This window comes from Furipterus horrens, unplaced genomic scaffold, assembly GCF_987537825.1.
Source record: "Furipterus horrens unplaced genomic scaffold, mFurHor1.1.pri manual_scaffold_5, whole genome shotgun sequence".
NCBI classification, from domain to species: domain Eukaryota; kingdom Metazoa; phylum Chordata; class Mammalia; order Chiroptera; family Furipteridae; genus Furipterus; species Furipterus horrens.
In genome coordinates, this window is record NW_028327175.1 from 139089124 (window position 1) to 139221448 (window position 132325).

A 132325-nucleotide genomic window follows, 5' to 3' on the forward strand; every position below is an offset into this window, starting at 1 on the left:
TTGAAACGTTTTACAGATATAAATGTAAAATGCAAAACTATAAAACTCCTAGAAGATAACATAGGTGAAAATTGAGGTGATTTTGGGTTTGGTGATGACTTTTTTAGATCTAATACCAAATACAAAATGAGCCATAAAAGAAATAATTGATAAGCCAGACTTTATTAAAATTGACATTTTCTGCTTTGTGAAAGACACTGTCAAAAGAATGAAAAGACAAGCTATTGACTCAGAGATGGTAAATGTTATATTGGACTTCCTATTTGAAACTTTTGGAAGTTATTAATCTGAAGACCTTAGCACTTATTCTACCAGCTCATCAACATGTTATTTTTATGTCATTGAAACTTACCCTGACTAAAAACTATTACAGCAGATATGATTTTGCAACTGTAATCTTGGGTGGTGTAAGAAATATCACATTACTTTATTTGAATTATATTATGTGGCCCCAGGTTCTCCTTCCACCTAGCAACTTCAACTTTAATTGCGATTGGAGATCCCTGACACCACATACTCACACTCTGGGAGGTGCAAAAGTCCAGAGGTTTCACAGGGAGAAAAACGTGAGGGAGAGCCTACAATGCCTGCTATGCAACTGCAGGTAGCCCTGGGAAGGCTCCTACTTTTATGTCACATTAAGGAAGAGGATTTTTGTGCCAGAATTTTGAAGACAGTGTTTTATAGGTTTTGAGGCTACTGAAATGTCCAATCAAAAGCCATTCTGATTCCTGATTATTTGTATGTGGCCTCTTTTTTTCCTCTCTGGAACTTTAAACAATTTGCTCTTTGCCTTCAGTGTGCTGAATTTCTGCAATGATATGCCTTGGTGTGCATGAATTTTTGTCCACTGGGCTAAGCATTTTGTGTACCCTTTCAGTCTGGCAACTCATTTCCTTTAGTTCTGGGAAATATATATATATATATATATATATATATATATATTTATAACTTATTTCTTTGTTTGTTTATTTTTTAGAGAGAGGGGGGAAGGAGAAAGAGAGGGAGAGAAACATCACTGTGTGGTTGCCTCTCACTCGCATCCCCAACTGGGGACCTGACGTGCAACCTAGTCACGTGCCCTGACTGGGAATCGAACCAGCAACACTTGGCTTGCAGGCTGATGATCAATCCACTGAGCCACAGCAGCCAGGGCTCTGGGAAATATTTTTTTAAGTATACTTTATTGATTATGTGGTTACAGTTTTCCCAATTTCTTTTCCCTTTGCTCCCCTCTGCCCAATACACCCCTTCCCTCCAGCAATTCCACCACCCCTTAGTTCATGTCCATGGGTCATGCATATAAATTCTTTGGCTTCACCTTTTCCTATATTATTCTTAAATTCCCCCTATTTTGTGCCAACTGATTATGCTTCTTAATCCCTGCACCATTTTCCCATTCCTCCCCCTTCCCTGTCCCAGCTGATAACCCTCCAAATGATCCCCATACCTATGATTGTGTTCTTATTCTGGTTTGCTTAGTTGGATTTTGTTTTTATTTTTTAGATTAAGCCATTGATAATTGTGAGTTTGTTGTCATTATAATGTTCAGTTTTGATCTTCTTTTTCTTAAATAAGTCCCTTTAACATTTCATATAATAATGGCTGGTGATGATGAGCTCCTTTATCTTTACCTTGTCTGGGAAGCACTTTATCTGCCCTTCCATTCTGAATGACAGCTTTGCTGGATAGAGTAATCTTGGTTGTAGGTCCTTGCTTTTCATTACATTCAATACTTCTTGCCACTCCCTTCTTGCCTGCAAAGTTTCTTTTGAGAAATCAGCTGATAGTCTTAGAGGTACCCCTTTGTAGGTAACTCTCAGTTTTTCTCTTGCTGCTTTTAAGATTCTCTCTTTAGCCCTGGCTGCTGTGGCTCAGTGGATTGAGCATTGGCCTGCAAGCCAAGTGTCGCTGGTTCGATTCCCAGTTAGGGCACGTGACTAGGTTGCACATCAGGTCCCCAATTGGGGGCACGAGTGAGAGACAACCACACAGTGATGTTTTTCTCCCTCTCTTTCTCCTTTCCCCCCTCTCTAAAAGTAAACAAACAAATAAATTATTTAAAAAAACAACTGTCATTTAAAAAATAAAAAAGAAGATTCTCTCTTTATCTTGAACTTCTGGCATTTTAATTATGATGTGTCTTGGTATCGTCCTCTTTGGCTCTAGCTTCTTTGGGACTCTCTGTGCTTCCTAGACTTGTATGTCTACTTCCTTCACCAAATTTGGGAAGTTTTCCTTCATTGGGAAATATTTTTCAATTATTCATTGAACACTTTACTCATTTTTTTCTGTTCTGTCTGGAACTCCTATATGTGGATAATAGATTTCTACCACCTAGTGACTACTATTAATATCTTGATGTACTTTTTTCTAATTGTCTACACTATATTTTTAATAATTGAAATCACAATTAAATGTTTTACATCCTGAATTTTTATTTAACATAATTTAAGCATTATTTGAAGTCCTAAAAATTCTTCATAAACATTTTTATTTATATGATCTTTTAAGGCTCCTGTGCAACATCTATGCAATCGTGTAGTGGATAGTTGAGGACTATTCAACTTTAACTATCTATTTGCATAGTTGCCAAAGTCCTGTTAGGTTCTGTTTCTGTATGTCTATGGGAATGAATGCCAAAGACAACAAACAGTAAGTATGTCTTTATGTGCTTATAAACTGAGGAAAAACAGTTTATGAACTCTTCATAAACTGGTTAAAAAAACACAACAACAACACCAAAATGCTTAAGGCTAGTTTCCCAAAATCCAAATTTTGGTTACTATTTTTACTGTATTAGTAGTAGAGTCTCTGAAGCAAAGATTAGTTTGGGGAGAAAGGGAAAGAAGATGTTCTCTGGCCTTCTGTCAGATCCCAGAACATGCCAGGATCTCTGCTGTCCCAGCCCTTTGTGATGGATATTCCACTGTCTGGAGTCCTTCCCTCACCTGCTCTAACTGGCTACCTCTTACCTTTCAAGTCACAACTCAAATGTCACTTCCACAGAGAGACTTTTCCCAACCACTCTATCTGAAGTAGCCCCCCAAATGCTCTCACAAACCTCATTTATTTATTTCTCCATGTAGCAAAAAATGTTGAAATTTCACTCTCCATGTTTTTCCTTATTTGCCACACTTTAAGACCTTTCCTAGACACTAAAGGTGTCCAGGAGAATTAGGGTCCTTATAGCAGGAATGCAAAGAGAAAAAATATTTCGTGTCTACAACTTTCAAATCAGTTTCTTAAGGGAGGATGCTGAGAAAGGCCCAAAGCAAGACAGTGACAGAAGGAGAAGCAGATGACCGGCCCTCAACAACTTTCGAACTCTAGTTGAGAACTCCTGGCTGGGACATCGGATGGAGAGAAAGTGATGTAGGAAGAAGAAGCTGATGGAAATCAGGAGCCATTAAAAAAAAAAAAAAAAGATTGGGGGAGGAGAATCCTAGGAGAGGATCTGGTGGAGAGTTAGCCCATGAGAAGGGCCGAAGAAACTGGCTCTCCATTGATAACTGCCTATGCAGCTCCAACATTCAACCCTAGGCCCTGAGCTTCCACCTAAATTGTCCAGGACATGCATAAGCCCCCTCAATACAAATGGTGAGATCTTTGCCATCTTCCCCAGTGATGATGGAGGGAAAGCCCCTTGGGTGAAGCTGGAGAGCAGGAAAACCCACCCTGGTTACCCTAATATTATTTTAATCACATTATGTAATCACTTTATACATAAGTATTGATTTACTTATTTCTGTCTTTCTGTGTAAACCCCACAAGAATACGAAGCTGGTTGCTCTTTTCTTCAGTGTTGCCTCAACATCTAAAGCATGGGCTCATGTTTTTTGAATGGAGAAATCAAGAGTTGTGTTAACTGTGGAAAACAATGACAGATTTTTACATTAATAGTTCAGACACTGTCCACAAAGTACTCCACACTTACCTTTAAGGACTAGCAAGTATGAGTCATTTAGGAAAACTTTAAACAATTTATAATTAACAAATCACTTACTTAGAAACATTCTTAAAAATTCATGTTGCTTTTAGGTATTATATTTGATTAACATAGTGCTATACTTAAAACTAGCAAACATTATAAAACTTTTTATCATGGAAAATTTCAAATATATATAAAAACAAGGAGAATAGAATAATAAATTCCCCAGGCATCCATTATCCAGTTTCAATAACTATCAGTTCATGGCCAATATTGTTTTATCTATACTTTCCTCTCTTCCTTCATCTTCCACTAAACAATTCTGAACCAAATCCTAGGAATCATATTATTTCAGCATATATTTCAAAGGACTCTTAAACACACACACACACACACACTCACAGAGTCACTAACATACCCCCAGAGTTAACATAAAATATCATCAAATACCTAGTCAGTGCTCTTTTCTGATTGACTCATGCTTCCTTTTCTTTTTCTTTTTTTAAGGATTTATTAATTTTAGAGAGAGGGGAAGGGCGGGAGAAAAAGAGGGAGAGAAGCCTCAATGTGAGAAAGAAATACTGATTGGTTGCCTCTTACATGTGCCCCAACCAGGAACTGAATCCACAACCCAGGCATCTGTCCTGACTGGGAATCAGACCAGCAAACTTTCACTTTGTGGGAAGATGCCCAACCAACCCAGCCACACTGGTCACGACTCTCATGTTTCTTTTTCACAATGGGTTTGTTCAAATCAGGATTCAAGCAAGAATCAAATATTTCATTTGGTTACTATGTCTCTATCTTTGTTGTTTTGCATTTTTGAAGTTTATCTTTTTTTTGGAAGATTTTACTGAAGTGTTACAAACCCAAAAATAAGTAAGCCATGAGTGTACAGCTCAATTAATTTTCAAAAAATGAACATGCCTACATAGAACACATCCTACAAGCTCCCCCCCTCCCCCATTATTCTCCTTTTCGGTCATTGCCTCCCTCTGGGTAACCCACTAACGTAACTTCTAATACTATAGATTCATTTTGACTGGTTTTCAACTTTATATAAATGCACTCATACTGTACATACTCCATTGGAGCTGGCTTTTTTCACCATGTTTGTGAGATTCAACCATATTGTGAGTGTAATTTTTGTTTGTTGTACAGTAGTTTATTGTATGAATACCCCAGATTATTTTTCCTGTGCATTTAACTTTTGATAGGCATTTCTATTGTTTCCAGCTTGGGACTATTATTAATTTTGCTGCTGTTAACATTCTAGTTCTGTTGGGTACATAGCCAGAAGTGGAACTGCTTCATCATAATGTATGCTTATGTGCAGCTTTAATAGATACTACTGAACAGTTTAACATGACCTATTTGTCTGCCCTCAGGTCATGATGATATTATCTCAATTACTATAACTTTATAGTAACTTAATATTTGGCAGTGTAAGTGGTACAGATTCTTCTTCCAGATTGACTTTGGTCTTGCTGGCCCCTTTCATAGATATAAAATTTTATAAACTGTCACAGACCTCTGACCAGCAGAGTTCACTGCATTGTGGATGAGGGAATAAATGCACAGCAACTGGAAGAATCCTGTGGAGAAGAGGGGACAGAACTGGCCACTTTCTAGAGGAGAAAGCGCAGTTTGCCCCTGCCTCAACAGGCTTTTTTTGATTTCTTAGGTAGATTACATCCAAGAAAATTGTGAATTATTGTGCCAATCATTGCCTTATATGATTATTACTTTTACATACTAGAGAAAAGAATATTACACATGCATAGATGATAAGGATAACTTGTCTAGCCACATTCTGTTCTTAGAAATTGGCCCAGAATAGGCCCTAAGAAACTCCTTCAAGGTTACATGCTGGACATCTGTTGTTTTCAGCCCAGGATCAAAGAGTCCTGTAGCAGAAAGCAAGCTTTTAACTATTAGAGAAATGCAAACCTGGTTCCCCATGGGAAAACCAGTGTGTGGAGTGGGTCCTGCGTGCTACCATGGTCCCAGTGGTTTTCCACTCTGGGGCTGAGCTACATTTGCCACCACCAAGCACCCCGCCTTCCCAGATCTTCCCCCTTGTTTTTAGTTAAATTGGTCTTAGTAGTGAGACCTACAAAGCTTGCTACTTGGGGTCCCTCTTACAACTCTGGGAAAATAATTTGCAAATGCAGCGAAGCATGCAGAGTGTTGTTAAAACAAATAAACAACCGGCAGCTCTGAGGAGCCAAATTCTTAGGTTAAACCCATCAAACCAATTTTTTGGGTTTAGCCAGCTGAGATTATCATGGAGGGTTTGAAAAACCTTTTGTTTAGTGAGCTGCTTAATGTCCATAAGTTGTTGATGGAGTTCAAATTGTAGCCGATCAATTCGGCCTTTTAGGATGGTGGAAAAAGCATCCCGTAAGTGATGTTATATGTCAGCTCAGGAATGCTGACTAGAGTTCTATTTTAGTGGGGTGACACATAGTCTCGAGAATCTGCGGTTACAGGTGAGTTGTTGTCTAGTGACCAGTGTATTCTGTCTTTCTCCCAGCTACCGCACAGTCGATTCCATGGTAGAGAGTTGGGCCGGGGTTTCCTGATCAATACAGGTCTGCAATAGGATGTCACAGGAACCAGTCTAATGTTTAGCCAGCTGCTATTCAGGGCCTTGAGTCTTCCAAGCCTTCAGTAAGATTTGGTCCCCTGGTTGGAGCGGGCGCAGAAGCTCCTTAGGTGGATAAATAAACCTGCAATGAACAAACTTGTGCAAAATGGTTAATTTACATAATAACTCATAAACTGGACTTTGAGTCTGTAAGACTGTGGAGATCCCCAGTTACAGGGCCTTTGCTGGAATAATATTTCATCTTTGATGATGTTATAAACCTGGGACTTTTTGTGTAAAAAGTAGAGACAAGCCTATTTCTCTAAGATACCAGGGGAGTATTAAGGGATTAAACAGTGGTAGCTATTTCCTGGGAGGGAGTTGGGAGTGTAGAGTGTTCTCCCGTTTCTGCTAGAAAAAGAGAAACTTTTTTATTTTTGGTGATTACTGTATTCCTTTAGTGTGTTTAAAAGTGGGCTGTTTTTATTATTTAATGATTTTGACAGTTTTACAGAGGCTAGAGAAGACAGGGGAGATAGCAAGTTTGGCACGGCTTGTTTTGGGGACTGTAGTTTTTAGTTCTAAAATTTACCATGTTTTAAAAACTTATATGCTTACTTTTTTTTCTTATTTCTTTTTTAGTTTCTTTTTCTGATTTATTTATAAACACACTTTTTGTTTTAGTTATTGGGGTAGGACTAATTTTGCTTTTAATATGTAGATTTAATTGAGGAATACTTTGTAAAAGTTTATCTGGAGGATGATTGATTTCAAGTTTTTTAACATAATTAGCTATTGCACCTTGAAAATCTAGGGACTAGCTAATAAGCTGTTGTAAATAAACTTGAGTTAGGGGAAAGTGAATACCCCTGGATCATAGCCAAATAATTGCTGAACTTTATCTTGTCCTTTGATTATTAGCTGGTAAAGGGTGGAGACATAAGTAGTTATAGTTTTTTGAGGTTGATGGAAAGGAAATAACTATTTAATCAAAGTGAGCTGCAGTTGCAGCTGTCTAAGAAGTCCTGTAGGGGAGCATAACATAGGAAAGCAGAAAAGCCTGATGGGGTAAGAAAGATTAATTCTTTCTATTTGCCTGGTTTTAATATGCTGGTTTATAATAGTTGGGTTTTTTTGGAGCCTGAGGAGATAAAGTATGAGACAAATTTAAATCTGGGTCTCTCTTAAGGGTGTTAAAAAGATGAGTAAGCTGGTGGGTAGTTGTACCAAGGCTCGTCGTCGGCAGCCGTCCGTCTCGAGAGACGATGGTGTAGCTTCTTAAGAGTCTATCTGCACCGCCGAGAATGTTTGTGCAGTCCGACTCGGGAGTGACACGGTATCTGTCTCCTCCCGTGTTGAATCGACATCTTGCGATGACGCTGGAGTGTCCTCTCCAGTGAAGCTGAAGCTACAGAGCCTGGGCAGGGTGATATGGAGGGTCTGCTGTTGCCCATGCAGCAGACCCCCCCTCTCTTCGCAGCTGAAGGGTCCAAGGGAAAGACGGAGTCAATACAGCTTCGTTTCAGGTGCGCCGCAGGAGTTGCCGGTGTTGACTATAACGTCAAACCGCCTTAGGGACTCCGGCTCCGGATTTTCTGTCGTGGTTTACTCCCTTAGCCTTTCCCCTGAAGAGGTATGCCGCAAGGCAGCGGAGGTTTTTTGGAGTCAGAGTTTTCCTTCTCTGATGTACCCTGACTGGAAGATCGAACCAGCGACACTTAGCTCGCAGGCCGACGCTCAATCCACTGAGCCAAACCAGTACCAAGGCTAGGCCTTAGCTAATTGATAACGCCTGACAATTGTTGGAGATTATTGAAAGTTAAAGGCTTCAGAGAATTAATTTGGAGCACTTGAGGTCGCCAAGGCTCTGATTGTTGTACTTTCTTAGGAGTTACTTGTGAGCCTGCCTGGGCTATAGATTGCTATAAATGAGCAAAGGTATTAGCCAATTGTTTTTAGGTTTAGAATTTAGTTATTGTTTTAAAGACTTATGTGATTAAATATGTTGTAATATATGTTATTTTGCAATATAATATTCTAAAATAATTATTAGGATTATAAATAATTAGAATTTGTAGACTTTTGGAGATTTTTGTAAAATTTCCTTATTTGAGAAAGCTTTTCAAGTGTTTTGAAATGTATTAAGCCTGATTGGTCTAGAGTTTTCATCTTTTTGGAAAGAAGAAAATAATAAATCCTTGAGATATTTCAGGGGCCCTTTGAAATACCCCAAGGCTATAAGGAAGTCCTGTAAATTTTAAAACTTGGAAATTCTGTCAATCAAGGAATATATATTATGAAGTGACATTCGACTTTATTTAAAGTGGTATTAAAAGGTATATACTATTAATATAGGCTGCCAAAAATTCAGTTCTTAGTATTGAGAGACATGAATTTTTTAACATTAGTTTAGTATTTGAGTAATATACTACAATATATAATTATTTTATTAGACAAAACCTTAGTTTTTAAGCAATTGTCAAGGTTTGGGTCAGGCAGGAGTAGGCGGACCTGTATTAGCCACCTGAGGTGGCAAGAGCTATTCTGACTTTCCAGGATCCCAGGGGGGAGGGGCCAGCAGAGCTGATCGCTTGACAGGGATTGCAAATTTCCACATGTCCCCTTCTCCCTCCCCTTCTTCTACTCCTATTACAGCTGCGGTGTCTTTTAAACCTGAGTTATTTTCCTTACTTTCCCTTTGTTTTTCTGAGATCACAGAGCTCTGAGCTACGGCAATATGCAGTAAATTAATCAGATGAACTTTAATAGAAACACTATCCTGTAGAGATTTTAGCTTATCTCCTGCCTTTTCCCAAATCTTAATATCCAAGGTCCCTTTATCAGGAAAAGCAGAGTAGTATTCTTTAATAGTCTGTAAAAGTTGAATGAGATGCTGCTGTTTTACATTACATCCTGCTGCGTGCAGAAGCTGCTGCAACAGGCGTAGGTAAACTTCTTGTTCTTTTGATAAACCTGAGCTCATTTTAAATGATGAGTTTATTTTGTTTTGCTTTTAATTTAAGTCTCTTTGATTTTCTCCACTTGCACTGAGCCCTAGCTAGCTAGCTACTGAGGAATTTTAATGTAGTGGGGCAAGGATGTACTGTTGATGTGAAACAGTCAGGAAGGGATGCCGGAGATTCCAGGTACCCTGACCCTGCTTATGGGTCTCGGTTTCTCCCCCAAGTGTCTAAAACTGTGACGGGCGGCTCGAATGCACCAGATTACCAATCTTTATATCGCGCATTACCGGCCAAGCCAAAAGTTATCTTAAAACATTTTGGGGGTCCCTGTAAGGCCACTACCCGTCTTGGGAGTTGATCCCAGACACCCCTCGCAAGCCTCCAATTCACGTAGGAGCACCCGATTTCTCAAGCCAAGGGGAGCAAGTACCTTTTATCTTCGGAGCTTGGCAAGTGCCAAGTGCTCTCATATAAACCCTATGACTGACACTAATTGCTTCCTGAAAGTGATCTTCGGAGTCTGGTCAAGACTGAAACACTCATTCACTATGTGCTTTCTTTACATGGGCAAATGAAGGAAAGAGACAGAAATTGAAAGGGCCGCAAGAGGCGGTCTGGGAAATGTCCCCTTCCCTCTTATCTTCATGCGCCCTATGACCTTACCGGCAAGCACTCGGTGTTCTCGGCCCTTACCTTGGAGCTGATTGTGCGTACTCCAACCCGTGGTTGATGCGTGGTCCACAACACAGGTTCGAAACCTCTAATCGTCCCTGTTCGGGTGCCAGATGTCACAGACTTCTGACCAGTGGAGTCCACGGCATTGTGGATGAGGGAATAAATGCACAGCAACTGCAAGAATCCTGTGGAGAAGAGGGGACAGAACTGGCCACTTTCTAGAGGAGAAAGCGCAGTTTACCCCTGCCTCAACAGGCTTTTTTTGATTTCTTAGGTAGATTACATCCAAGAAAATTGTGAATTATTGTGCCAATCATTGCCTTATATGATTATTACTTTTACATACTAGAGAAAAGAATATTACACATGCATGGATGATAAGGATAACTTGTCTAGCCACATTCTGTTCTTAGAAATTGGCCCAGAATAGGCCCTAAGAAACTCCTTCAAGGTTACATGCTGGACATCTGTTGTTTTCAGCCCAGGATCAAAGAGTCCTGTAGCAGAAAGCAAGCTTTTAACTATTAGAGAAATGCAAACCTGGTTCCCCATGGGAAAACCGGTGTGTGGAGTGGGTCCTGCGTGCCACCATGGTCCCAGTGGTTTTCCACTCTGGGGCTGAGCTACATTTGCCACCATCAAGCAACCCGGCTTCCCATAATAAATACCTTGTCATAGCTTGTCACTTCCAAGTCCCCTTTAATTCATAGGCTTCTCCTTTCTTTTTTATTTTGCAATTCATTTGTCAAGGAAATAGGGTCACTTGTCCTATAGTGTCCCAAATATTCTAATTTTGCTTATATCCTTAAAATGTGATTTAACTACTGTTCCCTGTATTTCCTATAAAAGGTAGTTACATCTACAGGCTTAATCAGATTTAGAAAACATATATTTGACAAGCACTAACTAAGTACTCTGCTTGCTGTCAGGTGAGATACAAAAATGACTAAAACATCATTTCTAATCTACTGCTTCTTACAAGTATGGAAGGTTAAGATCCAAATAAGTGCCTTTTGAATGCAAAATATTCTGGCAGTTCAGATCAGAGAGCGGTTTCTTCCAATGGAGTATGTGAGGAATGGCAATAAGGAAGTTTTGTAAAGGCAATGCCATTTCAACAGGGCTTAAAAGTTGCTAGAGCGCTGTTGTAATAATTAATTAGCTATGACAGCTGTGTGAATTGGAGTTAGTAGATGGTGGGGGTAGAGGCTGGAAAGGTGGGGTAGTTAGTGGGTTGAGTGGTGGCCCCCCAAAAAGATATGTTGACATTCTAATCCCAGGAGCCCATGTTACATTATTTGGAAAAAGGGTCTTTGCAGATGTAATTAAGGAGGAGATGAGATCATCCTGGGTTACCTGGTTGTGCCCTAAATCCAATGACAAGTATCCTTATAAAAGACAGAAGGAGAAAAGATCTGCAGAAAATAAGGTAATGTGAAGATGGAGACAGAGACTGGAGTGATGTGACCACAAGTCAAGAAAGCCGGCATCTATCAGAAGCTGGAACAGGCAAAGAAGGGATTCTCCCCTAAGATCCTGTAGGGAGTGCAGCCCTGCCAACATCTTGATTTTGGGCTTCTGGACTCCCGACCGTGAGACAATAAATTTCTATTGTTTTAAGCCACTATGTTTGTGGTAATTTGTTATGGCAGCCACAAGAAACTAACACAGGGGCTAGAATGTAATGTGGTGGAATTTTATGTTGCACTTCATCTCCAGTACGTTTTCCTTCATCCAAAGTTTGCCTTTAGCTGAAACCCTATTGTAAAGAAGACCCCTCTACCTCTTTGAAGAACCATCCACTTGATTAGGAAATCCTCTTCCTAATTCCCATTTGTAGCAAACGATAGGATTCAGAGCACTGCTTTTTATTGCAGTCTTCTGTATACCAGATCAGAAACCTAAAAGCACTTAAGTTAGGAAATCACCATCCCTAATCGCACTCTTCCTTACAAAGTCAAATCCATAAGAATTATTAATTAGGTTGTTCTTGGATGCAAAATACCATAATGCCATCAGGAGAAAAAGTCCTGTCTTACAAATAATGACTTAAGTACACTGACCATAGTTGTACTACATGCATATATGGGTTGTATTTCAATACGAGTAAAGAGTAGTTTCTACCCTGAATTTAAAAGTCCACAAAAGCCTTACTTAGCCATGGCCTGTTCCATATCCATCTTGCTCTTTAAAGGGCAGCTAGCTTCCCCAGGATGGAAACTTCTGGCAGGGTCTGGGCCTCCCACTGGTGGACGCCGGTGGTCTAACTACCCCCCAATCCTCCACCATCTACCCCTCGCCAGCGGTCCACGTCCCCATCGTGCTGTAGAGGGAGCCCTCGGGCCTTTCAGAGCAGCGGATTCCTCTTTCAGGGAGGCAGCCTAGTTGGCGCACCTTGATCCAACACCTGCACGGCCTGGGTGACAGCCAATGGGAATGCGTCCACCAACAGGGACCCTCGTGCCCTCACAGTACTGGTGAGCACCTTTGCCCCACATACACACAGTCAAATATACATCGCCGCCCTCATCTGTGTTGGTGTGAGTAAGCGGGACACTCTCGGGAAAGCCCGATTGCTAGGTTCCCGCACCTCCCCGGCCAGACTTGATCCAGCCGGCGGGCTTAGGCCTGGGACGCTCGCGGTCCCCGCCCAGTCGGGCGCCTAGCAAAACACGGAGCTGTGGCCACTTGGTGGCTCCCGGGAGGCGGCGCGGTGCTGCGGACTGAGCATGCGCAGTGGGACAGGCCGGCTCCCGGCGCTAGAAGGAAGCGGTCGTTCGCTGTGATCCCAGCGGCTGCGCTGGGGTATGCGGTACCTGCTAGCGTGGCTGCTGCACCCCGCTTTGCCCAGCACCTTCCGCTCAGTCCTTAGCGCCCGCCTGTCGCCGCCAAAGCACCTCTGTGGGTAAGCAGAGCACGGAGCCCGGGCCCTCGGGGCCCACGGGTCACTGTGGATTGGAGCTCGGGTTGCAAAGTGGTGATTCAGCACTTAAAGCCGCCGCCGCTGCCGCCCCCCCCTCCCCCGGCTGCCAGTCCCAATGGCCGGAGGCCCAGACGGCGGTGTTGGGGTCTCTCCAGGACTCAGAAGGGCAGTTCGCCCGGCAGGAACGAGGGGCCTTGCCGGGAGACGACGGCTGTCCCTCCGGCCGGTGATAGCGGACGGGGGCCATGACCCGGGGACACGCGGCGTGTGTCATAAGTGTTGGGGGCGCGGAGCGCCTGCACGGGAGCGGACGGAGTCACCCTGGCGGGCCACTGGGATCCGCGCCGCGCCACTCTCCGGCCAGTCTGCCTGAAGGGGCCGGGAATCTGAGCAGACTGTCCCTTGCTTTGGGGTCCAGGGACACCTCTTTCCTTTCAGCCCTGCTTTTTCCTGTGGGGACTTAGTTTTCACTACTACGTAGAAACGTCTGCTTTGGGAACCGTGAAAGTTTGCAGGCGTCTGTCTGCATTAGCGGATGGACGAGTGTTGGATTTCCTGTCCAGGGGAATTTGGGAAAGGATACCTTGGGATCCATCACAGCAGCTCCCTTGTTTTGCACTAGCCGATGCCCAGAAAGATTGTGTGATATCCGCACAATTGCGGAGATTGTGGCAAAAAAAACCAAGCTCGGGACGTAGGTTTTTTGCCATCCGGCGGCGTGCTCGCTGCACTTCGCCGCTCTGTGTGTACTAGAAAATTTCAACCGTGTAGCGAACGCTAAAGACTCTTTCTTGTAAATAAAGGGAAGTTGGCAAAGATGGGCAGTATTCTCTTGTTGCACATCATTTGAACCCTTCTGGTTTTAGTAATATCTAGGACCTACCAAGTGCAGGTGATAGAAGCTCTGTGTTTGTGGTCTGCCTCCGAGGAACTTGGTCTTGGCTGGAACAGATTGGGCTGCCAGACAGCGAAAAAGGATGTTTGAAGGGAATCAGAAGATGGACAGCATGGGCAGTGTGTGCCTGAGGAGCACAGTGTGAGGCAGAGATAGTAGAGGCGGTCTGGGCTGACCTTTGAAGGAAAGGCAAGAGGGGGTGGAGGATGGTCAGGGGTGTTTGTAATCCAGCCCAGGGGTGCAGATTAGTCTGTTTGTTGGGGGGGGGGGCAGTGAGCAGATTAGTTTAGTTGGAGTCTTTTCTGTGGGGGGAATTAAGAGGAAACAATCCTGTATTATAAAAATAGGACAATGCCAGCCTGGGCTTTGAATTGTAGTTGGGCTTTCTCCAGTGAATAGGAGGTAGGGAGTCATTAAGTGCTTTTGAGGTGAGGAGTGGTCTAATGAAACCGGTAGTTTAGGAAATTAATTTGGTGGCTGGTGTGCAGGATATAAGGGAGTGGAGAGACCTGAGGCGAAGAAGCGGTTGGGACTTAGTCTTTACTGCCTGGACTAGGATGACAGTAATGGTACTAAGAAGGCTTAAAATGCAAGTGAAGGATCTGTGGGACTTGTTTCCTGCTACAACATGCAAAAAGATCCCTGACTTAGAGGATTGATGGTAAGCATAGGCCAGGTATGTCCCTGTGCTTCCTTCAGGTCAGAACAATATTTGTTCTTAATTCATTGCTAATAGGCTGTGTTTAGCTTCATATTGTCTCCAGTGTATAGAATTTGTGATTTCAAAAAAAGCACAGCCTTTTAGTTGTATAAAACTAACTATAATTAGATTTTTCTCTATGGTTTTCTCCCACTGCTCTTTACTTTCATTGGTGAAGTTCAGGGCATGGGTTGAACAACCAGAGCTTCAAGATAAGGTTATCATCAGAGAGGGAAATTCAGAAGATTTAAAGCATAATGAATGAAATTAACCATCTAGAATGCTCCACACTAAAAACGAATGGCTGGGGCTATTAAGGAAAATACAGGTCCAATAAAAAGGATCAGGGTGTAGGTATTTTTTTTAAAGATTTTATTTATTTTTAGAGAAAGAGGAAGGGAGGGAGAAAAGGGAGAGACAAACATTGATATGTGAGAGAATCACATATCAACTGGGGACCTGGCCCACAAACCAGGCATGTGCCCTGACTGGGATTCGAACTGGTGACCCTTTGGTTCTCAGGCTGGCACTCAATCCACTGAGCCATACAAGCCAGGGAAGGTAATCAGTCCCACATGGTTGAAAGAATGTATTAAGAGAGATGGTTACTAGCCAAGCCATTTACTGGAAGAGCTGGCTATGTCCGTCTGGTGCCAGAGCCTGAGCTCTCATACTGCTTTTGCCAGTGTTATGGCATTCATTGTTTATTCTTACCTATTGAGAAAGAGATGATATTAAAAACATTTGCATAAGATCAATTCATTTGAAAAGCAGCATCACTGTCCTCTGTTCAACCAAGTTGGATTCGTTTGGGCTGTTGGAATTATCTGAATGATTGGAGAGCCTGGAGGTAATAGCCCAGTCCCTGGCAATCACTTGAGACACCCGGGCATCAGTCCTCTCACTTTGCAGGCAGCTCTACTCTGCATTTCTCTATTCTCCAGGCTTAGGTAACGGTGGTGTGCAAGGTGGGACTATCTAGCTATTAAGATTCAGGCTTTTAAAATACCTTTAACCAGAAAAACGAGTGTTTTTAATTAGCATTATTAATCCAGTCCACACACTAAAAAGTTGTATTTTGTCCGTCTGCCTTAAAGGGTTGGGTACAGTCTCCCCAGGGAGTAGTGTGGGCGGCAGAAGTTCAGTATATGTTTTCATAAGAATTGGTTTTCTTTCTGTTTTTCTGTTGGTATTTTAGGTTTCCTAAACTGGTACCCAGAGGATCAACCTACCTTTTAGCCAGGGTGACAGGGCTAGGGCACTCTCCTTCCATAGGGTAGATCTTCTAGGTATTTTGGTTCTGAAGGCTAGGGTAGGGTATTCCTAATTGGCTTGTCTTCAGTCCTCACTCACTCTTCTCTGTTCAGCCATTATTTGAGTGTCCGTTCTGTAGTGATCACTCCCTGTGCTCAGCACTGTGAGGAATGTAGAGATAGTGATCAATTTTATCTCAAAAGAGCTTTCAGTCCCAGAGTGAATAGTTTTACTCCTTTACCTCTGACCTTTTACTAAACATCTCTACTTTTGTGTTCTGTTGCTTCTTTCATTTTATTTTGAAAAGCAACTTAGTATTTTTATCACTACTCTTTCTTCTTTTAAAAGTGGGACTTATAAAATTCTTAGAGTCAAAAGCTATAAATGCTTTTATTCCCCCCACCCCCCAAAAACTATAGTTTCTCTTTGCCTATTAAAAGTATATGACTTATTTTTTTAAGTGCGACTCAAGCTGCGCCCTGTGGGGAAGATGTCATACTCTGCCTGACAGACACACTTATTGAATGAATGATCTTCCTTCAAAATCTTCCTGTTGATTTCCCTAATTTTGCATATGTTGGTATTATCATTTTCTTTCTTTAGCTTGAAGATTGGTATAATCTTTGAATCTCTCACTTTTTTCCTCTCTACCTATTCCTGAGTTACATCCGGGGCCCAGGAGCACTGAAGGAGCAAGGGTTCCCTATAATGGTATTCCTGGTACCTATCACAGTGTCTGGCACATATAGAAGTTCACTATCTGGTAGATAAATATGTCCAGGGACACAGGCTCCTGAACGTAGGGAACCCTAGTCATAAACACAATTCAATTTTTGCTCACTATTTTCCTTTTTCATACTCAAAATATCAATGTAAGTAGTAACTAGTATTTATGTGTGTGTTTCTTATTATAAAGGAATTAGAGGTCAGAGTGTATTTCCAAGATTTCTTGCAGTTCTGAGTTACTCATAGGAACCAAGTTGGTTTGAGAAGGGATGGGACATAAGGAATAGGACATTGTGGTGGAACAGAGCTCTGTGTAAAACAGGCTCAGTTGCACTGGAGTCGAGTCTTGGTTTTGCCATTAGCTTGGCTGTGTCGTCGTGGATCCTGGGCCAGATCAGTTTTAAAGCTGATTGGAAGTAGCAAGAGTGGACATCTGTGAGTCTCAACCAGTAATTACGCTGCTAGCTTTGGCTTTTTCATAGATGCCTTTTATCAGGTTGAAGGAGTCCCCTTATATTCCTAGTTGAGTGTTTTTTTATGTTGAATGGGTACAGGGAGATGTATTTTTTAAACAGTCTGTCTCCTACTGAAAAATTGCTGGTACAAATAATTATTTTCTTCAACCATTTGACAGTAAGCTGCCAATTTGATGCCTGTCACTCCCTATTTCTTCAGTGTGATTTCCTGTAAACAAGGACCTTCTCCTGTATAACCATAACACAGCTATCAAAATCAGAAAGTTAACATTGTGACATTACTACCAATTAAGCCTCAGATCCCATTTAAGTTTCAGCAGTTGTCCAGTTATATTATATCCTTTACTGAAGGATACTTTAATGAAAGGATTCAGTTGAGAATGACTGTTGTCTTTAGTTGCTGTGTCTCTATTCTCCTCAGATTAGAGCAGTTCCATTGTCAAAGCTTTTCGTGACCTTTAAAGACAAATTACTTTGCAGAATTGCAAAGTAATATCCCTAATTTCGGTTTTTCTTATTATTCCTCATGATTAAATAAATACTCAGTTTTGGCAGGCATATCACAAAAGTGATGCTGTCTATGTTTTTATTGCATCCTGTCAGTGACACTCAATGTTGATTTGTCCTTTATTGATTATATTTACTTTGATCACTGTAAGATAGGTCCTGCCAGCCTGGAAAAGTTAATCTTTTCCCTTTGTTATAAGTATCTTCAGGGGAGATACTTTTACAACTATGTAAATATAATGTTTCTCATCAAACTTTCAGTTTACTCATTTATTTATTATCAGTGTGGATTTACGATGTTCTGTTTTATTTAAAGGGTTTTCATCCATTACTATCATTATTTACTCTCATGCTTAAATTGTTCCAGATATGGGCAGTAGGGGGCCCTTTTAAGCTGGCTCCTGTATCCATTTGATGCCCATTATTTTTTTAGTACTTTCTTATTTTTTGGCACAACAAGATATCCCTGCATTCTTTTTGTACTTCCCCTGCCCAAATCCTGGACTCAACCATTTCTCCAAGAAGTCCTGGTTCCTTTTAGTGGAGAGTAAAATTTAGAAACCAAGTTCTTAGTGCTAGGTGTACTCGTTGCTGTTTGGGAGGAGAATCACTGCTCCCAGTCCCTCTTAGTAGACAGAGCTAGACATATATGTATACAAATGAGTAGATATTCTCTATGTATGTGTATATGTGTGAATATTCTGTACACACAGATATATTTATCTGTCTTATATATTCGAAACAGTGGATCACACATGTAACCTCCAGTTCCATCTAAAACCACAATGCTCATTTTAGCTATTTCTTTTTCATATTTCTAATTTCTAGTCCTGATAGTGAAGATCCTGTTCTCATTATCCTTAATAAATACACTTATTTAATCCATCATCTTACTTGTAACTAATATCTCATCATTGCTGCCTGCCGCTTCCCTTTGAGATGCTTCAAGAGCATTGTCACTGTCAGGCTGCCCCCATGAGGGGTTGCTCCTTTTATTCTGTTTAAGCTTTGACACCCTACTTGGGGCTGTTCCCTCAAATATATGCCTCCTTATCCTGCTTGGGCTTCAACTACCATGCTGGGCCACAGAGGGGAAAGACGGCTCTCCTCACCCCACTTGGGAACAGGATATTTTAAAACTTGCATTTGTCTTTATTTTAAATACCCTCGGGTTTGTAAATAAAGCCAAGTACAAGGCCTAACTTCGCTTGTTGTCTTCAGAAAGTGATGGAAAAGCAGATGGGTAACCATATACTCAAAAACATTATTACCTTGCCTTTTTCCTCAAGATTTTTTGGTTGGTAGCTATAGAATATGTGCTGTGATGAATAAGGAGTCTTAAGTACAGAGTGCGTTGTTGGACCTAAATTGGTAACCATTTATATGAGAAAAGTATGTAAGTGCATTTTCTTGAAGAAGATACCTTAAGAATGTGTATGTCTTTAGATGGTGGAATTTAGGTAATTTGCATTTCCTTATACATAAAAAAAAAAAAGTTTACAACTAGCATAGATTATTTTTTATTATAGGAGTAACTATGAAATAAAAATAAAACATGTACTTTAAATGCCCACGACTGAGAACTTCACAAGAGATTAGTATTATTACCTTTGTAGTTGATAATAACTTGGGTAAATACTTTGGAACTATGCAAATCCTTTTGTATCTCAAACATTTTAGCATCCCCCAATACATCGTTTTTGGGGTTTTTTTTTTCCCTACCAGTAGATCTTGTCTGCAACATGTATTACTGCACCTCTAGGGTTATTTTCCTTTCCTTCTTTATTAGCTAACTGAAATTTTGTGAGGTAGAACTGTTTTTCTCCCTCATTTATTTATTTATGTATATCAGTATGGATTCACAGATATTTATTGTATTCTCTGGGTTAAAATTTAAAATTCAGTGTTATCATTTTTTATTTTGTTGCTCAAATTGTTCTAGCTTTGGCCATTAGGAGCTCCTTGGGTTGGCGCCTGTGTACTTTCAATAAACCCCCATCTTTTTTAGAGAATTTCCTTATTTCTGGCACAATAAGATGTTTCAGGATCACCTTAGTGTTTTTTCTTTTTTCTTTTTTCCTTTTCCCCCAGCCCTGGAATCAACCACTTGATCCCTTTTATTGGAAAATTATGTTTAGGGACCAAGATCTGGGCACTAGGTGTACGCACTGTTACTGAAGTGTTGTTGCTTTTAGTGGACAGTTTAGCTACTCTCATAAATACACATATTTATATTTATATATATTTTTTAAAGTTATTTTTCTGTATATATATTTAAAAATCATGAGTTTGTATTGATACCTGTCATTCCAATGTAGTGTTACAAAGTTTATTTCCATTTTTTTCTCTGTCCATATTTTATTTTTAAATATTTTACTTATCTATTTTTAGAGAGAGGGGGAGGGAGGGAGAAAGAGAGGGAGAGAAACATCAGTATTCAAAGAAACATCAGTCGGTTGCCTCTTGCATACCCCTAACCAGGGACTTGGCCTGAAACCCAAGCACATGTCCTGACCAGGGCTTGAACTGGTGACCTTTTGTTTTGTAGGATGACACCCAGTCCATTGAGCCACACCAGTCAGGGCTCTCTTTCCTTATTTAAAATTCTGTCTCTAACAATGAATGTACTGGATTTCATTATCTATACTTATTTGATCATAATTACTAGCCCATACCTCTGTAAGAAGTATTTTTGATAGCTAGATCATAACATTTATGTACAGTTCTTTTTGTCTTTAGCCATATCGTATCCAAAATACTATTTTTTACATTAGTTTATTTCTTTCCCACACTCCTCAGCTTATGTTCATTTATAATACAGTGAGGTTCATTTGTTAGTGATTTTATTCTATTTTGATTGATTTTAATTGTATATTTTTATTGTGGTGAAATTGACGTACATTAAAATTTACCATTTTAACCATTTTTAAGTGTACTGGACTATGCTCTAACCAACTGAGCCATGCAGCCAAGGCAGAATTTCCTTGCTTTTAAGGCTGTATAGTATTCCAGTATATGTTTATACCAGATTTTGTTTATGCATTCATCCATCAGTGGACACTTGGATTCCTTCTACTTTTGACCCTTGTGAGTAATGATGCTGTGAACATAAGTGTACAAATATCTGTGTGAGTTTTCTTTTATTTCTTTGGGTATTACCCAGAAGTGGCCTGCTTGATCATATAGTAATTCTGATTCTAATTTTCTGAGGAACTGCCGTACTGTTTTCCATAGTGCTACACCATTTTACACTCTCACGAGCAGTGCACAAGAGTTCTGATTTTTCCAAATCCTCTTGTTATTTTCTGATTTGTTTTTGATAATAGCCATTTTGTGGTATTTCACTGAGGTTTTGTTTCCATTTTTCTAATGATAATGATGTTGATATGTATGTCTTGTTTACATAAAAAGTCCATTCTACTCCTCTGCTCATTATTTAATCAGGTTTTTTAAAAAATGTTGTTGCATTGTAGGAGTTCTTTATATAGTCTGGATATTAACCCTTATCAGCTATTTGATGTGCAAATATTTCCTCCCATTCCACATATTGCCTTTTTATTTTTTTATTGGTTATACTATTACAGTTGTCCCAGTTTTTCCCACTTTGCCCCCCTCCACCCAGCAACTCCCACTCCTTCTGGCAATTCCCATCCTTTGTTCATGTCCATGGGTCATGCATATGAGTTCTTTGGCAACTCCATTTCAATTACTTGTTCTTATCATCCCGCTGCCTATTCTGTAATTACCTATTTGTACTTCTTAATCCCCTCACCTTTTACCCCACTCCCTGGTTCCCCTAGACACCCCACCCACTGACCACCATCCTAGTGTTCTCCAAGTCAATAATTCTGTTTCTCTTCTGCTTGTTTGCTTAGTTTGTTTTTTAGATTCAACTGGTGATAGTTATGTGTTCATTGCCATTTTAATGTTCATAGTTTTGACCTTTTTCTTTAATAAGTCCCTTTAACATTTCATATAATAATGATTTGATGATTATGAACTCCTTTAGCTATACCTTGTCTGGGAAACACTTTATCTGCCTTTCAATTCTAAATGATAACTTTGCTGGATAGAGTAATTTTAATTGTAGGACACTGCTTTTCATGACTTTGAATATTTCTTGCCAATACCGCCTAGCCTGCAAAGTTTCTTCTGAGAAATTAACTGACAGTCTTATGGGAATTTCCCTGTAGGTAGCTAACTTCTTTTCTCTCTATCTTTAATCTTTGGCATTTTAATTGTGATGTGCCTTGGAGTGGGCCTCTTTTTGTCCATCTTGTTTGGGACTCTCTGTGCCTCTTGGACTTGTATATCTTATTTCCTTCACCAAATGAGGGATGTTTTCTTTCATTGTTTTTTAAAATAGATTACCAATTCTTGCTCTTTCTCTTCTCCTTCTGGCACACCTATGTTGTGAATGTTGGAATGCTTGAAGTTGTCCCAGAGGCTGCTTATACTATCCTCATATTTATGGATTTTTTCTTCTTGTTGTTCTGATTGGCTGTTTTTTTCTTTGTTATGTTCCAAGTCATTGATTTGATTCTCAACTTCATCCACTCTACTGTTGTTTCCTGTAAATTGTTCTTTATTTCAGTTTGTGTATCCTTTGTTTCTGACGGGATCTTTTATATTCTGTTGAAGTCCTCACTAAATTTTTTGAGCATCCTTATAACCAGTGTTTTGAACTCCACATCTGAGAGATTGATTATCTCCCTTTTGTTTAGTTTTTTTTTTCCTGGGGTTTTGATCTGTTCTTTCATTTGGGCCATGTTTCTTTGTCTCTTCCTTTTAGCAACCTCCCTGTGTTTGTTTCTGTGTTTTAGGTACAGTTGCTATGACTCCCTGTCTTCATAGTGTGACTAATCTAGTAGGTGTCCTGTAGGGTCCATTGGCACAGCCTCCCCTATCACCCAAGCTGGGTACTCAAGGTGCACTCTTCATGTGGTCTGAGTACACCCCCTGCTTATAGTTGAGCCTTGGTTGCTGTTGTCAGATCAATGGGAGAGATTTACCCAGGCCAGTCAGCTGCAAGGACTGGCTGTGACCGCTAACCACCAACCTCTGCCCTCCGTGGAGGATCAGCTGTGCAGGAGCAGAGTGGTGGTGCTCTGATGTGGTCTATAGCTGTCCACCGGATGCTCTGGCCCTGGAGTTTTCTGGGTGGTGCAGGCCAAGGTCAGTCCCCACCTGTGTTTTGCCTGGGACCACCCTCCCTGAGCTATAAAGCAATCTGAGATGGCTGCTACTTGGGCTGGGCTTGGAGATTTCCAGGTGAATCCAAGCTGTGAATATAAGCTGGCTGTCACTACTGCCTTTCTGTGGCCCCTTAGGAAGAGGTATGGGGGCTGGGGACTCACTGAGGCTGGCTGTTGCTTGACTGAGAGGATTTAGGAAGTTGTGAAGCGTGAGCCAAGACCAGCCGTTCATATGGAAAAGTCTCTGTTAACAGCTTGGGTGGGACGGAGTCTCAGGGGATCTCCAGGGTGGGGAAAACAGTGTTAGCCAGGTTGATGGAATATGAGATACAGCATGTACCTTCCAGCTCTGTGGCTCTGTTGGGGGAGGGTTCAGAAAAGAGACAATGGCTTCTGCTTGCCTTTTTGTCTGGGAGAAAGCTGTACCCCAGCTCTTGCCTTGATGCCAAACACTTCAATTCCTCTCCCTATGGCACTGGTGCCTTTCAAGCAGGTACCCCAGTGCAGGAGCTCAGAGGGAGTAAGTCTGAGTAAGTCCGCGTGTGGGTTCTTTAAGAGGAACTGCTTGGAACTCCAGAAGACTGTTCCACCAATCATTCTCACTGGTATTTGTGGTCAGAAGTTGTAGGGGCTTACCTTCCTGGCACTGGAACCCTGGGCTGGGGCTGCGACTCCTTGCTCCTAAGATATCCTGAACTTTTGTCCATCACACGTGGATGTGGGATGAGCCTGTTCTGTGTCTCTGCCCCTCCTACCAGTCTGGATGGATGTGGCTTCTTTAATTCCCTAGTTGTCAGTCTTCCATTCAACTCGATTTCTGACAGTTCTGAGTGATGGTTGTTCTATAATTTAGTTGTAATTTTGATGTGGTTGTGTGAGGAGGTGAGCTGTATTTACTTATGCCACTATCTTGACTTGAAGTTGCTTTTTCATTCTATTGATTATTCTTTGATTTTAAAGTTTTGATGTAGTCAAATTACTTTAAAAAAATCCTCACCTGTGAATGTTTATTGATTTTAGAGCGAGATGAAGGCGGGGGAGAGAAAAAGAGAGAGAGGGGGAGAAAGAAATGTCAATCAATTGCTTCCTGTACATGTCCCCACTGGGGATCGAATCTGCAACCTAGGTGTGTGCCCTGACCGGAGGAGATCTAACCTGCAACCTTTTGGTCCATGGGATGACGCTCTAACTAACTGAACCACCTGGTCAGGGCTCTTTTAAAAAAAATTTTGTGCATGTGTGTATTTTTCCATTATCATTTAACCTCCTTATACTTCTTTCCCCCTGGAATCACCACACTGTTGTCCATGAGTTCTTTTTCTTTTTATTCAATCTCTCTACCCCTAACCGCCCCGCCCCCCTCCACTTATCCAGTAGCTGTCATCCTGCTCTGCTCTGTATCTATGAGTCTGTATTTTGCTTGTTCGTTCATTAAATTCCATGTATGAGTGAAATCATTGGTATTTGTATTTCTCTGACTGGCTTATTTCACTTAGCATAATGCTCTCCAGGTCCATCCATACTGTTGTAAAAGGTAATATATTCCTTTTTTTTTTTTTTTTAATGGCTGAGCGTTGTTCCATTGTGTAAATATCCCATAGTCCACTCATCTACTGATGGACACTTGGGCTGCTTCCATATCTTGGTGATACTAAATAACACTGCAGTGAACATAGGGGTGCTTATGTTCTTTGGAATTAGTGTTTTGGGGTTCTTCGGGTATATTCCCAGAAGTGGGATCACTGGGTCAAAGGCAAATTCATTTTTAATTTTTTGAGGTATCTGCATACTGCTCTTCACAGTGGTTGCACCAGTCTGCATTCCCACCAACAGTACAAAAGTGTCACCTTTTCTCCACATTTTTGCCAGCACTTGTTTGTTGATTTATTGATGATACCATTCTGACAGGTGTGAGGTGGTGTCTCATTGTGGTTTTAATTTGCATTTCTTTGATGATTAGTGACTATGATCATCTTTTCATATGTCTGCTGGCCATCTGTAAGTCCTCTTTGGTGAGTGTCTATTCGGGTCCTTTGCCCAATTTTTAACTGGATTGTTTGTTTTTCTGGTGTTGAGTTTTGTAAGTTCTTTATAAATTTGGGTTATTAATTCCTTATCAGATGTATCGGTGAATATGTTCTCCTATTTTGTGGGTTATCTTTTTGTTTTGTTGATTGTCTCCTTTGCTGGGCAAAAATTTTTTACTTTGATGTAGACCCATTTGTTTATTTTTATTTTTGCTTCCCTTGCCTGGGGAGATATGTCAGATAAAATATTGCTATGGCGTGGGGTTGGGGGAGGAAGGAGAGAGGGAGAGAAACATTGATCCGTTGCCTTTTGCATGACCCCAACTTGGGACCTGGCCCACAACCCAGGCATGTGCCCTGACTGGGAATTGAACCTGTGACCTTTCGCTTTGCAGGCCGGCACTCAACCCACTGAGCCACACCAGCCAGGGCACTTTTTTTTTCTGTTGTTATCTGTGCTTTTGGTGCCATATGTAAAAAATCGTTGCCTGGTTCAATGTTATGAAGCTTTTACTCTTGTGTCGCCTTCTATGAGTTTTAACTCTCAGATCTTTAGTTTAGATTTTTAATCCATACCCCTGGATTTTTGAGTCAAAGTTAGAAAGCCTTTCCCTCAACAAGGTTAAAGAGTAATTCCACCACCTTTTCTCCCGGTACTTGTATAATTTAAACCTTTTTAAAAAATTATTTTTACATTTACAGTCATGTGTCACTTAACAACAGGGTTATGTTCTAAGAAATGCATCATTAGGTTATTTCGTCATTGTGTGAATATCATAGAGTGCAGTTCCACACACCTAGATGGTATAGCCTACTGTACACCTACACTATATGGTAGAGCCTATTATTGTCCTAGGCTACAAACCTGTACAGCATGTTACTGTACAAAACAATATGAGATTAAATCAAGCACAAGAGAAAATTATGCAACCAAGAGCCTGGTAAACATGAGATGTATGAGGCTGTTGTGGGTATCCCCTTTTACAGCAAACTTTTTATATAAAAGTAAGTACAAAGAGTATACTCTAAAATTATAATAAAAAAGCATTATATAGTAAATGCATAAAGCAGTCAGTTATTATTATTATCACATATTACGTACTGTTTGTAATTGTGTATGCTATACTTATATATGACTGGCCGTGCAGTAGGGTTGTTTACTCCAGTTGTTTTATGATGTTGTAATGGTTGTGACATCACTAGGTGATAGAAATATTTTAGCTCTATTATAATCTTATAATACTACTGTGGTTCAAGGAATCTGTTGTTGATCAAAAATCCTTATGTGATACATGATTGTAGTGACCTTATCCATAGGGAGTTTAATTCTATTAATGGTGTTAGATATGGATCTGATTTTATCTTTCCCGCAAAGACTACTTAGTGGTCCAAAGTCTATTTATTAAAAAGTTTGTCTTTTTCCCAGTGAGTTTAAATGTCACTTTTGTCAAATATTAATCCATATGTATCTGGGTCTAATTCTGTTCTTTCTATTCTTTGCTACTGATCTGTGTTTTTCTTCTTAAGTCTCAGTGTTATATTCTTTTCATAATAGAGACTTTATAGTATGTTTTAATGTCAGGTAAGACTAGTCACCCACGTAAAGTTTTTCTTTCTTACTGTTTTTCTAGTTATTCTTAGGTGTTTGTTTTTCCATATAAACTTTAATATCAATTTGTCTAATTTCATAATACATCATTATTAAATATTAAAAAATATAATTTTTAAAATTATATTTTATTGATTATGCTATTACAGTTTTCCTGATTTTTTCCCCTTTGCCCTCCCCACCCTCTCCGCCCACTCCCTCAGGCAATCCCCACACCATTGTTCATGTCCAGGGGTCATGCATATAGTTCTTTGGCTACTCCACTTCCTATACTGTTCTTTACATGTCTATTCTGTAATTACCTATTTGTACTTCTTAATCCTCTCACCTCCCATTTCCCCAACACCCTCCCATCTGGCAATCATGAGAATGCTTTCCTGGATTTGCTTGTCTATCTCCTTTACCAAATTAGGGAAGTTTTCTTTCATTATTTTTTCAAATAGATTTCCAATTTCTTGTTCTTCCTCTTCTTCTTCTGGCACACTTATGTTGTGAATGTTGGAATGCTTGAAGTTGTCCCAAAGGCTGCTTATACTATCCTCATATTTCTGGATTCTTTATTCTTCTTGTTCTGATTAGTTGTTTTTTTCTTCCTTATGTTCCAAATCATTGATTTGATTTTCGGCTTCATCTACTTTACTGTTATTTCCCAGTAAATTAATTATTCTTTTATTCCAATTAGTGTATCCTTTATTTCTGTCTGGATCTTTTTTATGCTGCTGAGATCCTCACTAAGGAAGTTGGTGATAAGTGGTCACAGTCAATCCTTGTAGCTGACTGGACTGGAAAAATCCCTCCCATTGACCTGCTAACAGCAACCAAGGATCAGCTATAAGAGGAGGGTGTACTCAGCCCACTTGAAGGGCTCACCTCGAGTACCCGGCTTGGGTGATAGCGGAGGCTGTGCCACTGGACCCTACAGGACACCTACTACATTAGGCCACACTACCAAGACAGGGAGTCAAAGCAGCTCTAACTAATACATAAAAACAAACACAGGGAGGCTGCCAAAACGAGGAGACAAAGAAACAAGGCCCAAATGAAAGAACAGATCAAAACCCCAGAAAAAGAGCTAAATAAAATAGAGATAAGCAATATCTCAGATGCAGAGTTCAAAACACTGATTATAAGGATGTTTAAGGGACTTAGGGATTCTATATTAATTTTTAAATTATTATTCTCAGAGACTAGGGGATTCTTGACAATGTCACTGCCACTGAGGGGCTTTGGGATGGTGGAGTGGGGTCAGTGACTTCTCCTCCTCTTGAAACAGAGTAGTTTAGTTTTATGAATTATGCTTCCATAAGATTTCAGTGGAAGAAAGCATATATCCTTTTTTAAAAATCCTGCTATAGGTGAGTCACTGTTTATAGTCTGCTTATTGACTTTATAGCATGCTTATTGATTTTAGAGAGAGGGGAAAGGAGGGAGAGAAACATCAATGTGAGAGAGAAACATTGATTGGCTGCCTCTCATTTGTGCCCTGATTGGGGATTGAACCCACAACCTAGGCATATGCCCTGACCAGGAATCCTATTCACGACCTTTTGATTTTTACAGGAAGGTGCACTAGCTAACTGAACCACACCGGCCAGAGAGAAAGCATGTGTCCTTAAAAAAAAATAGTTTTAAAACTACATCACAAATAGTATTCAAGCCTCTACCTGACTACTCAGTGTAACTGTGTGGTGTTCCTGACACTAAGCAGTGAGGACTGTTCTAATTGTTCATTGGCTACATAAACATCAGTTACTCTTCTTATGCCTCCCAACATTAAACCTAGTTTTTGCCTGCTGAAGTAACACGAAGTGGGTTCACTCTTTTACCTAATAGTCTTGAGTATTTGAACATTGCTTTTATGGATTGGTCATAGTATTGTGGAACAGTCCATTCTGATGCAAATCCTTTAGGGGCTAAATGAGAATGTCCATAATTACTGTTCTTTGGCTTGTATTGCTATAGGGATTCTGGAGCCACAGTGCCTGGACTCTGCCATTTATGTTCCTCTTCAAACCTCTTTTCTCAACAGCAAAATGAGGACAATAATAGTATCTACCTTATAAGTTTGTAGTGAGAGTTAAATGAGGAAATGCATGCAATGTATATGTCTCCATCATATACTTAAGTGTTCAGTAACTGTGGACTAATAATGATAACAATGCTACTATTGCTGTGAAGAGAAGAAGAAAATGTTAAGTATTTTTTTCTGGACACAGAGCACAGATATAATTTCATAGTTGTAGGCAGCCTGCTAGTTGGGGCACGAGGAGTAAATCAAAGGTTGTATCTAAATAAAGAAACAGAATAGCATCAGTGGTTTAAGAAAAGTCAGTCTAGGCCATTACTTTCTATACTACCTGAAAGTTCTTATTCTATGTGTAGAAAGCAATGAAATGGAGCCTAAAATTGACAGCAACATTGAACCAAACCACATTAGGTCTGCACTTAAGTAAGGAAGTAAGTTCTGGAATTAGGCTGCGGATTTGATTCCACTGTCTGCTTAAAGCTTTCACCTCACATCACAAACTTGAAAATTCTTTTGGCAGTTGTCTCAGTTGTGAGCCAACCAACTAGTTTCTTAAGGCAACCAAGTTATCAGCCAGAACAGTGACTGGAACTGAAGTCCAAATTTTTTCTTTATTAATTAGCCCTATTATTTTGTGATGTAGCTGATCCAAGTTAATAACAGGAAAATAAAATTCCACTGTGGGCTTTGTAAACCTAGTAAACAGAACCTGGTGAATTCAAGTCCATTAAGTTTTGTCTTTTCAAAGATTCTTTCTATTCTGAAAAGTACAAAGAATAAAGATCACCTAGTATCTGTTACCCATAGGTGACCACTAGTTGCCAGTTGCACCCTTCAGTTTTGACAGTTCAGTTGTGACACATTGCCACATGTGCCTTTGATGAGCAAAATTGTCACCTGTTGAGAACCACAAACTAAACAGTGGCTCACCTATAGCAGTTGCAAAGGGAGAGTTAGTTATTTACCTGTTTTTTCCTATTACTAGCCTGTCCATTGAATGTTTTTGACCTTTGGAGATGACAATATGCAACTGGAATTTGCATGAGTAAATGTTCAGAATGTTATTAATAGTATGGTGGTTACTGAGGTTATCTATTTACATCTCACCCCTCCCCCATGACCATAATTGTGATGATCATTATAATATAAGGTTAGGTTACCATTTATGGGTGCCTACTATGTATTAGACACTGTGCCTTGGATCAGTACAGGCATGGAGAATCATATTAAGGCAGAGTGTAGGTTAAGCTTCCTGATCAGCATTAGCTGAAGAGGCCGGATTCTCTTTCTACTAGAACCAGAGCATATATGGATGGAACTGAGCCCTCAAGAGAAGATAAAAAAGAATACAGAATATGGGTGTTAGTGGTTTGCTTTCCTTGGAGGGCTGTCTTCAGAGAATTAGTTACAGGTTGATAACTCTTCTTACCTGTGATTTAAATGTATCTTTAGAGACCATGACAGGGATCTTTTAGCTGTCCTTGCTGTTCTGGGATCATGGAGCATCTATGAAGAAGATAACCCATATGTAAAATTAGTTCTGAGTTTGAAGTATTAACTTTATATATTATTGTTTTTGTTTTGTTTAAAATAAAGAACCTATCTAATTCAAATACAGGATTAGTTGTTCTTTGATATAAATGTTGAAAATTGTTTAGGGGAGAGAACTAGGTGAACATGGCTCACCTCCTCTCACAACCACATCAGAATTACAACTAAATTATAGAACAACCATCACTCAGAACTGTCGAAATCAAGTTGAACGGAAGTCTGGCAACTATGGAATTAAAGAAACCACATCCATCCAGACTAGTAGGAGGGGCAGAGAATGAAATGACTGGTCCTACATCCACATGTGGCAGACAAAAGTACAAGAGGGATATTTTGGGAGCCAGGAGTCCCAGGCCCCTGAGCCTAGAGTTCCAAGCTAGGAAGTTAAGTCCTCATAACTTTTAGCTGCAAAACCCAGCAGGGATTGAGTTGGTGGAAGAAACTTCTGGGGTCCCAAGCAATTCCTCTTAAAGAACCCACACATGGACTTACTCAGCCTCATTCTCTCTGAGCTCCAGCACCAGGGTAGCAGTTTTAAGGGCACCGGTGACATACAGGGAGGAACTGAAGTGTTTGGCATCAAGGCGAGAGCTGGACAGCTTTCTCCCAGACAGAAAGGCAGGCAGAGGCCATTGTTTATTTTCTAAACCCTCCCTGCACAGAACCACAAAGCCAGCAGGCGGATGCCATATCTGATACTCTATCAACCTGGCTAACACTGTTTGCCCATCTTGGAGATCCCCTGAGATTCCGTCCCACCCAATTTTTGGGCCCACCCAAGCTATTAACAGAGTCTTTTCCACATGAATGGCTGGTCTTGGCTCATGCTTCACAATTTCCAAAATCCTCTCAAACAAGCAACAGCCAGCCTCAGTGAGTCCCCAGCCCCCATACCTCTCCCTAAGTGGCCCCAGTAGGGCACTAGCAGCAACCAGCTTATATTCACAGCTTGGCTTCACCTGGAAATCTCCAAGCCCAGCCCAAGTAGCAGCCATCTCAGATTGCTTTTATAACTCAGGCAGGGTGGACCCAGGCAAAACACAGGTGGGGACTGACCTTGGCCTGCACCGCCTAGGAAGCCCCAGTGCCTGCACACTGAGTGGACAGCTACAGATCACTACGCTGCATCAGCACAGCTGTTCCTCCACGAAGGATGGAGGTTGGTGGTCAAGTGCCCTTCTTGGGTGTTAGGGGAGGCTGTGCCACTGGACCCTACAGGACACCTACATTAGGCCACGCTACCAAGACAGGGAGTCATAGCAGCTCTACCTAATACGTAGAAACAAACACAGGGAGGCTGCCAAAATGAGGAGAGAAAGAAACATGGCCCAAATGAAAGGACAGATGAAAACTCCAGACACAGAGCTAAACAAAATGCAGATAAGCAATCTCTCAGATGCAGAGTTCAAAGCACTGGTTATAAGAATGCTCAAGGAACTTAATGAGGACCTCAACAGCATAAAAAAGGTCCAGTCAGAAACAAAGTACAATAGAAATAATTGAACAATTATTGAAATAAAGAACAATTATAAAAAATAAAGAACAATTTAAAGGAAACAGCAACAGAGTGGATGAAGTTGAGAATCAAATCAATGATTTGGAACATAAGGAAGCAAAAAAACAACCAATGAGAACAACAACAACAACAACAATCCAAAAAAAATGAGGATAGTGTTAGCTGCCTCCGGGACAACTTTTATCGTTCCAGCATTCCCATCATAGGTGTGCCAGAAGAGGAAGAGAAAGAGCAAGAAACTGGAAATCTATTTGAAAATAAAATGATAGAAAAATTCCCGAATTTGGGTGAAGGGAATAGGCAAGTCAGGAAGCTCATGAGAGTCGCAAACTATTATAGATAGATGCAAAGTGGCCCACTCCAAGACACATCATAATTAAAATTCCAAAGGTTAAAGATAAAGAGAGAATCTTAAAAGCGGCAAGAGAAAAGAAGTTAGTAACCTACAGGGGAATTTCCATAGGACTGTCAGCTGTTTTCTCAAAAGAAACTTTGCAGGTTAGGAGGTATTGGTAAGAAATACTCAGTCATGAAAAGCAAGCAGAGACCTACAGCCAAGATTGCTCTATCCAGCAAAGCTATTATTTAGAATTGAAGGGCAGAAAAGAACTTCCCAGATAAGAAAAAAACTAAAGGAGTTCATCATCACCAAACCATTATTATATGAAATGTTAAAGGGACTTATTTAAGAAAAAGAAGTAAATCAAACCAGATCAATAAAATGGCATAAATACATATCTATTGAATCTAAAAACTAAGCAAATAAGAAGAACAAAGACAGAATCATGGATGTGAAGAGCATTTTGGTGGTTGCCTGATGGGAGGGGGGTGTGGGAAATGGATAAAGAGGCGAGGAGATTAAGAAGTACAAATAGGTAGTTACAGAACAGCCATGGGGATATGAGGTCCAGTATAGGAAATGGAGTAGCTAAAGAACTTATACGCATGACCCATGGACATGAACAGTGGTGGGGGGATTGCCTGAGGGAGTGGCAGGTGCTGGATGGAGGGGGACAAAAGATAAAATATTGGGACAACTGTAATAGCATAATCAATAATATATAATAAAAAAAATTGTTGGGAGAATTTAAAGTTTAATCATTTTGGTTTTATTTGGATTATGGTTATTGTCACTTTTAATTGGTTGCTGGGAATATCAAGTTTTATTTTTAAATATTAACTGAAATCTAAAGTAAGTAATTGCTAAGAGCTAGTTTTCAAATCTTAACATGGTAAGTCAAGATGATTAAAATCTTTAACATACTTTATTAGTGACTTAGTTATGTTGACTCATGCTGTACTTAATGATCTTCCTATTTCTTGTGGCCAGGATGATATCAATACATTAATTGTTTCAGGACACACCTGAGAAGGTTTAGATAATTATCACATTAGTTGGGCTATTATTTCTTAGTGAGCCTTCCCTGTTTAGCACATGTTTGATATGGATAGCTATTCTTCAGTATCCAAGTGGTACTATTTCCAGGATGACTTTTGGTGGATGATATTTATAGACTTGAGCAATTAATGTATCTTCCTCATCCTTCTATTTTACTGTGTTTTATGATGTTTTAAAAAATTTTTAATTGCCATATATATCGTAAGTGTTCAGCTTGATGAATTTTCACAAACTGAACACAGCTCTGGAGCCAGCATATGACCAGTGTCCCAGAAGCCTCCCTCATGCTTCTTTCTAATGACTTACCCCTACCCTCAGAGGTAACCATTATCCTGACATAATGACATAGCTTGATTTTACTTGTCCATGCACTTTATATATACATGGGAAGATACAGTATTCTTTTGCATCTAGCTTCTTTCATTCATCCTTATTAGTGAGTTTCATCCTTATTGTTATGCTTTGTTCTAGATTATTTATTTTCTTCGTTGTCTATTATTCCATTGTATAACTGTGTCTTAGGTTATCTTTTCACTGTTGATGGACATTTGATCATTTCTACTTTTAGCTATTATGAATAGTATTGCTGTGAACATATAAATGCATCTATTCAGGGTGAATTGTTAGGTCGTATTGTCAGTTTTACATATACTTCAGTGTATACTGCCATTTTTTGATAATGGTTGTGCTAATTTGCATTCCCACCAGCAGTGTCTAAGAGTTTGGGTTGCCCTGTAACCTCTATCACCTGGTATTTTCCAACTTTTCCATTTTAGTCATTCTGGTAGGTATGTAGTGTGGTATCTCAGAAAATCTGTGGCAAAAATAGGCTGTGAATTTGGAGCTTCTTGGGGCTTTAATTTGTCACAGCACGCTCTTCTGCTTACCTAAGCCTCTCTTGCTTCTCTTCCCTGAGTAGTCCTTCCTTTTGCTTGGACCAAGCAATATCTTCAGGCCACACCCAGAATTGGCCAGTACTCCCAGAGAAGAAAACAGGTGATGATCACCAGCTCACCTAGGGGCTCGCCTCTCTCTAGAATTCTAGTTCCTGCAATCCTCATTGCTTTTACAACTCTCCAGCATCTTTTAAAATGTGATTTTTGTGCCCTGTCCAATGTGGTCAGTTGGCTGAAGCGTCGTCCCGTAAACCTAAAGGTCGCCAGTTTGATTCCCAGTCCGGGCACTTGCCTAGATTGAGGGTTTGTTCAGTCCCTGTTTGGGACACGTAGGGGAGGCAAGTAATCGATATTTCTCTCCCTCTCTCTAAAAGTCAGTAAGCATGTCCTTGGATAAGGATTTTAAAAAATGTAGCATTGTGTAATTTGTTGTGGCTTTTTCTAGTTGTTGAACCTGAATCAGGTTGCCGTAACCTGTTATGTTCTACTCAGAAATGTAAGTTGTCATTAGATTCTTGGGATTTTTATGTACACAGTCATGTCACCTGTGCACAATGTTAGTCCCCCCCCCCCCCATCTCATCTATACGTGTTTTCTTTTTCTTGCATTATTGTAGTGGTCAGAATTACCAGTACAGTGTTGCTCGAAGAGATGATAGTGGTATACTGTTTGAGGAGATGAAGGAATATTCCTTTTATTTTTAGTTTGCTGACTTTTAAAAATTAAATGTGAATGATTGTTAAATTTAGTTAAGTACTTTTTCTGCATCTACCAAGATGATTACATGACTTCTTTTTTTTCTGTCCCTGTGGCTTATGGATGCATCTAAAAAATAAATTACCCATAGTAATTATTTTCATAGTCTATACACTCTTCTCTTTAAACCTGCTATTCATTTAGTCCTGCCACACATTTTCCTTTTTATTTTTTATTGGCAAAGTATAGTGAGATAATACGGTTCTCAGCCCAGGACTCCATTGCCAGATTAGAAGCATTCTGCCAGGCTCCGTCTGCTATTTGTCTGTTTTATATGGGATGGAAGAAGAGGAAAACAGAAAACTTTTCTCCTTGTGTTTATTTTGACCCATTTAAATTTTTATTTCCTCATTTTTGTTTTTGGGGATTACTAGGGATGAGAATGGGGTCAGGGAAGAGCTGTAGGGGAGGTAATTGGGAGCTGAGGAAGAAAGCCTTTCTGATTTCCTTAAGCATGGCTTTTCCCTCCTCCCCTTCCCCTGCCTCCTCTTTCCTTATAAGTCCTCACTCTGCCACAGATCGGGCTTGTGAATGCCCTTGGGCAAATCACTTCATCACCGAGCTTTTGTTTCATCATCCGGGGTCAAGGAAAATGACCTTCAGAGCTGCTGTGACTTGTCACTTAGGGAGAGTGGAAAGATTAAACAACCAGGTTATAAAGCACATGACACTTGAAAAATGGAGTGATTGTTAGGATTAGTTTTGTACAGAGGCATCTACTTCACATTTTCTTTCTTTTTTTAATTGGTAAATTTTTATTCATTTTTTAATTGAATCTTTAGTGAATTTTTTTCCATTACCATTTAGTCCTTGTATACACCCCTCCCAGCAATCACCACACTGTTGTCCGTGTCCATGAGTCCTTTTTGCTCAGTCCCTCCACCCCTTCCTCCCCCTCCCCACTAGCTGTCATCCTGCTCTCCGTCTATGAGTCTGCCCCTCATATTTTCTAACAGCCTGAAGTCTACTTGCAGAGGGAGAATACTTGTAAAACACCCTTGGTTCCCAAACTACAACTATAAGAAACCTTCTATAATTAACTGTGCTTAAACCTTCATAAATTCTGTAAAATGTTGTGTGTTAAGTGAAGCTATTCAGAACAGGTCTGCCAAAATGTGCTACTTTGGCATGCGGATTATTTTAATCTAAAGACAGTTGAGACCCTGTGGGAGAAACTTTTGCTTCTCCCTTAAAGAATTTAAATTTGGGGCCTTGCTCATAATAAGAGTTATAATAAAAAATGACTTTATGACCTGTTTATAGGGCAAACTTGTAATTATTGAATATCTACTCTTATTCTGCAAATGACCTTCTTCTGTTCTGAGGCCCCAAGGCATTGTACCTTATCCTTAGCTCAGAATGTCGTCATACCATTTTTACCTTTCTCTCTCTCAGCCTCTTATGCATGTTGGGGTTGCTCTCACATGTATGTGGGATTCCCATGCATACATACATAAGTAATTAAATTTAGTTATTTTCTCTTGTTAATCTGTCTCATGTCAGTTCAATTATTGGTCCACCCTAAAGAACCTGGAAGGGTTAAGTATCTTCCTCCCCTTTGTAAGGTTGTCACTTTTGAAATAAACAGCCCTTGATATATTTACATCAAGACTAGAACAAAATTTGCAAAAGCACGTATCTCTGAAATGATACTGCTGTAGGATTCCTTTAAATTGCAACCTTCCTTATTCATTAAAGTGTTTATTTATTTTTCATTGTAAACTCCTTTCCAGAGGGCGCAGAGTTAGAATGGCTGACATTTTGCCTGGAACAAAGGCAAAGCATCTCATCAGGGAAAAAAAGGGTTTTATTGACTGGATTTCAGTTTATACCCACCTCTGGGATCTAGCTGGTATACAGGGTGAGGTGTACACTGTAACTGAAGAGCCGTGGGTAGATGGTTCCCTGAGACATTATTTTTTTAGCTCAAGTGACGTAAATAGTATTTGGGAATGTGTAGTCTTATAGTGGGGCATCCTTGGGCTCATGCCATGACTAACTTCACATTTTCTTACTTACCTTTGCTTTCTATGGGGAAGAAATGTTTATGGTGTGCTTCTGACTTCAGACATTTTCTCCTTGGACACTTCCTCATTCAGGAGTGCCATAGGGTAAGCTCAGCTTCCGCCTGTGGTTTGGGAGTGGGTGGATGGATTCCACAGAAGGGAGGTTTTGAAACGTAACTGACTATTAGCATGATCATTTACCTGTTTGGGTTTATAGGTCATTTATTTAGAATTAGAAATGGATCAGGTCTAACTTTTTGCCAGGGATTATGTGTGTCGGTAGGGAACAAAAGGCAAAGTGAAGTTGCTCAATCTATTCAGTACACAGTGAAGCACTTAAAGATATGAGAAAAAAGACTGTAAAAGGTCATCTGAATAATAGATTATTTGCAGAAAAAAATTCTTCTCGGTATGAGAATTTGGAAATGACCTACTTGGGAATTTGTTTCTGCAAACCTACAGTTTAGGCCTTTACATGTCAAGATAGAAGTCTAGAATCTCTCAGTGGAAGTTCTGATTGTAGTTCTGTTAACACCAAGCCCTTGTATTTCCACTTGATGCCTTGTGTTTTTTCCTCACTGCCAGTCCTTTGCTCAGGTATTCTCTTCCTTTTATTTGGCATGCTTTTACTCACTTACTCTCTTTCCTGTCTCCCCTAGAAAGTTAGGTGCCCCCCTCTCATTACCCCTACAGTGCCCTGGGGACAACTGTGTCACTATAGTTAAAAGATGACTTGTTTCCCTATCTGTCACTAGATGGTTCCTTCAGAGCAAGGGCTGTGGCATACTCATCTTTGTAGCCAGCATGCATGGTGTAGTGTCTGGATCTTAATAGGACTCCTTACATGTTTGTTTGGATATGGTGGTGCTGGGGTGGAACACAGTTTAGAACTGACATCTAATTGTAGCTTTTTGCTGTATGATCTTGGACAGGTGATTTAAGGTCCCTAAGCTTTAGTTTCCTTATAAGTAGAATAGGGGACTAGCCCACCAGGGGATCTTGTAAAAATGCAGATTCTGGCTAAGTAGGTCTCTGGTGGTTTCTGATATTTTACATTTTGACAAGCTCCCAAAGAAGGGTCAGAGTTGCTAGTCCATGAGCTGCAAAGAACTAGATAATATCTAATGGCTCTTCCACCTTTTACCTTCTGCGTTTTTAGTCATTGTTTTAAATTCTAAACAAAATTACAAAATGATGCTGTAATTACTAAATATCTCTCCAGTTTTATCAGAATGATGAACACTGACAATGCTGTGTCTCAGGATGAAGTTTGCAATGTATAATTATGTCCCTGAATTGAAAGTAATTTTATTGCTTCTAAGATTTTGACTTTGACAGGTTAAAAATATCAAATAAATGTCTGGTAAAGCACTTGAGTTACTAGCTTGTCATCTAAAAGCCAGAATACTTGCTTGCTTGCTCTTTGTTTGCTGCATAGTGGAGAACATTTGCAATAAATAAAATTACTTTTGAAGGCTTTATGCTAATGAGATGAGATGGATAGACATGTGATCTCATGAGTATAAATACAGAGACAGGCAAGCTGTTGATGAATTCATCATCAGAGGCGTTGCAGATCATTTCCTTCAGTTCCCCAGAAGGTGAGGATCCAATTGTTGTAGGTTCTGTTGATAGATAGATATGCTGTAGATAAAGCCAGCCTGTGCCTATTGAATATGGATTGCTGGGAAGGATCTTGTTTGAAAATGTGCTATTACTGCTTTTGGCTTTTGCTTCCTCAAGTAGTCATGATACTTGATTTGGGAGCATTGCCAGCTTGGAAATTTATAGTTGTCCTTGATCTTGTATACAAATGTTTAGAAGTAGTTGAACTAATTTTTATTTTAAGATTTTTTTAAAATTTACTTTTAGAGAGAGGGGAAGAGAGAGAGAAAGAGAAGGAGAGAAAGACCAATGTGCAAGAAATACATTGATTGGTTGCCTCTCGCATGCCCCCCGCTGGGGACCTGGCCCCCAGCCCAGGCCTGTGCCCTGACTGGGAATCAAACCAGCAACATTTCAGTTCACAGGCTGGCGCTCAGTCCACTGAGCCACACCAGCCAGAGCTGGACTAATTTTTATGTTTGATTTATAGAATAAATCTATTTCTCTATTCTTAGCTACACTAAGGCTATTAGTCAAGCATAGCTTCAATGCCCAACTGAGTTATATAATGCATCTGATCATATTTTTTTCCTTTATGAAAATGAAAATCTGGACAAGAGGAATTGAACCCTGAAAAAAAGTACAGGATGTAGCCTGTAGCTAAGGGTGGTTATCTTAATTAGAATGAAATTTTCACCTCCCACAGAATAAGCCCATTTGTCCTACCAAATGAGCTATATTTCATCTCCTCCCTACAGTTGTGGATTAGAGCTCCACCATCAGCATCAGCAGCATCATTATTACATTTTAATCACTTGTAACTTTTGGTTCCCCTAAATCAAACTAGCTGGGCAAGCATAGTAGAAGGCTTTGGGTGTAAACAACGACAGTGTAACCAAAATAGCCTTTAAATTTTGCTCCCATTTAGTGGAATTCATCACTAGAATTCCAACCCCCTCCCTTCCTCTAGCAGACCCTTGCAGGGAGACGCTTAGGCATCTCTGTGGTGCACACTGGGCTTTCTTTCTTTAAAAAAATTTTTTTAAGTATATTTTATTGATTATATTGTTACAATAGTTCCATTTTTTTCCCCTTTGCTCCCCTCCACCCAGCACCACCCCCAACAGCAATCCCTTCCCAAGTCCATGCCCATGGGTCGTACATACAAACTCTCCCGCTTCACCCTTTCATATATTCTTCTTCTTCTTCTTTTTTAAATAGATAAATGATTAATTAATTATTTTAACAATAAAAAATAACTATCCCTCCCTCTCAGACTTAAGACCCTTTACAATCTTATAAAGGACAATGGGCGAAGGTCTCGAGCTCCTCTAGCTGCTTCAAGATGGACATGGTGGTCGTCCTACCTACCCTTGGGTCCAGAAATCCCTAATAAGAGTAGGGGTGTGGAGGGGAGGGTGGCCTTCCCACATGGGGAAGGATCATGCAGACTCCAGGTCAGTTGGCTGTCCCCGGACAACGGCGTGCTTGCTTTAACAGGCTGGCATCCTTGTTGTATTCTGGGGGTAAAAAATTTTTTAAAAATTATTTCAAAGGGAGAATGAAAGGAAGAGAGAGACAGACAGAGAGACATTGATTTGTTTTTTCACTTATTTATGCATTCATTGGTTGATTCTTATATGTGCTCTGACGGGGATTGAACCCCTAACCTTGGCATATGGGGATGATGCTCTAACCAGCTGAGCTACCTGCCTTTTAATGCTGTTGTTCTGGCTGTGGGGTCTTATTGGAGGCTGCCTCATGGCTTATTTAATCTTAATGCTGCTACTAGGTTAGAGCTCATTAAAAATAATTATATTGAACCCAAATTAAGATTTTGGAAACCAGCTATTTACTGCATTTGCTGTAGTCCAAACAAATTATCCTTGGGGAAATACCCTAACCTATCTTTGGAGGCTTAGATAGACCATTTTCTGTTTTTTTAACTACAAAACACCATTTTAAAAGACTTTGTACTCAGATATTTCTGTCTGCCTTTGACATTTATCTTAAAGTGATTTATGGCCTATGAAGTAGAAAGGAATTGTTTATAATGCCTTTTCACTTCCAAACTGCTTTTGAATTTTCTGACAGCTTATATCCCAAAAATGTTAGTGTTATATTTTATATTTTGTTTTTCAAGAAATTTTTACTATAAATAGGACAAGACTATCAGCAATGTCTGTAAAGTGCTATCTGGTTTTTACAAACGAGTATTATACATCTAGTATGACCTATACTACTGATCTTTAATATTCCAAATATTCTCTTCCAAAGAAGATATCAGGGACAATCTTAATAGGAGCAAACAAACCACTGTGATTTACCAATTCTGACTCAGAAGAATAGTTATAGATTATTTGAGAGAGGAAGCTTTTTTGATAAAAGCAGATTGGATTTTTCAGTCCATTAATCTCCAGAGATTTTACCACAAAAAAAAAAAATACAATAAAATAAAAGCTTTTATCCAATATAATGTATGTCTATTTATGTCCTCTCTGATTTGCTTTTAAATCTGGATGTCTGTCAGTCTTTAGCACAGGCTTGTCTTTCCTCTATAGTTTTAGATATGTTTTTGGCTTTACTTGATCAGTATATTGATCTACTAATAATAGCAGGCTTCTTTTTTGTTTCTTAAGCAGTGCCCAACATAGACAAAAATAGCATCCACTCTCAGTCTCAGAAACATACATGCCCCAGACTCTGGAAATCCCTTCACTACACTAACCATCCTGCGTAGTACTAGTCCTGAGGACTCTGTGCTGGCAGTCCCTTCCCATCACTGTAACTCTGGCCTTCCTAGAGAAGAAAGGAGAGAGAGGACTAGGAGAGGAAGGGAAGGAAGTCCTTTGTAAGACAATTTAACATCTTTGTTAAGATCACTCGACTTGTCTTGCTCTGGCATTCACCTTTGCACCGGACTACAAAAATTACTTGGGGTCCTTCCAACCTTGTTTGTTTTTGTTTCCTACTTTTGTTGCCATGACTCATAGGACAGCCCATGTCTCTTATTTTGTATTAGGACCTCACAGGACTTTTCCTCATTGGAGGTTGTTCACTCTGTTTTGAGCATGTGCATACCAGACTGATGAGTTCTAGATCTGCCCTATCTTTGAATATCATCAGGTTGAGCAATGGTTTTGATGATCTAATAATAATTCTTGCACCTCTTACCTCACTTAACTCTAGCAGATGCCTCTGAAATAAGTGGGAAAGCAGTTACTGGCAATTGAAAACTTTATTCTAGGTCAGCACATTGACCAACTCATGGCCCAGCCCATTCTGTCTCAAATCGCCATCCGTGTGCTGTCCTATATATGGCTCTGTTACCATCTCTCTGAAAGAACAGTGGGCAAGAGGAGGGAGTGGAATGATTATACCCTGTAGATAGGCTGTAAAAAGTTTCCTCCAGATATATTTTTTAATCTGGTCGTTCACTATATGGGTTTGCTTGATGTTACTTTGTTCTTAAAAAAGATTAAAGAAAGAAAAAGAAAAGCAGCCACAATCTAACACTTACCTTTTTTTCTTTTAAGTTTCCAAAAAAAGACCTACAGCAAAATGAATAATCCAGCTATCAAGAGACTAGAAAACCACATTATCAAATCTCCAGAAGACAAGCGAGAATACCGTGGGCTAGAGCTGGCCAATGGCATCAAAGTTCTTCTCATCAGCGATCCCACCACAGATAAGTCATCAGCAGCGCTTGATGTACACATAGGTACAGTTTAAAATTGTGAATTAAGCTTTGTGCAGTTTAACTGACTTAATGCTGACATTTATTAGAACTTTCCATATTTGTGCAAATAAAGGCCTACCTAACAGTTACCAGTTTTATGTACCTTACTTTGTACAGTAGTCCTATATATATATATTTGTACAAGTGTTGGTAATCTACAGTTGTCTAAATCAAATAATCTTATATTTATCAAGAGTATCTTGTTAGGTTCCTGGCAAGGACATTCATTCCCATCCTTTACTGAAACAGCTGTAATGGTATCACTTCTGTAAACTTTTGGTACACTAGGAAATTTTATATTTCCTACATTTTTGTGTGCACATTTCTTTCATATTTAATGCTGCTTTACTCAGGTTGCTCTTTATTTATATGTACATTTCATGAGGCATGTTTTTTTCTCTCTGAAAAGCTTATATTTAACTTCATGCCATTTTAAAATTGAGAAAATAAAGTAATAATCACCATATGTTGAACAAATAATTATTGCTGTGCACAATGCAGTATGCTTTGCAATATCATCTAATTTTTATTCACACAACTCTTAAGTTATGTATATATAGAAAAGGGACTGAGGCAAGACAGATGAAAGTATCTGTCTCAAGGTTTCACAGCTAGCGGAGCTGCTAACCCCCAAACTGGTTCCCTTAGCACTATGCTATATTGTCTCCTGCAAAATTTAAAAAAAAGAAAAAAGGGGAATTCAACTTCTTCCCTTCAATGTGTTGTATGAGGAAACTAATGTCCAGCAAGGTTAAAATCAGCCCATGGTCACCAACTAATTAATGTCAAAAGATGGGGTTAGAACCAAACAATATCATTTTAGAGCAGCCTATGCTTAACTTTCTCTAAATGTATGGTTGGAGATGTCATGCTAACAGAAGTTTGAAGTCGTTTGTAACTTTGTAACTTGCCTGTACTTGATATCTTTCAACATTAAAAAATTGCTTTATTATATATATGTTTTCCTACTTTTTCAGGTTCATTGTCAGATCCTCCAAATATTGCTGGCCTAAGTCATTTTTGTGAACATATGCTATTTTTGGGAACAAAGAAGTATCCTAAAGAAAATGAATACAGCCAGTTTCTCAGTGAGCATGCAGGAAGTTCAAATGCTTTTACTAGTGGAGAGCATACCAATTACTATTTTGATGTTTCCCATGAACACCTAGAAGGTGCCCTAGACAGGTAACACTGAATACTCTTATGAATTATCCAACTTTGTGCACTTATCACATTAATACTAATAGCAGTAACAATTATTATTTTTACAGAGATGTCTTCACAGCTTTATAGCTTAACAAAAGGTATTATAATCAGTATTTTTCCCCCTGGGTTTTGTAACAAAGAAAAATAATAGTAAGTGATCTCAAATGTTTACTTTGTTGTAGAGAAAAAATAATGGTGTGACTTTAAACCAGCTTTCATGCCTATAGAATGTTTTATTGACTTATAAAATTCTCACCAGTGCTTCCCATTCTAACTGGTATTACATAAAAAGCAAGTGATGAAGAATAAACTGTAATAATGGCATGGATCTCTTTTTCAAACATATTCCTTTTCCAGAATGCTAGAATGTAAATACTCCTATTCTCAAGAATACTTAGTAGATACAGATTGTTTTGACCTGCAATTTCAATCCCGGGAACATTTTGTGGAAGTATTTTCTATAGCAAACTCCCTTTGGCCAACTTAATTTCTTGGTTAATTTCCTATATAGCTAACAATTTAAAAGTTTTTGTTATATCAGTAATTTGATTTATTATTCAAAGTATAATTTTTTTCTTTGTGAATTTCTGTGTTAGCAAGGTGTTATCTGAATCTCTTTAGTGGGTCTGTAATCAGTTTGACTTTGCAGTGTTAGTTATTGTCAACTTTATTTGCTTATATTAATAATAGTCTTTCTTTTTTTTTTAAGAAACCTCATAGTTTGAATTTTTTCCTTAGCACAAAGAATATTAATAGGGTAAAGACAGGGGTTCAGGATACATGGCTGGGTCAGAGTAGCCTGTTTCTTACTTACTCTAGCTTATGTTTCAATCTTTAGGCAGCAACTTTGCAGTATAGTCATCTTTTATATGTATTCCCAGAAGACTAACATTAATGAGTTCCCTGGGATCATACACTGAATTTAATTTCCTGCTTTACAAATGGTACTGCAGATGTTCATATAATAGATCTCTGTATGATGGAGGATGTATATTACTTGGCTCAGAGTGAAAAAACCACTAGTATAAGAGCATCTTTTTAAAAAATTGCTTATACAGTACTGTGTCGTAATCGTGACCCTTTATGTGGGCCTATTCAGCTACGATCTGTGGCTATTAGGCACTTTACCCAGCCTGGATATATTGAGGTGGATAAAAGAGGTTCCATGTCCAGAAATAGCTCTGTTTCAATATATCTTTGGTTATAGACTACAGATAGATGGATTTCTCTTTGGATTGGTATGTGTAAAGTACTTAGCATAGTATTATATTCACTATGTACTTAAAATAAATATCAAATAATGACAGCCTCCTTGACAGCTGGACTCTGTGAGATGCAGTTGCTCAGACATTACAGACTCGGGAGTCTCTTAGGTCCACTGTGTAGTAGTTTCGTTCAGACAGACCCTCCACTCTTGGCTTCATCTGAATTCAGGATCTTGTTTGTATAAGATGGGAGCTAAAGTTCCTTAAGAATTATTATTATGAAATCATGATTTAAAATGCAACCTGATCTAGGAGAGTTAATTTATTTACTAAAAGTATTGTACTTAAACTTTAGTACTACTTTTAAAGAATGACCTCAAGAAAAGCATATTGGTTACTTATGTTAGAGCTACATGCCATGTTATTTGCTGAATCACTGCTTATTAAAATTTTAGAACACTCAATGTTTCATAGGAGCCCATAGTTATGTTAGTCAGACTACTACACCATAGGTTTTTCACTCCATTTTTTTTTTTTTTGACAATGAGAGTAGGTTTGTTTGTTTTTCTCCAAAAGAAGAAAAATTCAAATAGAGTCTTTTAAAAGTGAGTCACTTTGTTTGTCCTAGAATGTCTGAGTCTTAGTGAAATTGCACCTAAAACTGTAAATTTATGGTTTATTTGCCTAAGAACTGTCACCTGCCTTTTCCTTTTTTGGAGAATTAGCCATATGTAACAAGGACTTTCATAGATGTGCCAAATTGCAAATCTTAACTAGATTGCTGCTGTCTCCATAAGTCTGCCTTGATTTTGGTGTTGTGATCTTGTGATTTATAAGAAATATATATTTGGGCTTCTTTTCTAGTCCTGACTTGTAGTTCCTAAAGCCCTTGTAACTTTGCGAGTGATGAGAGTCATAAGGATGTCATTTGTTATGTTTTTGAGGACTTTGGGGAAGCCTCTAGGTAACTTGAGAGTGGAAGCGTGTGATTAGAGAGTGGGAACTTACCGTCCCACCCCTAGACCTCTAAGGAAGGGAATAGGGCTGGAGGTTAAGTTCAGTCACCAATGGTCAGTGATTTAATCAAGCATGCCACTGTAATGAAGGTTCCCCAAAACCTCAGAAGGCTGGGATTTGGAGAGCTCCTAGGTTTGACCACATGCGGATTTGGTGAGACAGGTGTGCTCAGAGGGTGTGGAAGCTCCTCTGTGCTCGTGCCTTGCCCTATGCATCTTTTTTATCTGGCTGCCCCCGAATTATATTCTTTTATAATAAACCAGTAATGCAGTAAGTAAAATGTTCCTCAGCCCTGTGAGCTGCTCTGCTAAATTAATTGAACCTGAGGAGGAAGTTGCGGAATCTTCCAATCTCTTGTTCAGAGGGTTGGTCAGAAGCCTAGGTGACAACTGGACTTGTGATTTGTGTCTGAAGGGGGCAGTCTTACAGAACTGAGCATCTGCTTTTTACGTAGATAGTGTCATAGTTGAGCTGAATTGTGGAATACCCAGTTGGTGCCGGAGAACTGTTTGGTGGTGTGGGAAAAACACACGGGAATTGGTTTCTGAAACAGAGGGGTTAATCTTTTTATGCTCTCACTAATTACATCACATCTCCAGTTTAGACTGACTTCTGAATTTACATTTGTCCAGTATTATAGTTTTCTTCTGTTACTTAGAATGTATTTTATATATATTTTTTCTTAGTAGCAATGGCAGTTTTTTCTGGTTCTGTAGATTTTATATTTCCTATGTATTACGTTTCAACAGATTTTATATTTCCTATGTATTATGTTTCAAACATTTTAAAAAGCCACTTTTTAAAAATAACAGCTTTTGAATTATGTTTCACACCCTTAGGTTTGCACAGTTTTTTCTGTGCCCCTTGTTTGATGAGAGTTGCAAAGACAGAGAGGTGAATGCAGTTGATTCAGAACACGAGAAGAATGTGATGAATGATGCTTGGAGGCTCTTTCAGCTGGAAAAAGCTACGGGGAATCCCAAACACCCCTTCAGCAAATTTGGGACAGGTTTGTCAACAGCAGCCTTCATGCATTAGTTCTCTTTCACCTCATTTAAACGCATGGCCTCTTTGCTTAGTGTATTTTACAGTTCAGAAGATTTCAGAACTCATTTTTACCTACATGGTTTTTTATAAACTCAAAGTCTGGCTCTGAGAAGTGGTTGTCATCGTTACTTCCTTTTATTTCTTAACCCATGTCCCTACCCTCACGGCATCTGCCTGTCACCAGTGTGTGCCCCTATATTTGTGACTCATGACCTCAGATGCAGCTGCAGCTCAAGTATATGGGCTTCATGGAGGAAGAGATAGGCTATTGAGAACAGTGCCCGAATATAACGTGAGTTTGTTGGGCGGCAAGGTACAGGATTGAATTCAGATATTAGAAACAATAATAATGAAGTTCCAAAAGAAGAATGTCGAACAGGAGTCAGGTCCTTGGCATTGGACTTTGTAACTAATACTCAGGATGTTATTCTCAAAATTGTAGTAACAGTGACCTAAGGAATAATTTGCTCGTAGAGGGTAACTCTGGTCACCCCATTCAAATAGAAGTCTAAATGTTCGAGGAGCAGCATGACTAGAGTTGTGAATAGATATTAACCAGAATTTCAAAAGGAGAACATAATGGATCTTTTTATTCTGAAGTTTACTTTCTAATGGGGATTAAAAAATAATACTTTTCCTCCCACCTTCTAAGTTCTTATAGATGGACTAATAATCAGATTAACAGAGACAGATAAACAGAAGAAAGTCAAATTTTAATGCATGCACTCAGGGAAGTCACATAAGCATGAAAATTTCAAAAACAATGATGCAACATTGGGTATATATGACAATTTGGACAAAGGAGAACAGTGAGGGGAGTGGGGTCTTAGTTTTGGAAGCGAGAATGGGCAATTTACAGGTAGTTGAGGAAGAGGGGAATGCATGTGGCAGGAAAACTCTTCCTAGGCAGCTCAGAAGCAATGGGACATCGGGTACCTAGCTAACAAGCCCCCGCCTGAACTTCTCCTACTTACCCTACTTAATTCAAATTCCCTCTTGGAGTAGGCCTTTCCATCTAAATCTCATAGGCAAGAGGGGGAAGAGTCAAAGGTTCTTTCTGAGTCTTGTTTCTTAATCAAAAGCTTAATATCCCAAAAGGCAGCTTCTGGGTAGCAAAACTTTGGTCCCCTTCACTTCTAAATAGAGGTTCTATCTTTAATGCTCACTTGAAGGCTTGTTGAATCCTCCCACTCCCATTGATTTCACCTCTAACCATCTACATACATAGAATCCTGCTATGGGGATGGCTCTGGGGGAGATATAAAGCTACAGAAGACATGCAAGGCCTCCCCTCTCAAAGTGCTACAGTCTGGAAGGAGATTAGAAGCAGGGATGACAGGGTGTAGAAAAAGATTAATGTGGAGAGTCTTGATTTTATAATTGTACCCTTTTTTCAAATTCAGATTTTGTTTTATTTTTTCTAAAATTGTTAAAATATTTAACCAGTACTAAAGTCTCCCTCTTCCTCATCTATTCCTGCCAATCCCACTTAACAGATGTAGTTGTTGTAAACAGGTTGCTATGATTTTAGAAATACTGCTTTGAGATTATGCAATTACATATAACTGATAGATTGTTTAGTGCACTTTCAAATTTATGCTTACAGGCAAACCTTGGTTCTTGAATGTCTCCCATCTTTAATAATTGGGTTCTTGACCAAGTTGTTCATGGAAAAAAATGTCTCAGCTGTCAAACAAAACTTAGGTTCTCGACCTGACAACCCTTTCATGCTGATACTATATTTGTAATGGGATAAAAATGATAGGGGTTTTGAACAAATTGCTTTTTGAACAGCCTTCTGGAACAAATTAAGTTTGAGAGCTGAGGTTCCTCTGTATTATGTAAGTTAACTTGGGGGACTTTTAAAAAAAGACCGTAAAGAAAGCTTTTTTTTCAGTTTGGATATCATGCTATTATATATATGCAGTAGCAGCCAGGGAATTAGCATATCTTTACAGAATTAGAAGAAGTTTTAAAAATGGCAGTTAGAAGCAGTGATACTGTATTCTTAAGATTTATACACTTGGCACTCAATATCAGTATCATTGCTAAGATGAATTCTGTGGTCCCTAAAATGTCTGTGTAGTGCTGATTTGTTTGAAAAGTGGCTTTACTAGAGAATGTCACCATACATAGGATAGCTGGAAGGGAATGTGAGATAAAACAATTTTTTTCAGAATTATTATATCCAACTGATTGGTGTCCCTTTGGTAGGTTAGATACTTAGCCCACAATGCTGCTATTGTGCAGAACATGTTGGAGCTCCTCTTTGGGAGTTGCCCTCTTTTAAAAAGGCTCACTGGTGATAAATCATAATCAGCATAATCAGGAAGCAGCCACAGATCCTCCAGAGATAAATCTAGTGACTAAGGTGAGTAATATTACTTCTAGTTACAAGCAAAGAAAAATCTTAAAATGTCCTAAAGGACAGTTTCAGTAGTGATTGGCCAAGAGAAACATTGAATGGCCATTTGCATATAGGTAGGTTTTGAGAACTTGCTTTGCTTTCTTTATCATTAATGGAACATAAATAGTCTCTAGCAAGGAGTGTATGAAACCTTGCCCTTAGTTCCAGTGTGGCGCCAAGATGTTTTATGGACCCTGACACAGACTGGTCACTGTGGCCCCTGTACTGGTATGCGTAATCTGTTCCTGTCAAATGCCTAATGGCTATTGACGATTTATGAGTTTTAGCCTTGTATCTCTTGTATGCATCCTCCTCAATAAAAGGCACAAGGGATGAAGGTTTAGGGGCTGGTCTGCACTAGAGAGGCAGTCACCTTCTTTCTCCTAGACATAACAAAGTGTCCTGGGTAAAAAGTTTCTTCCGCCATGGTCACGAAGCCTCTGCTGGACAGAGCAACTTCCAACTGAGCCTAGGATGTGTGTGGCACCTCCGCCATAAAAGCTGCTGCCTCTTTTCTTTTTTTTGAAGATAGCACTATGTTTTTTTTTTTACAATTGTATGTATGTATGTATGTATGTATGTATGTATTTTACCCTGGCTGGTTTGGCTCCGTGGATTGAGCGTCGGCCTGCGAGCTGGGTGTCGCTGGTTCGATCTTCCAGTCAGGGCACATCAGAGAAGGAAAACTCTGACTCCAAAAAACCTCCGCTGCCTTGCGGCATACCTCTTCAGGGGAAAGGCTAAGGGAGTAAACCCCGACAGAAAATCTGGAGCCGGAGTCCCTAAGGCGGTTTGACGTTGTAGTCAACACCGGCAACTCCTGCAGCGCACCTGAAGCCAAGCTGTATTGACTCCGTCTTTCCCTTGGATCCTTCAGCTGCGAAGAGAGGGGGGGTCTGCTGCATGGGCAACAGCAGACCCTCCATATCACCCTGCCCAGGCTCTGTAGCTTCAGCTTCACTGGAGAGGACACTCCAGCGTCATCGCAAGATGTCGATTCAACACGGGAGGAGACAGATACCGTGTCACTCCCGAGTCGGACTGCACAGCCATTCTCGGCGGTGCAGATAGACTCTTAAGAAGCTACACCATCGTGTCTCGAGACGGACGGCTGCCGATGAGGTTTTGTTGGCATATTGGTTTTTATAACCACTAACAAGGCCAGGCAGTTAGTCAGCAAAGGATGAAGTAATATAAACAGCTAAGAGATGAATAATCCAGTCTCAATATAGTAGGATAGAAGATGTGATTTAAGTAGTGGAAATGCCAAGTTACCTTCTGATTTTAGAAATATAAACTAATATTGAACTTTTGGGAGTAGAGGAGCTGTCATTTTTAAAGTCATATACATTTGAGAATATGATGAAAGCTCTAGCTTTAGAATTATACATACAGAAAATTTTGTAAAAGTGATCCTTGAAGAATAATCTTTGTCAGAAATTCATGCTTAATTTATTTCTATTTCTTTTGAGTGACTTCAGATGTTTCCGAGAATGTGGACCATTTTGCCCATCAAGGGATTATGGTTTACTATTTTAATATTAATAATATTTAAATATAAAATATTTCAAAAGGATGTTTAAATAATATTTACATAATAATATCAGGAAAAGCTGGGTATTTTTAAACGAACAAAATCCAAATATTGTGTTTATTTTTAAGAAAATCTTATAATGTTTGTTCTTCACAGTGGTTTATCATGCTCAAAAATAGTTTAGATTAGAGGCTTTAAAACTTTTTTAAACAATCCACAGTAAGAAGGATGTTTTACTTAGCAGCTCAGAACATGTACATGTGTGTTTGTATAAGCAGCTAAAACAAAAGTTTTACTGAACAATATCTATCTCACATCTTGGGATGTAGTGTGGTACCTCTGTTATGTTGTTTCTTTTTAAAACATTCTGGTCTGCCAATACATTAAACTTATTTTGTTACTATTAAATGGATCCCAATCCACAGTTTACACACAGCCAAAGTCTTAGGCAGTCATTTCAGTAAACTGAGAAAAAACACTTGATAAAACTCAGTGTTCATTCATGAACAACAAGAAAACAAAAAACAAAAAACTCTTGCTCTGATAAAAACCTATGTCAAACATCATGATTAATGAAGTTTCAAAAGGATTTCCATTGAAAGTCAAAACAAGAATACCCTCTAAACCACTTTTTTTATTCAGCTGTACTGTAGGTACTAATTATTGCAGTAAGTTAAGGGGGAAATGTAATATGTAAAAAGTGGAAAGGAAGCAAAAGAAGACCGCTTATTTCCTTATGATGTACTTGTCTGCATAAAAATATTCAAGAAAATCTAGATCAGCCATTAAACACAAGATAACTTACCAGCATTGCCAAAAGAAGAGAAACACACTGAAATTGTGTTCTTCATAAATTCCAAAATACTCAACAAAATACTAGCAAACCAAATTCAACAGTACATTAAAAGAATCATACACCACGAGCAAGTGAGGTGTGTATCAGGGATGCAGGGATGGTTCAACATCCACAAAATGATGTGATTCATCACAACATCAAAACCAAGAATGAAAATCAGATGATTTTCCCAATAGATGCAGAACAAACATTTGATAAAATTCCATGTCTATTTATGATTAAAAAAATCAACAAAATGGGTACAGAAGGAACTTAACCTCAACTTCATAAAGGCAATATTTGACAAGCCCACAGCTAACCTTATACTTAAGATCTGGAATAAGATAAGGATATCCATTCTCACCATTGTTATTCAACATGGTACTGGAAGTACCTAGCCACAGCACTCAGACAGAAAAGAAATAAAAAGCATCCAAACAGGAACAGAAGAAGTAAAATTGTCACTATTTGCATATTATATACTATATATGGGAAACACTAAAGAATCCACCAAAAAATTATAGAATTCAGTAAAGTAGCAGGATACAAAATAAATATACAGAAATCTATCATGTTTCTGTGCACTCATAATGATCAGAAGGAGAAATGAAGAAAATAGTCTCATTTATAATTATATCAAAAAGAATGAAGTACCTAGGAATAAACTTAAGCAATGAAGTGAAAGACCTGTGCTCTGAAAACTACAACACTGAAGAAAGAAATTGAAGAAGACACAAATAAATGGAAGGATATACATTGCTTCTGGATTGGGAAGGATTATTGTTGTTAAAATGACCATACTACACAGATTCACAGATTTGGTGCAGTTCCTATCCAAATACTAATGTCATTCTTCTCAGAGCTAGAACAAATAATCCTAAAATTTATATAGAATCACAAAAGGCCTTACCTAGCCAAAGCAATCTTGAGAAGGAAGAACAAAGTTGAAGTGTCAAACTTCTGATCTCAAACTATGCTACAAAGTTATAATATTCAAAGCAATGTGGTACTGGCACAAAAAAAAGACATATACATCAATGGAACAGAATAGAATCTGGAAATAAACCATCCCTTGCATAGTCAACGAATTTATGACAGGAGGTAAAAATACACATTGGAGTAAAACACTCTCTTCAACAAGTGGCGTTGGTACAGATACATGCAAAAAAAAAAGCAACTGGACCACTCGTATAGGTTATAGAAAAGTAAACTCAAAATGGGTTAAATGTAAATGCCTCTTGGGTGGTACATGGGGAACAGGGGGGATAATCTGAGGTGCCATCCGCACGCCCTCTGTGCTTCATAGCCATACCTCACAAAATTGAGGAAATCAAGGACTTCCTGCTCATAGCCAGGCAAAAGAATGCCAAATCTGTCAAGATCAAGAAAAATAAGGACAATGCGAAGTCTGAAGTATGATGCAGCAGATACCTTTATACCTTGGTCATCACAGAAAAGAGAAGGCTGAGAATCTGAAGCATTCCCTGCCGCCAAGTTTGGCAGTGAAGGAGCTGAAATGAACCAGACATGCTGATTTGCATTAAAATGTTAAAAAAAAAATTTTTAAATGGGTTAAAGACTTAAATGTAAGGCTTGGGACCATAAAACTCCTAGAAGAAAACAAAGGAAGTAACTATTTGACATTTGTCTGAGTGGTATCTTTTGGATACATCTCTCAGCAAGAGATAAAAAGCAAAACTAAACAAATGGGACTTCATCAAACTAAACCTTCAACAAAACAAAGAGCAACCTACTGAGTGGGAGACTATATTCACAAATGATATACGCAGTAAGGGGTTGATATCCAAAATACATATGAAACTCATACAACATGACAAAAAAAAAAAAAAATCCAGTTGAAAAATGGGCAGAAGACATGAAAAGACATTTCTCCAAAGATACAGCTGGCCAACAGACAGTAAAAGATGCTCAACTTCAGTAATCATCAGAGAAATGCAAATTAAAACCACAATGAGATACCACCTCACACCAGTCAGAATGGCTATCATCAATACATCAATCAATAACAAGTGCTGATGAGGATGTGGAGAAAAGGGAATCCTTGTGCACTGTCGGTGGGACTGCAAACTGGGGCAGCCCCTCTGGAAAACAGTATGGAAATTCCTCAAAAAAATAAAATAGATATACCATACAACCCTGGCAATTCACTTTTGGGTATTTAGAGAAACAAGAACACTAATTTGAAAAAATACATGCACCCCTATGTTCATTGCAGCATTATTTACAATAGCCAAGATATGGAAGCAACCTAGTTCATTGAGAGATGAATGGATAAAGATGTGATATGTATATATGTTCCATATATAATAATTTCAAGTAACTAACTATAGATACATTAACCTAAACCTTCAGGATCCTGGGTTTTTAGAGAACATGTAAGATTTTCATGATTATAACTATCGAGTTGATCTTTTCCTGAGAACTTCGTAAGATATACAGTTGGAGCGAGTTAACAGGTTCTCAAACAGATTTTTAAAACTTCAAACTTAGTCCTTCCCACAGAATGTAAGAAATAGATGGCTGACTTCAGGAAAATAAATTCTATTTCCTTGAAAATCAGCATTTATATACTTTTGTACATAAGTTTATAAACTTTTTTTTATAATGTTTTTTATTGATTATATTGTTACAACAGTTCCAATTTTCTCCCCCCTGTTCCCATCCACCCAGCACCCCCCTCCCCCAGCAATCCCCCCCAAGTCCATACCCCTGGTTCATAAAAATTAACTATCCCCCCCATCTCAAATATTAGGACCCTTTGTAATCTTGTAAAGGACAATGGGCGAAGGTCTCAAGCTCCTCTAGCTGCTTCAAGCTGGACATGGTCGTCGTCCTACCTACCCTTGGGTCCAGAAAACCCTAATAAGAGTGGGGGTGTGGAGGGGAGGGTGGCCTTCCCACATGAGGAAGGATTGTGCAGACTCCAGGTCAGTTGGCTGTCTCCGGTCAACGGCGTGCTTGGTTTAACAGGCTGGTGTCCTTGTTGTGTTTCAGTCATTCCTCCCCGAGTTTGTTCCTCCTGGATTGTCTCCTTAACAGGAGCGAGCTGAGAACACTGCTCCTACTCCGCGGCCATCTTGGTCCCTTGAGTCAGTTTATAAACTTTTTAAAAAATAGAATTTAAATGGTTCCCATGAAAGTATCAAATAGCATTTACTGAACTTCACAATTTACATAACCCCGTTCATATCCAATATCACTTTTCATAAGTCACAATCAAAGTTCAGGTGCTATACTGAGCCTTAACGTTGATTATGCATTTAATCCTCACAGCCATCCTGTGACGATGGTTCTCTTATTCTTATTTATAAGTAAGGAAAAGGGTTTGTAAAGATTAAGAAACATGCCTGTGTCCCATAGCTAGGAAACCAGGCATGTGTCCATATTACCCCTATTTTGCAGATAAAATAAATGAGCCCTTGGAGATATTTGAAGACTTTTCCAAGGTTGCTTAATTAGTACGTAATGGAGCCAGGACAAGAAGCCCTGAATTTCCCACCCACCAAGCCAGGGCTCTCTCCCAGCATGCTCAGAGTAACAGTCTCAGACGGTCAGCAACCCAGCTCTCCTCGGTTCCTCTGCGGGAGCTCACTGTAGTGATGACAGGGCCAGAATGGTAGGCTTCAGGATTTTGGTAGCAGCATTTTAATTTGATATAAATGACCTAGCTGAATTAGCACTAAATTAGGACAGTATGTATCTAGAGACTGAACTGGTATTTGTTATCCCGGCCATATTCACTAGGTAGAGCAAAGCCATCTGGACCCCTTACTGAGCCTTCTTCCCTTCTTTACTGCCACGGTTTCTGTGACATACTAGGGAGCCAGGAGCCCCTCCTACAATTCAAATAGCAGTAGTAGCTGCTGTTTATTGTGTTTATTTTGTTATACATCGAGTATTATGTTAAATACTTGTACATTTTTACAGATTTATTATTTGTCCTAAAAGAGATCGGTACCAACACATTGGCCAGTTTATTCTCTACACACTACTTAAAGAAACATAAACATTACAAGTACAGTTTGAGCACCTGGTATATACTTTTCCAATTGCATATTCCTCCCTGCTCCTGACAGATTACCACTATCTTATGTTTGGCGATTATCATTCCCATGTTTTTTTATAAAGACATTGCTAGTCGTGTATTTACCTCAAAGCAATATGTTGCATTATTTTTTAAACTTTGTAAAAATGGTATTTTATTGTGAGTAATCTATGCCACTTATGTTTTTCCTTTCAATGTTATATTTTTAAGAGTTATATCCATATTGGTGAATGTGCCTTTGATAAGTTTTTTATTTTTATTTTTGCTGTTATTTGAATAATTAATTGAACTATGTACCACTCTTTGTCATTTTCCTGTTAATGGAACAGTGCTGCTGTGAGCGTTCCTTGTACACAGAGGTCCCTAGGGTACTAGGAGTGGAATTACTGTATAGTAGGACATGTACATCTTCAGATTTAACAGATTGTCTAATTGTTTCCTATAGAGGTTGATTCAGTTTGCACTCCCTCATGCAGTGTCTGAGTTCTCATTTCTCCATGTCCCTAAATAGCACTTGCTATCATCAGACTTTCCATTCTACTTATTGGCTGTTAAATATGCCTTATGTCTTTTTACATGTATTTTTTCCTAATTTGGTGCAAGCCTACCAATGTCAGGATAAGAAACTGAGCTTAAGAAAAGTTAAATAACTTGTTCAAGGTCATACAAGCAGAAGGAGGTTTACCCTGGATTAGATGATAGCTCTGCCCACACCAAAGCCTATGCCTGTTCCTCTGCACCTCCCTACCTGGGTGGGGATCATGGTGCTGACGTAACAGAGCCAACTCAGTGATTATGGACTAATGATGGAATTCTGTGCATTATATCCTGCTTTTTCTTTCATTTCCTTATCTATTTCTTGAGAACTTCTACTAGCTAGCTTTCCTGTTTTTAGAAAACAAAGGAGTTGTTATACAAGGGTTAATAAATGTAATAGCAAGCCTGGCTCTGGCCCATTTGTACCTGGTATTCGAGCTTCTCTCTCAGTGTATTGAAAGCTCACTGTCCTACCCCAGAGAGAGTCAGAGCAGAGAACCTTTTCCTCTCCCTAATTCAGGAGCTTCTAAGGATACAGAACTGCCATTCTGGGACGTATTTCTAAATGGACCATCATTTCCTTTCTGTCATCATGTTTTAGGAAGACTGAAAACATTCAAGCAGCAAACAAATGAGTGCGGATCTGTAGAATGGCATCTATTTGTGGCTGAAAGCTACTTCTCAGAATAAATGTGATTGTCTATCTGTCTAGCTAGAGATCCAGTGTCATTAGATTTTGTACCTTAGGTGAGCCAGATAGCTGTTGACAGTGGCACCTTTTAACTTTCTGTTGAAGTATAATAAATTTACAGAAGAGTATATTGGTTTTGATAAATTGTTGCTTTTACTTTTGCTGGTATTTGAAGAATCAGTTAAATACACCACTATTGTTTATGTATAACTCGTTGAATTTTAAAAACCTGAGCACATCATGCAATCAGCACCCAATCAAGAAACATGACATTACCAGCACCTCACCAGCCCTTTTGTACCCCTTTGTAGTCACTATCTACCCCCAAGGATTACCTCTTCTGCCTTTGCATAACCCAGATTAGTTTTTGTTTTATATAAATGAAATGATACAGCATATATGCTCTTTTGTGTCTTGCTTCTCTCATTCAGTCTTAAAGTTGTGAAGTTCATCCACACTATTGCATATAAATATTCATTCTCTTTGCTTTATAGTATGCTCCTGCTTTATCTCTGTATTCTAAAATCTCTGTATCTTTTTTAAAAAAAAGATAAAGACTAGAAATTAGAATGGTAAGATATTCAGGTACATTCAAATCAAAGCAGAATGAACTAGAGCTGGTTAATCTGAATTTTAAATCCTAGATGGAGGCCATGATCTTGGTCTTCATAAACTTTGATTTGAGTTTGTTTGTTTTTTTAACTAGAATATTGGCTGGATTGTGAATATGCAAATCATATCACACTTAGACTAAAAGTCTGATTTCTGTCTGTTATCACATTTATAGTCTGTTGAAATAAAACTTAATTTCCCCACACTTGGGTATCTCACTGTGTTGATCTTTGTCCAAATATTGTAGGAATCTGAGTTTGGTGGTGTAAATGACTAAGGAAGCTCTAAGCCTAGTCCCTCTGGAACAGAGGCTTTTCGAATCTTCATTTAGTGGAAAAGAGAAGCACCATCAATACTCAAGTTTCACTGTAATATGAGAGAACTTCAAGCCATTACCCAGCAAAAAGCTTTTACTTTTTTCTAAAGAATTGAGACTTGGGGTACTTTAAGAACACCTGAATCCTCTAGGAAGAGTGAGGGAATCTCCCAGGACTCTCAGGTAGAGCTGATCTGAAATTGAAGTGGATCTTTAGTGAGAAATTGAGAAGACTAGTTAAGAACCTGGAAACAATCTAGAAACTTGACTAGCAGGCTAGCTACTGATAGTAAAGATGATTACATTTGATTGCCTTGTAACTAGAAAAAGGTTAATGAGTACTTGCACGCACTCTGCATTGGATCTGTTGATTCAAACATCCTGGGGCAGGCCTGAATCTTGGCTTACAGTACTGTGCACCTAGCTGTCTGTGTCTAAAGACTGAGTCTGAGATTGCCATCTGGTGGCTCTCTCTGGATATTAAATTTAGTAAAAGAGGGACTCCAATGTCAGTTCATCCCATTATAATAACCCGAAGGGGAAAATTACATCAGGAATATGTTCTGCCATCGTTTTATCTCTGCAAATGAAAGATGGGAGCTCATTTAAGCAGGAACAATAATAAAAGTTATATTAGGTAGGATCTTAGGATATTTCTAGTCAAGATGCCATTTTTAGAGAGACACTGCTCTTTGAAATTACATCTCTCAGTCTTTAAATTGTGAGATCTTTATTAAAGAGATAGTACCTAGACAGTTTGGCTGTTTGCTTTGACCTGTATACTTCATCCTAATTTGATTAGTTATTTGATTTCATAAGAGATCTCATAGTGGTACATCACTTGAGACTTATAAAAATAGCATTGAATCCTATTTTTACTAGTCTAGATCAGATTCATGAGAACTTATATCACAGATTTAATGCTTCAGCCAAGAATAGTATGCTTATTTCCACAAGTAACTTGGCAAGTTCCAAAAAGATTCCTTAGTGGCTGTTCAATTAGTTATGGAGCACATAGGGAATTAAAAGTAAGTATGAATGAAGGCCATGTGGATCTCCTTTTGTCTTAGAAGTGCTCATAATACCTACTATCTCATAGGGATTTTAAGAAGTATACTTTTTATAAAGGTCTTTAAGTTCCTGAGGGAAAATGCTCTATAGTTTAAAATACTATAAGTTTGTACTATACTGTCTTGTTTATCCAGCTTGCATTCAAACATATTTGACTAATCACTATGTGTTTTAGCTTGAACTCTTTTTTAAGTTCACCTTATAGTAATGTAATAATTACAAAATTTTAAGTCTACGTATTTTGCTTTTTCTAAGTAATGTTTTTCTTCTTTTTTAGGTAACAAATATACTCTAGAGACTAGACCAAACCAAGAAGGCATTGATGTAAGACAAGAGCTACTGAAATTCCATTCTACTTATTATTCATCCAACTTAATGGGTATTTGTGTTTTAGGTCGAGGTAAGAATCCTTAAATTTTTTTCATGAATTGGATCATGAAACTTTCCATTTGGTTTTTTCAAAGTATTTGGAAGAAGGATATACAGTATTCCCTCACTCATCATGGGTATTATGTTCCAGACCCCCCCCCCACTGAAGTAGGAACCTTACATTTATTCTACACTCTTAAACCTACGTAAGTTTAACAACATATGTATACAATACCGCAAAATCCCGCGAGATAGCGAAAAATCCGCGATAAATAATTAAATATAATATTTTTTAAAATCTTGCAATACAGTGAGGCCGCGATAAGTGAACCGTAATATAGTGAGGGACTACTGTAGTAAGATATTTTTATCTGTTTAGAGGCTTTTGAAAATGATCTCCTTGTAGAAAAAGAGCTTACATGAGTTTAAATGGAGACCTGAAGGAAATATAAATTAATCATAGGTGCTGTAAGCATATAAAACAAGGAAAGGAATTATACAGGAAAAGATTGAGAGATTTGACCTGATAACTCAAAAAACTAGAAATAATATTAAAAGATAGATGATGATAAACAGGGAAAACTTTGGAATGTAAACAACAAAGGTTTTGATTTAAAAAAAATGCAGATTAACTAATGATAGTATTACTGTTTCCCCCTATTAAATTACCATAATCTTTTTGGTTTTGTTTTAAGTAATACTCATTATGGAAGAGAGGTATCCTTTTGTATTGGTCATGCTGTATGCAATTGTTCCACACTTTCTGGAGAACAGTTTAACAAGATGTATTGCCTTTAACATGTACATGTTGGCCTCCTCGTTCATATCACAGGCTGTGTTCTTACACTGACTACACAGTAAACCCACCCCATATACACCTCAGCCTCAGGCCTTTGCCTGGTCTGTATTGTGAATGGGAGAAAAAATGTACATTTCTACTTTTAGAAGTGCAATCTAAGGAAATAATCAGAGTTGTCCTAACAGGTGATGTACAAGAATTTTTTTTTGTCAATATAGTACATATTAGTGAAAATTCAGAAACAATCTAAATGTTTAAAATAGGAAGTGTTATAGCAATAGAATAGAGCATTTTATAGAAAATAATACTCTCTCACTTTCTGTCCTCCTTCCTGCTTTATTTTTCTTTATAGCATTTATTACCACCTGAAATAATAAATATTTGTTTATTATTGTCTACTATACCTGAATCTTAGTTACTTGAGAACAGAAACTGTTTTGTTATTGCTTTGTCCCCAGGGCCTGGGATGGTGTTTGGGGACAAAAGAGAAAACAAAGCACTCTATAAAAACACTATGTGCTATGTGATCCCATTTGTGTATGTAAAAAATTCTAATAGACATAAATTGGAGACACAAAAGAAAGTAGAAAAACACATAGCAGAAATTTAATAATGTGGGATAGTAGTTAAGAACTCATCCTCCGGAGTCCGACGGCTTGAGTTTGAATCCCAAGTATACTACTTATGCAGTTGTGTGGCTGTGAGCTAATAAAGTTGCTTCAGTTCTCTAAACTTCAGTTTTTGCATGTGTAAAATGGAGGCGATACCTCATACCTATTGTGAGGTTTAATTTAATTGAGATAATGTAGAAAAAGTATTCAATGTAGTGCTGGACACATAGCAAATGCTTCATGATTGGTAGCTATTCTTAGCATTCTGTAATCATGAGGTTATGGATGACTTTTGTTTTCTTTTTGCTTTTGTTTTTCTAAGTTTTCTGTTATTAGCAAATATTTTGTAGTTAGGAAATAAACAATTATATATATATATATATATTTTTTAATTTGGTAATAGGAGTCAAGATATAAAATGGGTCCAAGAAGTGAGTGCTAATAATAAAGTATAATCCTATGTGTTTTCTAAATGTAGGTAGGTCCAGAGTGTTAAATATCATTGGAATTTAGAGCCTAGTCCTGGGAATAGATGCTTAAGCTGTATTTTTGTCTATGTCATATTGAGGGAAAAAATATGATTTCAGTGAGCACTTATTGGACAGGTTAATGATAGCAGATGAATCAGACATGAGCGCTGCCCTCAGTGTTCTTGTTTTAGTGGAAGTGACAGAATAGTGTCTAAAAGAAACAAAATGTTTCAGTTCCCTCATGGTATACACATTGCTCTCCCAGTGTGACTGACCTCCTGTGCTCAGTAGACTTGATGAGGGGCCTGGGAGAGGTGTCCTTACAGTAACAGCAGTATTAAAAAGAAGCAGGATCTCTTAGAGGATTAATAGATAATCTGTTCCTCCTTTTAGGAGAAGGGGAGAGGAGGAGTTACCCTGTAGAAGGTTCTTTATTCTCCTATGGGGCCGTCCTTCTAGTTGTATCAGCACTAATTACATGGACACTTGCAAATAGGTACCTATCAAGTATAGACACTGGGATGTCAAGTCCCGATGATGTAAAAGTGAGTGAGATGCAGTGCCCTGATCGCTGGTAGCTCACAGCTTAGTGGTGAAGACAGACTATACAGTCTTGTACCACTGCTTTCCCTTTAAAAAACTATTTGTATTGTGACTTTAGGCCTTTAGGCTAGAAATACTCAAGAGACATACCTGGTAGAACCTTGCTCTATAGGGCTTTGCTGTCATCAGCACTTCAGGTCAACAAACCTTTGTTGACTGCCCGCCTTGTTCTGTTTCACGTCACATGTCCCATCTGTGTCTCCTATGTCAGAGATGTCACTGACATCTCTCACTCCAAATATACCTGGTCCATTCCCAGATTCACTTGTCATATAACAAGCAGCCATACATGTCAAAAAAATTGGAGTAAAAATAACAATATGTTCTGTAAATAAAGTTCAAATGCTCATATTTATAGGCCTAGAAGAGAATTTCATACTATATGAAGGTAGTTCTCAAATAGTGATTAAGTGCTCTCTAAAAAAAAGTTCATGGAAAAGTTCAAAATAGGTCATAGAGTATCAAGGGAAATTTCTTATTTGATCCAAATGTTTCTTGACAGTAACAAGTGATGAATGTTTATACCATTTATAAGTAACCTATTTTTAAGGAAAAAGAATCAAGGTGAGTGGTTAACTTGTTTATAAAAAGAACTTTTTTTTTCACTTTTTCCTTTTTAGAATAATAGTAATGTCTATACATGGGAAATTTTTCATCTGACACTGAAAGGTATAAGATGGAAATCAAGTTCTCCCTCATCCCATCAAATGACCTCCATATCTTCTCGTCAGAGATAGTCACCTTCATTAAAAAAAAAAGATTGTCACTTATGTCATTTGTTAAACTTCCAAAGTAGAATTTTGTTAATATACTTACATATATGTATGTTTGTTAAAAAATTAAATGAACCCTGGCTGGTATGACTCTGTTGGAACATTGCCCCATAACCAAAAGGTTGCGAATTCGATCACTGGTCAAGACACATGCCTGGGTTGCAGGTTGGATCCCCAGTCCAGGCGCATACAGAAGGCGACCAGTCAGTGCTTGTCTCTCGCATTGATGTTCCTCTCCTTTCCTCTCTAAAAGCAATGAAAATATGTCCTCAGGTGAGGATTAAAAAAAAAAAATTAAATGAGATTATATCATATGGCATTGTTTTATAGCCTGAAGTTTGCACTTAATAGATCTTTCAGATATTTTTATATTAACATGTACAGATCTCTTCCTCATTAATGGCTGCATAAAATTATAATATACAGATATTTTATAATATCCACACATTGATAGATGTTTAGGTCATTTCCAGTTTTGTCATTAAACAGTGCTGCAGTGAACATAACTTTATGAACTTTTGCAAGCATAACTTTATAAAAAATATAGGCAGATAATAACATAGGAGAACTATATTTAAGTGGCCATATAATTTTATCAATGATTAAAAATATTTGAGTGAGTTTGGCATATTATAGTCAATAATTATTTAATGTTAGACCTCGGAGGAGACTTGTGATCATCCCACACAACTTTCTTCTTTTACAGGACCTGGAGGTTAATCAGCTTGTCCAAGTAGTCAGTTGACATGATTGCTTGGTAAAGCTGGGGTTAGAATCCAGGTCCCCTGATCCCCGCCCACCCAGGATTTTTCACTATTTTATACTATTTTCCCACAGGATCAATCACTTGCAAACTCTAACATTTGACTTAACAATGGATATAGACTGTGTCTGTTTATAAAGTGAATGTCACATCTGTCAGCTGATGGTTTAGTATGGGAATTATGGATAAAATGGTCAGTTTCCAGACATGTGAGGTATAATCATTATCAATATTGTTTATCAGCTTTAGAAGTTATATAGTCAGTGGTAGGACTTAGCTTAAGAGTGCAGTTTTATCTGAAGCAGTTAAAAAAAATTTTTTTTAGGTTTTCCTTTTAATAGTCTTGAGGTTTTTTAGGAGATCCTAAGGTTCCCCACCCCCACCCAAGCTTTATTGAGATATAGCTGACATACAACATATGTAATTTTAAGGTGTGTGATGTGATTTTATGTATGTATATGTGATCCTAAGGTCTTAAACACTACTTGTCATATGTCATGATTAGATTAAGTCCTGTTTTCCTTATCTGTTTTCTTGTAGAATCTTTAGATGAGTTGACCGATCTGGTGGTAAAGTTATTTTCTGAAGTAGAGAACAAAAATGTCCCATTGCCAGAATTCCCTGAACACCCTTTCCAAGAAGAACACCTTAAAGTAAGTGCATGTGTTGCTGGTTTTGTTTTGTTTTTTAAACTTATGGACTTATACAAGGGGGGAGGAGGCAAAAAACAGGATTTATTTATAAAAAATTGTGTATTTAGTCTTACATATTTAAACTTCGGTCACCTTCAAAGTACTCTTGATGCAATACACCTATTGAGACATGTTTTTCCACTGCTCAAAACAGTTTTTGAACTCCTCGATTTTAATGCCTTTTACTGCTTCTGCTGTTTTTTGTTTCCCTTTGAGGACTGTTTTCATCTGGGGAAACAAAGAAAAGTCAGGGTGAGATTGGGTGAATAGGGAGGGTGGGGCACAGGGGTCGTGCCGTTTTTGGTTAAAAACTGCTCAACTCAGTGCAGTCTGGGCAGGTGTGCTCATAAATCACCCATCACGAAATGGGCAAACACATTGAAAGAGTCTTCAAAAAAATTCACTGAAGCCAAACACAGCCTCTCACTACAATGCCAGCTGGTACACTGATACAGTTGGGTTCCAAGAATACTCAGCTGGCGGGGGAATCCTGTACTATAAGGGGCCTGCTCTCCAGAAGATAATTCTGGTTTTTTTTGTTTTTTTTTTTTTTTTGGTCTTCCTCACATATACCTAGTGTACCAAGGAGTACACGGAAATTTTTGGAGGTTTTATTATTTATATAATTTTTAATATTTATCTGGAAAATCAAATCTATCTCACATTTATTAGGAACATGTATCACCAAAAAGATACCAATATAATCTGATCTTCATGTGCTAAAGGTAGTGTTGATAGCTATAACCTTGGTGGACTGTAAAAGCTAGAATCCAATGCCAGAAGGCAAGCATCCAGAAGGATTTAGCCGCATGATCTGGGGGACAAAATATGCACTTTATACCAACTGTAATGACATGCTACCAAGAAAGAGGCCAGGTGACTATTTCCTTATGGTCAGTGTGATTTTCTTTGGCAATTGAGTCTCTCTTGAATTTGAAATTCTTCCATGAAAATAAGTATTATTCATAGTTTATAAATATTTTATTCAGTAGGAGTTGTATGTAGCTAATCTCTGGTTCTTTGTTTTTTCCTCCCCAGCAAATTTATAAAATAGTACCTATTAAGGATATTAGGAATCTCTATGTGACATTTCCCATACCTGATCTTCAGAAATACTACAAATCAAATCCTGGTCATTATCTTGGTCATCTCATTGGACATGAAGGTCCTGGAAGTCTGTTATCAGAACTTAAATCAAAGGGTAAGTCTTTTGGGTGCCAGCTTCTGAGTTATAGTACCACACCATATCTTTTTACCTTGGCTCTCATTTTCTCCTAAATATTTTCTTATGAAAGAACATTTTTGGATGAGAGACTCTTCGGGGTTTATGGGAGAGAGAGGTGATGGTTGTTAAGTGTGCTTAGTTTTTTGCTTTGGATTAAAAAATTTTTTTTCATAATTTTATTTACCCTTTAGCATAGAGCAGTAAATATTAGGTATTTCATAAGATATTGTGGTGCTTGTTTTAAATTTAAAAAGAGGTTTAAAAAGTATAAACTCACATTGGATATTTTTTACCATCTCTGTGAAATGTCAGGACTCATTATTTATTTGCCTGCTCTTATCCTTCAAACCAGAAGATGTAATAGGATCTAGTTAGTAAATGATTCGCAAGGCCCCTCTCAATTCAGGCTGCGCATTACAGAACACTTACCACACAGTATTCTTCTCCTGATTTGGGAACTGACTTGAGGAGTCCTGAAGAAAGCTTCCAATCCTCTAAAATCCCTTGAGTCTTCTGAAGTATCTGAAATTGCTTTTATGAATTTTTTTTTTTTCCTTTCTTCCTCAGTCTTTTCTGCAAGAGGTCCATTCTAATCTTTTGGGAACATACAATATGAATTTTTTTTAAAATGCCTTATCCTAAAAGAGGCCATACATGCAATTATGGTATTTCTGTTTAATGTTACAGGCTGGGTAAATACTCTTGTTGGTGGGCAGAAGGAAGGAGCCCGAGGTTTTATGTTTTTTATCATTAATGTGGACTTGACTGAGGAAGGATTATGTAAGTATTGACATTTTTTGTTTTTGAATGAAAACTGACTTTGTATGATTTTTTAAAAAACTTCTTTATGCTGTGAATTTGTTTTATGTTGTAAAACTATAAACACTTTAATTCATACACTTTATCTGTTGTATTTTTTCATTTGTAATGTGCCCTTCATTTCACGGATGATTTCCTCATCTTAACATCTGATCATTATGTTGCACTTGTAAAATGTGTACTTGGCTCATTTCCTACTCCTTAGCCCATTCTGTCACATCCCAGAGCCTGGAGTGCCTTTTATATGGGACCCTAAAACTCCATTTCATAGAGGGACCACCTCCTACTTACCTGACTTTACCTTTGGAGTGAGCTCACTGCTTTATAGAATCTGAGGACTGAATGGTTTTTAAGTGTGCCCCTTTTTTCCAGTACATGTTGAAGATATAATTTTGCACATGTTTCAATACATTCAGAAGTTACGTGCAGAAGGACCTCAAGAATGGGTTTTCCAAGAGTGCAAGGTACTTTTGTTTCACCAAAATTCTTCTTAAGGAAAATTTTCAGAAAACATATATACGAATACATGAATTAATTTAAATTTAGGGCCCAGTGAAACTTTTTAAGTATTTTTTTCCTAATCTAAATAAAACTTTATAATGCATAGTAGCTTTAGTTGAGGCTTAGTTGTACTAGTCTGATTGGCTGCCTGGGGCACAATTAAGGGTTAAGGCATCATACAGCCTTTTTCAAGAGGGAAAAGGGAAGAAATTGGGTTGCTTTTCTATCCCTCAGAAGCGTGCCAGCAGTTTCTTGAACTTGTATCTGGGTTTACTTTACTCTGTCTGAAGCTGCATGAGCTCTTTTCATTTTCAGATCTGATAATCAAAATCTGTAGCAAACTTCAAATATATAGTGAATTGTCTTATATATAATTGGTGGTCTTAAGAGTTATTTTATTGTATATATGGAAAAGCCCGGCTATGTCCTTTTCTTTTTCTTTCTTTCCTTCCTGCCTCTATTCTTCCTTTCTTTCTTTCTTTTCCTTCCTTCCTTCTTTCCTTCCTTCCTTCTTCATAAAAAAAAAAAAATTTGTCTTTGAAATTTTTAGTGCCTTCTTTTTAAAGGGCTTTAAAAAATATGTGTTTTGTATTTAAAGTCTATCAATATTCTGAAATGTATTTTTAGGATGAGAGACATCTTTTTTACCTAGGTAAAAGTGTCAAGGTATAATCTCTGAAATTTATGACAGTAGTTCTAACCTAGGTGCAGTCCTCTGAAGGAGTCAACAGAATTGTCATCTATGCAACTAACTGTTGGATCTCACAAGATTCTTCCACACAGTTTTCCTAATTACTTGTTATTTTCATTCTTGCTCTATACATTTTTAAATCAAGCATAGTTATTTTTTTTCCGAAAGTGTAATGAAATTAAGTATGGAATAGAAAATCCATAGTGCAAACCAAACATACACACACAAAAGGCATTTTTAAATAATGGTTGACATGTCTAATTGGATTAACTTTCCGTTTTAGGACTTGAATGCTGTTGGTTTTAGGTTTAAAGATAAAGAGAGGCCACGGGGCTACACCTCTAAGATTGCGGGAATACTGCACGTGAGTCTGCTGTTATTTTACTGTATTTATTGGTGTGTAGAATACTCCAGTGGTCCTGCATACATATTACTTTCCATATTACACAAATGATAAAAATTAAAGCTGCAGTATAAAATTTTAGACTTTGTAGCAATCTGGCAAACTTTGAGGTCAAGACATGCTTGAAATCTTAATTTTCATTTAACATTAAGTATTTTTCATTACATAGGCATTTTGCTTATTGGCTTTAAATATTTTTCAGTTCTACAAAGTCCTAATAGCTAATTACGTGAAAGCTATAGATCATTTATTCACTTTTCTTCACTTCCATTGCTGCCACTCTAGTCTGAGCTACCATCGTTTTTTGCCTGGACTACCATCATAGTCTCTTACCTGTGTTCCCTGTTTTCTTCCTTGTCCCCACTGTAGTTTATTTTTCCAGTCTTAGTGATCTTTGAAAACCAAAATTAGATTGTTTTCCTCCTCTCTGTCAAGTCCTTCAGCAGTTTCCCGTCAGAGTTGGAAAAAAATCTACAATTTTACTGTAGCTTTCAAGGTGATCTGGCCTTCAAGGTGATATTCCATATGGTCTGCGTGACACTGTTCGCCTTATCTTCAAGCATTAAGTTCATTCCTCCACTCAGGACCCTTATGTTTGATGTTTTTTCTACCTGGAACACTCTGATCTTTGCATGGCTATGTTCTTCTTATCCTTTGGGTCTTTGCTCAACATGTCTCCTCCTCAGAGAGACCTTCTCTGACTTCCCAATCATGGCCCTGCCCCTTTTTAATTTTCTTCATAGCCCTTATAAATATAATGAGAGTGTTTATTTATTGTCCCCCTTCTTCCCAACTATAATGTAGCTCCTTTGAGAACAGGGACATCATCTGTGTTATCTATCGGTACCATTGTATCCACATAGAACGCTGCCTGATACAGAGTAAGGTGTTCATTAAATATTTGTTGAGTGAATGGATCAATCAATCTTGTCTCAGTATATTAGAAGTTGTTCTTATTAAAAAGCATCTTCTACCATATTTTTCTCCACTAGCCAAAAATATAAGCTATATTCCCCACAACAACTTTATAAATGTTTGTCTGATTATATTCATAGAAATTTGAGAGGAAATTTGGTTCATAAAAATGTATTTACTTTATAGTAAGAATCCTATTATGGATGTCAGCATTAGCCATCAAATTTTCTTCATTAATAAGTACTCAGTTTTTAGGCAGAAATATTACTCACATTTTTCTCTGGAAAAAAACAGTGATTTTGCTCTATAACATAAGTGTATTTTTGGATTAACTATAAAATCATGCCATAATATGAAACTATTTAAAGTGTGGTAGGAAAGAGAAAAAAATGAGAAATTTTTTCTAGTGGGTTAAAATTTAATTGAAGGAAAGAGGGAGATATAAAACAATGGATTTCAAGTATTAGAGATTTGATTGCTTTTTAATAAGTTAGTCTTGCTCACCTGCCTCTTTATTTATTTATTTATTTATTTATTTATTTATTTATTTATTTATTTATTTATTTATTTATTTAAAAGTATTACCCCCTAGAAGAAGTGCTCACAGCTGAATATTTACTCGAAGAATTTAGACCTGATTTAATAGAGATGGTTCTCGATAATCTCAGACCAGAAAATGTCCGGTGAGTACCTCAACAGATATTACTGTTACATACTAATTTTTCAATACTGTTCAGAATCTGAAGGTTTGAAATTGCAAATAAGATGCTTTAAAACTTTACCAGCATAATTACAAAGTAGAGAGAACAGTGTGATGCACCAATACCAAACCTGAACAGTGTGCGCCAGTCTTTGTTACCTTCACGCACCCTTTTTCACTTATTCTCTCTCCACTCTCAATATTTCATGGCAATAGCTCTGAAACATGAAGATTCTATCATGAATAAAATACAGTAATTGATGGTCTTAACCTGGCTTTACCCTAACTCAAATGCCCAAGGTAGCACCTCACCTATCTGGTTTTATAAGCTAGTGAGGACACCTTATTTTTTTTAAGTGGAAGTAAGGATTACAGTCTCAGAATTCTTCTGACCAACCAGTGGTCAGCCAGGAGATCAAAAGTTGGAGGAGCTCCCCCTTCTTTTTTTTTAAAGGATATTTTATTGATTATGTTGTTACAGTAGTTTCAATTTTTTCCGCTTTGCTCCCCTCTGCCCAGTAGCCCCCTTCCCTCCAGTAATCCCACCCCCCTTAGTTCATGTCCATGGGTCATGCATATAAGTTCTTTGGCTTCACCCTTTCCTATATTATTCTTAACTTCCCCCTGTCTATTTTGTACCAACCGATTATGCTTCTCAATCCCTGCACCATTTCCCCATTTCTCCCCCTCCCCCATCCCAGCTGATAACCTTCCAAATGATCCCCAATACCTATGATTCTGTTCCTATTCTGGTTTGCTTAGTTGGATTTTGATTTTATTTTTTAGATTCAGTTGTTGATAGTTGTGAGTTTGTTGTCATTTTAGTGTTCATAGTTTTGATCTTTTTCTTAAGTATGTCCCTTTGACATTTCATATAATAATGGCTTGGTGATTATGAGCTCCTCTAGCTTCACCTTGTCTTGGAAGCACTTCATCTGCCCTTTCATTCCAAATGATAGCCTTGCTGGATAGAGTAATCCTGGTTGCAGGTTGCCTTTTATTACATTGAATACTGCTTGCCAGTCCCCTCCTGCCTGCAGAATGTCCTCTGAGAAACCAGCTGATAGTCCTATAGGCACCCCTCTGTAGGCAACTCTCTGCCTCTCTCTTGCTGGGCCCAGGACTCTGTCTTTATCTTTCACCTTTGGCATTTCAATCATGATGTATCCTGGTGTGGTCTTCTCTGGGTCCAGCTCACCTGGGACCCTCTGTGCCTCTTGGACCTGTATGTCCATCTCCCTCGCAAAATTTGGGAAGTTTTCCTCATTTTTCTCAATTCTTGCTTCCTTATTCTGCACTGGTTGACTGTTTTTTTCTTACTTATGTTCCAAATCATTGATTTGAACCCAGGTTTCCTTCCCTTCACCATTGGTTTTGTGTGGATTTCCCTTCGTTTCACTTAGCATAGCCCTCACTTCTTCTCTGATGTGTTTTCCATACTCAAGCATACCTGTCAAGCCTGTGAGCATCTTTATCACCAGTGTTTTGAATTCTGCGTTTTGTAGGTTGTCTATCTCCTCATCGCTTAGTTCTCTCACTGGAACCTTGATCCGTTCCCCCTTTTGGGCCATACTTCTCTGTCTCCTCATTCTGACAGGCTCCTGTGTTTGTTTGCCTCCGCATCCCAGGTAGAGCTGTCACTCCAGTTACGTTACAAGGGGCGGAGCCTTAGGGATTTGTCAGTACAGGACGACCTGTTTCACCACATTGTGGCGCTGTATGTGGGGGAGGGGTCTGAGAGAGAACAATGCCACCTGCCCAGCACTCACCCCTTTTCCAGGCACCTATCCCACTTTTGCACGGGACTGGCACTTCTCTGGCTGCTGCCCTGGCCGTCGTTCCCAGAGTGGGTGGGTCTGTGGACATTCTAGGACTGTGGGGTTCCTTTAAACAAGCAGACTCTGCTGAGAGACAGGCAATTTCTGCCTCCGCCCCAACCCGCACTGGTCTCCATGGTCAGAAGCAATGAGGCTTGATTTTTTCCGGTCCTGGGACTATGAGCTGCTAGGTCTAGTGAGGAGCTGGGAACGCTCCCCAGGTGTCCCTCCTGACTTTTTAAAACGTGTGACTGCGCTTTCTGCCGGCCTGCCGCTGCTGCCGCTGCTGCCACTACCACACCACGTCCTCTCAACCCTGGTTCCGCCCCTCCTACCTGTCTGGATGAGTATTTCTTCTTTATATCTTTGTTTGCTGGACTTCCATGTAGTTTGATTTTCTGGAACTTCTAGTTGTTTCTAGTTTTGAGATAGTTGTATTCTTCTTAGTTGTGGAGGGAGACTCAGCGTATCTGTCTACACCTCCATCTTCTGGAGGAGCTCTTACAGTAACAGAGGTATGACTGTGATATGAGGGTCAACCCTTAAGAGATTATGAGCTACCATGTGATATTTCTGCCTTAAAATTGAATTTCATCTATATTTTTCTAAAGGCAGATAATAGAAGGAATATCCTTGATCAGCACATAGTTTGTATTTTTGATTTTTTTTCTCTGTCAAGGATATATTTCCAAAATTCTCCTGGGAACATGATGATTCAGTAAATTTTCTCTTGATGCAATCATTTTATGAATAAAATCAACCATCTGGTAAAACTTTTTAAAGAAAAAAATCCTTCAAACAGAACTATTCTTTCAAAGTCTTTTTTTCCAAGTTACCTTTTTTTGAGCTTTTCTAGACATATACTAGCAACAAACAATGCGGAAATTAAATGTTTGAAAAATGACATGAAACTATAATATATACACACATTATACCAATACCAATTTCCCTGTTTTGATATTGTACCATAATTAAGAAGATGTAACCATTGAGGGAAACTGGATGAAGAATACACAGGACCTCTTTGTACTATTTTTGTAACATTCTATAAATTTCAAATTATTTCAAAATAAAAATATTTTAAAAATTAAAACAATTATTTATAATTATCAATAAAATCATAAAATACTTAGGAATCACTTTAACCAATTCAGACCTTTACACAAAAAAGTACAAAACAGTGCCAAGTGAAATTAAAGACCTTGTGCAGAGATTAGGTGGCTTGATATTGTTAGGATGTCATTTCTCTCCAATCTGGTTCATAGACTCATTGTAATCACAGTCAAAATTGTAGTAGGCTTTTTTTTGCCTTTAGAAGTTGGTAAGGTGATTCCAGAATTCATATGGATTTAAAAAAAAACCCTAGATTAGCCAGAACACTTTTGCTCCAAAAGAAAAGAAAAGAGGTTGGGGGATTTAAACTACTAGATTTGAAGACTTACTATTTATAAAGCTACAATAATTAAGATATTGTAGACAAAGGAATCATTATAATAGAACAGAAGTAGCAGATGTAGGCCCACACATATATGGTCAATTAATTTCTTTTTTATTGCGATAAAAAACATACATTAAATTTACGATCTTAATTGTTTTTAAGTGTATGATTCAGTGATGTTCAGTACATTTGTATCGTTATGAAACAGATCTCCAGAACTTTTTCATCTTGCAAAACTAAAACTTTACCCACTAAGCAACTTCTTTTCCCCTCCTACCATTCCCTGGTTATCATCATTCTACTTTCTGTTTCTATGAATTTGAGCGCTTAAATACCTGTTATAAGTAGAATGATACACAACATGTCTTAATGTCACTTAACATAATGTTAAGACTTCCTTTTTAATGCTGCATAATATTCCATTGTGTGTATATACCACATTTTCTGTAACCATTCATTGTTGGGCAATTTATTTTTTGACAAAGGCACCAACATAATTAGATTGGTAAAAGAAAGTCTTTTCAACAAATGGTACTCTTCCATTATCCATCATGCATATGGAAATGGATGAAACTTAACCTTTTCCTTACACCATTCACAAAAATTAATTTGAAATAGATTATAGATCTAAGTATAAATGCTAAAACTATAAACTTGTAGAAGAAAAAATGAAAAAATCTTTAAAACCTGGGATAGTCAAAGGTTTTTTAGAAAATGAAAACAGTAACCATTAAAGAAAAAAGCATTGATAAATTAGACTTCATTGAGATAAAAAAACTTCTGCTCATAGGGTGATTTATGCATTTGCTTGCATGATTAAAATGTATTGGAGAAAAATACTCAGAACACATACTAAATCATTTTAGGCAAGGAAAACAGTGTAGCTATATATTCTTTAAAACAACAACAACAACCTTTGTCCTCCTGAATTTTATTATAGATCTTCTAAAAACAAAACCTCTTATCGGCACAAGGAAAAAGAGCTTCAAACTTAAAAATAGAACTTACCAGACAATTGTTAAGGTTCCTTTTAGTGATTAGTTATGTGTGGTTTGTCACCTACTAGTCGTGAGATCTTGGATAGATCTCTTTTCTCATCAGCCATTGTTTATTGAATAACTAATGTGAAACCTCAGAGTTCATCATCCTGCAAAGGGAACATGTGAAAAGTTAACTTTATATGATGTCATGAATACTGGCTCCCATTTAATTTCCTTGAAACTTGCCCATCTGCAAAATGGCAATAGTACTTTATCTTTCTATCTGATGCAAAATTGTTTAGCAAAGTTGAAAGTGTTATACAAATACAAGGTAATGCTGTTAAGATTATATGATAAGGATGTGCTTTTTTGCAAGAAAAAATATTTATGTTCATATAGCCCTGGCCAGTGTGGCTCAGTTGGAGCATTGTCCCATATACCAAAAGGTGGAGGGTTCGGTCCCCATTTGGGGTGCATATGGGAGGCAACCAACTGGTTTCTTTCTCTCTCTCCCTGCCTTTCTCTCTAAAATCAATAAATGTGTTTAAAAAACTTTGTTTTAAATTATGTTCAGATAATTCTTGCTGCCCTACAGCAAGTAATTTGACCCAGCAGCACTTGGTAGGAGTGAATTTGCAAGAGCACACATTTCACTTTTGTTTAAATTGCCTGTTTCTAAATTTGGTATCATATGCAATTAGAGTTGAGAACCTTTCTTTACCTACCTTCACCTTTTGGGGGAAAAAATGTTTCTTCTACATAGGATTGATCTCTGTGGCTATTACAAGGGTAACTGCAGCTGGTCAGTGATAGGGTGCATAACAGCCTGCATAGTAGTGCCAGCTGTCAGGCCAGACTGGGGCTGCTCCGGGGTAACATTTCTTTCTTTAAAACCAACTGAGAAGTTTAACATTGGAACCAAGTAGGAAAATAAACAGGAAAACCCTTCAGAATGAAAGGAACCTTAAAGGTCTTTTAATTTAATCTCCACCAGATATATTATCTCTTTTGCATTATCTCCGACAACTAGTTACCAGCCTCAGTTTAAATTCCTCCAAGGATGGAGAACTTATTGCGTACCAAGGTACCCAGTTCCATTTTGCCAGTTTTAATTGTTAGAAAAGTTCTTTTGAAAGTTGAGCTCTGATTTTCCTTTTCAGAGATGTTTACCTGTTACTACCCCATCATTATCATCACCCATCTCCTTTGATCCTATCATTGGGTGCCCATTTTACCATATTAAACCTACAAATGCAGCATTAGGGTCTTTGCCACATCCCTTCAGTCATTAAAAAAATCTGTTCATTTGGGAGAAGTTATTCTTGGTGAATTCATTCAGGTCCTAGCGATAACTGTCTTATCTAAATTACAGTTGACTGTAATTTTATTAGTGCATAATCCTGGTTTATGGTTTTTAGGCTACGCACCTTTCTGTTTCTGAAAAATCAGAGCATTTGCACATCTCCAGCATTCTTCCTCTTCTCCCGTCTGCCTGTGTGTCTAAAAGGTGATGTGCCGTGATCCCATTGGGATTTGTTGCCTCAACATCAGAGAATGAGACTCATCTGTGTGAGTTCATCTGAACCATTTGGCTGGCTCACTCACTAATTCCAGGCTTCAACTCCTTTTTTCTGTTGTTCAGTTCACTTGTGTAGTTTCAAGACCCATGTTTCTTTCAAAGACAATGTATGTAAGAGATCAGCAGTCCTGTCATTTGCTAACATGAAAAAAGCATTTCACATTTTGCCTTTTAGGTCATGTGTCCTTTTGGATTATGAGTTCCTTCCAAGTAGGAACTATGTTTTCTCTCAGAATTCAAGCTGGCAAGGGCTCAATAAAAGTTGATTGAAGTCTAAGCTTTTAGCTCAACCTTTCTTGATTTTTTAAAAATTTTAAGAAACACTTTAAAAAATATTTCTTAGTATTTTTCACTTTGGAATTCCTCAGTGGTACTATAACCCTTGGACTGCAAAGGTATCTCTTTGTGGTAGGCACACATTTGATATTTGCCTGGTTTGAGGAACTGTGTTTATCTAATTCATATTTACTTCTTTATGAAAACATTTCAAGTGTTACCCATACACTTCACTTTGGCCTATAACTAGCTAAATCCTCTAGGATTATGCCCTTCTTCCTCCACTTTTTAACCTGAGTGTTATGGGGCAGCCTCCAGTGTCTGCTTCTTTCTGTGTCACAGAGTCATCCTCCCAGAGCATATGGCAGCTTTCCCCGAGCTTTTTCACTGTGTCTCTCAGACTGAGATTAAAGTTCTCTTGCTTCAGAGGGCACGTCCACTGTCAAATGGATGCTTCAGTAGTCACAAGTCACAACCAGTCCCTTGCCCATTATTCTGATGCATGGGCTGTCGTTCAGGGGAACCAAAGCGTCTGTGTAAAAAGCTTTTCCAAAATCAAGTATCTAGTGCAAGAAACAATGGGAGGATATCACCTCTTTAACAGGATATCTGCTTCTTAACACATTTTTCCGAAGTCTCCTTGTCAACCAGTCCATTCATTCTTTGAGAGATCAGGAGTGGAAGCAGTTTCTATGGCTGAGTTGTAGCAGGCTCAGTCCTGTAGTGAATGAATGCCCTAAAGAAACATCATGTACCCGTTATATGGCCACTTGAGTCCTATAGACATGCTGCACATACCCCTCAGGGACTCTCAAGCTGCCGATACAGAACTCTCATTCATTAAACCCTATGACTTCTCTCTGAGTTTCTGTGGAACATACTCTTATTTAGCATGTTTTTTAGAACTGGTAATGGTCAGTGGCAGCAAGGCCAGATCAGGAACACCTTGACCTGGAAGATTAGTCAGTTGTATTAACAGAGAGGTAAATTAGAATTCCTATGATATCTACCCTTAAGCAGTTGACAAGGCCAAGTCCCGTGAGCTAGGTGGAGTTTTTTTTATCTAGAATAAGAAATAGATGGTGGTTCAGAAAGTCAGACCACTGAAGTTGGAGAGGTCCAATGAGGGGCAGATATTTGGAACACAGAGATTAGAATTGTGAAAGTGGATGGGTATTCAGTAGAGGGAGTTCTGATCGCAAGTACTGGGCTTTCAGCTCTGAGACCAACAGTCAGAGGCTAGAACCAAACCTCTGGGAGGACAAGGGGGAACAAGCAGGAAGAGACATGGACCTGATTATCTGAATTGGAACGTAAGGGAGAAGTGGAACCAATAACATACTGACTTCATGGCACACCATCCAAACTGTTGGCCTAGAGCTCCTCTAGCCATGAGATTCAGAGTAGCATTGGTCTCAGCATGGGGTTGAGTCTGCTGGTGGGACCGTTGTTCCACTTATTTATGCATTTATTGGTTGCTTCTTGTATGTGCCCTGACCTTGGTGTATAGCTACCCAGCCAGTCATATAAGTTTTTTCTCTTTGTTTTTGCCTTTTTGCCATCTCTAGAGTTGCAGTAGTTTCCAAATCTTTTGAAGGAAAAACTGATCGCACAGAAGAATGGTATGGAACCCACTACAAACAAGAAGCTATACCAGATGAAGTCATTAAGGTATGGTTAACTCACCTGTGAAGAAGTCTGACGTGTGAAGGACACACAATACGAGCTTCTTGGATTAACCAACTCATAGCCCAGGGTGTGGACATTGATGGCCCAGGGTTGTCTGTACCGTCTTGAGAGGAGTAAACAGGGAGATGGAGAGCTGGATCTCAGGTTTTGCATGAAGAAATGGTACTATGGACTCCTCCTCATGTGTCTGTCAGACCAGCAGGGCTGTCAGGCAGATTTCCAGCCTCATGCAGTCAAAGATCATTGAAGTCCACAGTACCCAGAGAAGCAAAGATACCAAGACAGGCAGGCAGAGATGGGAGACGGGCTCATGAAAAGCAGACGCGAGGGCTCCAGAGAGCTCACGATCTTGTTGGGAACACAGGCAGGGAAGAGTCTGCACTTGAGGAGGTGCTATATTTTATGCCTCATAGTGCATCATTGCTCTTTTTGTCAACATAGGGACATTAGAATTGGTTTTTCAAAACAAGTAAGTTTAGGTGGTATGTTGCCCCATTCATCAGTAGTCAAGATTCTGTTTGTGAGTCCTATCCACTAGTCCAGTACTTTTTCTTTCATAGTTCTCCTTGGCTGTGTAGCTTTGAGATTGTGTCCTTGATTCATGGGAAGACACGTGAAAGCCTTGCTCTGATTAGATTCTAGTTAAACTCGAGTAATAGGCTTTTCTTAAAGGTACCTGTGTAATGATGATACAGAAAACAGTTAAAGAAAATCATTACTGGTACTCTGACGTATTCACAGGACAGAAGGAGCTCACTGGAGCCCTATCTTGCTAAACTGTGAGGAAAGCTATTCTCCCATGAGTTAGTGCTGGGTCTGAACTAACCCTAAAATAAGAGAGAACCCCCGTCCACCAAATTCTTACCATGACAGCTCTGCCCTGAATGGGTATTTTTTAAAAACCAAATCTATCTGGAAGCTCAGCAGTAACATTACTTCCTAAGTATGTACCAGTTCCTACTATTCAGCCATTCTTGAGACTTAAGTTGCTACTTACAGATAATATGGCCAACATCCCCACTATCCTAGTGCCGAAAGACAAACGCAGGAACCAAAATAGAATTGCAAAAGCTACCATGCTGTGCCACATCATCTGGAGACCAAATCATTTAACCCAGATATATTGGCAGTCTGTTGCTTTTAATTTCTTTTTTAAATAATGAAAAGTCTTGTAAGTTAGAGTTCAGCAATCAATGGCCTATGATCTGTCCCACTTAGCTTTGGGCACTGGCCCATTGAACGGATCTAACCGCAGGTAGTGTCAGCTCTGTCCCACAATCCATACTTAAGTCTTAACTTTGTCCTTAACCTTGTGCTTCAATTACTGCTTCACTTGAAAGTTCACATGCTCATCTGTGAGAGGTGTGGGCCTGGTATTAAGAAGCACTGAAGTGGAAGAAGCCCCGTTTAGCCTAGCTTTCTGACCACATGTGCAAGTAACTTAGTGTAGCTGATATTTTAACTGTTAGGTAAATGACCTATTACCACCCTGACCTGGCTTGGCTGGAGCATCATCCCTTAAACCAAAAGGTTATGAGTTTAATTCCTGGTCAGAGCACATGCCTAGGTTGTGGGTTCAGTCCCTGGTCAGGATGTATCCAAGAGGCAACTGATCAGCGTTTCTCTCTCACGTTGATATTTCCCTTTTTCTCCCTCCCTTCCCCTCTCTCTAAAATCAATAAGCATGTCCTCGGGTGAGGATAATAGATAGATAGATAGATAGATAGATAGATAGATAGATAGGAAGATAGATAACCTATTCACTAGCAGTTGCAGGAAATATTCCTGTACAGATTATTCTTCATTCTTTAAAGAACTGAAGCAAACATGATCTTCATATGGATTCATTAGTCTCTTGGTGTTCCACAATCTCAGATTTTTCCTTAACCTTATTTGGTCATTTTGGAGATGTGTAGAGGAAAGATGGGTAAGTCTAAAACCTTGATAAGTACTTGAGACTCCAACTCAAGTTTTGTAAAAAGTAATCAGTAGATCTTGGGAGTAGCCTCTTTATGATGGAAAAGAATACTATGTGACATTTGTCCCCTTAATATTTGACTGGTTATTAAACAAAGTGACTGTTTTTAAACTCATGTTTTTCATTGTCCATCCAGAAATGGCAAAATGCTGACCTGAATGGGAAATTTAAACTTCCAATGAAGAATGAGTTTATTCCTGCGAATTTTGAGATTTTACCATTAGAAAAAGAAGCACCATCATACCCTTCTCTTATTAAGGTAACATGTTAGACTCAGTGATTTTAATTCAGGGGACAGACCTATTACATGGAAGGGACTATAGAGATGATTTCTTGCATTTGGTATTTTGTTGATTGGGGAGCTCACATCCAAAGAGATGACAGAAAAGTTGCAGAAAGAACATTACAAGAAACATTAAAAGACTCAATGTCAAAGCAAACAAAACTACTAAATAGCATAGAATCTAGAGAATTGTTTTCTCTGCAGGAAAAGAAAAAGGTAAGTCTGGACTGTAACAGCAGGTCTGTTGAAAGAGAGTGGCTTCTTTTTTGTATTCACTAAAGACCCAATGAGGAAGCAGATTTATGCTCCATCCTGCAAGTTAGAGATAAGAATCTCTAAAGCCTGGCAGAGAGGGGGTGTCTATCCAAGGGGAGCTGTGGATTTTCCTGCTTTTGAAAAGAACTCTATTTTTTACAGAGTGGCATATGAAGTTTATGGGCCCAAATAGGAATGTTCTTCTTATGTTGTTAATTCACAACTTGAGTAAAAATTGTATAGAAAAAGGATCAAATTATTATAGCACATTCTCCTTTCTAAAACTAAGTTTTTCTAAACTCACCATCATAGACACATTTTTCTTTCTTTCTTGAAATGACCTAGCATTTGATTAATTTAGTGAGATAGGAATTAGTGTTTAGGAATATGACATTTAATTTATCTGAAGCAATTACATTATTATTAAGACAATCGTTTTTCTTTAAAAATGACATTTTAGTGAAATATGTTAGGCTCTTAAAAGACAAAACTTGTTTATCTCTCAAGTTTTAACTGTTGTTTTTTAAATAGACCTTTTCAGAGTAAACTAATGAGAACATTGAATTATTTATATCTTGTCAGAGTTTCAAGTGAACATCTAAGGCTATTTTAATATAGTATGAGAGAAGTGGAGAGTCAAGATAGTGGCTTATTTATTCATCTCTGGCTGTGTTACTCATTGTTGAGTAACAAATTACTCCAAAATTTAGCAGCTTAAAATCACAAACACTTGTTTTATCTTACACAGTGTCTGGGGCTCAGGAATCTGGTGCTGGCTTAATTGGGAAGTTCTAGTTCGGGATCCCTCATGAGGTTATAGTCAGGGTGTTGGCTGTGGCTTCCCCCATCTGAAGGCTCAGCTAGGGCCAGAGGGTTCTAGCTAAAGTTCAGTGGTTTTCGGCAGATCTTACTTCTTCACCACATGGGTGTCACCATTCAGTTGCTTGATATGCCATCCGGCTTCCCCCAAAGAGAGTGATCCAAGAGGGAAAGTGAGTCATCAAAATGGAAGCCGCATTGTCTTTCATAATCTAATCTCAGAGGTATCATTCCATCACTTCTGTCAGACAGACCAACTGTGGTTCAGTGTGAGGGAGAGGACAACATAAGGGTGTGGGTTCCAGTAGGCAGGGATCCTCGTGGCCCAGCTTGGAAGCTGGCTACCCCCCTACCCCCAACCTAAGACTCCTGCATCTGCCTCCCAGGGTCCAGAAAGACAGGTACAGGGCAGTTGGTATTGGCTTCTCCAATCGGACTCTCCCTCCACTGTGTCCCCATCTCGTTAACTGGGGGGAGAGAAGAGGGTGATGCCTCTCTGCTACTGGAATCACGGATCCTCTCCATTTCCCACCTGCTGATACTCTGAGTCTACTTCAAGGCCAGGAGACAGCAGCCTCTCCAGAACTCTTCTTCTGAAGGGTGATGAACATTTTTGCCAAATGTGCCCATATTTCCATAACCAATTTTTTCTCCACCACAGGATACAGCTATGAGCAAACTCTGGTTCAAACAAGACGATAAGTTTTTCTTGCCGAAGGCTTGTCTCAACTTTGAATTTTTCAGGTAGGTAAGAGGAATCAAGCTACAAAGCCTCTTATAAAAACCAACAGTTACTTTCTAAAAGTTTTCTTTGGTTCCTTGAGAACCCATGTGTAAGAATAAAAGGAGTTAGTGTTATTTAGCCCAGACAAGAGAAAGCTGCTACTGTTAAGTCTGATTGTAAGGACCAAGGTTAATTCTTCCCTTTTCGTTGGGGAGTACACCCTTTAACAGAAATGATTTGTGTTAGTTATTAGGAGGATGACCTTCCTAACCATGAGGATTTGGGAATCTAGGGAGGCTATTGACTCACCCAGAAGTTTCATTAAAGAAAGATTAAATAATTTGGATGTTTTTGGTTTTATATTCCTGGAACTTGCCCTGAGAAAGATTTGGTAGTAATTACTAAATGATCTGGAGTCTCTTCCAGCCCATTCATTTTCTGGAGCCTTTAGATATTGCACTCTCTATTCCTGGCTTGGTTAGAAGCATACCTCAGAGATGGTGAGGGCTGGGTTCCAGACCACCACAATAAAACAGGTATCATAATAAAACAAGCTGTAATCTTTTTGCTGGTGGAGAGCCTTGCTTTCAGTTTGTGAAAAACTCAACGTCTGTGAAGCACAATAAAGCAAGGTATGCCTATCTATACTTTCCCATTTGGCTTCAGAATACCTTTTGAGAAATCATTTGATATTTTTGCATATTCTAAACCACCCAGCGTAGTTCTTAGAATTAAAAATGTCTGCCTCCCTCCAGTCGTCTCTGTGTTGTGGTCTCCCAAGAGGTATACACTATTAGGTTTCTTGTACATTGTGGAAATTTTTGTGTATGTATATCCTTGTAATCTTTTCAGAAATAGGATTATATTATGCATGCTTGTAGTTTTTAAAACTCTGTGCTCCATATTTAAACATATAGCACCTGATTACAAGATCATGTGTTTCAAATTGAGTAATGAATCAGAATTTAAGCATTTCCATTGAATCCTGTTCTCTCTTAAAAGCTGGTTTAGAGCCCTCTCCTGTTCACCAGTGTGGCTGCTGTGGATGCAGCCTTTTAGGACACGTCCCGGAATTGCATTCTGAGCTTGGCCCACAGGGCTTTTGCTTCCACCCTTGGCTCGTCCTGACTTCTCACTTCTACCTAAGAAAAGTGCGTAGGTGCCTGTGGGGCTGAGCCCTTTCATGGACTCCTGTTTCGAAGATACTGCTTTTCTGAGTTGTGCCCTACATTTCTGAGCTGCTGTTTGCCTGAAAAAGGAAGTCTGTTGTTATGTATAATACTTTAAAAAATTCAATGACACGGCATTCGCTTAGATTTTCCAGATGGAGGACACTTATATAGCTTTAGAGTTTTTTCTTTTATTTTAATTCTCTAAGTGGCTAAGCATTTTACCCCTATTTTTGCTTCCTTATCAGTTTTTGACAAAATTATTGGCTTTGCTGTTAATGCAGTAGTTATATATGCTATAGAGGGAGTGAAACTTTGAATTTGCTGCCAAACAAGCCAAGAGGGCACCTGCCTCAAGTCCTTTGTACTAGATGTTTTCTCAGCCTAGAAAGCTCTCCGCCCTACCCAGACATCCTTAGGGGCTCCTTTACCTCCTTCAGGCCTGGGCATTATTAACCATCTTGGCCATCTTCCTGTCCCACCACCATCACCACCACCTCCACTCCCATTCCCCTCTCCCTGTTTAATTTTACTTCATAGCACTATCACCACATGGTGTATATTTAAATTTAATATGTGTCTCCTCCAACTGGATTATAAACTCTGTGGTCAGTGACTTTGCCTGATTTGTTCCTTCTGTGTTCCCAGTAGCCAGAGAAGCACCTAGCATTGTATTTAATTACTCATGTAATAAATATTTGTTGAATGAATGAATCTTTTACTTCTCATAAAGGTAAGCAGTGTCATATAGTCAAATGTGTAGATCATTTGACTTAAATTTGAATCTTAGCTCTGCTCTTTCCAGCCCAGGTGACATGAGGAAAATTATGTTTCTTAATTAGGAAATTAAGTTTTAAAATAGGTGATCTCTGTGGTCCTATTTAGCTCTTGTGCTCTATAATTGTTTCTTGTCTTTTGTTGCTCTTTCTCACTTAAATATTTTTCTATTTTAATTTTTTTTAGTTCTGGCTGCAGTTATATGGTGGAAATAATTATTTTACTGACAGTGCTCTAACTTTATTCATTTGGGGGAAACTCAGAGATAAGCAAACATTTTCCCAGGTCTTAAGTTTTCTCTTTTAAGTTCATGTAATTGTAGCACGCAAACCTCTCAGCCTCATGGTCCTGTCCACCGAGGTGTGGTTTGGTTAGAACAAAGGGGACATGCCAGTGCTGAATCAGATCTTTCAACCATACCTCCTCCTGTCAGCCTGGACGTAGCTATGCGTATTGGCTGGTTCCACTCCTAACTTTCCAGCTCTGTTACACCCTCTGGGGTAAGCAGCCACTTCTCCCTCTTCACCTCCCCCAGCAAGCACACAGGGTATATTTCAGACTTCTTTTTTAGGCATCTGTTTTTCCTCGTGAGAAGAAGAGATAGACTCCAGAATTCAAACTGTATCTTCGGGAAATTATATGAATTGGTGTTCAGTTTCTTGATCCATCTCGAAAGGCCACATATCACATTGGGAAGTAATAAATCAGCTATTTTACTGTCAACATTTTCTTCCAGCCCATTTGCTTATGTGGACCCCTTGCACTGTAACATGGCCTATTTGTACCTTGAGCTCCTCAAAGACTCACTCAACGAGTATGCATATGCAGCAGAGCTAGCAGGCTTGAGCTATGACCTCCAAAATACCATCTATGGGATGTATGTAAGTACCCACGTCTTAGAGCCTTCCACTCATCAACATTTTTTACATTGATTTGATGGAGGCGTTTTTTATTGAGGGTATGAGTTGAATTTCTTTCTTTTTAAAAAAATCTTTATGGCTAATCATATTTCCTCATCATTTACTTTTTAAGTTAGCTTTTATTTTAAGTATTTAGCAATATACCGTTCACATTATGCCAATTTTCCTTGATTTCTTTTTTTTTTAAACATCTTTCATCAAATTATCATATTTTTCTGCTCAAACAAAATTGGACCCTGATTTAGGTTTAGATCTTACTCATTCTGTATCTGAAGTCTTGGTCTTTGATGACAGAGAATGACGTCTTGCTGCCATTGTAAACATAAGGTTGACTTATACTGTTTCCCTAGCAATTCAGATCATGAGGCTGCATATCCATACTCTTCGGTCATGTTTCTTCATTACCATGCCACTGCTTGAGGTATCAAAGCATTTCTTTTGTTTTTCTTTTTGTTAGTCGCTACATTTATGCTGATCCTCTCCATTGCAACATGACATACCTGTTTATCAGGTTATTGAAGGATGATTTAAAAGAGTATACATATGCAGCACGCCTCTCAGGTCTGAGCTATGGCATTGCATCAGGGATGAATGCAATACTTGTAAGTAAAACGGAAACCAAAGAAAAGGCACCACACCGTTTTAAGCATTATGTTGAGCTTGGGAAAACTATTAACTTCTGCCTTTTTAAACAAGAAGATTGATGGTTTTTTCCTTGCACCTTTTTAATGATTGAAGAACTCAGATTACTATTAGCTACACTAATGAATGATTTAGTAGAGTTTAGTGCACCTTGTGAACATGTATGTGTGCTACATTTACATGCATGTTCCTCTGCTTGAAATGCTTAACATAGTAATCCTGAAGGCATGTTGTTCTTTTCATTTATTTGAGGATATTAACATCTGTAAGTGAAAGATATCCATAGTTATTGTTGTGGTGCTTGAATTTTATTTTTATATGAGCTTCCTTTATTTCTGTTGATAATAATGGAAAGTTCTGTGTTCAGATACTTGTGACATTTCCTTTTATTTTTTTGTAGCATGCATCATTAACTACTTTTGAGTGTATTTTAAAATAAACATTATTAAATACACTCTAAGAAATAACTAGATCCTTTTTCTTGACACTGTTTGTGATGTTTCCAAACTTATGTCTCATTTCCAAACTAACATCTCTTTATGGCACACATTCATCTTCACTTTTCTTGAAAATATATTGTATCTTTTAGTAACAACTGAAATGAGAGCATGTGCTGTGTACTCCTCTTTATAAATTCTTAAGCAGAAGGTTTTAGGGATTTAAAATTTTATTTATTTAGCAATGACTTTTTTTTTCTTCACACAAGTAAATTTTCTGGTAGTTTTCATTAATGTATAAGAATGTATATAATCTAACCATTCTAGAAGCCAGGGAAATTTGAAGCCCAGAGATCAAAATAAACTCCAACTAGAAAAGTAATAATCCATTGTTTATTTTTCACTATTGAGTTTCAGTATCATATCACCAGTTACATAAAAAATTTGTTATTTGTGACAACATGGGCTTTCAGCTCATTGTCAGGCTAGTTTGCACAGTATGTGATGTGCTTTCCATGGCCGAGAACCTTCACTTTTGCTGAGGTTCTTGTCTATCATTTTTCATAAGGTGGAGGCTTTCATAGCTATTCTAGTTACATTATATCCTCTGCCGCAGCGGATGCCACCCTATGCAAATAGAATAATAGGAAATACGATAATAGGCACCCCCCACTTTTCAAAATGTTATGCTTTCAGAGCTTAAAGTGAATTGTGCTAAGGCAAAATCCAGTGTGTATCCTCACTACCTATCAGTTTTGCCATTAGCTTTTGGCACATCAGCAGAACTCCTCCAATAAGCCAGTGGTAAGATGTGGGTGGATCCTTATCGGACACCATTGAATGATAAAAGTGGCCAGATGCCACATAAAAAATTGGGGCATTTCTCCAAATAGTTTTCAAAAATATTTGAATATAAATAATTTGTGGACATATCCTGTAGTTTGTAGATGACACTCCCCTATAATTTTTACCTTCTTACCACCAATTAAAACTTTAAGCCAGCCACTCCTTAGAAAATTTTTGAAGATTAAACTTAAAATACATCTGTAATTGATTTTGACTTTATGAGAACTTAAATTATGATAACGTAGTGTGTGCTGCCATAGTTGGGCATCAGGTGAGTTTTCCCACTGTTGATTTTATTTAGGAAAAGCAAGATATTGCTTTTGGGTTAGTAAATACCAATGGTTAATGTTATCTAAGTCTTAAATTATATTTATGAGAAGTTAAATTAATTGACTTTGTTTCATTTTTATTTTAAAGCACTTGGTTTTGGATTTTCTGAATGTGTACATATCAAACTGAGGTGTTTCATGATATTTTTAGACCATTAACACCTTGAACTCTTTCTGTAGCTCTCGGTGAAAGGTTACAATGACAAGCAGCCAATTTTGCTGAAGAAGATTATTGAGAAAATGGCTACCTTTGAAATTGATGAAAAAAGATTTGAAATTATCAAAGAAGCTGTAAGTTTTTTGAGCTTTATATTTATAATTTGTTCTTTTTGTTCATAAGGTAATAAGAAGTGATTTTTAAAGGATTCGTAAAACTAATGAACCCATGTCTCCATTCACCAGTACATGCGGTCTCTCAACAACTTCCGAGCTGAACAGCCTCACCAGCACGCCATGTACTACCTCCGCCTGCTGATGACTGAAGTGGCCTGGACTAAAGACGAATTGAAAGAGGCCCTGGATGGTGAGTCTCTTTTTCTGTTTATAGCCCAATACTTTCCTTATTTTATCCTGATATCTAGTGTTTATGCTTTCTAATAACTTATAGTTCTCTTAAAACCAGATTTGCATACTTTTTTTTTATCAAGAATGTGGTGGCCTTTGGTATTCAGGCAATTTACCCACATTTGCTGTTTTCAACCTGGACTAACAGCAGTTAATTAGTTCTGTTCATAGATTTTTGCAGATGACTAAATGTTTTGAATCAGGAACTTACCTTGTTAATATTGTTTTCAGAAAAGGAAAAAAGGGCTAGGTTGGGAAGTCTTATGCCACAAAGTGCTCAGGCATCTGGATCTGTTTAGTTCAGTTAAAAACTAGGAACTGTATAAAGAATGAAGTGTCATCTTTTTATTTTTCCCCCGAAAAGTTTAAATCTGGTTTTCATAGGCTTTGCTTAAAAGTCGTAAATTCCTTGAGGGCAGTTATTATGCCTTCCTTGTATCCTCTTTATTTAATATCTATTATAATATTATATCCTCTGTGTGTGTGTCTAATGAATATCTATGGAATGGAATGAAATTACTTTAAGGTTTGCTACATTGGAAAGATATCAGCTGATATTACCCTTTATTATTGTTTCCTTTTTTAATTTCTCAGCATTACTTTACCAATTAATCATCTTCTACATGCTCAGCAATAAGGAAAGAGAGTACTGTTGAATTTTTAATGCTCTTTTATGCTAAGTCTTTACACTGATTATGTAACACTATACTTTCGATATATTCAGTGATAAATCAAGAACACAATGTATTGAAAAACCATTATTTTATTGGTTGCCTTGGGCATTGAGTAGGTATGTAGATTATAAAATTCATTAAGTAGAACAAATACATTTCTAATCCGGATAGTTAATGTACCTTTCTTTGCAAAATGGTTATGAGTCACATTTAGTTAATAGCAAGAATTTTGCCTTTATAAAAAAAATACTGCATAATTGATTTTAAATACATTTTTCAAGAAACAGAATGTGCATTCAGCATGATCAAATAACAGAGGTTTTTGGATCCCCTTCACCTTTTTTTTTTTTTAGTTTCTGAGTCAGATGTTATGTGAATTTTAAGCAGAATAAGCTCTAAAGTGTCTCAGGCATGTGAAACCTTCCTAAAATGTATTTTATAAAGAGAAAGCATTTTTATAGTTGAAATTCTTTGTTCTAATAAATTATTATTCTGTTTTGTTATATGTATTTACACAGTAATTCATTAATGCCAATGTGGCTTAATCTTGAGACAAGACTCTAAGCCAGTCAGCTATCCAGGTGCTAGGGTAGCAAGAACCTCAGAGTTCAGTGTGGTCCAACAGCATTTATTGACTACATCCTATGCACCAGGCCCTAGGCTCCAGTTGCTTGAGATTTTAAAAAAAAAAAAAAAATCATTTAGATGGGTCTTCTTTGATCAGGGAGCTCTAGTCTAGTGGCCAAGCATGAATGTAAACAGACCATTTCAGTAGAGGGAAAGAGAGTAGGTGTTGTGATAGAGGTCTGCAGAGAAGGCTAAGGGGGTAGGGGAGTCTTAAGGCAGTGCAGTGGAGAAGAATGAGTATGCACTTCAGAATTAGTTAGACCAAGGATCGCATGCCAGTTCTGCAATGTACTAGCTTGATGATTTTGGTCAAGAAACTTACATTTTCTAAACTTCAGTTTTCTCACCTTTAAAATGGGAATAATAGCATACACTTTACAGTTATAACATCTGTAAGATGCTGGCCCTTAGTTAGCACTTGTTAATTTCTTTCCATGTCTCTCTTTAAACTTTAGTTGCTAATTTTAGCATTCATTGCAGCAATTACTAGTACAGCATCCTAATAGAGAAGGGACAACTCTTCCTTATTGAAGAATTAAATCAATACATGTAAAAGGAAAGTGGGGAGTAGAAAACTCACTATTAGGATTCTATAATAATAATTGATACAGGCAATATACGCCAGTGGTTGCTAAAATTTGTGGGTAATGTTAAGGAAAAACAGAATATTTGCATAGTTTCAAAGTATTTCCCCCCAAATAAATATTTATTAATTATAGTGGGGAAAGTAAACATTGATGAGCAGGTGGCTTTTCCTAATTGTTTGTAGAGCATAGGTGAGTTACTTGGTTATAACCAAATGAATAAATCAGTGCGCTTACAGTAAAGGCATGTGGCAGGCACCACCCATTTGAGTGATCAGTGTGGACATCACCACTACTAAAACATACCAACACCACGGGTGTGCTGCACTGAGAAAGGCATGTTGCCTCTGTGGTGTTCTTCCTACAGAAACTCAATTGAATCATGAGAAAACACCAGACAAACCCAAACAAAGGGCATTCTATAAAATCACTGAACAATATGCTTTAAAAATCTTCAGGTCATCAAAGATAAGGAATGACCAAGGAACTGTCACAGATTGGAGGAAACTAAGGGCACAGAACAACTAAATGCAAGGTGGAATTGTGGGTTAGATCCTAGAAGAGAAAAGAAATATTAGTGGAAAAATTGAAATCCAAATGGAGTCCATATTATAGTTTAATGGTATTGTACTAGTGTTAAATTCTTAGTTTTGATCATTGTACTATGGCTATGAAAGATGTTAACATTCGGCAGAACTGGGTGAAGGGTATACAGGAACTCACTACTGTTTTTGAACTCTGAACTCAGATTGTCTCAAAGGTTTTTTACAAAACCTCATAAGCAGAGCTCTCTGTTTCTTACACCTTTACAGATGTCACCCTTCCTCGCCTCAAGGCCTTCATACCTCAGCTCCTGTCCCGGCTGCACATTGAAGCCCTTCTTCACGGAAACATAACCAAGCAGGTGGGTGGTTGAAGTGGTAGCAGTCTTTTGTGAATCAGTGCACGAGATTTTTCACCCCAGTCTGTCTAAGACTGCTCACCACCACCATGTGTTTATAAACATATCTCAAGCTTCACTCAACCTTCTCTGCTCTCTGGGGGAAGGAAGGAGGAGGCCTAAGGGGAGCAGCATGGGCATGGTTAACCGTGGACCCACTGTTGTGGCTGCTGCTTCTGCTGTTCCTGCCTTGCACTGTTGCAGAAGGATGTAGGAGAAATGGTCCCTGCTCTGTGTACGACAGCAGGACTGTAAAGTGGATAAGAACACATGGCGTGGAATCAGAGAGCCTGGATTCAAATCCTAACTGTGCTACACGCTATATATGTAATCTTCTGCAAAGGTCTTAACCTCACTATGCTCAGTTTTCCCATTTGTAGAATTAGAGTTATTAGGATTAAATTAAATAGTAGAGGCCAGGTGTTTAGTGCATGGACAGCACTCTGATATTCTCATGTCTCATGAGCCTTACCACTCTACCACTCTGCTCTACTGTCTCCAAAGCACTATGCCCAGTGGCAGGATTCTTAGCAAGGTCAGTTTTATTCAATATAAAGCCTTATGCTTACTTCTGTTGCTTTGCTGTGACCCCAGCTGTCGTTCACTTGGGACTACCTTCCCATCACCGGTACCTCTCCAGCTTTAGTAATCCCTTTTTCCCAGCATTGAGATGGTCTGGGCCTCTATTTCTACCATAGTGACAATTACAAATTGACAAATATAATTTTTATCCATTTGAATATGATCAAATATATTTAAGATTAAGGCTTATTTCACAGACATGTTTTCACATTGCACAGGCCATCATTTAATACACGTTTTATTTTCACAGATAAGATACATTTGTATTCTTGTACTGTGACCTGTCTTCTTCCACAGGCTGCATTAGGTATTATGCAGATGGTTGAAGACACTCTCATTGAACATGCTCATACGAAACCTCTCCTTCCAAGTCAGCTGGTCCGGTATAGAGAAGTTCAGCTCCCTGACAGTAAGTTGAAATGTTATAACTTTGGTAATGGACAGCTTTGACATAATATCGTGCATCATCACACTTCGATGACAATGTATTGTTTTATGGTAAAGAACTATGGGATCCTCTATTGTTTATAGAAGTATAGTTAAAGGTAGATAATTCTGCCAGGAAATTCATAATAGGCAGGCCGAAGAGATGAAATTGGATGTAGGCAATTATTTTGAAGAGAATGATACTGGAATTGACTGGTAACTGAGTGAATATAAAGGAGTTAGGAGGTAGAAATATCACAAAGCTAAAGAAATGTTGATTATGAATCATCAAAATTTATAAAAAATGAAAACTAGAATTATAATATCTAATTGGAAGCCCATAAGTGTCTTCGGCAGAAATAGTTTTAGGAAAGCCACAGGTGTAGATAACAACATGCATTTATTACCTGCATGTTTTATGAGGAATTTTAACATACAAAACAGATAATTAATATATTAGAGTTTGCAATGTTGGGTTACTTTTGCAGGAATAATGGTTTTTGTTGATATAAAAACTCATTAAGCGTTATTTTCAACATTGTTCAAAACTGTCTAGTGGGAAGTTTATTAGACCAGGAGTGAGAAGCAGTAATTTCTTTTTTAAGCCGAATTCGATTGTTGGCTGTTGCCCATACATACATGGTCTGTGCCTTTGTTTCCCAGCTATTTTATCCTCCTGAAATATTGCTCCCTCCAACCCCAACTGCTCCTTCTCCTCCTGGACCTACATGTACACCCTATTCATCCTTCCAAGCCCATGTTATAAGCCCTCTGGTTCCACCAAATGTTTTCTAAAGTTCCCAGCTAGAAGTAATCACTTCCTCTTCTGACTTCACAACACAGGTTTTCTGAACCTTTCCTTATTTAAGCTACTCAGCACTTCTTCTCCTGCATTGGGATTGAAATGCATCTCCATAGCCCATGTAAGCTTATACATTCTTAAGACCAGGGTCTGTGCCTGCTCATGTGAGTAGCTACTAAATAAAGCAACAGAGTATTACCTCGGGATGTCATTGTTGAACGTGCAAGGAAGGATACCTTGAGCACAGCTTTGTTCTGCATCACCTGTCACCACAGGTGCATTTCAGACTAATGCTAGTTTGTTACTCAGTCACTGCAGTGTGATGGAGAAGGAATTAGGATCGGCCATTCAGAAACCGTAGCACCTGGCCCTGATTGGTGTGAATCGGTTGGTTGGAGCATTGTCCTATAACCGAATGGCTGAGGGTTTGATTCCCGGTTGGGGCACCTGCCTTGGGTTACAGGTTCATTCCCTGGTGGGCACCAGCGATCCGTGGTCTGGGCACGTACAGGAGGCCACAAATCAATGTTTTTTTTCTTTCCCTTTCTTTCTCTCTCAAAACAATGAAAAAATGTGTTTGGGTGAGGATGAAAAAAAAAAGCCATAGCACTTGGTCATCAGGCAAAGTGATGCCAGTCTAGAAACAAAATTTCAAAATGAAATCCTTCATACCTCTTTTTACTACACTTCCTGCCTTCTCTCTCCCCTACGGCCCTATCTCTTTTGTCTCTCTGTGCCTTTGCAGATTTCCCCACGCTCAGAAATAACTCAGTTCCCATCCCATTCTCAAAATGCTAGGTGTTGAGAAACAGTCTAATAAATTAATTGCAGGTTGGAATTGCCAAAAAACACCAATCAAATTAAACAACTTTCAAAAGCCAAACAAAACATTAACTGTATTAAACTCTAAGTAAGTGTTTGAATGTGCTGCTCTCTTTTTGAAACCCCTTAGGAGGATGGTTTGTCTATCAGCAGAGGAACGAAGTTCACAATAACTGCGGCATCGAGATATACTACCAGACAGACATGCAGAGCACCTCAGAGAACATGTTCCTGGAGCTCTTCTGTCAGATCATCTCTGAGCCTTGCTTCAACACCCTGCGCACCAAGGAGCAGCTGGGTGAGAGGGAAGTGGGGGACAGCAGGTACCTCAGACCTCGAGGAGCAGCCAGTGTCCTTACAGAAAACTCGGCACATGTATGGTCCCCTAGCGTGTTGCTTCAGGCATGCCCTATTCAGAAAGAGTTGTGAAAACCTCGTTTATGGGAATCCACTTCTAAAAGATAATGTCTTGTGGACATTAAAGCAGTTCTTAAGGAGATGACACTGTTTACATGACACACATGTCCATAAAGAGGGCATGTGGGGTAGAGGGAAGAAGATGCTAAGGGCAGGCTGTTGTGGGTGGCAAGGAGGGACACAAGCCATCCAGAGAAGCTTAGATTCAGTAACCTTTGGGTTCCCTGGGAGTGCAGGCATGTTCTCTTATTCGTCTTTGTATCCCAAGCTTGAAGCACCTAGAAGGTACTCAGTGTTTGTTGAGGAAATGTTTCAGGCAGAGTTTTAGGCATTATTAAAAGTGTGGGAGATCCTAGCAGTTTTGTTCAGTGAAAAAAAAAGAAGCAGCAGACCCAGTAATGACTGGGAAGAACTGGTGTAAAGGGATTTGGGTGAGTCTCTCCAAGTACCAATCTTTTTTTAAACAACCACCGTGATAGATGCTGGACCATGAAAATAGATGCTATCTCTGGTCCTTCCTTCAAGGAGCCCACAATCTAATCGGGAAGGCAGACCTGTAAAAGAATAATCATAATTATAGTCCAGAGTGATTTAAACCTCACAGACTGTACTGAAAAGAGTGTCTTTCTCAGAAGGACCCAGAGACACCGCAGCTGTCAGAGGTGTGGCCTGGGACAGAGCAGCTGAAGGGGGCAGGCCACGAGCTTGGTTTAGGAAAGATGTTGAGCTCGTAAGATGTCAGTGGAAATATGACCTTCAGTTACCTGGTCTCCATAGAGATTGGTAGTCATCACAGAGCTGGTTCAGGAACGGGTTACGTGACAGGCAATGCAGCAGTGGAGGCAAGTCCACATGTGGAATTCGGATGTGTACGGAAACAGTGCTGGGCCACGGCTAGCGGATGGAAATGAGCCGGCCTTCCTTAGGGGTGAGGAAACTGTGACGTAGATGGGCAGGGACCAACTCGCGGATAACTAGGAATTACGGGATGATGAGTCTGAATGATGAGTAGAGTTTGTTTGTTTTTTAAGAAGAAAAGGTTCTCTCCAACTTTCTGACTATTCTTTAAAGAGCTCCTTTGCTCTGTCCTTAGGGCCTGAGGATATCCTAATTGCTCATATTTCTTCAGAGGTTAATAACATAAAACGCTAGAGTAGATTTTGTTTGCTCTGATAGGATACTTTTTGAAAGAATAAACGTGGCCTGAGTCTCAAACAGCAAGTCCTGACTGGCCGGTCTTTTACGTTTCAGGCTATATCGTCTTCAGTGGCCCGCGTCGCGCCAGCGGCATACAGGGCCTACGGTTCATCATCCAGTCGGAAAAGCCTCCACACTACCTAGAAAGCAGAGTGGAAGCTTTCCTAGTCACCATGGAAAAGTCCATAGAGGACATGACAGAAGAGGCCTTCCAAAAACACATTCAGGCGTTAGCAATTCGTCGACTAGACAAACCAAAGAAACTGGCTGCGGAGTGTGCTAAATACTGGGGGGAAATCATCTCCCAGCAATACAACTTTGACAGAGGTAAGGCGAAATTAGGGCCTGCCTTCATGACATGTAAGTGTGACATTTAAGGAGTTGAGACTTTTCTACAGAACAGTACTCATTTTGTAGGGGATGGTCTGGTACTGAGTTGGGAGGGGGTGGGGGCACCTCACTTCTAATGAAGCATTAGTTAACATGACTGTTTTCTTTTTTTCTTCTCTAAAACTGGAGCTGCATCTACCTGTATCCCATAACAATGCACTAATAATCAATCTTATTTCACTTCTTGTGTTCAATCACTGTGCCCCTGAGGCTCTGAGCATAGATATGTAGGTGTGTATTTCCCATAACACTAAAAAAGGTGAAACATTTGCAGATGGAACTCTCTTGACATAAGTGCTGCCCTGGAAGGCCAGGAGTACAAACATTGGCCCTCGGGGCTCTCCAAAAATGTGTCAGTGCTTTTAGATTCGGCAGCACTCTGCCCCCGGAGCTCCTGCTTATCAGCTCCCTTTCACCCGTCTTCCAGAGCAGAGATTAACAGTCAGGTGTGCTGAGCTACACGAGAAGCCACAGTTGGATTGTGTTCTCATTCTGATACCGATAAGCTAAAGATCTTGTCCAGCTCACTTTTTCTGGGCCTCTGTTTCCTTTCCTGTAATTTTTCTAGCAGTTGTATTCACTATTGATATAGTGCATACCACTTACTGAGCATTCGCCATGCGCTCTAGCTATATGTTATTGTTGCTTATCATTTTTCTTGGTTCTCACTATAGCCCCATGAAGTAGTTATTATCCCCGATTTCTGGATGAGGAAATTGAGGCTCAGAAAAGTGGAAGTGACTAGCCCAAGGTCCAGCAGCTCATTTGTAGAGAGCCAGGATATCCTCTTAACTTTTTACTTGAAATTTATTCCCTTATTAGTAGGAGTAGGTGATCACTTAAAAATATGAATACCTAGAAGTGTTGAAGTGAAGTATATTGTCGTTTAGTGTAGTATTTTGGGCTACTTAAAATGGGATTATTAGTAAATTACTATATGATTACTTTTTCAGATAATACAGAAGTTGCATATTTAAAGACACTTACCAAGGAAGATATCATCAAATTTTACAAGGTAAATTTAATTCATATATTTTAAGTTTTGACTTATAAGGAAATATTGTGTGAGCTGTGTGATGTGTTTGTTGCTGCTTTGAATCCATTCAGGCAGGACTTATGAAGACGTTTTTATGGATGTGAGTATTTTTGACACATATTACTGTTAGAAAAAAGAGACAGTTCATATTGAATCCAGTACTATTTTCTTCTCCCACTGGACCAGGGACTGGGATGGCCCTTCCTGGCCTTTGGATTCCTCTCTTTAGGCCTCCTTTTGGTTTCTTCTCTCTGTTCCCCACCCAAGCCCACGAAGACCATTCCTGAGTTTGTTTGGTGAAAAGGAAGAGCAATGAAAACAAACAGAACTTGAGAATTAGATTATTCTCCCATCTCTGGCAATTATAAATCATCTTCACCCATTAGGGGCCACTGTGGCTGCTTCTTTACATGAATGATTACTCATCTTTGAACTGTGTTCAGGGATCTTATAAGTTTTGAATGCCTGTGCTCACAGAAAAAGTTTATCAGGAGGGCAGAGAGGCACCACCATTATTGAAGTTTTCCCAGTACAGCTTTAAGATATTAGCACTTCTAAATTTCCCCACCTGTAACAAAATTCTAGGAAGGGTAGCAAAAACTTTGTTAAGTGGGTATGTAATGTGTGATAAGCATGCTAAGTACAGAAATTAAAAGTTTTTACTGCAATAGAGTTGTACTATAAGTGTTACATATATTTTTTGTAATATATTGGGACCTCTGAGTAAAATACCTTTATGTCTACTTTGCAGGATAAAGAGCAAAGTTCTAGTCTGTAATTACCATAGAGCCTTAGAGTTATACCCCAGCTAGGGTTCTAGCCACTTCTCCCAGTTCATATCTGATTTATTAGGTGCTGATTGGTCAGGAGCTCAGGCCGGCCCTGTGCTAACATCTCTTGGGGAGAAAAAACATCTACTTTACAATGTCATTTTTCAGGGATATATTGTAACTAAATGTACAAGAGTCAGTACATGCAGTTCTCATTAGAATGATGTGAAATTATTTGTACTATCTAGTGAACCTTATCACATTTTTCTCCTATATGGGAGTTTCCAAAACCCACTTATTCACCAGCATCGGTGCTGTGTGGGCGAGTGAGGAAAAGGAAGTGTCGTGACCTGGAGGTGCCGTTTCCTGGAGGAAAAGGGCGGCCTTGCACTGCCTGCCAGCCATTTACACTTACTCCCCCGAGTCCCCTGCCAGACTACGAGGCTGCTGTTTTCTGTACGTGCAAACAAGTACTGATATGGCCAGTAACACCTTGGCAGCACGAAAAGGGAGACAATACAATTTTAGTTTCAAAATTTGGCAGTAAAAGCCAGTATTTTGAAAGCACTTTTTATAGCGATGGGATTTAAGCTTTTTGGCCATTCAAGTGGCTGGGCAAGTTATTTTCTTTACTTCATGATTCCCTTTGCATTGTGTAAAGGAACACAGGAGTCTCATCTAAACTACCCTTGCTCTTCTGCTATAATAGCCTTTAAAATATTAATGTATTTTGATAAGGGGGCAGGCTATATGTATGTGTGGGGCAACGGATGTATGGGAAATCTCTTTACCTTCCACTCAGTTTTGCTGTGAACCTGAAACTGCTTTTAATAATATTATTAAAATATATACATGTCTATGTAAAAATTTATATATTTTTGTTAATAAAAATATATAAAACAAAATTTTGATCGAAATATAACCCCAAGTGATCTTTGTGTAGATGAAGGGAGAGCTACGCAAGCGGACTGTTGGGGGCAGAGTTAAGTGCAGGAGCACAGGGCACGTGTCCGCTGCGGCCCGCTGAGAGCTGCCGGCCTCGCTCGGGGACCTCAGCTCCTCCAAAGGTTCTTGCACCCGTCGGGGTAGCAGCAGGAGAGTATGTGGCCTCTGGACACAGACCCGGGCTCGGCGCCATCACCAGCTAGCTAGCTCTGTGGCCTCAGCTGAGTTACTTCAGCTTCTAAGCCATGGTTTCCTTATTTACAAAATAGAGGTGTTTAAAGGGATTGGCACTTAAGGCTATTTAATAGGTAGTCTCTGTTGTTGCTCTCTTTATTAGTAATACTCATTCCTAGGGTTTTTAAATGTTTTAATCAGAATGCTTTTAAATCAGAATATATCTTCTTCCTTGATGTTGTAAGTTTTAATTGTGTTTATTTACTACTTCAGACTGTTAAACTCTGAGGTTAGGTCTGTTCTCAATTGCCTAGGAAAGAAGGTGATCATGTTCAGCTCTTTTCAGTTTCTGAGACGTTTATTTTAACCCTTTGAGTGCCAACATCACTGTGAGCGACGCTGACAGATTTTCCCAGCAGTGCCAGCGTCGCTTCCAGCGACTCTTTTTTCAATGGCTACAAGTGTGAATAACAATGGAAGAACTCATATTTTATGTTTTGTTCTCTTTTTTTGTACCTCAGGTTATATATTGATATAACTTTTTCTCATGTTGATCCAAATTTCAGATTTTTATGCTTGTTCAAATACTGACATATTAATACTGTTATAATTTTTACTTACAATTTAAACGGTCCTTTGAATTTCATTTATCTTTGTAATAATCATTGAAACTATGCAATGTGCATGATAAGGAAGCTTTTGCTAATGGACATTTTCATTGCTTCACGGTATAGCATCTTTTCTGTTTCTGGTGACAGCTGATTCTTCGTAGTTGAAAGAGAGCCTCTTTTTGTTCCTTAGTGGGGCAAAAGGGTGACTTTGCCATTCTTTCTGCCTAGGAAATGCTGGCAGTAGACGCCCCGAGGAGACATAAGGTATCCGTCCATGTTCTTGCCAGAGAAATGGATTCTTGTAAGTATTGAACATTGATTTTTTTTTTTTTTAATGTATATCTTTAGACACATGAAAGCTGTCTCTTGCCATAGCCGCATCCTTTCTGGAGCACCAGGAAGTAAAAAAGTGCAGATGGGGAACTACCTGGAGACAGGGTCTGCTCTAGCAAAGCAGAAATAAGGGAAAGGCAAGGAGGCAGCAAGAGAGAGAGCCAGCGCCAGATGGCACAGTGCCAGGCTGGCCACAGCTCTGTGAGAACGCACAGCTGGTTGCTGGTAGGACATCTCCAGAGAAGCTGTATGGAACACTGTGCGTGGGGAAGAAGGGCAGGGAATATATCTGCTGGGTCCCTCCTGTCTCCTGTCTGTCTGGCCAAGGTGTGCCGCATAACCATGAACTCCCAGGGTTCTGGGCTATGGTGGTGACCAGAGCTTCAGGGTCCTGTGAGGTCAGCCCTGGGCACTGAAGTTGCTGCTGCCAAGGCTTTAATAACCATGGCAACGTGATGAGTCATCACTGGGGACACTCCAGATAGGAGGCAGGACAAGCAGTCAGGGCCTTGGGGAACAGGCATCCTGAGGGGATAGGAGCAGTATGTACACCAGGTCTGGTACAGTTTTTAATGAACTGAGCCTGGTTTCAATTTTTTTTTTTTTTTTGGAAGTCGCTCTTGTGTGCTTGTATCAATAAATTCAAAGCATCAACTCCTTCATTTTCTTACAGGTCCTGTGGTTGGAGAGTTCCCATGTCAAAATGATATAAATTTGTCACAAGCACCAGCCTTGCCACAAGTAAGAAATGTAATTGTTACATTCGATTGCACTGTTAGGGGACTTACTACTTGTAAGGAGCTTGTTCATCAGGACACATAAGACCTAGAGGCTTCAGGTCACCAGGTGTTTGAGCCTCTATTTAGGTCTCTGTAAAGGCCAGGTCCCCATTCTTTGTGACAGATCCCAGTGGTCAGACTTTCCTTTTTTCAGCTGCACAGAAACTGAGCCTGTGCCCTTGTCTGCCTTTGTCACTAGCTTGAACACAGGCCATCTCCAGCCGCTTCTGTTCCCTGCTCCTTCCACAGTGTCTGAATATTTTAATCACCTGGGAAGGTTGGCATTTCATTGCAGGAGGAGGGAAACTGACCCTGTAACCGGGCCCTCGCTGGGCGGGCACACATGCTCTGACCCTCTGCTGGAGCCTGAGTGCCAAGTCCTTAGTGTGCGGCGCTGTGCACCAGAGGAGAGCCGAGGCTTCCTTGGCCACAGTCCCACCGGGGTCCTCACCATAGGTTTGTGTAGACCCTCTGGCCCTGCTGATCTGTGGGGTAGAAACTAGTGTGTATGAAAAGCAAAAAGAAAAGAGAAACATTTATGTTCTGTTCAGTCTGCTTTTTAGACTAAATACACTAAGAGGAAACGTTTTTCTTTGCAGCCTGAAGTGATTGAGAACATGACCGAGTTCAAGCGTGGTTTGCCACTGTTTCCCCTCGTGAAGCCACATATTAACTTCATGGCTGCCAAACTCTGAAGGTCCCCCACGGCGGCAGCGTGCAAGGGGATGCGTTCCTGAGTCTTCCAGGGGCTTGTAAACCATCTTGGCCACTTTAATAGTTCCTGCTTCACTGTTAGAAACATAAACAGAAAAAGATATTGTCAGATGTCATTATGTAGAAATATTAAAAATCCAAAGTAAATTACAGAATCTTATAGATGTAGAATATTTTTAAAATATATGCCTCTTAAATATTTTAAAATTTTTTTCATTACTAAGGAAAATTTCCCTATATAACAATACTTAAAATGATGGATGATATTCCTATAGAATCTTCCTTCCCTATTCTGTAAAATAGGCTACTAGTTAGAAGAAAACGTTACCTTTTTAAAAAAGCCTCCTAGGTTGACAGGAAAGGCTTCATGACATTTAGAAAGGTAATACCTTTTTAAAAATCTGTACTCACATTTGCTTTCTACTTGATGGTCTCATGTAAACCAATGGAGAACATACATTTGGCACATAATGAACAAAGTAATGTAATTTTCTTTTATTAGTGTAATTGCTGATTATAAGGCATGATTTTAACCTTTTTATAAAATTTGAACACGTTTTTTATTCAAACTAGCTCTGGAAAACCCTAGAACACCCTACTTATTTTTAGTACTAGAACTACAGACTTACCTTACATCAGTTTTGTCCCAAATTGAATTTCTCAGGATTACTGTGGTTTGTTTCCTTCCAAGTGAATTATACCGACATTCTCGTTCACAGTTGGTTTGCAGTGCTGCCGATCGGCTTCACTCTCCCATCAGTACGTTACTGTATCTAACAAGTACAGATAGGGTGAACTTCACTTCCCACTGCGTGTGTGACGTGCTTTTCCAACATAAGCTGCTGTAGACACCTGTAACTTTCTACTACCATGAATTCAGTGAGTATATAAACCAAAATATTTGCCCCATTATGAATTTTAAAAGGCGGCAAATACAAAGCTGCATTCCTGGAGGTATTGAAAAAAAAAGCCTTGAATTTTCAAATAGCATGATCTCCATAAGACTCTAAAACGCACTTTTACTACCAGTCTAATATTGCCCAAGTATTAAGTTGTTTTTTTTTTAAATATATAATTATAAACATACAAACACACACATGATGACTGGAGTGGACTTTTAAAAAATATTTTTCTCATGAAATACTATTTTAGATGAAATTGTTACTATAAATTTAACAGCTGTTTTGAAATATTTACTGTTATTAAAACTTCAAGAAAAATTGTTAATGTACTTTCACATACAGGCGTTAGTAACAATAATCGGCCCTGTTGTCCACTAACTCAGGCAAAGAGTGGCATTTCCAAGTGACATTTTACCTCCATGAGAGTTGATTTGCTAGGATTTCTTTCTGTAGAATCATATCTTTTCACATCTTCAGTTTTCACATTTGCCATTTTCCAGATAATCTGAATTTGGGGCAAGAATGATAGACTCACAGCTGTGGAGGCTGCTTTTCAAAGCGGGGCTCCATTTCTGTCACATAAATGTGGTGCTGTACCTGTCCTTTATCCCTGCCTTCCAGGGCTTCTTTGAGTGAAGCCTGTCTCTCCGTCAGAAGGAGCGTGAGTCACCACTTCCTTCTGGTTTATGCATTTGTAGACTATGCATCTTTTCATCAAACTGCAAATAAAAACAAGATGGATCTAAAATTAGTCGTGAGTGTTTAAACCACCACTGTACAAGTATATAATCCACTTACCTTGTCTGTGGAAAATTATGTGCTATTGAGTAACTTTTGGCTCTTTTTTTAAACAATGAGTGAAATTTAACCGTTATCTTTATGAGCAAGTCACACGAAGAAACCTGAAAGGAATCACACATGGTCTCCCAGGGCCCTGGGATTGTCTGGTGCACTCCAGCACTGTCTGGTTTCCAGGTGGGATGGAGAGCTGCTGTTGGGTCACTCAGGCACACCAATGGATTCGTTCACATGGGTCCAAGCTGCAATCCGTGAGCAATAACAGACCACCCCAGGGACTGCTGTTTACTCAGTGCTTACTTACTTAGTAAAGGAGATTTGTGAGACAAGCTAGGTTATTAGTTCCCTGGGACACTTTGGAAGTCTTCTTTTCGACTAGTTAATTTGGAAGAGAGAACACGTGACACAGCCAGTGTGGTGGAGTGCGAGGGTGATCCTGTTTACAATAAATCGCCTGACTTTAACCTCTGGAGTTTGCATTTGTATTATTTTTACAGTTTCAGTGGCCAGTCCTCAACCTACCTCTCAACATCCTGATTTGACAAGGTTACTTGCTTCCGTTGTCCCTAATGCAGAAAGCAGTGGACTTACAGTTTTAAGTGTATCTGGGTACCAATGATTTAGTCAAATAAATGGGTCAGTTTCACATTCTTAAGAGTAGATCGTTTTTGTAAAACAGGAAGCGCGGCATGAGAGGCTGAACTCCTTGCTGTAATCTCACTGACCCCCAAACCCAGAAAAATCTGCCCATGGTGTTACAGGGGAAAAAAATGAAAGGGTAGAAAAAGAACATTTTCTCTCCTCTACAGCCCATCTTTGCATCTTATTACCATGCCTCTAGCAGCAGATCAGGCAGGGATCCTGTCCAGTCCCTGTCCAGATAATCTTCCTACTCAGGTGATTACGGCCTGGCTCGACAGGCATTTCAGGAGGAAATCCACTTTAGCTCAGTTTCCAGCCTAGGGCAGTGGTGCAGCCCCCACAGCATTGTCCGGGGTTGGGCAGCAGAACAGCCCAGGTTTTATGGCCAGGTCAGTTTCCCCCTCTTACCAGGCATGGCAGGGATCATCCAGCCCCCTTCTCAAATTCTTTACTACAATTGCTCGCAATATTTACGTTTGTGGTAAAAGCCAAAGACTCGCATACTGATCTCCCTTTTTTGGAGGGTAGCTCCTACCTTTCTAATTCTACCCTGGCAGGGCCTCTGCCCAGGTGGCTCCTAGATCCCTGTTCTGGGCTGCCTGTCGAATGAAGTTCAATTGTTGTCCTTGTCAACTTCAACATGGTACACTCAGTAGTTTCTTGTGGCAAAGCATATTGGCAGTGTTACATTGTTACCTTTCTCGTCCAGGTCCAGTTCTGCAAAGATATCATAGCATTTTGGACAGCTCATATTCTAAATTAACCTTAACATTATAAAGTGCTTTGTAATTACAGACCACCTTCACAGATACCTTCTATAATAATCTTTTGATGTGGAAGGAATATGATTACTATTACCATCCTCCCAGGTTTTCGGAGGTGAAAATAGGCTCAGAAAGGCTAAACCATTTGCCCAGGATCATGCAGGAAGCACAAACTCACAATGCCTCCACTCAGATCTTTAAACTACATCTTCTGTGTGGATTTCCTGTAATAATAGCTACCAAGTCCATTGATGCACTTTAGAAACAGAGTAGAAAGTCAGGTGGTTTTACATTTGTCTGAAATTTTGCCTTTCATTTACCTTTTACGCCATATTAGTCTCCCAACTTTTGCTTATTTTGGGGGGAGTGAGACCGGAACTCAGAGTCTGCGCCTCTTCTCCAGACCACTGTTGTTTCTACTCAGCTGGGCTACCCTGTGGCCAATTAACACCACTGCCCGTTGGATTTCTCTTCCTGTTGAAGCTAATCTAGACCCTCCTGGTCTGCTACACCCTAAATCAATTCAAGCTTTCCTTGTTGCCCCTGGAGTGGTGAGAGTATCTGGAACCCTTCAAGAAATTCAGAAAAGGAGTGTGAAGAGTCAAGTTAACCCTCGACCCCGTCACTCAGAGACAACCACATTTGCATGATGTCTCTTTGCAGGCTTTTTCCTCTGCACATAGGATGGGTCTATATGTTCAGTGTTGCAACTTTTTCCTTCAGCAGTCTCCCTGTAATGAGAATTTTCCACATGTGGATACACTTGGAAAAAATGTGATTTGTTGTTTTTAGGTATTTAGTGTCCATTGTACTGTCGTTTATCAAATCATCTTTGTGGAATGTTTAGGGTGTTTTCAAACTTTGTTCCATGATAAAACTCCTTGTGCAGAGTATGGGTGTGATCTTCTGATTATTTTGTTAAATGTTGGGTTCTGGAATGTGAATGTGTCATTTAATTTTTTATTTTGAATTTTAATCTACAGAATTGTAAAAATAGTACAATGATCCCATATACCCTTCACCCGGTATTCATCTTTCTCTCTCTCTTTTTTAATCTTCACCTGAGGATATGTTTTTTGATTTTAGAGAGAGAGGAAGGGAGTGAGGAGAAAGAGAAAAAGAAACATTGATGCAAGAGAATCGGTAGTTTCCAGATACTCCCCAACCAGGGGTTGAACCCACAACCTAGGTATGTGCCCTGACCTGGAATTGAACCCTCAACCTTTTGGTGTACAGGATGACACTCCAATCAACCACGCCACCCGGCCAGGGCCCTCCTCCCTCTGTTTTAAGTAGGTTTCAGACCTTATGACTTCTTACCTCTAAATACATCAGCAATATCTCCTAATAACAAGGTCAGTGTGTAGTGAGGAATTTGTACTCACCCCAAGGGAGGTCTGGCCTTTGTTCCCTTTGTCTTTGTTTCAACACTATATACCAGTTAATTTGACAGTGTAGGTGAAATAGATAAATTTCTTGAAAGACACAAATTACCAAAAGACATGAAAAGAAATAGAAAGTTTGAATATTCCCTTATTGATTTAAGAAATTGAATTACTATCCTTCCCACAAAGGAAATTCCAAGCCCAGATGGCTTCACTGGTAAGTTCTATAAAAAATTTAAAGATGAAATAATACCAATCATATTATAACATTATAGAAAACAGAAGAGAAACCTGTTTATGAGCCAGCATTATCCTTATACCAAAACCAGAAAATAAGATATTTCAAGTAAAGAAAGCTCCAAACCAATTAGCCTCTAAAAATCCCCCAAAGTCTTCAACAAACTATTAGCAATTTGAATCCAGTAATGTATAAAAAATCCTATATATAGTTGATTTTCAAATAGAACACCAACCTTACATGATGACAAAATGGGGTTTTCTCAGGAAAGCAAGCTTGGTATAATTTTTGAAACTCAATTTGTGTTATTTACCATAGTAGCAGAACTAATGAGAAAAAAGAACACATGATCAGTTCAATAGATACAGTAAACGCATTTGACAAAGTTCATAATAAAAGCTTTCAGCAAACAAGGAATACAAGGGAAGTTCCTTTACCTACTGATAACATCATATGGGATCTGGAGGAGGGCAAAGGGGGAAAATTTGGGACAACTGTAAAAGAATAAACGAATAAAAAAAGAAAATATTGAACATTTTTCTCCTAAAATCTGCACCAAGATGAGAATGTATTTCTGTTCAAACTTGTAGTTGAGGTCCTAGTCAGTGCAGTAGAGATTGGACAGGATGAAGTAAAACTAGTCACAGGCGACATGAGCACATACAAAAGAATTCCCAAGGGCTACGAAAACTCTTACTACTAACATCTGAATTAACAAGATTGCAGGAAATAAATCAATATTAACAAATTGTATGTCACTATACTGTCAACAAAATTCAAATATAATTTTCAATAGCACCACCAAAGTATTTAGGGGTAAATATTTTTAATGTGGAAGACCTGTACACTGAAACATAAAAACATTACTGAAAGACATTTTTAAAAGACCTAAATAAAAGGATATATACATCATGTTCATGGATTGGAAGACAGTATTAAGATATCTGTTCTCCCCTGTTGATCTGTAGACTCTAAGCAGTGCCTATCAAAATCCAACAGCCTTTTTGGGTAAACATTTACAGGCTGGTTTTAAAATTTACATAGTCATGCAAATCTTGAGTAGCTAAAAATAATTCTGAAGAAGTAGAACAAAGTTGTCCTTTCTAAGAGCAAGACTTATATAAAACTACAGTAGTCAGGATAGTGTGGTTCTGACCTAAGAATAGGCATAGATCAATGGAGGAGAATAGTCCAGAAATAGATCCCCAAGTTGATTTCAACTGATTTTTTGACTAAAGTGTCATGTAATTTGATGGGAGAAAAGTAGCCTTTTCAACAATCATTCAAGAACACCTGGATATCCTTATGGAAAAAGAAAACTTGAAGCCTTACTTTATATACAAAATTAACAAAAAAGTACAGATTTAAACAAACTATAAAACTTCTATAGGAAAATGTGAGAAAATCTTTTCAGAGTTTGGTAGGCAAAAATTTCTTAGGATGCAAAAGTCGCTAACCATCAAAGAAAAAATGGATAAGTTAAAGTTTTTCAAGTTTAAAAATGTCTTCTCTTCAAAGAATACCATTAAAAAATGGCAAGCTGCTAACTGGGAGGAAATAGTTGCAATACATAGTAAATCAGATAAAGGAAATACATAAGAATATGTAGGAAACTTAAAATCAAAAATGTGATAGAAGAGTTGAATAGACACTTCTATGAAGAAATTACATATAAGCAATGGTCAACATGTCCATGAAAAGATACCATCATTAGTCATCATGGAAATGCAAATTAAAGTCAACAGGAGAGGCTGTGGTCAGGAAATGGAGTCAAAGGACATTGGGAGATTTTTTTTTTTAATGAAAATGTTTTATATCAATACAATCTGGAAAAAAATATTTTTAGAACAACCAAAATTAGTGATACCATTCGATATAGATGAGGATAGCTAAAATTAGAAGTACAAGTCCACGTGAAAGCAGCTAGCTTCTAGCATAAAAAGTCCAACCATTGTTAATAAAACAAGAACGATTTGTGTGACGTCAATGTAACCTGGCAGCCAAGGAAAGTGGACTGGAATGCACATGTGTGAACGATGATGACTTCACTGTACTAGTTGGTGGTGACAGTAGACACCATTGAGTGAGCATGTGTACTGTGTGGCCGTCGCATTCAAAATGATTGAGTAGAGCAACGAATCTGCATCAAATTTGTGTTAAGCTTGAATATTCCACCACGAAAACTATTTGGATGATTCAGAAGGCCACAGCTGTGGGCAACTGGTGATTGGCAGTTTCATCATGACAGTGCACCTGCTCATGCATCCCGTCTCATGCAGAGTTTTTTGGCGAAACATCAAATCACCCAGGTGACTCAGCCCCCCTACAACCCAGATTTGGTGCCCTGTGACTTCTTGCTTTTCCCAAAACTTAACATCACCTTTGAAGGAAAGAGATTTTAGACTGTCAATGAGATTCAGGAAAATATAACAAGGAAGCTGATGGCAATTGAGAGAACTGTGTGAGGTCCCGCACTGCCTACTTTGAAGGGGACTGAAGCGTCACTGTCCTATGTACAATGTTTCTTGTATACTGTGTCTTCTTCAATAAATGTCTTTTTTTCCAATAGTACATGGCTGGATACTTTCTGGACATACTATATATCATTCACATATATATATATATATATATATATATATATATAAAGTTTTTTCCTGCTATATAGTAGATATTTATTGAAGCAAAAGATCATATTTTGGAGGCAAACTTTGACAACTGTGAGGTATAGTAAATTAGAAATATAGAGTTAATAATGGAAGTGTTTTGTTGAAGTTCACTTTAGAATACAAGTGTTAATAGTTCCACTTGATGAAGTGGTTAATAGGAATAGATTTGGAGGACAGCTTGAAATTCTGTAAATAGTACTCAAAATAGTTTGTAAGGCAAGTGTAAATTAATTTATTGTAAATGTGCAAGGCGATATTATTAGTCAAAGGAATCCTTTTATGAAGCCTTTTATAAAGGGTTTGGTATGCTTCAATACTTAGAATAATCACTTTTTAATCTGTGTTTTACAAGTTTAAAATTTTATTGTTTTATTATAGAAGGCTACACCTGTATATGATAGAAGTCATTAAGCAAAAATTATAAAAATTTGTGTATAATAAATACTATTTAAAAGCACAAGAGAAGAAAGCGAAGTACAGTATATTTAAAAAATGAGAAGCTACTGAGTTTCCCATTTTTCTTTTGAAGGCTTTATTTTATTCTCTTTCAAGAGAAGGGAAGGGAAAGAGAGGGACACATTGATCCATTGCCTCCCACTCATGCCCTGACTGGGAATCCAACCCCACGACCTTTCGGTTACAGGACGATGCCCCAACCCACTGAGCCACGTCAGCCAGGGCTACAGGTTTCCTTTCTGACTATAATGTTCTTGATCTTCAGTAGCATTCAAGAAAAATTAAGAATGTAAAAAGATAACTTGAAAAAAATTCGTATTATTATTGGTGGGCATGTTGAGCCTATTATGTTGGATCTCTGTGGCTTTCAGGAGGCTTGTTTATCACTTGGTTCAACTGTACCCATTTTTGTCACGTTACAGTCTAAGAAACTAAATGTTCTTACTGACTTGGGTCTCCTTTAATCTCTAGATTAAATTCTGCCAGAAGAAGGAACCAATGAATGTAATTCTCTGGTTTCCCTAATCTATTTAGGAAGTAGTATTTCACTTCTGGACTGCCTGGCTCCCCTAAACTTGATCTTCCTTCCATCACTACACTGAAGCAAAATAAAAGCACTTTAGCTATTTGAACTCTGTTTACAACCATCACTGAAGCTATAACTAATATGTTTGCAGTTTGATTAAAGTGGGTATTTTCCTTCCCTTTCATATATTTTGTAAAGCATCGAGTCTGTCGATATATCTGCTTTGGCAAAAACCCAAACAGTAACCAGACTGGGCACTAGACTGAAGTTTTGCTGTCTAATTAGGTTCTTCAAAGCCCTTCACTTATTACAGGTGACTAGCATCTTTGAGCCAATATCTGAACTGTCCCAGGTGTCCTAGAGTTTCACAGACACAATAAAATCCCCAGTTCCCCAAAACATGGAACTTATTAAGTAACTTTAGGCTTTGCTTAGACCTGTTTAATGGCCAAGTAAGTTAAACTCCTATTAATGGGAGCTTTCATTTTGGCTTTCTGAACCCAAAGCTTGAGCTAGCATAGCCTTGTCTAATTAAAATTTTCATATATTTATTTGTTTATTTTAGAGAGAGGGAGAAAGGGGAGGAGAAAAATATCAATGTGAGAGAACCATCAACCAAGTTGCCCTTCGTACTGGGGACCTAGGCATGTGCCCTGACCGGGAATCAAACCTGAGACCCTTCTGTTTGTGTGGTGATACCCAACCAACAGAGATACACCAGCCAGGGTGCCTCATCTAATTAATAGTTAACTGTCTCACCTAACACAGGAACCTAATGAAGAAAACAAACAAATGAACAAAATAGAACCGGAGGAATGGAAACAAGGAACAGACTGACAGTGACCAGAGGGGACAGGGGAGGGAGAGAAGAGGGGAAAGAAAGGGAAGGGTCTAGTCAAGGAACTAATGTAAATGACCGATGGACATGGACACCAGTGGGGACTGACTGTGGGAGAGGGGGGAGGTGGGCGAGGCAGGAGAGAGCAATGGGGGAAAATGGGACAACTATAATAGAACAACAATAAATGTGAAAAAAAAAAACCATTTTGTTACAAGTCAGAAAAAATAACTAAAAGTTTGGTCAGTTTAGTGTTTTTGGTTCTAGAACTTTTTCTCTAGTTTTACCTCGCATGAATACCAAGAACACAGAACTACATACAATAACAAATGGGCCTTGAGAATGGCAAAAAATCAGTGCAAACACTGTTCAAACCTCTGCAGCGAGAGGCTTGCCCAAACTTGAACATGGCTTCTAGCAGCCTAACAGGCCCTGGGACAACACCAGCCCCCTTTGGAGTTCTTGTCTGGGAAGCTCTAGGCTATCAGAGAACTTACTGTACTTGCAGGTCTGGTATCTGACCAAGGTCCCTGACCTCCCTTTCTTAGAGCATTGACTCAAAAGGGTTTACAGTTGTGAATCCTTTCTCGGTCCCTTTCAGATGTATATGTATCTCCTACAACTGAGGAATGTCTTTCTCAAGGACCTAAAAGCCTTTCCTTGGAAATGTCATTATTGGGAAGGATAGGGCCTCCGTCTCTCAGTCTCTGTGGGAAAATAGTCTTGGCTTGGATAGTGGCCAGCTAGCAGACACAGCTGGCCTGATCGCATTCACATAGACCAGCCCTTTGTATTTTTCACTTGCGTCCTGGACACGCCTCTTCCATAAGCCCTCACCCTCCCTTTGAAATGCCCAGTCACAGCTTCACAAATTGAAATGGAGCTTACCATCCCCTAACTATCAACAGTTACTGAACAAAATCTGTTTTTATCACTTTAATGAATGTCTGGATTTGTTCATCTTTGACAGCCTCAAGGTAGGGACTCAGCACGATTAGGTTCTATTGGACTCTAAATTCAAATATGTTATTTCTGTTCAGTGTGTACACCAACTTAGTAATGTAGTGAGTGATGGTTGCTAGTCCTGAGACACTAGTGCAGTTAGGCCAGTGGCCTAGCAAGTGTGTGGGTCAAGAATACAATTTATATACTAATACAATACTCCTTGGTAGTATTGTGCTATATAACATTTTAATTTGGGAACTCTTTTTTGTCCTTAGATGACCATTTTTAAACTCATTTGACCATAAGTGACCATTCACAACACCAAAAAGTCCTTTTTGAGATACAGTATGCACATGGACTATGTGTGTTTTTGAAAAATTAAAACTTAGTTTTAAATTTTTAATAAAAAACAAATTAGAAATTTAAAAATATTTTCTAAGATTAAACTATGTGGGAATTTCAAGACAGATTATACAATAGACCAGAGGTTGCAAACTGTGGCCTGCCAGCTCTTTTGTCAATAGAATTTTGGGGACCAGAGTCATGCCCATTTTTTTGAGCCGAGTAGTTGTGACAGAGACTGTATGGTCTGCAAAGCCTAAATATTTACCACCTGGCTTTTTACAGAAGTTTACCAGCTTCTGCAATAGGCAATCTGACATAGAGATGCCAGTTGCTAAGTGCTACTTATCCAGCAAGATGCCAACTTGGTATCCTTAGTCTTTTCAATTTTGTCCATTCTGATGGGTGTGGTTTTAGATTTAGATGTAAGTTTCTTATATTCTTAGCAAGTCCTTGACGATTTCCCCTTTGGCAGCTGTAAATGGGCCTCTGTTAAGGCAACAGAATTCACCTCTATAGACAACTATGTCCTCTAAGGCAGTCGGTCATGTAGAAGGAATGATCGTCCAGTGTTCCTCACCGACTTAGAGCTTCTTCTAACTCAGCGGTTCTTAACCCTAATTGCACATTGAAATTACCTACAGATCTTAAAACAAAACAGAAAAAAACGTACTGATGCCTCCTGCTATCTCAGACCCCACTAAATTAGTCTGGGGAGGGGCCTGAGTACCGGGGTTGTTTACAAGAGCACTAGTGATTCGAAAGGGCAGCCAATGGAAGAACTGCTGCTGACGTTGCAAAGATAAGATTGTCCTCCAGATGGAGACAAAGCACTTCTCCCAGAAAAGGTTCCATAAACAAAACCCCATTCTCCGATTTTATGGCTGCAGCAACTCCAGTTGAAGTAATGTACCAAGCAGGATAGACATGCGGGAAGACAGGTAAAATTATCTTTGGTATTGTTGCTTGCCAAGATATTCTTGCCACCACTGAGGAAAGTTCCAGGAACTAACTTAAAAAATAACATATGGATAAAAATATGTCTTATTTACCCAATTACCCAAACTAGCATCTAGAAATATTTTCAATTCTTTTTCTAGTTCACTTTGATAAAATAGACCACATGAAAAAGGAGGGTATTATTGTTCAGGTAGAGTGGAAGATTTTGACATAAGATCACTCCAAGAATCATGCAAACAGAAATCAACATCAGTATGACTAAATTAGCTTAAGACAAGCTCACAGGATTTTAGGAAATATGCAAATATAATAATTAACTTACATTTATTCCTAACTCTGAAGTACTGGATTGGCAGCTCCCAACTTCCGTTGCTCCCATTGCCTAACTCTCTCATAGAAGCTCTAAAAGCTGTAAGCTTGATCTCTGTCCCCTGGTAGCTGCAGATGGTCAATGAGATTAGGTAAAATCCACTGGGAAGGGCTTCCCTTACAAAATAAAATGACAAAAATGTAGTACAAGAGATTTCTTCTGTCCCTTGTTCCCCCTCTTCCTGCCCCCATCTTCTCGAGAACATAAACTTGGAAGTGGAACAACCATCCACGTCCATGAGGTAACAAGTGTGGGGACAAAAATCAGTATAACTAAGGATGGCAAAGAGGACAAACAGGAGAAGCCTGGATCCTTTCTAGATAAACATTATGTGAGCAAAAATGCATAGTGTGACCCATCACCTGGTTATAGGGTGACTATTTTCAACAGAACTTTACTAGAAAAGCCAAAATGCCCTACCGCACAATCTGTGATTTTTCCAGGATACCCACCAGATCAAAGCACACAGACCTGCTAGGGCCAGACGCACAAGTAACAAAAAAGAAACAATAAACCAAATAGCAATAGAAAAGAGTATTTGTATCAATGCAGGTCTAGTTGGATCTTAAGGGTAGATGACACACAGAGGTATCTAATTTGAAAGAGAATGAAGATTCCTTCATTCTGATTTAGCAGAGTGGCAATTTGCTTTTTTTTTTTTTTTTTTTTTTTTTTGAGAGAGGGGAAGGGAGGGAGAAAGAGAGGGAGAGAAACATCGATGTGAGAGAGAACCAACCTGGGACCGAACCTGAAACCCAGCATGTGTCTTGACGGCAACTTTTTTTCACCTTACCAGATGGGGCACATTCAGCTGAGCCACACTGGTCAGAGCTAAAAATACTTTATAGCAATTTTTATTGATTGATGAGAGAGAGAGAGAGAGAGAGAGAGAGAGAGAGAGGTTGATTTATGCATTCATCGGTTGATTCTTGTGTGTGTCCTGATGAGGGATCGAACCTGCAACCTTGGTGTGTCAGGAGGACGCTTTAACCAGCTGAGTACTCAGCCAGGGCTGGATCTTTCCATTTCTGATAGAGGGGTGCTGGAGTCTCCAACTATTGTAATGGATTGGTTTGTTTCTATACTCATATTTTGGTGCTCTGTTCTTAGATTCATTCACATTAAATATTGTTATGTCTTCTTGGGGAATTGACCCACTTTTCACTGATAATGTTCCTTGTACTGGCTCTGTGGCTGGAGACCTACCCTTTCCGACTGAGGAGTTAGCCTTTGAAGTCTCTCCATCCCTCTGTGAAGGTCATGGACAGTCCCTGTGTGTGTGAGGTTGTTTTAGATGACCTGCTGTTATCTACAGAGGAACAGTCAGAGAAATTAGTCATGAAGTGTCAAGTGTAAGTGTCAGAATTTGGGGTCTTATCTGTGTCCACATCCGCTTGCTCCCCCAGTGGTTTTTCGCATTAGTGTGAAGTCTGATCTAATAGGAAAAAACCGTTGACTTTTTCCTCCAAGCCCTTCCCAGTCTGCAAAAGCCGCCCGCAGTGGGGCCACAGAGTCTAAAATCTTTGGACACCTGCTGGCAACTTGCAAATGAATTCTGCCAAGTCTCGCCTGTCGTTTCACCGCCCACAGTAGCTGCACCAGTCACCACTGACCGAGTCCCTGGAGCTGGGACTTGAAGCCACCTCTGCAAGGACGTCCAGGTGAGGCCAGAAGGTGGGGTACAGTCGTCCCCTCTGCAGCACCGCTGCTCTCGCCCACCATAGCCATTAAGGACATTGATATGTTACCAAACCACCATTTAGAAAGCCGGTCACGATTTCGACTCCATGAGAACCATTCAAATTTTGCAGGAAAAGGATTAGATCGTATTTGGGGGACCTACTTTGCAATCTATTTACTATTTGGGAAAGGGTGATTTATTTTAAATGCATTTTTTACTAAAACGTAAGAGTCATTCCTAGTAATCAATGTGCAGGTCCGGACGTGTGGGTGGCAACCAGCTGCGATTACAGAGCCAGTGAGCTTCCGTAGTGTGGAGAGGAGAGCTTAGACTTTAGAGCCAGACAGGTGTGAATTCTAGTCAGACCTTTCTTAGTGTTGCTGTCATAATCCCATTTTCTTCCTCTTTAAAAGGTTATTCACTTATGTCTCTGCAAAGGACAGATGGATCTTGGCAAATCACAGTGGATTATGGTTACCACTCAGAGGTTCACTCCAGCTGAGCTGCCATTCCGGATGTCATTTCGTTATTGAAGCAAGTTGACACTTTCTTTGATGTCTGATATATCTAAGTTGGAAGTGATTTATCTCATGATATTTGTTTGTTAGTGTACATAAATAAGATGTGCCGTTGTAAAGAATTGAAAATGTATAAAACAGAAGTAAAGGTAGCCTGAATGCTGCACCCTAAATTAACCATCAGTATTTGGGGAGCCTAGCAGACAAGGGAGCCAGGGGGTCTCACTGTTGGGTGTGCAGACTCTCACTTGCTTCCGTGTTTTCAGCACAGCCTTACTGCCTACTACGGGGGAGGGGGTGGGTTGGGCCCCAAAGCCCAGAGCTTTGTTGAATTAACAGCTCCAGAGAGTAAACCTCCAGTCTCCTGCCAGTGGGGAGGGTATATGAGCTTCCAACCATTCTGTCTTCAGACTTTCTGTGACTCCCCTGATTTTTCGCCCACCTGTTACACGACAGGGACTCTTGTCACTTCCATTTGAGAGCTTCTGAGGGATCTGCAGCAGGAATGAGCAGCTTACACTTCTGCCCCTGCTGGCTGAGGTTTTTGTTTTTGTGTGTGCTAAAAAGTTACTACTCCTGCATCTGAATTCTCGCTTCCAAAATGTCTTTGCTGTCGTCTCCTTGTCACTTCTATTTATCTATCCTTTCACATATTGACATTAAATCTATGTGAAATGCAGTTCCTTTCTAGGAACAAACAGAATATGCCTTGCCTGTAACTTAACAATTTTTTTCAAAGTATAGTGGGACCACTCTCTTCTTTTTTGTTAAATGTGCTTTTTTTCCACTTACATTAAGAAAAACTAAACTTTAAAAAGTAAAAAACAGAATAAATTGTTTAAAAAAATTTATCAAAGCTCTCACAATTTTATTTTCCATTTCCTTCTGATGTGACTTAAAAGTACTCTCATATAAGTCTATTTATATCTGTAGTCCAAACAAATGGAATCAACAAATGTTAAGTGTCAATTTTATTTCAATATTTGTTTGCGTATTCCAGATTCTCTTGGGTACCAGTGACAGAAGTTCACTTCAAACTAATGGAAATTAAGGAGGTAATTTGTTTGAATACCTGGGAACTCCAAGGGTTAATAAGGCTCTTGTGACAGCTGGATGGAAGGGAGTGTCCAGTGATACTGTCTGGATGTGGCTGTTCCATCTCTCTCATTGTTTTATCAAGATTTTACCATGCTGTTGACAATAATACTTCAAAAGATATCCAAGCAAGTGTTTCCACTTAAGCTAGCGCCCTCAGGAGAGTAATTCTCTTGGCATCTCCTGGAGATAGTTTGGCAATTTCATAATCCTCGGACATTCAGTAATCTCCATTTGATATACCATTTCTCATGGGCACGTGTGACTTAGCATCTGCAGTCCCTCGTATGCAAGTCCGCCACCTTATAAGCAATAGAGGATCCATGTCCAGGCTCCACTGTCCCAGCAGAGTAGGGCAGAAAGTTGACTGCCAGCCAAAAGCACATATGGGGCCTCCCCTCTTCACTATGAGCTCCCCCACCAACGCCCTGCCTGCCGGGGAGTCTGCCAGACGCAGGTGCTGGTGGCCAGCTCCGCCCAGCAAGCTCTGAAGAGGTAACCGCTGCCTGTTCTCACTGGAATTGTGCGTGCTTATCTTACAGACCCAGTTCCGCGCCCCACAGGCAGCGGAGAAGACAGGGAGGCCAGTGGGGGAGATGCTGGGCGTGCTGTGGGTGGCCTCTCCTCTTGTCTCTCTCGTGGGGGTTGTCTCGGAGGTGAAAGGTGAACGGTCTGAAGGCCACGGAGGTGAGGGATTCACTTGTAAATTGACCTTGGGAGGCCGCCTGCAGTGTACATTTGGCCCTGGGCATCTGGGAGTCCTGCCTGGCCCCACAGCAGCTGCTCATGGTGGGCACGGGAGCGCGACCTTCATCCTCCACCCAAAGTGTGACAATCCTTGGCCGCTGGAAATGTTTTCAGTTTTCTTATTTAATCGGTGTCACTGCTGCCCACCATATGAGGGCTGAGGGACTTCCCTCTGTCTTTGCTTTCAGTTCCTTCAAAGTCCTGTGGCAAACCTCGAACAAACATTTCTTCCTGTAGATTTGAACTCGAACATCCCGAAGAAGCTGCCAATAACCCCTGCCAGTGTAGTCATTGCCATAGAGAGAGGCTGGGGTCTCATCTCAGGGCAAAATCTCTGGGGTCTGGCAGGGTTGCCTTTGGACATCCCTGGAGGCTCCATCACTGTGGCTGACATCGTGAGTAGACCAGAGGCCACAGGGACACGCTGAGGGGTGGTGGCTCCTCACAGATCCTCTCCATGGGGCACAACCCAGAGGCTCACTTGGATTCTGGGAGGGAGACTGTGGCAGAGACAGAAGTCATGGGCCCAGACCCTTGGCTCGGTTAGGCTGTCTGCCTTTCTGCGTGGAAGCCTGGCCCAGGCTGACTCTTCCAAAGTGGGGAATTCCAGCTCTGATTAGTGCTGGGGGACAGGTTGCTCTTGGCAGGGGGACAGGCACAGGGTGTGGGACTGGCGGGCTTGTCGACTGTGGGGCGGCCCTCTGCTCTGTCCCCTGGTCCTCCTCAGGGACTGCATTACTCCGCTGAGTATTCTTAGAGTAGTGATTAACAGTGACATTAAATGGCAGGCTGCTGAAACTGTGTCCCTTGCAGTTGGCTGTATTTGTGGGCTGGGGAAGGAACACTGGTTTTGGTGAGACTTGCTGAAAATGGAGGCTTCAGAATATCGGGTAACCCTCTGCTGGGATGGCTTATCACCCAGGAGCAGGGATGTGGCCATTCCCTCGCTGCTTCCCCGGCTTATCAGTGAGTCCTGAAGCTCTCTTTCCAGGTGTAACTCATGGACACCGTTAGTTCAGTCTGCTCTGGGTCCTTCAAGTCAGGGCGTACTGCATGTAGGGCTTTTGTTCCTTGCAGTTGTGTCCCACAGTAATCTGTGGGTCCTTCACGACTCGCTCGTATTTCTCATTGATAATCAGAAATGTCTTAGATTTTCATATTTCATGAATATGGAAAAGGGAATATAATATTTTCTGCTCTAGTGCTGTTCTTAGCTCCTTGAAGGTCTATCCATCAAAAGGCAAGAATCTGTGGACCAGTGTCTGTAGAATAACTTCCAGACTCCTTATACCCACTGGGACCCGCTTCAACCTGGGAGAGTTCCCGGGCCGTGCCGGGGGCACTGCCATAGGGGGTGTCCAGCTCGTTGGAAAAGGTGAATTAGTTGCTGGAGCCAAAGTCTGATGTTCATGCCAGCATCCAAGAGCAGGATTTCTGCCTTTAAGTCCTGATGGACAATATACTTCGGGTGACAGTTTGCCCAGCAGACACTAACTTGTGGAATTTGTCTCCAGCTTCTTTTCTTTCCTGCTGCCATGAGTCACTAGTTATTGCAAACACTTCTCCTTCATGGAGTCTTTCCCTCCGTCACTTCAAATATTTCGCTGTGTGGGGGTGATCCCAGCCTTCCTGATTCCCACTTTGCGGGGTAGTCTCTGGAGGCTGGAGGAGTCCTGTTGAGTCTCACCACGATCTTCTGGGCTATGGCTTTCCCAGCCAGGATGTGACAGGCCAGCTTCTCCGTGGCTGAGCTACCCTTGCCAGTGCTCTTGAGGAGACCGTTGCCAGTCTGAGCCTCTCCTCAGCAGAGATGGCCAAGAGGCCTGCAGCACATTGGGCTGACTGCCGCGCTGGGAGTCCAGGTGCACTAAGGTCAGTCTCCACTTGGGAGGAGCTGGTGAAAAGCTGGGCCCGATTCACCTCAAAAGAAAACCAGTTCAAATTTCACCTAATGAACTGGCCTTTATTGTGGAATCAAAACACAATGGCAAGACAAAAAATAAAGGTAAAAGCAAGTACCAATGAACTTAATTTTTTATTTTTATTTTTAAGGTATATTTAAGGTTAAAGTTGTCCCATTTTTTCGCTTTTTGCCCCCCTCTGCCCAGTACCCCCCCTTCCCTCCAGCAATCCCCCACTTAGTTCATGTCCATGGGCCATGCATATAAGTTCTTTGGCTTCTCCATTTCCTATATTATTCTTAACTTCCCCCAGTCTATTTTATTCCTACCAATTGTGCTTCTTGATTGCTGCACCATTTTCCCATTTCTCTCCCTTCCCCCTCCCAGCTGATAACCCTCCAAATGATCCCCATACCTATGATTCTATTCCTGTTCTGGTTGTTTGCTTAGTTTGTTTTTGTTTTTATTTTTTAGATTCAGTTGTTGATAGTTGTGAGTTTGTCGTCATTTTAATGTCCATTGTTTTGATTTTCTTTTTTTTTAAGTAAGTCCCTTTAATATTGCATATAATAAGGACTTGGTGATGATGAACTCCTTTAACTTTATCTTGTCTGAGAAGCACTTTATCTGCCATTCCATTCTAAATGATAGCTTTGCTGCATAGAGTAATCTAGGTTGTAGGTCCTTGCTTTTCATCACTTTAAATACTTCTTGCCAGCCCCTTCTTGCCTGCAAAGAACTCCTTTGTAAGTAGCTCTCTTCTTTTCTCTTACTGCTTTTAAGCTTCTCTCTTTATCTCTAATCTTTGGCATTTTATTATGATATGTCTTCGTGTGGTCTTTTTTGGGTTCAACTTGTTTGGGACTCTCTGTGATTCCTGGACTTATAAGTCTATTTTCTTTGCCAAATTAAGGAAGTTTTCTTTCATTATTTTTTTCAAATAAGTTTTTAATTTCTTGCTCTTCCTCTTCTTCTGGCACCCCCATGATTTGGATGTTGGTATGTTTAAAGTTGTCCCAGAGGTTCCTAATCCTCTCCTCTTTTTTATTCTTCTTCCAATTCTGTTCTGGGTGAATGTTTATTTCTTCCTTTTGTTCCAAATTATTGATTTGAATCCCAGCTTCCTTCCCATCACTGTTGGTTTTTATTTATCTCACTTTGTATAACTTTCATTTGTTCCTTTATTTTGTGGCCATACTCAATCATTTGTCTGAGCATCCTGATCATCAGTGTTTTGAACTCTGTATATCACGGGTTGGCTATCTCTGTTTCATTTAGGTTTTTTTTCTGGGATTTAGTCCAAATGGACCATATTTCTTTGCCTCCTCAATTTGGCAGCCTCCCTGTGTTTGTTTCTGTGTATTGAGTAGAGCTGCTTTGACTCTGTGTCTTGGTAGTATGGCCTAATGTAGTAGGTGTCCTGTAGGGTCCAGTGGCACAGCCTCCCCTGTCACCCATGATGGGTACTTGGTTGCTGTTGGAAGATCAATGGGAGGGATTTACCCAGGTCAGTCAGCTGCAAAGACAGGCTGTGACCGCTAACCACCAACCTCCGCCCTCCGTGGAGGATCAGCTGTGCAGTGGGGTGGTGCTCTGACATGGTCTGTAGTTATCCATTGAGTGCTCTGGGGTTTCCTGGGTGGTGCAGGCCAAGGTCAGCCCCACCCATATTTTGCCTGTGGCACCCTGCCTGAGCTATAAAGCAATCTGAGATGGCTGCTACTTGTGCTGGGCTTGGAGATTCCCAGGAGAAGCCAAGCTGTGAATCTAAGCTGGCTGCTGGTAGTGCCAGGCCTTGAACTCACTGAGGCCAGCTGTTGCTTGTTTGATAGGATTTAGGAAGTTGTGAAGCATGAACCAAGACCAGCCATTCATATGGAAAAGCAGCTTGGGTGGGCCTGTAAATTGGGTAGGGTGGAGTCTCTGGGGATCTCTAAGGTGGGTCGAACAGGGTTAGCCAGGTTGATGGAGGCTCAGACAGAGCACCAGCCCACAGGCTCTGTTGGGGGAGGGCCTAGAAAAGAGACCTTGGCATCTGCTCACCCCAATGCCAGACACTTCAGTTTCTCTCTGTATATCACTGGTGCCTTTTAAGCTGCCACCCCGTGCTAGAGTCCAGAGGGAGCAAGTCCATATTCAGGTTCTTTAAGAGGAACTGCTTAGGGCTCCAACAGTTTCTTCTGCCAACTCAATTCCAGCTGGTTTTTGCAGCCGAAAGTTGTGGAGACTTATCTTTCTGGCACTGGAACCCTGGGCTAGGGGGCCTGGTGTGGGGCTGGGATTCCTTGCTTCTAAAAAACCCCTCCTGGATTTTATCCACTACACACGGGTGAGGGACCAACCCATTCTGTGTCTGCACCCCTCCTACCCATCTTGATTAATGTGGTTTTTTAAAATCCATAATTGTCAGACTTCTATCCAACTCAATTTCTGACAGTTCTGGCTGATGATTGTTGTATATTTTAGTTGTAATTTTGATGTGGTTTTGCTAAGGGGTGAGCCATGTCTGCCTACACCACCACCTTAGGTCTAAATAAGTATAAAGGTCCTTTTTCATTTTTCTATCATCCAGCATCAATAATTAGTAAAGTTTTACAATCTTAATTTATTCATAAACACTTTAGTTTGAATCTTTAATTGGGGGGGGCAGAAACACAGCCACCATAACATCATTGAATCTAACAAAATAAGTAATTTCATATATTAGTCCAGATTCAAATATCCCAGTTGTCTCAAAGATGTCTTGTTATAATTTATACACTTGAATAAAGATCCAAACAAGATAAACACATTGCTTTGTTGATGGTGAAATGGCACCAGGTGTTAGACTGGTGGAGTCACACTTGACCTTAGTTCAGCAACCTCAGTACTTGAGTTTCGGTTAAGAAAAAATTTAGAGCCAAAACTCAAACTATAGGAGAAGTTTATTTAGGAAGTCACAGAGGTAGAAGAAGTGAACCGTAGAAGAAATGGGCTCAAGAAACAAGTTACAGAGGCAAAAGAAGGGCCTTTGGAGCTTCGGAGAAAGAGAGGCAAGGAAACCGCACCTGGGGAAGGGGGTGGGGTGTGCTCCCTAGAGAGAGCCGCACTGGGTCCTCTGTCTTGAGGGTATTTATCTGAAGGTCTTGGGGTGGGGTATGTGCGTGTGTGTGGGGGGGTCCCAGCAGCTTTTCAGGTGTGTCTTTCAGGGGTTGTGGTCTCTACTAATTAGTCAGCACCACAGCAGGGGGTCTTTAGTCAGTGCAGCTGGTCCTGATGTCAGCCGTGGCATAAGTTGTCTGGTTTTGCTGCTTTTCTGGGCTTGGAGATGAAACACAACTGAGGCCCAGATGTATTATTTGATGCAGGTCAGAATCTCATTGTCCCACAGGGATTAGTCCTTAAGGGCTGTTCTCTGGCCCCCTTGTTCATTCCCGCTAGGGGGCGGTCTATCCTGCATGACCAGCAACATGCCAGGATAGGAAAGGTCAGGGGAGGGTTTAAAGTGAATGGCCAGTGATGTGCTAGGGGCGGAAAGTTCACTCTGTGGTCGAGGTCCTTGTTTTCTCAGTTTTGGCTGTTGCTAGGCACCCAGGGCTTTCCACCCTGGTGACCTTCTGTACCTGGCCTGTTGTCCTTGCCTTACTCATGTCTATCTGATGGGGGACCCAAATGTTGGAAAAAGTTGTTTCAGGTGACAGCTAATAAGTTTGTAATCAATGTATGTAAAAAACTATTGTTTCAGGAACTAGAGGTGTGACCCACCTTGACTCCAGGAGACCATAAGCAGTTCCACCTTTGTGCCTCAGGCAGACTGCAAGCAATTCAAGATGGTCTTGACCATCACCCAGGACACAGATGAAAGAATACTGCAGCTTTTAGCCGATTAACTTTTTCATGAATTTCAACCCCCTTGCCTACACTTTCATTTTCCTTACAAAAAGGGTCCATTTATAATGGATAAAAGTGATCCGTTAGGGTACAAATCCGCCATCTTCTCAGATCACTGACCACCCGAATAAAACGCCCATAAAGATTCAATCCCTGTCTCTGCTTATTGGGTCTGGTAGATGACAGGCGGCATGAACGCTGGCTTTTCCAGTTTCATGTCTAACTGGCTACCACAGCTTTATTTCCACAGCAACATCACTATTCAAAATACTACATATTATATGTATTTATTTGGTTATTTTTCTCTCCCATTTGAGTATCAACTTTGTACAAGTAGGATTTTTGTTTGTTTTGTTCTTTGCTGTATCTTCAGCACCTGGATGATTATTGGCACGTAGTAGAATGGATGAATAAATAGATGAAGTTGTCAACAAGGATCTAATGGCTCAAGGAGTTATGCTGTGTCAGCATGGTCAGATCTGTTACTCTGCAGCTCTAAAACTTTGGGCAACTTTCTGAGCTTCAGTTTTCTTATCTGTATATGACCAATTTTGCGGTGTTGTGAGAATTAGACAAAATATGTGGACAGTGCCTGGCACCTACTATAATTTCAGTATAGCTACTTCCGGTTTTCATTGTAACTGCCTCGATAAGGCCGAAGCAGAAGAAAGATGTGTAGTAAAGAATTTGGCCTTGCCCAGAGAGGTCTGGCCTTTGTCCCTGGTTCCTGGAGGATAACCTTTAAACCCTTAGCTCCTACCTGATAGCTCATGTTAATCAGGTGATTCGTGGTAGTCTGTTTAGGCCAGGTAATCCCAGCCTGACCTCCAGGGAGTGGGTTGGGTTTGAGACTGAGTTCAAAAATCACTCCCCATAAAAACTCTAGACACTGGAGCATGGGTGAGCTTCCTTGGTGTAGTCATACTGACTGTGTGTTGTCATATGTGGATGGATATCAATACTGGGAGGGTAATGTATTCTGAGGCCAATGGAAGCTTTGCATTTGGAACCCTCGCGGACTCTACCCTGTGTGTCTCTTCTTTAGGGTCACTTTTATCTGTATCTTTTCCCTGAAATAAACTGTAAATATGAGTATAATAGTTGTCACTAAACTCTGTGATCCCTTTTAGCAAATTATTCAACCCGAGGGTGGTTTTGGAAACTTGAACTTGCAATTGGTATCAAGGGGAGAACCAAGCAGCACACCTGGGTTCTAGTCCAGGCTTACTAACTGGCTGTGTGAACTGGGACAAGCCATTTGGCCTTACTGACCTCAGTGTGCTCATCTGTGAAATCAGGAGGGTAATCCAATGATCTCTAGGATCCTTTTAGCCTTGTTGTTAAATGAAGTTCTTTTCTTCTCAGGGAGTACAGTAGTACCCCCTTTATCCATTGTTTTCGCTTTCTGTGGTTTCAATTACCGACGGTAAACGGTGATCTGAAAATACTAAATGAAAAGTTCCAGGAATAAAACATGCATAAGTTTTAAATTGTGCACTATTCTGAGTAGTGTGATGAAATCTCGTGCTGTCCTGCTCTCTCCTGTCCAGCGTGAATCATACCTTTGTCCAGTGCTACCTGCCCGTTAGTCACTCAGTAGCCATCTTGATGATCAGGTTGACTGTCTTGGTATCACAGTGCTAGTGTTCAAATAACCCTTATTTTGTTTAATAATGGCTCCAAAGCACAAGGGTAGGGATGCTGGCAATTTAGATCTGCCAAAGAGAAGCTGTGAGGTGCTTCCTCTAAGTGAAAAGGTGAAAGTTCTTAATAAGGAAAGAAAAAGGAATCAAGTGCTGAGATTGCTAAGATCAATAGTAAGAACAAGTCTTCTGTCCATGGGATTGTGATGAAGAAAAAAGAAATTTGTGCTGGTTTGCTGAGAGAAAAATAAAAAAGACCACACTGGCATAACTTTTATTATAGTATATTGTCATGATCGTTTTATTATTAGTTACTGTTTTTAATCTCTTACTATGACTAATTTATAAATTAAACTTGATCAAAGGTATGTATGGGAAAAACATAGTAAATGTAGGGTTTGGTACTATCTGTAGTTTCAGGCATCTCCAGGGGGTCTTGGAATGTGTCCTGGGCAGATAAGAAAGGGCTACTGTTTGTGTCTCTGCTTATCCATCTCTCACATGCAAACACACAAACAGTGAGTGCTGAGGCCAGTCAAGTGAGAAGGCATGACACTCATTGTTAGGGGAGAATGATTAAAGGCCCCTTCCTGAAGGAGGTGAGCTGACTTGATGAATTAATGAACCTCTTTTTCTTTCTTCCCTGTCCTCTAGAGAGTCAGCTGCATTTGCTTCCTTGGTTGACAAACACCTGCAGGGCCATTGTGACTAGTGGAAGTTAGCTCTGCTCCTGCTTTGAGTCCCTCTGGAGGCCCTGCATAATGGCTTCCCACACCAACCCTCCCCACCCCACCCCTTATGTATCTCATCCTTCCCCTTCTCATCTCCTTCCCATCTTCCACATCTCACATAAAGCCTGGAGGGAGTAGGACCACCTAGGGTCTCCCTGGGATGCGTCCACTACTCCAGAGCCAGGCTCTAACCAGGCTTTAAACCTAGCATGTGAGAATATCTGCTACCAACCTTGGGTATTCATTATAGGCCGGGTGTAGCCCCTTTACAGTTCATGTTATTTCATCCTTGCAGCCCTAAGGGAGAGAGATTGTTATTATCCTCATTTTATAGATGAGGAACCTGAATCCAGAGTGGTGGTTAAGTAACTTGCCCAAACACAGACAAGGAAGCAGATTTGATTCCAAGTCTGGCAGACCCCAAAGTCTTAATCATTCTGTAGTTCTCTGGCCAGCTCTGGCAGAAGGTGGAAGATTTGAAATTGGGGCTGGCACGGTAGATTGATTATGGCCTCATCTTTTTTGCCTCTCCTTGCATCCTCATCTTTGGTAGTATATCCTCCCTTGCTACTCTGAGTTTGGTCTCACAACTTGCTTTGTCTTACAGAATGTGGCAGAAATGACAAGGTATGTCAGCTTCAATTCTAGGCCTCCGGAGGCCTTACATACTTACATGTTCTCTCTCTCCGGGGCCTCTCCCACCCCCTTCCAGAGGACAACAGAGCGCATATGAGGCAGCGCAGTCTAGGCTGTCCTTGACCAGCCTGCAGCTAACTCAGCCACAATAAGCAGATCCCACATCTGAGAACTGTTGCATAACTGAGACCAGTCAAGATCAAAAGAACCACTGGAATGACCTGTGGGCAATAAGAAATTCTTGTTGTTTAAAGCTATTGAGTTTTTGGTGATATGTTATGCCGCAGTAACTAAATGAAGCATAAGGAAAACCTAGACACAACTTTCATCAATTCCTTAGAGCAATTAGAATTTCTAATGTCCTTAGTTCCTCTCATTTCTTCTCTGGGCCCTTAACACTCTCCTTCCCCATATTCCTTTATACCATTTCTCCCCCAGCTCCAAAGTAACCCAGCCTCCACTGGCCATTGAGGTGAATGTTCTAGTCTTTCTTTGCACTATTCTCAACCTGCATTTCCTTGCTGTTACGGAGGCAGCCTGCCCTACTCTCAGAAGCCCATGGTGTTTCCTTCTTTCTGAGGCTGAATAACGTTCCACTGTGTATATAAACCAGGTTTTCTTTCTTCTTCTATTGCCGGACATCGAGTTTGTCTCTGTAACTGGGCTGTTACGAGTAATGCTTCAGTGAACACGGGAGTGCAGATAACTCTTTGAGATTCCACAGATGAACCTGTGGACATCATGCTGAGTGAAATAAGCCAGGCACAGGACAAACACCGCATGGTTCCACTTATGTGCAGTACCTAAAATAGCCAAACTCATAAAAGCAGAGAACAGAGCGGCGGTTACCAGGGTGCAGGGGTAGGGGTCGAGTGGGGGGATGTGGAGTTGTTGTTCAGTGGGTATAAAGTTTCGCTTATGCAAGGTGAATTGGTTCTACAGGTCTGCTGTACAGCATAGTGCCTACAGTCAACATATTGTAGTATGCACTTAAAAAACTTGTTAAGAGGGTTGATCTCATATTAAGTGTTCTTTCCACAAACCAAACCAAAGGGGGACACAAAGAAACTTGGAAATGATGGATGTATCTGTTACCTTGACTGTGGTGATGGTTTTGCAGGTGTATGCATATGTCCAAAGTCATCAAATTGTTTTCGTTAAATATCTGTGATTCTTTATATATATGAAATATACTGGACTACATCTGTTTTAAAACAGCTGCAGCAGCCCTTGTACAGGTGGAGCCAGTCCCTTCAACACAGCTGTGTGCTATGGGCTTTGCCGAAGTCAGTTCATAGGAAGCTGGTGAAGCCAGGTCCCCCCTTGTATCCTTTAGCGCTGAAAGGACCAGGGTGGTGTCAGAGAGAATTCTGGAGTCCAGGGAGCAGAAGCTTGGAAAGAAAGGTCAGTCCTGCTCTTCCAACCTGTGCTAAGGTTCTGCACTGGCTCCCTGACACCTGCTGGAGTTAAGTGCTCTCTGAGAGCCCCAACAGGAGCAGGAGGCCAAGGCCTCTGGGTACTCAGGTACCAGATCCAGCTTCCTCCTTGTACCTCAGTCTCTCCTGTCTTTTCTGGGTGGAACCCCCACTGTCTCAGGATGCACCCTGGCTACTAGTTCAAAGAACTGCCAAACATTTTCTTCAGAGGGTGCTGGGCAGAAGCAGAGGAGCAAAGGCCGGAGCAGGAAGACTAGGGAGGGGGTGAAGGATGATGGGGTTTCCATTGTGGCTTGGGCCAGCTGGGGCCCAGCAGTGGGGTGACATGTGGGTGGATGTTGGATATATTTTGAGGGGAGAGTCGGCAGGATTTGCTAATGGTCTATGTAGGAAGTAAAAGAAAACGGCTTCCAGATTTGGGGAGAAACTGGAGGGGCAGAGATTAGCAGAGGTGGGGAGGAATGGGAGAAGGTTGGAATGCGGGGGGTGGGGGAAAGTGAAGAGCTCAGAGTGCTGCATTGGGAGCGAAGAAATCAAAACCCTGACACCAGTTTTGCCCCCCACTAATGGCGGCACGTACTAATCACCTCTACATCCCAGGACCCCTTCTAGGCACTTGGCCCAAATCACCTCATCCTCCTCACTGCGGCCCTTTTTTGCAGATTGAGGAGAAACGGGCTCAGAGAGGTTAAGGGATTTGCTGCCCAGGGGCACATAGCAGAAAAGCCAGGACTCACACCCCGTGTGTCTACTCCATAGACTACGCTCCTGATCCACCTTGACTTGCTGGGCCCACTCGAGGGTGTAGGGGCATGATCGTGACATTCTGACTCTATAAAGGATGCCTAATAAGGGCCTGTGTCTCCCTCTCTGACTGAGGACATTTAGTGCTGACATTTGGTGCAATGGCTTTGAGAAATAGCTGCAGTGAAAAGCAGGATGGAAAAAAACTGCTAACATGACCCACATTCTGGGTTTGAGACTATTGTGATGTATTATGAATGGGTCCTTCTGAAGTATGGTTTGAACACCTAATTAAATAATTCATTCTCTGATATGAGACGTTTTGAATGATAGGCTCTAATAGAATAATATTATTACTTGTGAATTGGAACATTGCATTAAAAATGACATTACATTCTTTCCTGTCATCTTTAGCTTTCTCCTTGAGGTGGGGGGTGGGGGAGAAGCCCTGAATTTCTGTGGAAAGCAGAGGTTCCTGAGCCCCTCACATGGGTTTGTTTTTTACCCCATGTCATTAAGAAACCAATCTTAGTGAGAATAGGAGGAGAAACAGAATCTTGCTGCAGGATTTTTATTCACATATCAAGACCTGATCCTCAGTAGGGAAGCTGGCATTCGTTCAAGGCTCTGGTCTCCGGGCCCAGACATCTGTGTGAATCCTGGATCAGCTGCTTATGAGCCAGCGGGCCCTTTACAGACACAGTAACCATTTAGGAAGCTTTTCCCTTGTGATGTCTTCTCTGACCTGTGAGTCATTTAAAAGTGTGCTGTTTAATTTACACATACTTGCGGAATTCCTAAATGTCTTACTATTTTTGATTTCTAATGTAATTCCATTGTGGTCAGAAAACATGCTTCATATGATTTCAGTCCTTTGTTATTTATTGAGACTTGCTTTTTCTATCCTTTTGTTTTTATCCTGGAGAATGTTCTGCTGGATGTTCTGAAAAGAATGTATATTCTGCTGTGATGGGGTGGAGTCTTCCACAGTTGTCAGATCAGATAAGAAGGTGTTGTGTATCCTTACTGATGTTCCTTCTAGTGGTTCTGTTGTCAGCTTTTTCTTTACATATTTTAAGTCCATTATTAGATGCATATACAATTATAATTGTTATATATTCTCGATGTAGTGATCCTTTTATTACGACATGTCCCTCTTTGTTTCTAGTATTTTTCCTTAAATTCTGTTCTGTCTGATATAAATATAGCCACTCAGGTTCTGCACATACACATTTTCCCTGGGTTGGCTTGTACCCAGAAGACTGTGGACTAGAACAAACCCCATTTTTATTTTATTTTTTTTAAGATTTTATTTTTATTTATTTTTGTATTTTTATATTTTATTTTATTTTAGAGAGAGGGGAAGGAAGGGAGAAAGAGAGGAAGAGAAACATCAATGTGAAAAAGAAACATTGATTGGTTGCCCCTTGCATGTCCCCACTGGAGACCTGACCCACAGCCCAGGAATGTGCCCTGACCCGGGACCAAACTGGTGATCCTTAAGTTCGCAGGCTGGTGCTCAATCCACTGAGCCACACCAGCCAGGGCTAGAACAAACCCCATTTTAAAGTGGAAAGCTTCACCTCAAAGTACAAAGCATTTTGCCCTGAATTCTACAACTGGATGGCCACAGAACTAGAACTGAGTCCCAGGCCCTGCTCTCACCAAATCTCCAAAACAGCTTTCAAGGGAGATATTTTAGAGGATATTTTTAACGTTCTGATTGTGTTTTCCTAACCTATAAGAAATGAGGAAACATGAAAGGGATGTTGGCCAATCCTCCAGGAATTTTCCTCAGTTAAATTTCATCATAAACGTTCTTTTCTTCCAAAAGACAACCATGGGCCATATTAATAATTATCAAGGTACAGAGAGAAAAATTTGGTTTTAAACATTTGATAGGTCTAAAATATTACTAGCCATCTGGCCAGAGAAATGTTTTGATTCCTTGTATTGCCAAAGCTTGTCTCCCTTAGTAGGATCAAAGGCAATGGAATTTTCTCCCTGCCAGTCAGCCCTGATGCATGTGGGGCAGGGAGCTGGCTCAGCAGGCTGCGATGAGGTACATCTTAGTGTCCCAGGGCATGGCATGAGCCCCAAGGCACCCTCCCAGCTTCCCCCTTAGGATTCAGCAACACTATTGCAAAACGAAAAAGACATGGCAGCAGCAAGTCATGGTCCCAAGGGGCTTCCAAACCCTTCACAATCATTCCCAGCCTCATTCATACTAAGAAAAGAGGTTAAAAAAAAAAAAAGAAAGAAAGGAAGGAAGAAAAGAGGTTCAGATTGTGAAAATCTTCTGAATCTTGGACTAGAGTGGGCCTAATAAATCAGGCATCCCTAAATCATGCTGGCAAGCTAGGGAGATTTTAAATAGACTGTACATTTTTGCCCAGGACCTATTTCCCAAACAGCATTATTATAAGATCCCCAGAGAGGTTAAGCAATTTGTCCAAGGGACCCAGCTAGTAAGTGGCAGAGCTGGGATTGGACCTTCAAAGCTGTAAACATGCTCTTAACCATTATCTTGTATTTATTGTATCACAATCAGCCAGTGACTTACAAAACCACCTCCCTTCATTTTAGGGAGTGGGGTAAGCTGTGTGGTGATAGCATTTTTCTTTCTAGTTTTTTCCTGTACGTGTACGTATTTTTATAATTTTTGTAAATATTACTGTAAATACATATAGGTAACCTACTTATTCACTTAACACCACTTCATTAACACTTTCCCATATAAGACATTTTCATAGACATTATTTCTACTGGCCACATATAACATCCCCCTAGAAGACACTCCCATCTCTCTGATTACCGTTCACTCTCAATGACTCAGAACATTGCTCTTAGCACTTGGGTTATATCTTTTTTTTACTGTTTTGTTGTAAAATATATGAACAAGTCCAAATAACACCAGTGTACATTCTAACAAATAACCAAAGGTGAGCTCTTTCACAACCACTTCCCAGGACAAGAATCAGATATAAGGCAGCTCCCAGAACCCACCACATGTTCCCTCCCTCCTTCAGACTTTTAACTACAACATTTTAAAAGGTTAATGTATTATGATTTCATAATCTAATGGCTTTGCATCATATCAGAGGAGTAATATTTGTCCCAAAAGTGGAGATTTTAAATCTTGGGCTTTGCATGTAGCTCAGAGGCATTTGACCCCCCAGAATTTGTCTAAAATTACACACCTCTTGGCAGTCATTTGAACACCATAACTTTGCCCTAACACTTTTTTCCTTGGGCTCACTGGCTGTCAAGCCCTTTCTAATGCCCATTCCCAGATGCCTGGATGCGCTTGTCCTGCAATCTGATCTCACCTCTCTAAAAATAGCTTCCTTTTATGGTTTACTGTCTCTTTTCAGATTCCCCCAGAGGTCTCTCATCTGAGCCTTCGCCTCCTGTCTAATTACCTCTGTCCTGGAATCTCTGCCAGGCCTGTCTCCCTTCTCCTGTAATGCAAGCATTAACCCACTTCAATGCTCACTAACTAGAACTTTTTTTCCCTCCCCTAGCGAGACAGGGATACTCTCAAAATCCCAGGGAGGAGGTATAGGCTCTTTCGTCATGCTTCCCTACTTGAAGAGATGATGTTCTGAAATTATAGCACTGTGGGTTATTCTCAAAAGTTCTGAGACCCTTCGACCTTTCCATATTTTTTGTTACGGGCTTAACACTGCTGGGGGTGTGAATATCATGCATGTCCACCCCACAGTGCCATGGGAAAATGCGAACAGTGAGCTTGGCATGCTGAGGAAGGGGTTCGTGCTGCCCCACCTCCTCAGCTGACATTGTAAATGTCAGACACAAAGCTGCAGAGGGATCAACCATGGACACCAGGCAGCAGAAATCAAAGATATCGAGGACAGTATAAAAGTAACGTTGTCACTGAGATGGGAAATTAAGGCAACATTTCTGTATACTTCGGTGACACTCAGCTTAAGACACTGTGGGCCCCCTTGCTTTTAACTCTCCTTCAGTCAAGTAATCTTTAGGCCGTGGTTGGTTGAGGTTTCATCCTTGGTAACTGATTACTTGAAAAGTGTCCATATTAGAGTCTTTCACTTTTCTCTCTGGTAACCTCAGCTTCTTTAACTTGTTCTCTCTCTGGCCCCAGCTCTCCTCCACGATGCTGCTTCTCTCGCTTGGCTCAGAAGTTGTAGAAGAGAGTTCTTAGGACAGAATGCATGAAAGTCATCAGTGGCCTAGGAGATAGTATTCCTATTTGGATGCATGTGATGGAAACTCAACCCAAACTGGTTTGAGCAATAAAAGGAACATATTAGTTGTTCATCTGAAAAGTCCAGGGGAATTTCTGACTTCTGGACCACTTGATGCAGAGGCTCAAACAAGGTCATCTCGACTTGGTGTCTCTCCATCATCAGCTCTGCCTGCTCCTGGGTTGGTTCCACTATAATGAAAGGCCTCATCTCACATCTCCCAGCTCCATCCCTGGCTCATATTGGGTCACCTCAGGGCTGGGAACTGTAGTCAGGAAGTGGAGATAAGCTGAATGGTGAATAGCCTGGAGCTGGGTGCATTTTCAGAAGACTGGGGAATAGATGCCAATAGGAAAAAAGAGGTGTCCACTCCATAGGCTTAGGAGTGATAACTTTGCCCTAGTAGAGTGATTTCCAAATTGCAGCCCATGGGCTGACTATCAGATTCATCTGGGCTCTTGTTTTTAAAAGAAATGTGGCGATCTACTGAGTTAGTATGTCTGGGGGCGGGGCTTCTCCATTGACTCAGATTTGCAGCCAGGCTATGAATTACTGCTGCTACTCAGAAGGATTGTTCAGGACCAAGGATAGCAGTCCATCCTGCAGGCCTGGGTAGCATGAGCTGCGGGACCCTACGTGGGGGAGAAAGTCTCCAAGGAGGGCCTCCTCTGTAAAAGTCCCTTGTCAAGGCAGTGCCACCTGAAGGAATGGGCAGTTGCTCTTCTTTGCCATTTCAGTACTCACATCTTACTTTTTTGCTCCAGAGCCTCTGCACTGACAAAGCCAGTTGTTCGCTTTGTCCCTTGGCATCTGGATCCAAGGTCTTCCAAAACTGTATTTTTCATCATTCCCTTAATATAGCAATAAACCTATAGCTGTTCCATGTCACAGAGGTGTTACTGAGAAAAAGGAATCCAGTTGCTGGCTTCACGTTCCATCTTTGTCTAAAAAGTTATATGAGAGAAAAGCGCTTTTTGTTTTGTTTTGTTTTGTTTTTACATTCATTCATTTAATAAGATGAAGGATATTGCCCTAGCTGGTGTGGCTCAGGTGGATGGAGTGTCGTCTCGTATATGGAAAGGTCACCGGTTTGATTCCCAGTCAGGGCACATGTCTAGGTTGCCGATTCAATCCCCAGTCCAGGTATGTATGGCAATTGATGTCTCTCTCTCTCTTTCTCCCTCTCTCTCACCCCCTTCCCCTCTCTCAAAAAATATCAGTGAACATGTTCTCAAATGATAATTTTTAAAAATGTATTTATTTATTTATTTTGGAGAGGAGAAGTGTAGAGAGAGAGAGAGAAAGAAAGATTGATTTGTTGAAAAAGAAACATTGATTTGTTGTTACACTTATTTATGCATTCATTGGTTGATTCTTGTATGTGTTCTGACTGGGGATTGCACCCAGACCCTTGGTGTATTGGGACGATGCTCTAACCAACTGAGCTATCTGGCCATGGCTTGAATGAGAATTTTTTTTAAAAGTAAAACATCGTTAAAAAAGAAGATCGAGGATATTACAGCCTAGGCCTTTCTCAAATCTTCCAGATGACAGCAACCCCCGAAAAATCCAGCCTGGAGTGAAACCCTGTCTTGTTGTTAACAGGAACTGCCTGTCCACATGCCTGAGGATGGACAGGCAGAGGCAGTCTTGTGGAGACGAGCCTGTGCTGGAACCCCAGGGGCGTCTTTTGTGCTGTCCTAGAGTCCATTCCTCCTCTTCCTCTGAGCAGCACCCCAAATTTCGGAATACCAGAGATAAAGAGAAGTTCCTCCAAGCATCTAGAGAAAACACAGGTCACAGTCAAAGGATCAGAATTCAATAACATTGGCCTTCTAGATCTGCCTTAGAAGCAGAAAGCCATGATGTAATGCTTTAAAATTCTGCAGGAAAATAATTTCTAAGCTAGAATTCTTTCAATCAAGTGTAACAAGAGAATAAAGATACTTTAAAACATACTTTCAAAAAAATTTTGTACAACATGTGCTCCACTAAAAAAAGGAAGAGAGAAGGAAAGGAAGAAGGAAGGAAAGGAAGAAAGAAAAGAAAGGACAAGAAAGGAAAGAAAGAGAAA

At 39.7% G+C, this 132325-nt stretch overlaps 1 protein-coding gene and 2 pseudogenes across 5 annotated transcripts; all 3 read left to right on the plus strand.

The window, feature by feature from the left end:
- Positions 1 to 12895: 12895 nt before the first annotated feature.
- On the plus strand, positions 12896 to 101352 carry IDE (insulin degrading enzyme). 5 transcript variants are annotated; one of them, XM_090277963.1, is made up of 26 exons: positions 12896 to 13064; positions 36655 to 36726; positions 41763 to 41947; positions 42943 to 43150; positions 46233 to 46402; positions 58787 to 58909; positions 63438 to 63550; positions 64628 to 64790; positions 65502 to 65594; positions 66006 to 66097; positions 67109 to 67189; positions 68723 to 68826; positions 76502 to 76604; positions 78737 to 78859; positions 80619 to 80701; positions 83364 to 83508; positions 85982 to 86092; positions 86204 to 86324; positions 89063 to 89154; positions 90070 to 90181; positions 91953 to 92120; positions 93491 to 93763; positions 94780 to 94841; positions 97591 to 97663; positions 98369 to 98436; positions 99074 to 101352. In XM_090277963.1, exons 1-26 carry the CDS (start codon positions 12967 to 12969, stop codon positions 99167 to 99169), a joined length of 3132 nt encoding a protein of 1043 aa, XP_090134089.1. In that variant the 5' UTR covers positions 12896 to 12966; the 3' UTR covers positions 99170 to 101352. The 5 variants fall into 5 exon arrangements, with proteins under 5 accessions (XP_090134089.1, XP_090134090.1, XP_090134092.1 ...); XM_090277964.1 differs by lacking the exon at positions 83364 to 83508 and adding an exon at positions 84005 to 84149; XM_090277966.1 differs by lacking the exon at positions 36655 to 36726.
- On the plus strand, positions 52308 to 52736 carry LOC150009976 (large ribosomal subunit protein eL38-like; annotated as a pseudogene).
- On the plus strand, positions 59689 to 59805 carry LOC150009977 (small nucleolar RNA SNORA51; annotated as a pseudogene).
- Positions 101353 to 132325: the final 30973 nt, after the last annotated feature.

Excerpts from the sequence above, each read along its gene's own strand:
- IDE (XM_090277963.1), top strand. The coding sequence starts at position 12,967 with ATGCGGTACCTGCTAGCGTGGCTGCTGCACCCCGCTTTGCCCAGCACC. Across the intron at positions 76,605-78,736 it reads TACCAGATGAAGTCATTAAG|AAATGGCAAAATGCTGACCT; the intron begins GTATGGTTAACT and ends TTGTCCATCCAG. Across the intron at positions 93,764-94,779 it reads GCAATACAACTTTGACAGAG|ATAATACAGAAGTTGCATAT; the intron begins GTAAGGCGAAAT and ends TTACTTTTTCAG.